At 46.9% G+C, this 142983-nt stretch overlaps 4 protein-coding genes and 1 pseudogene across 13 annotated transcripts; 1 reads left to right on the top strand and 4 right to left on the bottom strand.

The window, feature by feature from the left end:
• The first annotated feature begins 48936 nt into the window (after positions 1-48936).
• On the top strand, positions 48937-81103 carry LOC146337756 (phospholipase A2 inhibitor gamma subunit B-like). Of its 6 annotated transcripts, XM_084815248.1 has the most exons (12): positions 48937-49129; positions 50754-51148; positions 52430-55098; positions 58869-59007; positions 59708-59796; positions 60938-63642; positions 63776-63866; positions 65905-66021; positions 67208-67240; positions 70413-70556; positions 76073-76249; positions 79047-81103. In XM_084815248.1, the coding sequence occupies exons 7-12, from the start codon at positions 63797-63799 to the stop codon at positions 79256-79258; spliced, it is 753 nt and encodes a 250-aa protein (XP_084671374.1). In that variant the 5' UTR covers positions 48937-49129; positions 50754-51148; positions 52430-55098; positions 58869-59007; positions 59708-59796; positions 60938-63642; positions 63776-63796; the 3' UTR covers positions 79259-81103. The 6 variants fall into 6 exon arrangements, 1 of the variants encoding a protein (XP_084671374.1); XR_014785092.1 differs by lacking the exons at positions 63776-63866; positions 65905-66021; positions 67208-67240; ... (1 more) ...; positions 76073-76249; positions 79047-81103 and having other exon boundaries at positions 60938-61179; positions 63499-63758; XR_014785093.1 differs by lacking the exons at positions 58869-59007; positions 63776-63866; positions 65905-66021; ... (2 more) ...; positions 76073-76249; positions 79047-81103 and having other exon boundaries at positions 60938-62919.
• Positions 56057-77777, bottom strand: LOC146337757 (uncharacterized). The gene is made up of 4 exons (XM_084815254.1): positions 77657-77777; positions 69023-69217; positions 56245-56460; positions 56057-56142 (listed from the first exon to the last, which is right to left on the bottom strand). The coding sequence occupies exons 1-4, from the start codon at positions 77697-77699 to the stop codon at positions 56078-56080; spliced, it is 519 nt and encodes a 172-aa protein (XP_084671380.1). The 5' UTR covers positions 77700-77777; the 3' UTR covers positions 56057-56077.
• On the bottom strand, positions 78877-86740 carry LOC146337755 (phospholipase A2 inhibitor gamma subunit B-like). The gene is made up of 3 exons (XM_084815256.1): positions 86599-86740; positions 85845-85985; positions 78877-82204 (listed from the first exon to the last, which is right to left on the bottom strand). Exons 1-3 carry the CDS (start codon positions 86738-86740, stop codon positions 82200-82202), a joined length of 288 nt encoding a protein of 95 aa, XP_084671382.1. The 3' UTR covers positions 78877-82199.
• A 14088-nt stretch (positions 86741-100828) lies between these two features.
• On the bottom strand, positions 100829-116794 carry LOC146337754 (phospholipase A2 inhibitor gamma subunit B-like). 4 transcript variants are annotated; one of them, XM_084815251.1, is made up of 8 exons: positions 116713-116794; positions 115970-116077; positions 112539-112638; positions 112021-112171; positions 106484-106600; positions 105177-105329; positions 104214-104354; positions 100829-103418 (listed from the first exon to the last, which is right to left on the bottom strand). In XM_084815251.1, exons 4-8 carry the CDS (start codon positions 112106-112108, stop codon positions 103273-103275), a joined length of 645 nt encoding a protein of 214 aa, XP_084671377.1. In that variant the 5' UTR covers positions 112109-112171; positions 112539-112638; positions 115970-116077; positions 116713-116794; the 3' UTR covers positions 100829-103272. The 4 variants fall into 4 exon arrangements, with proteins under 4 accessions (XP_084671377.1, XP_084671379.1, XP_084671375.1 ...); XM_084815253.1 differs by lacking the exons at positions 112021-112171; positions 112539-112638; XM_084815249.1 differs by lacking the exons at positions 115970-116077; positions 116713-116794 and having other exon boundaries at positions 112539-112743.
• A 16051-nt stretch (positions 116795-132845) lies between these two features.
• On the bottom strand, positions 132846-141846 carry LOC146337753 (uncharacterized; annotated as a pseudogene). The gene is made up of 2 exons (XR_014784945.1): positions 141139-141846; positions 132846-137764 (listed from the first exon to the last, which is right to left on the bottom strand). The product of XR_014784945.1 is annotated as an uncharacterized LOC146337753 (transcript).
• Positions 141847-142983: the final 1137 nt, after the last annotated feature.

The raw sequence follows: 142983 nt of genomic DNA, 5'->3' as shown, positions 1-142983 counted from the left end.
GAAGCAGTTGCACTCCCCCCCCTCGCCCCGCACCAGGGAGACCAAGGGATTCCCACTTCAATCTCATTTAATCCTTTTGACCATCATGTCCAATTTCTCTTCTTCCTCCCCCCACCCCCTGCCAACCCCACCAACATGTTTATATGCTTGTGTAGGGGGGATGTTTATTATGAAGCCCTCACCTGGAGTAAGAAGCATGGAGAAGAAGAAAAGGTCCAGGAGAGCCTGCATAGTGAAAGAAGTGCACAATATGGGAGGCAGCGTGAAAAGCCTCTTGCGGATCATTTCAATTTTCAGGTTGGAAATACCTGCAAAAACATTCAAAGAATAAGCATGCTTGGACATGCAAGGGGGAGAAGGAGGAGGAATCCCTTTGCTGGCTTCTTTCTGAGATATGCCAGTTTTGACTTATAAAGAACTACATGATCTGTGAGATTTTTTTAGGGATGTACGAAAGGCACTTACCTTTCGCGGATTATGTTTATGGTTGGGGGGGAGGCGTTCCGTCCCTCCCCCCGGAATCTTCACCGGGGGTGGAGGCACTCCGTTCCTCCCCCCGCAGAATCCTGGCCAGCTGGCTGTGCTCCGCAGGGATTCTGCGAAGCCGCAGGCTGGCTCCGCCAGCAGCCGGACATCCGGCTGGTGGCTAGCAGGGATGCAAATAGCGCCGCCCGGGACATTCGAACAAGGTAAGTCCTGTCCCGGGGGGGGGATGTCAGAGAATTTCTCCACCAATTTCGGGGGGCCGAATGCGCTGGCACCCGAGATTCGTGGAGAAATTCTCTGACATCCCTAAGAAAAACAGTATTCACTAGCAAGGGAAGCACTGAACTGGAGGATGAAATTGACTAGGACATCAACAAGAGGAGGATATCAGTATTCTTGGCTCAATAGAGAACACCCTGTCTTGCGGTCTTGCTCATTTGATAAAGAATATTAGCTGAAAAATTGTGAACGTGTTCGCATGTTCATAAAGGCTCAGAAAATCATTTCCTTTTTGCGATCTGATGCAGGAGATGGGGCGAGTTTCAATCCAGAAACACCAAAGTGAAGGAAGAAACTGACAAGGGCATTGACAAGAAGGGGAAATGGCTATGTTAGGCTCAATAGCGGATAGATAGACTTGCACACTTGTGCAAGACCCTGAAAAAGAGAATTTCAACTATTGGGAAGTAAAGAAATGTAATAAATAAATAATTTTAAACAAATGCTGTTCAATTCCCACGTTCACGAGGGCTCAGAAACTGCAATCCTGTTGGCGATCTGATGCAGGGGGAGAGGGATCTCTCGGTAGCCAGCAATCCCAAGGGACCAACTGCAAAAAGGTGCTGATATATGGAATGGGGAAATGAGGATTTCTGCCACAAAGGCCCCTGGGATTAGGGAAGTACAGTTGGCATAAAATCCACTCTGTGTTTTGTGGATCGTCAGGTACCTTTCATTCCGTCATCTGCCCATCAATGGAATTTTTTTCTTTTTTTTACATTCCAAATTTGTGCAAATGCACATGTACACATATTGACACATGCAAAAATGTATGAATGCTGATTTTCATGCTTTATCCTATGGGGGAAATGCACATTTTTGGCCATTTAAAAAATGCATATTTTTCTACAACAGAATTTGTGCAAAATTCAGGACAGTTAGAAAACCAGTCTGCAAGTCCATGGAATCTGTCCTACAGGGGAAAAGCCACTCCACTGCTGCATTCATGGGTCAGATTCATGAAATTCTGAAGTCATTTGGTTCCATTGCAGATTTATCTGACATCCCTACTTGGGATATATGCTGGCAGCAGCCAGGAGGACTTAGAGGGACTAAGTGAGAAACAAGCCACAGCAAGCCACTGAGAGCAAGTGATCATCTGTCTGGAGAAAGGAATATGCCACCCACACACTGTGCCTTACTCTCAGTGTGGCTTAACATGATGTACAAACTCTCCCGGTGTGGCCTTTGTTAAAAAAACTTCTATAAAAATCAGTATCTACAGATCAAATTGCTGTTTAAAAGTACAGGACAGAAGAGAAGATTTAAAAGGGGAGGGGGATTTTAATGGAAGCAACAATCCCTCTAAGAACCACCTGCAACTCTCTGAAAGAACCATTCTCCATATCAAGCCTAAATATCTGTAGAATTGCAGCCAAAGAGACTTGGCATCTAGAAATGACAAAGATGATATGGTGTAGAGAGATGTGTGAGGAGTCAGATCTACACTATTTCCAGTATGAACTGTCCTCACCTGCACCCCCGGGCTAATGTGTAGACTGGACCTTAGACTAAAATCCTGACCACACTTTCTTGGGAGTAAATCCCACTGAAAATAATGGAATGTATTTCTGAGCTGACATTACACCGAGAGTTATCCACCAGCGTTCATGCCATTCAGATGTTCCAATGCAGTTTTTGGTTAAAAAAACTGCATCACAATAGGTTTTAAAATCCATATTTTGAGAGAAAACACGTATTTAAATATTATTTAAAAATGCAGTTCGATGTGGAAACAGGATGATACATACATATGAGTGAACATGTGCAAAAGTGATAGACTGAAAAGCGATTACTTCACTCATGGCTAATGGAATGGTAGACTTACCAAGTAGGGTGCTTCTCAGTGCCTGGAAGATGGGGCATCTTTCCCTAACTGAAGCTCATCAGGTGTGGTTTATGTACTCTTCGAAACCAATCCCTATACAGAACGGAAAGGCCCTGTATCAGAGACTTTTTTTCAAGCAGTTGTTTATCTTTAGGTTTCTAATTCTCCCCTATGCCGCTTCCGTCATTATACAAACTCATATCATTCTGTGATTGACAAAGCTTTTATGCTACTTGCACTCTCAACAGAACTGAACAGGTATAAGGCAATGGAGGCTGGGAGACAATATCTTAGGAACACAGGAAGCTGCCTTATACTAGGGATGGTGGAGAATTCCACCACGGATTTCAGTGAGGCCGAATGCACTGGCATTCGGCCCCCTGAAATCCATGGCGGAACGGTCTGCCACCCCCTCCCCCCCGCGGATTCCCCCCTGGACGAGGCTTACCTGGGGCGGATGTTCCGGATGGCAGCAGCTTCGGTGGCGGTGGCAGCTGGTTTTTCGACCAGCTGCTGTGGCCGCCATTTCATCCTGGTCTTTGCCGTGATAGGCTATGTAAGTATTTATGTAGCCTATCACGGCAAGCCAAGCAAAAAACCCACAAAAAACGGCATACACAAATGGCAGCAGCTACGGCAGCCGCCATTTGCGTTCCCTATTTTTCGCCATTTTAGTCTATGTAAATATTTACGTAAGCTATTACGGCGGGAAAAAAAAGGAACACAAATAGCACCCACTACGCTATTTGCGTTCCCCTTTTTTTCGCCATAATAGCCTACATAAATATTTACGTAAGATAAAAACAGCGAAAAATAGGGAACGCAAATGGCGGCCATTGTAGCCGCCGCCATTTGTGTACTCTACTTTTTTCCCCCCAGCTGTGATAGGCTACATAAATACTTACGTAGCCTATCATGGCAGCCTGGCTGGATGCAAATGGCAGCCGCTATGGCAGCCGCCATTTACGTCCGCAGCAGCCCGTCCATAGCCGGAACTCCGGCTGCAGACGGCCCTGGCTGGCTGCTCCGCAGAGGTGCTGCCATGCGGAGCCGGCCGGGTAGGATTCCAGGGGGGAGGACTGCATCACCTCCCCCCCATCAAGGATTCCAGGGGGAGGGACGGAGTGCCTCCCCCCCCCGCGAATCAATTCCGCGAAAAGGTAAGTGACTTTCGTACATCCCTACCTTATACTGACTCAGACCGTTGGTCCATCTGGCACAGTGGTGTCAACACTGACTGGCAGTGGTTCTCAAGGGTTTCAGGCAGGATTCTTTCCTTGCCCTCCCTGGAGAAGGCAGGGATCGAACCTGGGAACCTCTGCATGCAAAGCATGGGCTCTGTCACACTGAGCTATGGCATCTCCCTGACTTGGCTGAGCACAGAAGAAAGAAGAATAGTGCATGTGAGACAGGGTTGTGCCACTACTACAGGAATATAGAGGGAAAAACAAAGTAAATAAATGTGCATGCAAAAATGGAACAATAGTGACATGTGGATTAACACATGCAAAGTTGAGGCACAACAGAAATATAATGATTTGCCTGTCCCTAATGCAATAGAGGAACTTCCCACAAGTTCATAAGGAGTACAAGCTGGATGCTTCTCAATGAATGAAGGGAGAAGGCAGGTACAGGAATAGCCACAGCCACTTTTACCATGCTTCAGCTGAATGTGTTGAGGAAGAGCACCTGGAATAGCACTAAGAGGCTGGAAAGCAAGACCACCCTAACATAGGGACGTACGAATCCCACTTACCAGTCCACCACATGGGTCCGCTGGGTGGGGGAGGTGATCCCTCCCTCCCCCCTGAATCCTCCCCAGCCGGCTCCACTCCACAGCAAGGCTGCGGAGCCCCTGGCTGGGGCCGGCTGCAGCCAGACTTCTGGCCACTGCCGGGCTGCTGCGGCTGCAAATGGCGGCCATTGTAGCAGCTGCCATTTACGTCCTTGCATTAGGCCATGATAGGCTATGTAAGCATCTGCCGCTGCATCCGCTGCATCCTCTGCCTGGTAGGTCCATTCCGGGGGGGATTTGGGGGGTGGCGGGGGGGTAGTCTGTTCTGCCATGGACTCCAGGGGGGCAGATTCTAAAGAATCCGGCCTCACTGGAGTCCGTGGAGGAATTCTCCAACATCCCTACCCTCAAAGGAACCCCCTGCTCAGCCTCCTGTACCATCCCTACCTACCACTGCTCTAGTTACAAGCAGTCCAGCAGGAGGAAGTCATAGCACGCTATAGGAAGAAGAGTCAGAAGGATCTCTTAGCCTCATTAAGGATGTTGTGAGGGTCTAGTTTGGAGCTTGAGTGCAGTGGGTAGTGAAGGACCCCTCTAGGCACATGGCTCCTTCACTAAAAGATAAGATTAAGGTTCCCCTTCCAAACCCTCCATTGGAAATGGCAACCTGTATAGCCCTATTGGGTTGGACATATGGAGGGAACATCTGATCGGATTCAAGCCTTAGCCTTATCTTGTGAACCTAGACATGAGTAAAGATGTCAGAGAAATGTGCAGTGGAGCTAAAGGAGTTTGGATTTTCATGAATCTGACAATTGGATTCCGCAGTGGACTGGCTTTTCCCCTGTTGGATGGATTCTGCAGACTTGCAGACCATTTTTCTAACTTTCCCAAATGTTGTGCAAATTTTATGGTAGAAAAATACACACAATTAACAAAAAAACAACACCTGGCCAAAACCTGGCCAACATTTCCCCCATAGGCAAAAGTATGAAAGTAAGCGTTGTTTGTGGGGCTTTGCAAAGTTTTGCATGTGTGAATTTGCACAGATTCAGAAACCAAACAAAAATCCAATTCCGCCGATGGGTGGACAACAGAATGAAAAGTGCCTGAGAACCCACGAAACACAGACAGAACAGATTTTACACGATCTGTACATCCCTAGACATGAGGCTTAGGGATGGGTGAACTCACCCCATCCCACGCTACACACCACTTCCCACTTGCTGGAGTAGGGGAAGCATGGGGGTCTGCAGACTGGTGTCCAGGGGGTGGAGCTGGTGGCAACCCACTGCGCTCAAGCTCCAAACTGGACACTCACAACATCCCTAATGAGGCTAAGAGATCCTTCTGACTCTTCTTCCTATAGCATGCTATGACTTCCTCCTGCTGGACTGCTTGTAACTAGAGCAGTGGTAGGTAGGAGTGGTTCACGAGTCTGAGCAGGGGGGTGGAGTCCAACAGACTCCTGCCCACCCATCCAGACCCCATTTGCCAAGAAGCAGGGGCCTTGCTTACCTGCTCGACAACCACTGGCAAATGCTGCAAGGCCATCCACCCCCTTACCGTCTGCAATGATGTGTATGATCACAGCTCGGTTACTTCCGCATATGTAAAGTGGTGTCTATGGCTGCCCTTTACATCTGTAATTGTCACAAAACCCCTTGGGCCCCTCTTTTCTTAAGCACTCACACACACAATGAGAGGCTTCAGTCTCATGTCTTTAATTCATTGTTCTCAGGTTCATTACAGTCAGATGGAAATCCTCGAAGACTCTCTGGCTGCAAAGGAGTGCCTCCAGGGTAGGGATGTACGAAAGTCACTTACCTTTTCGCAGCTTGCCTTCGTGGTGGTGGGGAAGCGCTTTGCTTTTCCCCCCAAAGTTCAGGCGAAGGGGGGGAGGCTTCCTGCCTCGCCCGGCTGAAATTCAGGCCGGGGGGGAGGCTTCCCGCCTCACCCGGCCGAAATTCAGGCCGGGGAGAAGCGCCCCATCTCCCTGGCTGTGAAACAAAAAGCAAAAAAAACAAAAAGACCCCGTGATAGGCTACGTGACGATTTACGTAGCCTATCACGGCTAGATTTCCAAAGTCAGCCGTGATAGGCTACGTAAATCGTCATGTAGCCTATCACGGGTGACTTTGAAAAAAAAAAGCCCATACGCAAATGGCGGCGGCCCATGGGCACCGCCATTTGCGTTCCTTATTTTGGCACATCTAGTCTACGTAAAGATTTACGTAGAGTACGGCGAAAATAAGGGCAACGCAAATAGCGTGGCCTTATTTTCGCCGTAGTCTACGTAAATCTTTACGTAGACTAGACGTGCCAAAATAAGGAACGCAAATGGCAGTGCCCATGGGCCGCCGCCATTTGCGTAAGCTTGTTTTTTTTTCCAAAGTCACCCATGATAGGCTACGTGACGATTTACATAGCCTATCACGGCTGACTTTGGAAATCTAGCCGTGATAGGCTACGTAAATCGTTATGTAGCCTATGCACGGGTGTTTGTTGTTTTTTTTACTTTAGTTTTTTTTTTTTGCAATGGCGGCAGTGGCAGCCGGTCAGGAGACCGGCCTCTGCCCCCGCCCGCGACGAAACGCCGCCAAAACGCTGCCAGGACCTGCCGCCAGGAGGGACATTCGCCAAAGGTAAGTCCCGTCCCCGGGGGGTGGCGGGGGGGGTGGCGGAGAATTTCACCGCCGATTTTGGGGGGCCGAATGCGTTGGCGCTCGGCCCCCCGATGATTCGGGGAGAAATTCTCCGCCATCCCTACTCCAGCGGATTCAGCTGGGATCATCGGAAGTTGCCCGCAGTTTGAAAGGGAGGGTATCTGGCTAGGCTAACTTAAGGAGGGAGGTCCTGCCCCTCGCACGATGCTTCCCTGCATAGCCTCTCATGCATCACTAACCGGGTCGACCAACTGAGCTCTGCCTCTGAAGTTCCCCTCTTAGCTCTGCATCTCTGCATCGTGTCTCTTAGCTCACAGTCCTCAAGCCCCTCCTCCTCCTGCTTGCTGCTTCTCGCAGAGGGGGGTAAGGAGGAAGCTTCATGCCCAGCCATCTGGGAGTTGATAACCTGAGAAGTGTGCCTACCCATATCTGAACTAGGGATGTACAAACGACTTACCTGTTTCCTTTCTTACATCCGCAGTGGGGGGGGGAAGCGCTCTGTCCCTCCCCCCAAAATCCTCGCCAGCTGGCTCCACTCCACGGTGACTCTGCAGAGCTGCAGGTAAGGCAGTTGGTCCCCATTGGAAGGGGAACCATAGACTCTGAACTTATGGGCTATGGAGAGATCCTCCCTCTTTCCCTTGGGTCCTTGGGATGCGGCTGTTGTTTGAGCGCCAAATGAGCGGTACACCTCCTTTCGGCTCTCTCCATCTGGCGCCACTCCCTGCGTCTGCGCCAAGTGTCCAGCAAGACCCCCTCTTTCACTGCCAGGGTCACTATCTATCCCAGAAATGCTGGCAGAAGGAATCTCTGCCAGCTGCTGTGCTTGTGAGAGATGAGTGAACTCCTCTCCCATGGATTGATGTCCCCCCTCAGAATCAGAACTGCTCTGGGGCTCTATGGGCTCAGTTTCCACCGTGACACACGGCTAAAATGGTGAAGCGAATGGCAGCTGCAGCCGCGGCCGCCATTTGCAGAGCAGCGCGAACGGCAGCAGGTGAATGCTCTGCTTTGCGTGCCTTTCGCGGGGCGGAGGGGCGAGGGGCTTCGTTCCACCACAGGTTTCAGGGGGCTGAATGTGCTGGCATTCGGCCTCACCGAGATCTGTGGCAGAATTCTCCGCCATCCCTAATCTGAACTGGCTTGTGAAAATGAATGCCTCCCCCACTACTGGCTGCTCCTCTTCTGAATCTGAGCTGCTAACTATCTCCCTGTGCTCAGAATCAATCCTGACAGTAATCTTGAGTCATTGCCCTTTAAAGCAGTCATACACACAACTTTATATCTGTGGAAGTAACTGAGAGCTACAATTTTGCACACAATTGCAGCTCAGTGAGGGGACAGATGGCCTTGCAGTGCTTCTCAGGCACTCGCTGAGTGGTTCTTTAGCTCCTGCAGTTCACTGTGGCTCATGTGGATGGGCAGCAACAGTGGCTCAATGATCACCCAAGGGAACTGGATGGAGGTGAGTCCATCCATCCCTAGTGGTAGGCAACCTGGAGCCCTCCAGGAATTTTGGACTCCAACCCCCATAGGACCCATCCAGCATGGCCAATGGCCAGGGACTGTGGGAATTATAGTCCAAACCATCTGGAAGGCACTAGGTTGCCTACCCCTGAACTACAGTTGGAGCCAAGTCCAAACTGAAGTGTGACAGGGTGGTAGTGCTGTACAAAATCTAGGTAAATGTTCCCCTTCCAGATCTACTTTGGATTGAACCCCAGACCTTCCATGATCTGGCCCAACCTGAAATGGATTTGTCTAACAAGCATTCATTTCGGGAAGATATTGTCCAAAATAATTTGCAACACTTATATAGCATGGAGGGGTTCTATATCTATATGGCCACTTTCTAGGGTCTACAGATCAAGCTTCTCTTGGGGGAACACCAAACACACAGTGGATTCTATCCATGGCAATCTGAGTTGTACCTCAGTTATATTCAGCGGGCAGGATGTGCGCTCTGCTCCCTACCCTGGTCTTTTCTCCAGCTCTTCTCTGAGCAAATAAAGCTTTGTTGGTTGACCTTGAATACTTGTCCTGCCTTCTCTGTGTGCTTTTCAAGATTGTTTTGGTGAATAGCATTGGCAGGAGATCCATCAAATAAATGCAAGATCTTTCATTTTAGCCTCAACAGAAGTAAACCAATATTGATTCACATCAGCCATTTAAAAACAAATGAACCAAAACAAAAATCACAAAAATAAATAATACCCAACGTATGTGCATGCTTGCACATGTACACACACGCACACCTGTTGTCAAAAAAGCATTAGGGTAACTTCTATGTTGTCCCCAAAAGTGTGTGTAGGGTGTGTGTGCATGGGAATTATTCCTAGGAGTTGCCAGTGTTTTTACTGGTCCCCGAACCTGTGCTTTTAACAGCAACTCGATCCAGTCCTCCATGGGTATTTAGCCATAGTCTTTTTCAATGTGCAAAGCCCCAGTTCCTTGTTCATAAGTGTCAGCCCTGGGGGCATCACACACAATGTCTGTTGCACACAAACATGTTCTTTGTATTATTTATTCAAAACATTTTTATCCCCCTCTTCAGTCAAAAGACTCCCAGAGCAGCTTATAAGAATCAACATTCAGACAGTCCCTGCCCTCAGCCTTTCAGTCTCAGGAGACTGAGAGGGAGGAATGGGGAGCATGATGGTGATGCTTGATTCAGTATCCCATCTGGATGGGAATATATCCATTGAACTTAGGTTGGCACTGCATGTATTGTCCTTCTGTGGTGGCCTCTTCCTTACTGGCCTGTTCCTCTTTTCTTTCTTCTCTTCTGCCGTTTCTCTTCTTCTGAGTTCAAGCCTAGTCTGCTTCTTCTCCTATTGCCTCAGGCCTAGATGTTCCTCAGAAGCCCTTCTGGGAGCTAGATGGGGACAGCTCACCAGATTCCTTCTCCTTCTTCTCCCATCTCCCATCTCCTCAGGAGAAGATGTTCCTCCACCAAAAACTTGGTGATGTGGTTGCTGAGGCACCAGTGGAACAGAATCTTGTGTAAGTGGGGATGCATGATTTAGCAGAGCCCTAAGATTTTGTCACAGTTCCTTTCTCATAGGTATGTTCCTTATTCACAGGTATATAAGCAATCAGTGCCTTCTCCAAGGTTTTGAGAGGCCTTGGTCAAGACACCCTCAATGGGCCCCTCCCTCAGTGAGTCTACCTTCTCATCACCATTGTCACTAGCTCATTGTTCCTCTTCCTCATTCTCATCACTGCTACTACCTGCTTGCTTGACCAGCAGAGACTCAGTAAGCAAGTAGGCAGTGGCATCTACTGCTCCTCTTTCTCACCACTACTGCTGTCTGGGCTATAGCAAAGGCAGGAGAACAACAGGTTGCAATGGTGAAGGTGATGTGGAAGGGGAACTCCAGGGGCTCCTGGCACTGGATTCTTGCTCGGTGTGGTCCCTCAGGTTTGTCCTGCAGACCATGTCAGAGGATCTTGCATTGTGTGGTGCTGCTAAAATCAATCCACCTGCAAAATGGGGAAGAAGAAAAAGAGCATCTTGGATAGGACATCAGGCAGGCCCAGCATGTGTACTCAAGGCCATCTCGAAGCTCTGATCTAGAATAATTCACTGCCTTGATGCCACATGTGTTTCACAAAGAGTAGCAGTCAGGGCTCTGTCTTTTATTGGCTTTATTACCTCCTGGTGGTATCAAAAACAGAAAGGGGAAAAAAGGATCCAGGCTGCAATCCTATGCACACCTGGGATTGACATCAACAGGACTTTCTTCTATGTAGATAATATGTCTAGGAATTATTTATTTAAAAATATTTATAACATAGTCATCTCAAGTCATTTCTTTCCTGAATTGAACATTGTAAATTTAGGTAAATTCTCATAAAAAATGACCTGAAGCAAAATTCTCACCTACCTGCACCAGCCAAATTCAATAGGTACAGCTAATTCCAGCAGGGAAAGGACTACGTTGTGCCTAGGGGCACTGGATAAATGTGAGATGGACTAAAATGATCTCGGATTTCTAAGAATCTGATCTGCAGTATCTAATCCAGACCAGCCCCCTCAGGCTACGTTGCGTCTTTCGGATTTTTTAAAAAAAAAACTTTCCTGAAATTTGCACATATTTATTCATAGGAAAATATGCAAGTTTCTGCTGAGGAAAAGCTGAATGGAATGGGGGACAATACACTAAATGTTAGGTACTAAGGTAAATTATGTAAATTGTTACAAAACCTCTTAGGTAATTATCTGCATATTTCTCCTCATGACAAGAAAAAGAATTTACATCCAACTGTGAGCGGATAACGGAATAAAAGTCACCTTACGGTCCACAAAACACAGATGGAGTGGATTTTACACTGTCCATACATCCCTAGTTGTACCCACTTGCCATGTTGTGTTAAAGAGAAGGGGCCTGTCAGAAAAAAAGAAGTGGCAACCCCACTTAATCACTAACATGGCTGAATAAAGCAGGGATTCACGCCCACTTTATCTATTTATTATTATTATTTAATCTAAGCAGTCCAAGTCCCGAGCTTGGATGAATCTGTCAGTTTTGGTTCCTCCCATATTTGGAATTTTAAATCTCAAGGCTGCTGCTGCTGCTGCTGCTTCTCCTCCTCCTCCTTCTTCTTCTTCTTCTTCCTCTTCCTCTTCCTCTTCCTCTTCCTCTTCCTCTTCTCCTCCTCCTCCTCTTCCTCTTCCTCTTCCTCTTCCTCTTCTCCTCCTCCTCCTCCTCCTCTCTCCTGAATTTGGGGAACTTTATGCATTTTGGTCAATTCTTATTAGCCCCCAACGGAAATGAAATTCTCACCCATCCCTAAATCCAGCTGGGGCATTCTTACTATAAATATAACAAATGAAATACACTCAGAAGAGAGAAATTCATAGCCTGCTTAACATCCAACAGTAGTTTTTTTTTTAAACATATTTTAATCACTACTATGTGATTTACTACACACACACACACACACACACACATTTCAGCAAGGATATAAGGTTCATTGAATTTATCAACATTATGGTCACCTTCTTTATCTCCAGTCCTGTCTTGAGTTCTCAGGGTGAATTACAGTGTACCCCTAACTTAATTCTAGTGATTAGGGGTGCACGAAAGCCACTTACCTGGTCTCGCAGCTTGCTTCGCGGTGGGGGGGAGGCGCTTCGCTGCTCCCCCCGAAGTTCAGGCCGGGGGGGGAGGCTTCCCTCCTCGCCCGGCCGAAATTCAGGCCGGGGGGGAGGCTTCCTGCCTCGCCCGGCCGAAATTCAGGCCGGGGAGGGGGTGCCTCACCTTGCCCGGCCGCAAAATAAAAAGTTTAAAAAAAACCCACGCCCCCGTGATAGGCTACGTGACGATTAATGTAGCCTATCACGGCTAGATCTGCAAAGTCAGCCATGATAGGCTACGTTAATCGTCACGTAGCCTATCACGGGGGACTTTAAAAAAAAAAAGTGTGTATGCAAATGGCGGCCCCCATAGGGAGCCACCATTCGTGTTCCTTATTTGGTTGCTGTAGTCTACGTAAATCTTTACGTAGACTACAGCGACCAAATAAGGAATGTGAATGGCGGCTCTCTATGGGGGCCGCCATTAGCCGTACGCGCTTTTTTTTTTTAAGTCACCCGTGATAGGCTACGTGACGATTTACGTAGCCTATCACGGCTGACTTTGCAAATCTAGCCATGATAGGCTACGTTAATCGTCACGTAGCCTATCACGGGGGCCTTTTTTTTTTTTTTACTTTTATTGGAATGGCGGCGGCGGCAGCCGGTCGAAAGACCGGCTGCCACCTCTGCCCCTGTCGAAGACCTGCCAAACCGCCGCTGGGACCTGCCGCCGGGAGGGACATTCGGGAAAGGTAAGTCCCATCCCGGGGGGGCGGGGGGGTGCAGAGAATTTCTCCCCGAAACTACTTCAGGGGGCCGAATACGTTGGCACTTGGCCCCCTGAAGTTTCGGGGAGAAATTCTCCCCCATCCCTACTCGTGATCAAAAATCCACTGCAGGGCAATGCCTTGGCTACAGGGATCAACAGAAGGTGGAGGGCAAGCTTTCCAGTTCTCCAAATTCAGACTGGATGGAAAGCAAAACAACAAGGTTTAGGGGGAGAGAAAAGGCTGGACATGGTGCTGAAGTCTCGAAGTGTGCAGTTCATGGAAGTGTTCATGTGGGAGGGATTTTAAGCACACTTAATTAGATTCAACTCTGCTAAACTCAAGACGGAGTTCAGGTCAAGACTCAAATCGTGATGGGAACGATATGGTCATCTGGACTTAAATCCGTAATCTCCATGCTCTGACTCCTCCCTCAGTTGAGTGAAATCATGGCACTCCTAGTAGCTTTTGAAAACAGTAGCTAAGGGGCCATCATAACACATAAGGGGACTGCCTCCCCTTTGTACAATCCCCCCCCCCGGGTGCCCAAACTAGGGATGTACGGATTGTGTAAAATCTGCTCCATCTGTGTTTTGCAGATTGCCAGGTGCCTTTAGTTCCATCATCCACCCACAGATGGACACAGATGATTTTTTTTTGTAATGCAGAAAAATCTGCAAATAATTACATAAGTATTTACATAAGTGTTTACATAATTTACCTCAGGATGTAACATTTAGCATATTGTCTCTTTCAATTCAACATTTCCTCAGCAGAAACTTACGTATTTTCCTACAAATACATATGCATTAATTTCAGGAAAGTTAAAAAAAAAAAAATCATCTGAAAATCCATGGACTCCGCGTGGCCTGAGGGGGTCACTCTGCAATGGATTCCACAGGTTGGAGTCCTAGAAATCTGAGCTCAGTTTAGTCCATCTCAAATTTCTACAGCATCCCTAGCTCAAACGACTACAAATCTAGTAATGTGAGCACTACATCAGGTTTTATGAAAAGTTGCTGGGACAAAACAACAGAAAATGCTATTATATGGGTGGGGATATAACATTTACTCTTTAACCAGATCCGTTATTTCTGATGTTTCCACAATGGCTGGGGGGGAAAAAGAGAACTCTTTTACGATGTCTCACAATGACATCACTGTCCCAGTCCTGCCTAGGGATGGAGGAGAATTCTGCCAGGGACCCCAATCAGGCTGGATTCCAAAGAATCCACCTCCGGAGTCCATTGTGGAATGGGGAACTCACCTTCGCCTCCCTCTGGAATCCGTCCAGGCCAGGTCCTCTATGCAGCAATCCTGGCAGAGCCAGCCACAGGGTCTGCATCGCTGGCGATACTGCCGGCCGCCATTGCCATGCCTTATCACTGGGCTAACTCCGGAGTCTGGACACAAATGGCATAGTGGATGCCATTTGGGGTGGTAAAGCTGTTAGGTTAAGCTAAATGCAGCCATTTATGGCTGCATTTAGGTTAATCTAACAGCTTTATGGCCGCAAATGGCGTCCACTATGCCATTTGCGTCCCTGTTTTTTCACACAATAGGCTACGCAAATTTCTATGTAGATATAATTTGCTTAGCCTATCGCATGAAAAAACAGGGACGCAAATGGCGTAGTGGACGCCATTTACATCTGGAGTTAGCCCAGTGATACAGCACAGCAATGGCAGCTGGCTGTATCGTCTGCGATGCAGACCCAGTGGCTGGCTTGGCAGGATTGCCGTGGACCCGGCCTGGACAGATTCCCGGGGGAGGGACAGATTACCTCCCCGCAAGGGTGGATTCCCACCCAGACCAGCAGGTAGAGAATCCACCCATCCCTAGTCCTGCCACAGAGAAGGTTCCACCACCAAGGAATGAAACTTGGCAAGCCTGGGCTCTCCTGAGCCAAGAAAGCAAGCACTGGCAAACCTGGAGATGCAGAATGCAAAGGCAGCAGAGGAGCTGTCCAAAGCAGCAACAGCAAGGAAGTGACATGAGACTAGGGGTGCACGAAAGTCACTTACCTGGTCTCGCAGCTTGCTTCGCGGTGGGGGGGAGGCGCTTCGCTGCTCCCCCCAAAGTTCAAGCCGGGGGGGAGGCTTCCCTCCTTGCCCGGCTGAAATTCAGGCCAGGGAGAAACGCCCCGTCTCCCCGGCCGCGAACTTGAAAAGAAAAACAAAAACAAAAAAACGCCCCTGTGATAGGCTACGTAACAATTAACGTAGCCTATCACGGCTAGATCTGCAAAGTCAGCCATGATAGGCTACGTTAATCGTCACGTAGCCTATCACGGGTGACTTTGAAAAAAAAAAAAGCGTGTACGCAAATGGCGGCCCCCATAGGGAGCCGCCATTCACGTTCCTTATTTGGTCCCTGTAGACTATGTAAAGATTTACGTAGACTACGGCAAAAATAAGGGCAACGCTATTTGTGGGGGGCGGGGGGGTGGCAGAGACTTTCTCCCCGAACAACCTTTGGAGGACCGATTGCGTTGGCGCTCGGCCCCCCGAAGTTTCGGGGAGAAATTCTCCCCCATCCCTACATGAGACCAAGGCCTCCAGCGTGCTGAACCTGCAGGGAGCTGTCCACCACCAGAATCAGGATACAGGGAAGCGCTGCAGGGAAACCAGAGCTTGCTTTGTCTTGCCTTGCCTTGAGCTTCACTAGAGCTCAGCATGGGTGTGAAAGGTTTGGGGCACTTAAGAAAGAAAATGAGTCATATGGATAATAACTTTTATTATTTGTATGATTCAGTGCACTGATCTGTTGAATGTACTGCTTGAAGGTTACAGTGTCTGAAGAGGGATTGTTGGCGTACAAGTGATGTACCAGAGGAAATGGTAACTCTATTTGAGTAACTCTATTTGAATTTCTCCCCAAAACTTCGGGGGAGCGAGCATGTTCGGGGAGAAATTCTCCGCCCCCCATGCCCCCGCCCCCCCCCCGGGACGGGACTTACCTTTGGCGAATGTCCCTCCCGGCGGTGGGTCCGGCCGGCGGTTCGTCGGGTCTTCGTCCGGGGCAGGAGCGGCAGCCGGTCTTTCGACCGGCTGCCGCCACCGCCATTCCAATCAAAGAAAAAAAAAACAACGCCCTCATGATAGGCTACGTGACGATTAACGTAGCCTATCACGGCTAGATTTGCAAAGTAAGCCATGAAAGGCTACGTAAATCGTCACGTAGCCTATCACGGGTGACTTAAAAAAAAAAAAAAGTGCGTATGGATAATGGCAGCCCCCATAGGGAGCCGCCATTCCCGTTCCTTATTTGGTCGCTGTAGTCTACGTAAATCTTTACGTAGACTACTGCGAAAATAAGGGCAACGCTATTTGCGTTGCCCTTATTTTCGCCGTAGTCTACGTAAAGATTTACGTAGACTACAGCGACCAAATAAGGAACGCGAATGGCGGCTCCCTATGGGGGCCGCCATTTGCGTACGTGCTTTTTTTTTTTTTAAGTCACCCATGATAGGCTACGTGACGATTCATGTAGCCTATCACGGCTGACTTTGCAGATCTAGCCATGATAGGCTACGTTAATCGTCATGTAGCCTATCACGGGGGCGTTTTTTTTTTAACTTTTTAGTTCGCGGCCGGGCGAGGCGGGAAGCCTCCCCCCCGGCCTGAATTTCGGCTGGGCGAGGCGGGAAGCCTCCCCCCCCGGCCTGAACTTTGCGGGGGGAGCAGCGAAGCGCCTCCCCCCCACCGCACAAAGCTTCAAGGACAGGTAAGTGACTTTCGTCCATCCCTAATTTGAGTGTCCTCCCTCATGTGTTTACAACCCCAGGAAGCAGGAGAGCACAAGGACCATGGTTTCTGGCCTTGCACCTTCTCTCACATCCCTGTTGCCCTACCCCATTGCTGTTCACACATGGGGCGAGGAAAATGCAGTGAAGACAGCCTGCTCTATTTTTGCCAGCTTTCCTTATGACAAAGAATCCTGCAAGCTCAGGGTTCTAAATCACACAGGGAGACTCCATGCACAGGGCAGGATCCCCACTTCAGACCCTCCTCCCCTTCATGCAGGAAAAGTGGCGGGGACAGCCAACAGGAATGTGAGAGAGGGAGAGGGGGGCATTCAGTGTGGCCCCGTTCTCACCCCTCATGAGATGAGGGTGAATGCCTGAATGGGGCTTTTGAGGGAAGTCACAGAGTGGGAACCACCTAGAAAATATATACACCGGCAGTGAGAAGAGTTTTTCTAGACATTCTCAGAATTCCAAACAACTGAAAGCTGTTGGGAAAAGGACATGAACAGTGTTCTGCTCTATAGAAAATGTGGAATACCTAGTGCACCAGTTCCAACATGGAAAGCCAGGGGCTGGGGGATGAATGGCAAGATCTTTCAAAGCCTTTTATGCTCATCAAGAGTACACCCCCAAGAATTGCAGAGGGATACCTCATCAGAGGGAGAATTTCAGAGGTAGGGATGGATGCCCCCCCTCCAAGTTCTCCAGGTGCCTGCTGAGCCCCTGCCCGCACTCTCACATCCCTGGACCCACACTCAAGCCCCACATCCACTTGCCAAGCCACTCACACTTAGCCAGGCACCATCAACCTCCTTGAAAAAAAAATGGCAATCACAATACTGTTCCCATAGACTTATATGCAAAATGGCACCATGAATTAGGGATGCTGGAGAAATTTGATATGGACTAAAATGATCACGTTTCTAAGAATCCAACCTGTGGAATCCACTGCAGAGTGACCCCTTCAGGCCATGCATAGTCCATGGACTTTCAAATGATTTTTTTTTTTTTACTTTCCTGAAATTCATGCATATAAATCCATAGGAAAAACTTAAGTTTCTGCTACAGAAACATTGAATGGAATCGGAGACAACATGCATTATGTACTAAGGTAAATTATGTAAATACTTACATAAATACTTATGTAATTATTTGTGCATTTTCCTGCATGACAAAAAGAAAAAATCACATCCGTCTGTGGGCAGGCGACGGAACAAAAGGTACCCGACTATCATGTGATAGCATTTATAATAGCATTTTCTGTTGTTTTGTCCCAGCAACTTTTCATAAAATCTGATCTAGTGCTCAAACTACTAGATTTGTAGTAGTCTGAGCTAGGGATGCTGTAGAAATTTGAGACATACTAAACTGAGCTCAGATTTCTAAGAATCTGACCTGCAGAGAGGCCCCTCATGCCGCGTGGAGTCCATGGATTTTCAGTTGAATGTTGTTGTTTTTTTTACTTTCCTGAAATTTATGCATCTATATTTGTAGGAAAATATGCAAGTTTCTGCTGAGGAAATGTTGAATTGAATGGGACAATACTCTAAATGTTATGTCCTGTGGTAAATTATGTAAATACTTAAGTAATTATTTGTGGCTTTTTTCTGCATGACAAAAAAACACCAAAAAAATCAGCACCTATCTGTGGGTAGGGATGTACAAAAGTCACTTACCTTGGCACAGGGGTGCTTCGCGGTGGGGGGGAGGTGCTTTGCTTCTCCCCCCGAAGTTCAGGCGAGGGGGGGGAGGCATCCCGCCTCGCCCGGCCGAAATTCAGGCGGGGGGGAAGGCGCTCTGCCTTGCCCAGCTGAAATTCAGGCTGGGGAGAAGAACCCCATCTCCCCGGCCGCAAAACAAAAAGTAAAACAAAAAACAAAACCCCGTGATAGGCTACGTAATGATTAACGTAGCCTATCATGGCTAGATTTCCAAAGTCAGCCGTGATAGGCTACGTAAATCGTTACGTAGCCTATCACGGGTGACTTTGAAGAAAAAAAAAAGCACGTACGCAAATGGCGGCGTAGTCTATGTCGTAGTCTACGTAAATCTTTACGTAGACTACCGGGACCAAATAAGGAATGCAAATGGCGGCTCCCATAGGGCGCCGCCATTTGCGTACGCTTTTTTTTTTCCAAAGTCACCCGTGATAGGCTACATAGCGATTTACGTAGCCTATCACGGCTGACTTTGGAACTCTAGCCGTGATAGGCTACGTTAATCATTACATAGCCTATCACGGGGTTGTTGTTTTTTTACACTTTACTTTGTAATGGCAGCGGCGGCAGCCGGTCGGAAGACCGGCTGCCGCCCCCGCCCCCGACGAAAGGCCGACGAACCGCCACTGGGACCCGCCGCCGGGAGGGACATTCGCCAAAGGTAAGTCCCATCCCGGGGGGGTGGCGGGGGGGTGGCGGAGAATTTCACCGCCGATTTCGGGGGGCCGAATGCATTGGCGGTCGGTCCCCCGAAGATTCAGGGAGAAATTCTCCACCATCCCGATCTGTGGGTGAACAATGGAACAATGGGTACCTGTCCTGACTATCCATGACACACAGACAGAGCAGATTTTACACAGCCCTGTTCATCCTTACCATCAATCTTGCATATATGGCAATTCACGGTGCCATTTTGCATCTATGTTCATGTGCAAAAAATGTGCACATAGACATACATGTAGAATGGTGTTGTGAATCACCCACATACACAAGATTAATGGTGCCATTTTCTGTATAAGTCTATGGGTGCAGTATTGCGATCGCCATGATTTTTCAAAACATGGTGATTGTGACAGAGGCAGACAGGGTCCAGGTATGACGTGTGCAGCTCGGCAAGTATGGGAGAGATCAAGCGGGGGCACAGGCTTGGCAGGAGCAGCTCGGATGGCATGGGCGGTCTGCCAGAATCCCGGATCAAGACAGGCACCCGTGTCATCCCTATTCAGAGGCAACCCTATCTTGTACCAAGGAGTAGATTAACTATATTTATTGATTTACCCCATCCCTCCTCCAAGGAATGGGATGGATAGGAGTCTTGAGGAGGTTATTGGGAGGAGGACAGGACTCTTGAGATGCCACTGTGTATAAGGGTTGGACTCACTCCAAGGGGGAATATGTATGCTACCAGCCTGGGGAACTTTGACTGGCCCTGGGGGAGCATCTCATATATCCAGGATGGGGAGATATACTTATCAGCTGTGGCAAAAATGCCTGCTTTATCAACTGAAGGGACATGAGCTTTCTTTGTACTGTATATTCCTTCTGCCTCCATATATCATTTTGTGTAATCAATAAACTGTTGAACCGATCCATTTGTGATTTGTTTCACTTTGGTGGATAGATGAATCTGGATTAATTGGGACCTAATAAATCAAGATCCCATAAATCAACACAGGTGGGTTTTAGGGACCATTGTCAATTCATTGGTCTTGACATGGCAGCACAATAGGCCTAGCCTGCACCTGTGTGAACTGACTGGACACTCTAGAACATGTCTCATAATCATCTGTTCCACACAGGAATTCCATAACAGACAGTTGGGAAATCCCCCAGCAGACAAATCACCATGGGAAGGGAAGACCAAAGTTTGAAACCCACTGATCTGGGGACTTCTTCATATCATGGTAGGTTATCAGAGAGCACTCCCAAAACTGATGTCAACAGTGACCTCCTTGGGAGAAGTAAAAGTGTTTTGGAGGGAGTGGGGACTGAACCAAATTATATCTGCCCTGGATTACTAAATATAATACTACTGTCTCTTTTGGTATTGTTAGTATCAAACTACATGGGTCCCTGGGGACCCTAGAAATCCAGGGTTCCATCACTGTTGTGTGTGGGGGTTTTCTGTGTGGTTTCTTGGTAATAGCTTAAAAGCAATTAGGGGGTGGGTGGGGATTGGCTGAGGGAAACAGCAACTCTTTTCCAGGTCAGAATTACCCATTGGCCCAAGCCCAATTAGCCAATGTTAAGGGATTATGGGAGCTGAAGTCCAAAACATCTGAGGGTACTAGGTAGCCTATCTCTGTAGTAGAAATAGTAGTGGTACAAATGGATTTTTATTGCAGAACATGCCATTTAAAATGCACTCATCCCATTAAGCAAAGCTGATATACACATTGTGAATTTTGACCACAGTTAGGGACTGAACACAGCACATTCAGGGTTTCTGATCAAGTGGAGAGCCCATGCACATACATTTGGGTGCTGTAGGTTCCCTTTTCCAATGGCCGGCTGAACATGGAAATGTTGGGGAAGGGATAGAAAGCACACATATGTTGTTGGGCTGTGCACAAGGCAGAGTTCTTTTTCCCTCACCTTCTTGTGTTCAGCATATATGTAGAGATGTAATGATTAAGCAGTTTTACTATTGTTGGAAAATCCTATCAAGAACTAATCCACATTTGAGGCTGTAGATAATCTCTTTGGAAGTCCTTAGTCAAGATGTATTGTCCAGAGTTTTCTCTAGTTCTCCACTATGCCAAAAAGAGATGGAATCTTCTGTGCTAGTCTGGACCTAGAAAAATTCAACATGTCAAGGAGAAATAATTACTTCAAGAGCTGACAGAGGTCATCTTCCAAGTCTTGCAATTATGAGCTTCAGTAGTATCACTAACTGCTAATTGCATAATCCCCGGATACAGATAAGACTTTGGATAACTTTGCACACCATTGTAGAAAAAAAACATTATCAAATATGGTGCAACAAATAGAACTTGTCACATACGTTGCAGGTGATGTGCTCCATGCTTTGGAGATAAATGTAATCACCTGCTAATGTCTGAAGATGATGTTAAAGGCTCAGCATGGAGGTGAGGTTAAAATGCTGCAAATATAACTTTTGCTGATATTCTCATAGGGATGTACAAGAATTTTGTTTCATTTCTCCAATAATTCAAACTTGCCTGGCACACAATCCCAAACACAAACAGAAGCAATTTTTTTTTGAGAAAAAGTAGGGATGTCAGAGAATTCCACCACGGATCTCGGTGAGGCTGAATTCAAGTGCATTTGGCCCCCCAAAATCTGTGACGGAACAGCCTGCCACCCCCCGCCCCCTCGCGGATCCCCCCTGGGATGAGACTTACCTGGGGCGGATGTTCCGGGTGGCGGCGGCTCCGGCGGTGGCTTTGGCGGCGGTGGCTGCGGTGGCTGGTCTTCCGACTGGCTGCTGCCACCGCCATTTGCAGTCTTGTCTGGTAAAAAAAACCAAAAATGACATGATAGGCTACATAAAGATTTACGTAGCCTATCATGGCTGGGTTTAAAAAACAAACAAACAAACCGCATACACAAATGGCGGTGGCTACGGCCGCCGCCATTTGCGTTCCTTATTTTTGGCTGTCTTAGTCTACGTAAATATTTACGTAGACTATGATGGCGAAAATAAAGGGGAACGCAAATAACGTAGCAGGTGCTATTTGCGTCCCTTTTTGATTCACCGTTTTAGCCTATGTAAAGATTTACGTAGGCTAAAATGGTGAATCAAAAAGGGACGCAAATAGTGCCCGCTACGCTATTTGCTTTCCCCTTTATTTTCGCTGTCATAGTCTACGTAAATATTTACATAGACTAAGACAGCCAAAAATAAGGAACACAAATGGTGGCGGCCGTAGCCACCGCCATTTGCGTACACGGTTGTTGTTGTTTTACCCAGAGCCCTCCGTGGCTGGAAATCCGGCTGCAGACGGCTATGGCCTGGGCCTGGCCAGCTGCTCCACGGAGCTGCCACGGAGCACAGCCGGCCATGGAGGATTCCGGGGGGGAGGAATGGATCGCCTCCCCCCCATCGAGGATTCCAGGGGGAGGGACAGAATGCCTCCCCCCACCATCAACATAATCCACGGAAAGGTAAGTGACTTTCCTACATCCCTAAGAAAAAGTTTGCAAATGGCCAAAGATGTGATCACATCTGAAAATTTTGTAAACTGCCCAGAGAGCTTCAGCTATGGGGTGGTATAGAAATGTTAATAACAACAACAACAACAACAACAACAACAACAACAATAATAATAATAATTTAAAAATGCACACTTTGAAATACACATTAAAGAACACACATTTAATGCTTAGTCTGGGGGGGTGCACACTTTAGAAAAGTGCACATGAAAATGCATATTCTTCCCATTTGAATGAAAAGAAAGCAAGTCACAAATGAGAATGGGAGCAGAGATTATTGGAGGACTTTAACATTTCTGGTTCTCCATGCTTGTCATTCCTCTTGAAGTCAAACAAACAGACTGCTCTTCATCCCTCTCTGCGTCAGAAGAACAGACTGCACAAATGCACATGGAACTTCCCAGACAGGAAAAACCCTTACTCCTAGATAATCGGTAATTAGATCCCTTCCACCCCCACCATATATGGTGGAATGACTGTTTAATGATATGGTGGATCAATATGGTGGATCATTGCTGAAATCAGCAATATTCCACATATGCAAGTATTCTTTTGTCTCTTCTCTGAATTATTTTGGGAAAGGATACATTAAATAAAAGCCAAGTTGATAGAGTTAGAAACACTTGACTTTGTTAGCCATAAAGTTCCACTCTAAAAGCTATATGATAGATCCATGATAGCATAGCTGTTAGTGAAGCCCCAGCTTGGATCAAGACATTGATGTTGAGATGGTTAACCCTTCCCAGTACTGTTTTCATGACTAAAATTTAGGTGAAAGTGATTTCATATAGCAATTTGGGCAAGCCCCCAATGTATCAATGAAATGGGGTGGGTAGGTGAATGGGTGGGTACAGTTTTGCAGCAAAGGTTTAACTTTAAACTTTACATTGGGTGCAGAAATGGATCACAGTATGTATCATTTATTTTATTCTATTTCATTTCATTTCTATACCGCCCAATAGCTGAAGCTCTCTGGGCAGTTCACAACAATTAAAACCAAAAAGCACAGAGTAAAACAATATAAAGCATAAAAGCATTAAAACCACGATATAATAATAGAACCAGAATAAAACCAGAATAAAACCTAGCAGCAATGCAGAGAAGCTAAAAGGTCTTCCCCTGGAGCAGGAAGGAATACAATGTAGCTGCCAGGTGAACCTCACTAGGGAGCTCATTCCACACCTGGGGTGCCACAGCAGAAAAGGCCCTCCTCCTAGTAGCCACCCACCTCACTTCCTTTGGCAGGGGCTTATGGACAAGGACTGCTGAGGATGATCTCAAGGTCTGGGCAGGCAAATATGGGAGGAGGCGATCCTTCAGGTAACCTGGCCCCAACCCATTAAGGGCTTTGAATGTTAATACCATCACTTTGAATTGGGCCTGGAAATGGACTGGCAGTCAGTGCAGCTGGAAAAGTACTGGCATAATATGAGCTCGTTGGCCAGTCCCTGTTAATAATCTTGCTACCCTATTTTGGACTAGCTGAAGTTTCCGGACCATTTTCAAAGCCAGCCCCATGTATAACAAACACATTGCAGTAATTCAGACGAGAAGGTATCAAAGCATGGATAACTGTAGCTAGGCTACCTTTGTCTAGATGAGGGCCTAGTTGGTATACCAGCCTAAGCTGATAAAAAGTGCTCCATACCACTGAGTTCACCTGTGCCTCAAGTGATATTTCTGAGTCATAGAGCACCCACAAACTACTAATGTGATCCTTTAGGGGGAGTGCAACCCCCTCCAGAACAGGTTGAATATCACCTAACTGGGCAGATGAACCACCAACTAACAGTACCTCTGTCTTGTCTGGATTGAGTTCCCGTTTCTTGGCCCTCATCCAGTACATTACTATGCCCAGGCACTGATTCAGGACAGCCACTGCCTCACCTGGGTTTGATGAGAGAGGTAGAGCTGGGTATCATTAAACTCCAACTCTGCAACTTCCTCTCCCTTTCCCCAGTCTATTTCCAGTCCATACCAGTTTTGCATGTATTCAGTCACAAGTCCATTCCATTCAATTTCTGTATCAGTCTGTGGATTAAACACACACACACACACACACACACACACACACACATATTTTATTTTATACATAATGTCCCTCAGAATATGCATTTCAGTATGCAACATTCCATAATATACACATTTTTAACACATTTAAAACAGAGAATTGCACTGGGAAATTTGGGGAGGTTTGCTAATCTGCATATTAGTTCAGGAAGTGTGAATTCAGTTGGTTTGCTCAAAAATGTGGACCATATATTGTGTGTGTATATGTGTATATATATATATATATATGTATGTGTATGTGTATGTGTGTGTGTGTGTGTGTATGTGTATGTATGTATGTGTATGTGTATATATATATATATATATATATATATATATATATATATGAAGTACCACTTCAGATTTAAGCGAGGATTGGAATGGATATCTATCTATCTATCTATCTATCTATCTATCTATCTATCTATCATCTCCATTCCAATCCTCGCTTAAATCTGGAGTGGTACTTCAGCCAAAGTTGTTTCTCATTTACATGTTCCTCCTCTATGTTCCTTTCTTTCTTTCCTTCTTTCTTCTGAGAGTGTGAGGAAATATTCCTGCCCTTTCATGCAGCACTTTGATGCAGCAAGCTGCATCAGTCCAAATTTTCTCTTCCATGCAGTTACCAATGGCCCGGGAAATCACACCTCTGATGCAACTCCTTGCCTTCTGCTGGTTTAATATAGGACCGTTGTTATTTATGGCAAGTAAAGGTAAGCACAGCGGGACCCTTACTTATTAAATTGTGGAACAGGAATTTAACTTGACAATAGATGTGTTCACACCTATTTATTTCTAAGAAGCTTTCGTGATAAGTAGAATTTGTTTACAAATATAAGCAAGTGGAAATGAGCATGTGTGGGTAACAAGGTGAAAATGTAGCCAGGGTTCTATATATCATTACCATCACCATTCCTCTAATAGCGGATTCAGTTATTCCATGCTGTTATCCTATGCCAACAGAAATTCAATTCAGTGGGGCTACCATGAAACAAGAGGGGGCAACCACACCCCACCTGGAAAAAAAACAACCCCAGTAAAATGATACCTGAGCAAACTTAGTGACCATCAGGAGCCACAGAATGTTGAGTGCATAATAGGGATGTACGAAAGTCACTTACCTGGTCTCGCAGCTTGCTTCGCGGTGGGGGGGAGGCGCTTCGCTTCTCCCCCCGAAGTTCAGGCCGGGGGGGGAGGCTTCCTGCCTTGCCTGGCCGAAATTCAGGCCAGGGGGGAGGCTTCCCGCCTCGCCCGGCCGAAATTCAGGCCCGGGAGAAGCGCCCCATCTCCCCGGCTGCGAACTTCAACAGAAAAGTAAAAAAACCCCAAAAAACGCCCCGTGATAGGCTACGTGACGATTTACGTAGCCTATCATGGCTAGATCTGCAAAGTCAGCCGTGATAGGCTACGTTAATCATCACGTAGCCTATCACGGGTGACTTAAAAAAAAAAAACGCACACGCAAATGGCGGCCCCCATAGGGAGCCGCCATTCGTGTTCCTTATTTGGTCGCTGTAGTCTACGTATCTTTACGTAGACTACGGCGAAAATAAGGGCAACGCAAATAGCGTTGCCCTTATTTTCGCCATAGTCTACGTAATCTTTACGTAGACTACAGCGACCAAATAAGGAACGCGAATGGCGGCTCCCTATGGGGGCCGCCATTAGCCGTATGCACTTTTTTTTTTAAGTCACCCGTGATAGGCTACGTGACAATTTATGTAGCCTATCACGGCTGACTTTGCAAATCTAGCCGTGATAGGCTACGTTAATCGTCACGTAGCCTATCACGGGGGCGTTTTTTTTTTTTTACTTTTCTTGGAATGGTGGCGGCGGAAAGACGGGCTGCCGCCCCCGCCCCTGTCGAAGCCCTGCCGAACCGCCGCTGCGACCTGCCACCGGGAGCGACATTCGGGAAAGGTAAGTCCCATCCCGGGAGGGTGCGGGGGGCAGGGGGGTGCAGAGAATTTCTCCCCAAAACTACTTTGGGGGGCCGAATACGTTGGCATTTGACCCCCCGAAGTTTCAGTGAGAAATTCTCTGACACCCCTAGTGCATAACTTTTGAAAAATACCCACTTTTCCCACTCAAATGAACCAAAAAACACACCTCAGATAATAATAGAAGTGAACCAAGCTGAGCTTTGAACTAGGATTAGGGATGTACGAAAGTCAATTACCTTTTCGCAGGGGTGCTTCGCGGTGAGGGGAGGCGCTTCACTTCTCCCCCCAAAGTTCAGGCGAGGGGGGGGAGGTGCCCCGCCTCACCCAGCCGAAATTCAGGCCGGGGAGAAGCACCCTGTCTCCCCGGCCGCGAAAGAAAAAGTAAAACAAAAAACAAAAAACAAAACCCCATGATAGGCTATGTAACGATTAACGTAGCCTATCATGGCTAGATTTCCAAAGTCAGCAGTGATAAGCTATGTAAATCGTTACGTAGCCTATCACGGGTGACTTAGAAAAAAAAAAGCACGTACGCAAATGGCGGCGCCCTATGGGCGCTGCCATTTGCGTTCCTTATTTGGTCCCGGTATGGCGTCGCCATTTGCGTACGTGCTTTTTTTTTTTTTCAAAGTCACCCGTGATAGGCTACCTAACGATTTACGTAGCCTATCATGGCTGACTTTGGAAATCTAGCCATGATAGGCTACGTTAATCGTTACGTAGCCTATCACAGGTTTTTTTTTTTTACACTTTACTTTGTAATGGCGGCGGCCCCCCACCCCCAACGAAAGGCCGACGAACCGCCGCTGGGACCCGTCGCCGGGAGGGACATTCGCCAAAGGTAAGTCCCATCCCGGGGGGGGGGGTCGGGGGGTGGCGGAGAATTTCACCACCGATTTCGGGGGGCCGAATGCGTTGGCGCTCAGCCCCCCGAAGATTCGGAGAGAAATTCTCCGCCATCCCTAAGTAGGATACAGAGAATTTTAGTGAGCTGCAACATCCCTGGTTCCCCCACCAGTGTTGTAGTTAGATTCAAGTGCCGGTCTGTTCAATTTCTGTGGATTCAGGGATGGGGGAAAAATTTGTTCAGTTTGCATTTTATTGCAAACCTTTGTAATTCCACACTTTCAAATCAGTATGCAAACTGAAACTCAGTAACCTTTCAGAATTCGCACTTCTCTGAAATTTGCAATGGAGTTCTCCAATTAAAAAATGCATACCAAAATGCACGTATTAGGTAAAATGACATTTCTTATTCTTATTTACTTTTCTATACTGTCCAATAGCCAAAGCTCACTGGGCAGTTTACACAGTTTTTTTTTTTAAAATTAAAAATACAGTATACGAAGATTAAAAAGACATTTACATTAAAAACACACACCAACAGACAATATACATAAGAGAATGCTTGTATATTTGGAATGTAGTATATTAAGAAAATCGCTTGTAAATATGTATATATTAGGCAAAATGCATACAAAATTGCATATCTTAGGAAGCACAAAAATGTCTATGATTTTTTTTTTAGCAAAACGAACATTCTAATAGTTCACTCAGCCTTCTTCTGCAGAGACGTTAAAAGTAAAGTGGGTTATATCTAATGTTAATCTAATTTAAATCCCATTCATCTTAATGGGTCTACTCTAAGTAGGACTAACATTGGACACAGCCCAAAGAGTCCCTCAAGGTACAATTGATGACAACTGCTCTAGGCAGTGAGACCAATTATGAAAACTGAATGGCTCCTTCTTCCCACTTCTTGCTAAGTTGCCACTCAACAGTATCCTCCCAGCATTAGAATCTCATAGGAAGCTGCCTTCTACTGAGTCAGACCATTGTCTGAGTCAGCCCATTTCAGTCGGGCTTCAGGCCTGGGCATGGGACAGAAACGGCCTTGGTCGCCTTGGTAGATGATATGAGGAGGGCTCTGGATAGGGGTGAATGCTCCTTCCTTGTTCTCCTCGACCTCTCAGCAGCTTTCGATACCGTTGACCACGGTATCCTCCTGGACCGCCTGGAGGGGTTGGGCATTGGGGACACCGTATTGTGGTGGTTCCGGTACTTCCTCTCCGGCAGGTACCAGAGGGTAGCACTGGGAGAGGAGGTTTCGGATCCGTGGCCACTTACTTGTGGGGTGCCACAGGGTTCCATCCTCTCCCCGATGCTATTTAACATCTATGTGAAGCTGCTGGGGGCTATCATCAGGAGGTTTGGGGAGCAGTGTCATCAATATGCGGATGACACGTAGCTCTACCTCTCGTTTAAATCTTCACCAAGGTTGGCCGTAGAATCCCTGTCCAAATGTCTGGAGACGGTGAGTGGCTGGATGGGGAGGAATAGGCTGAAGCTGAACCCTGACAAGACCGAGGTACTTTTGGTGGGAGACAAGAGGGGGCTGGGGGATGATGACCTGGTGTTGAATGGGGTATGGCTACCCTTGAAAGACCAGGTCCGCAGCCTGGGGGTCATTTTGGACTCCCAGCTGTCCATGGAGGCTCAGGTGTCAGCTGTGAGCCGGACAGCGCTGTATCAACTCCATCTGATACGGCGGCTGCGCCCCTTCCTTCCTGACCATCTGCTCCCATCGGTAGTACATGCCCTGGTCTCCTCTCGTTTAGACTACTGTAATGCGCTCTACGTGGGGTTACCCTTGAAGACGGTTCGGAAACTGCAGCTGGTACAGAACGCGGCGGCTCGCCTGATTAAAGGCAGCCTCCGGCGAGATCACATCACTCCAGTGCTGAAGGCGTTGCACTGGTTACCAGTTGTTTTCCGGGCCAAATTCAAGGTGTTGGTTTTGACCTTTAAAACCTTATATGGTTCCGGCCCAGCCTATCTTAAGGAGCGCCTCCAGCAGCACCAGACAGGCCGCTTAACAAGATCAGCCTCGGATGGCTTTCTCTCTTTCCCATCAGCCAGGACAGCTAGACTGGTGGGGATGAGGGAGAGGGCCTTTTCTGTGGTGGCCCCCACTCTGTGGAACTCTCTCCCTAGGGAACTCTGTCATGCCCCCTCTTTAATGAGCTTCCATCATGCATTAAAAATGTGGCTGTTCAGGCAGGCATTTGGGGTGGGTTAGGGTATTTTAGAAAATGTTTTTATTGTAGAATTTTATTGTTTTAAACTGTTTTTATTGTATGTTGTACATCGCCCAGAGTCGCTGGGTGACCAGCCAGATGGGCAATTAATAAATTTAATAATAATAAATAAATAAATAAATAAATTGTGTCCATCTGGCCCAGTATTGTCAACACTGGCTGGGTTCGCACAACACAACAAGCCACAGTGGGTTGTGACCCATCTGGGCTTCAGGGTGGCATGCCATGTCATCTGAACCCAGCCAGAATATCTTGTGCATGATTAACAAACCATACTGCTGGTTTCAGACAACATGAGAAGCCATTCTGAAACACACATGGATCACAACTAGGGATGTGCAGATTGTGTAAAATCTGTTCTGTCTGTTTTTCATGGCTATCAGGCACCTTTTGTTCCATCATTCACTTGTCGATGGAATTGGATTTTTTTTAGTTTCCAAACTTGCACAAATTTGCATGTGTAAAACTGTGCAATTTCCCCCAAAATATGCATTTTCATGCTTTAGCCTATGGAGGATATGCACATTTTTGGCTGGTTTTTAAATTTATTTTTGCATATTTTTCTACAATGAAATTTGCATAAAATTCCAGAAAGATTTTTTTTAAAAAAAAGTCTGCACCTTTTCCTACTCACAACTTGCCATGGCTTATCATGTTGTGCGAACCCAGTCACTCACTGATTGGCAGCAGCCATCCAGGTTTTCAGGAGGATTTGTTCCTAGCCCCATCTGGAGTTAATGAAAATTGAACCTGGGATATTTTTCATGGTAAGCATGTGCTCTACCACAGAGATAGGTCCTCTGCAAAAACTCCCTCACGCCCTTGCGGGTGCTTTACAACTTCCTCCGGGAAGTGGTGACTTGCCACACAATTTGAGTGTATCTAACAATTTGGTGAAATTTTGTGGCAGATTAATGGGAATTAATCTGGTTGATGTTTCTGATTCCCCACTCCTTGCTTTTAGGGTTGTCTCTAAAATGTGAGATTTGTAGAAGTTCTAAAACCATGTGTGATGGAACTAAGCAAATGTGCACCTCTGGTTTAGATGCATGTGCCACTATTCAAACAGAGACCATTTTAGGTAAGTGAAAAAAGGTCAATTAGCTGCTTGCTAAGGATGTATGTTTCTGCTTCCAAAATGTGCGAGCATGCCCTTTTCACAATCCCAAATGCAAGTGTTAGCAGTAGAACACAAGTGCTAAAAATGTTCACAAATTCTCCAACATGTGCTTGCATTTGTTTGGTATAAACTTCCCAATTCAATTTTGCACAAATTTCAAAAAGTTTTAAATTGCTGGGGTAGCATTTTCTGAGCTGTTTTTTTCCAAGTCATGTGGGTGTTTGCACATTCTGGACCAATTTTTCACTGGGGTGGTGGTAGTAGGATTTGTGCGAATGAAGATAAGAGCATTAGAGCAAATGTGCATTACTGCTAATTTGGCTTAACTAACATACATGAGCACATTTGTGCAAGTGTGCTAATATGTTAATATGCACTTGCACTATTCCACATTAGCACTATGTAAATTAGTGAAATTACATCAAAACTCTGATAAAAAAAGAAAAGAAAAAAGTAATAGTAATTTCAACCATGTGCAGATGATGGAACAGAAGACAGCTGGCAATCCATAAAACAGAGACAGAATGTATTAAACAAAATCCATACATGCCTTTAGTGTATGCAGCGAATTTTTGCAACTTTGAAATTTTGTGCAAATGTGGGATTCTTTGGAGCAAATTTCACATTAGATAGCTGTTTGTTTTGCACATTTTTCCAGTTCAAGCAAAATGAACAGTGATTGCAAACATGAGTGCAAATCAAGGAGAGAGGAGCAGAGAGCTGATGTTTGGAGAATCTTGGCAAACTCAAACATCACTCATTCACCCATCCCTACTGCCAGCAAAGTCCATTGAATATGGAACAAATTCAGAAACCACCCCATTTGACCTTTCATGGACAGGGCTGGTTTCATAATTGCTGCTGCTGATTACTCTGCATCTCAACTGAGCGCCCACCCAGGGTATAGTTATTTAGAGCTTCCAGCTGAGAAATGTGTGACTATCTTGACCCTGACACTGTGTTTCCCTAAAGGTCCTTGCAACACAGACTATACAGGATTTATTTTCTCATAACTCAAGGAAGCAGCAGCCATTTCCCCATGGTGAGATAAATTAATGCCTAATCAGCATGAGGACTGGAATATTTAAAGTGGGAATGGCATTGTTGCTTCTGCTATGAAACAATGTATTATTTATTTCTCTATATTATTTAAAATTATTTCTATGTCATATTTAAGGGCAGAACCAGCTCGATGGTGGGAAAAGTTTTATGCTAGCAACAAACACAGAAGAGTCCTCCATTGTAGTTAATTTTACAGGTCCCCCCCTCTCTGCAGCTGGACATATCCTTTAACTCTTAATCTGTTTTTCTCTCTCTGATTATTTATTCCAGAATATGACCCGAGCAATCCCTACATTCAAATACGTAAGTAAAAAAAGAAATATTTTATTTTACACAAACTGCTGAACTTTGCCTGTAATACCAGCTTTCCTCCATTGATAACACTCATTGAGCCCCCACCCCTTTCCCTCAGGCTCTCTGTCTTCTTTAAAGAAACAATTATACATTGCATATTAAAGGGGCATGGAGGGACTGTTTACTTAAGATGAGTTGCACACACACGGTTCCACTTTACTACTGCTTATAAAAATGACACCTGATGAGCTAATATGATTAGGCTTGTCATCCATGATCTATCTGATGACGTTTACATATCTGAAAGAATTCAAACCAATCTGATTCAAATTGCCACAGCTACAGCAAATTAAAAAGTGTTGAAAATTGACACATTTGTCCTTTTTTAACTTCACACAGCTGTTTGGCATATAATATATTTCTTTCAACTTTCAGTGAAAACTACTGATATATTTTATCCTGGCTCCTTGAGGATGTGTGCCTTTCATTGCTTTGGTGACAAAAGTTACTACGGTTTTTTGTACTCATGAAAGCCTATGGCAGCAACTGCTAACAAAGTTAGGTGGGAATTAGGGATGGCGGAGAATTTCTCCCTGAATCTTCGGGAGATTCAATGCATTGGCATTCGGCCCCCTGAAATTGGTGGGGAAATTCTCCGCCGGCCCCCCGCCCCCCCCGGGATGGGACTTACCGTGGCTGAAGGTCCCTCTCGGCGGCGGGTCCTGGCGGCGGTTTGGCAGCCGGTCTCCCGACTGGCTGCCGCCGCCATTACAAAAAAAAAAAGTAAAGTAAAAAAACACACACACCCGTGATAGGCTACGTAACGATTTACGTAGCCTATCACGGCTAGATTTCCAAAGTCAGCCGTGATAGGCTACGTAAATCGTCACGTAGCCTATCATGGGTGACTTTGGAAAAAAAAAAAGCGCGTACGCAAATGGCGGCGGCCCATGGACGCCGCCATTTGCATTCCTTATTTTGGCACATCTAGTTTATGTAAGCATTTACGTAGACTACAGTGAAAATAAGGGAACGCTATTTGCGTTGCCCTTATTTTCGTCATAGTCTACGTAAATCTTTATGTAGACTAGACGTGCCAAAACAAGGAACGCAAATGGCGGCGCCCATGGGCCGCCGCCATTTGCGTACATGCTTTTTTTAAAAAAAAAAAGTCACCCGTGATAGGCTGTGTGTGTGCTTTTAGCGTTGCCCTTATTTTCGCCGTAGTCTATGTAAATCTTTACGTAGACTACAGGGACCAAATAAGGAACGCAAATGGTGGCTCCCTATGGGGGCTGCCATTTGAGTACGCGCTTTTTTTTCTTTTGAAGTTCGCGGCTGGGGAGACGGGGCGCTTCTGCCCGGCCTGAATTTTGGCCGGGTGAGGAGGGAAGCCTCCCCCCCGGCCTGAACTTCGGGGGGAGAAGCAAAGCACCTCCCCCCCACCGCGAAGTAAGCTGCGAGACCAGGTAAGTGACTTTCGTACATCCCTACTCACAGTAGGAATATATTCATACATCACACAGAGCATACGTTCACACCGTATGTACACTCATTCATATGATTGTGAGAATCTAGCCCCATTCTTAGGCATGGCATGAGTGCCCAATTGGGTCCAGGAGTCCAGTGGACTCCCATGCCAGAGCTGTGCCCACCATGCCCCTGGCCCCACTCACCCCCCCTTGCACTTTCTGAGCCACCTGAACTCACCCAGCACCAATCCTCCTGGACAGCAATTGCCATTTTACAGAGAATCATGGCAATCACAAAAAGGTGCACATAGACCTATATTCAAAATGGAGCCGTTAATCTCCCATATGTGCAAGATTACAGGCATAAATAGTCCATTTCTGCTTGTAGTCTTGTGTATATGTGCGATTCATGGCACCATTTTGCATATAACCTTATGTGTGCATTTTCACGCTCAACATGTTTTTTTTTAACAAAATGGCAGTCTTGGTGCTGAAAGATAGGGCCCTGATGAGTGCAGGTGGTTCTGCGAGCAGTGTGGTGTGTGAGTGTAGGTTCCGGGGGTATGCAAGTGGGGGCAGGGGCTGGGTGGGTGCCCAGAGAACCTGGATGGGGGGGTGCCCGACTGCCCGTCAATCCCTAGTTGTACCTGCCTGTCATACAGATGTTACTGAAATACAGATGTCAATAAAAAGAGGTTTCAGAGAAAAGAGGTGGCAACCCTAATTAAGCACTAAATAGGGATGTACGAATCCCTTACCTGGTTCCAGTCTGGGGCTCCGGCGGTGGGGGGAGGCGATCCCTCCCTCACCCCAGAATCCTCTCCAGCAATGCCATGGAGCTGCCGGCCAAGGCCAGCCGCTGCCAGGCTGCTGCAGCCACAAATGGTGGCCATTGTAGCAGCTGCCATTTGTGTCCTTGCATTAAGTTGAGATAGGCTACGTAAGTATTTAGGTAGCCTATCATGGCAAAAGGCAGGGATGCAAATGGCGGCCGCTATGCCATTTGCGTGCCTGCCTTTTGCCATGATAAGCTACGTAAATCCTTATGTAGCCTATTATGGCAAAGAGCAGGGGCGCAAATAGTGTAGCGGTCGCCATTTGTGCCCCTGCTCTTTTCTGTGATAGGCTACGTAAGTATTTACATAGCCTATCATGGCCTAATGCAGGCATGCAAATGGCGGCCGCTACAATGGCCGCCATTTGCAGCCACAGCAGCCTGGCAGCAGCTGGAAGAGAAGCCGGAGTCGCCGCCTCCACATCCGCCGCTGCCGCATCCACTGCCACATCCACCACCAGGTAGGTCCATGGCGGGGGGGAGTCCATTCCGCCACAGAGTCGGTGGCAGAATTCTCCAACATCCCTAGCACTAACATTGTTGAGTACACAGGGATTCAAAGCCAGACTTTTAAGAGCAAATCACCCGAAGTCTGAATGGATGGATCTGTGAGCTTCTGCTTCTTCCACATTGGATTTCTTCTCCTCCTTCATCCTCTTCGTCTTCCTCCTCCTCCTCTGCTGCTGCTTCTCCTTCTCCTTCTCCCCCTCCCCTTCCCCTCCTCTTTCCCTTCAAGTTCTTTTTGTACAGAATATGTACTGAATTTATGATTTTTGGTAATTCCTTCCTTTTAAACTATTCTGTCATTTTAAAAAAATCTTTATAGGGAAACCATGGACTGCTAAGATGTGCATGCCAGCCACTGAATGTTATGAAAACCACACCATTGTTAATGTGGGCAAAGGAGCAACACTTTTGAGCAAGCTTTCCTGCTGCACAGGGAGGAATTGCAAGAATCCTGTTTCCCACTGTATGTAATTGATTGATATATCCATCTGTCTTTTCCCCACTTCTTGCCTGCTAGATTGGCAGGCAAGCATCTCTATTCTCTTTATGCTAAGCTTAATGTTGATGGCAAAAGCTGTAATTGCTCATTTTCATCACATATATCCTCACTGAGGCATGTAAAGAAACCAGTATGAACTGCATTCCTCTAAATGAAATGGGTTCATTTTTCTTCTTTCAGTCCAGCACATTCAGGGCTAAATGCAAATAAGATGCTAGTTCTTGGCTAGTTCTCTTTGCTTCTCCCTACCTGCTAGTGAAAAGCCAGTCAGATCTCCAATAGATTTTTGAAGGAGTAGGGGATAGAGGCCAGAAGAACCAAGGAAGGGAAGTGTGTGGCTAAACCATTTCCCACTCACTCAATTTATTGGTACATTACATCAGTAAAAAAATAACATAAACATGTTTCAGTCTGTCCATCAGTAGTAAATAAGAAAAACAGGAAAAAAACTGCCTTAATTGTGTGAGTTAGGCTACTAGATCAGGTAGCTGAAGCTAGGGATGTACAAATCCCTTACCTGAGTCCACGCAGGGGCATCCGCGGTGGGGGGGAGGCGCACCGTCCCTCCCCCCGGAATCCTGCCTGGCCGGCTCCGCTCCGTGGCCAAGCCACCAAGCTGCCGGCCGGCTCCGGCCGCCCTCAGCCAGACATCCAGCTGCTGGGCAGCCCTGCAGGGATGCAAATGGCGGCTGTCGTAGCTGCCACCATTTGCATCCCTGTACTGAGCTGTGATAGGCTATGCAAGTATTTATGTAGCCTATCACGTCTAGGAAGAGGAGGAAGCGAATGGTGGCCAGGACGGCCGCCATTCGTAAAGCAGCGTGGACGGGAGCAGGTAAGTGCTCTGTTTCGTGCACCTTTCATGGGGTCGGGGTGGTGGGGACTTCTTCTTGCATGCCTTTCGTGGGTTGGGGGGGCGGGGGCTTCATTCCACGATGGATTTCAGGGGGCCAAATGCACTGGCATTTGGCCTCACTGAGATCCGTCACGGAATTCTCTGACATCCCTAGCTGAAAAAGAAAACAGAAAGCTGTTGTTTTGTGAAAGGAAAGAAAGGATTGTGGGTGCATCCCTGAAATGGGCACAGAAGCAGCCCATTCCTGCATTGTAAATATGTGAGGAGGCAATGGTTGCAGTTGTTGCAATAATCAAGAAAATACACTCTGTACATACTCAGAGTTGCTCTGATTCAAATACCCTTGGATTCAGCCCTGATATGGAAAGAGACAAACTGCTGGACTGAGTTCTGGTAAATCTTAGCAAGGGATAGAAAAAAATGTGATGAGGGGGTGCCTTTAAGTGGTGGGGAAGAGTTGTGGAGTAAAAATAAAAGTAATTCTTGTGAGGAGCATGAATTAAATGAGGGTGGGGGAATTAAGTAGGGATGTGTGAAGGTTTTATTTTTGTTCACAAAACATGCAAGCATGTCCTTGTACGAAGCCCCAAATGTGAGCAGAGGACATGTCCACCAAAAACATTTTCAAATTGCCAGAAATGTGTTCACGTTTAATTTGCACAACTTCCTCAATTTGATTTTGTGTGGATTTCCCCTGCAGACTGAAAGCCCCACTTTAGTAGGGATGGCGGAGAATTCTGCCACAGATTTCAGTGAGGCCGAATGCACTGGCATTCGGCCCCCAGAAATCCGTGGCGGAACGGCCTGCCACCTCCCCGCCCCCCCACGGATCCCCCCCGGGACGAGACTTACCTAGGGCGGATGTTCCGGATGGCGGCGGCTCCAGTGGCAGCTTCAGCAGTGGCGGCAGTGGCGGCTGGTCTTTCGACCGGCTACCGCAGCCACCATTTGCAGTCTGGTCTTTTTTTTTTTACCCAGATGTGATAGGCTACGTAAAGACTTACATAGCCTATCATGTCTAGGTTTTTTTAAAAAAAACATGGCGTACGCAAATGGTGGCGGCTACGGTGGCCGTCATTTGCGTTCCTTATTTTTCGCTGTTTTAGTCTACATAAATATTTACGTAGACTATTACAGTGAAAGAAAAGGGGAATGCAAATAGTGTAGTTGCAACTATTTGCATTCCTTTTTTATTCACTGTTTTAGCCGAATAAAACGGCGAAAAATAAGGAACGCAAATGGCGGCCTCCGTAGCCACCGCCATTTGCGTATACCGTTTTTTTTTTTACCCAGACATGATAGGCTACGTAAAGACTTATGTAGCCTATCACGGCTCCCTGGCTGGATGCAAATGGAGGCCGCTACGGAGGCCGCAATTTGCATCCGCACCAGCCAGTCCACGGCTGGAAATCCGGCTGCGGGCGGCCCTGGCCTGGCCGGCTGCTCCGCGAAGCTGCCGCGGAGCAGAGCCAGCCATCAGGGATTCTGGGGGAGAGGACCGGATCGCCTCCCCCCCGTCGAGGATTCCGGGGGGAGGGACGGAGCGCCTCCCCCCCCACGAACAGAGTCCACAAAAAGGTAAGTGACTTTTGTACATCCCTACACTTTAGTCTATGTATGAGAGTTGCACAAATGTGGGAAAATGTGCACAAATTTCATGTTCAATTGCTGCTTGATTTGTGCATTTTCCTATTCGCACAGAGTGGGCAGAGACTGCAAATGCATATAGGAATCAGGCACGTGATAAGTAGCAAGACAACGTTCAGAGACTCCTTGTGATCTTGAACATTGGTAGGGATGGCAGAGAATTCTGCCATGGATCTTGGTGAGGCCAAATGCCAGTGCATTCAGCCCCCCGAACTCCGTGGCGGAATGGCCTGCCACCCCCCCCACGGATCCCCCCCGGGACGAGACTTACCTGGGGCAGATCTTCTGACTGGCTGCCACTGCCGCCATTTCCAGTCTTGTTAAAAAAAAAAAAAGACGTGATAGGCTACGTAAAGATTTACGTAGCCTATCATGGCTGGGTGGGTTTAAAAAAAAACAAAAACCGTGCATTCAAATGGCGGCTATGGCCGCCGCCATTTGCATTCCTTATTTTGGGCCGTGTTAGTCTACATAAATATTTATGTCGACTAAGACAGCGAAAATAAGGGGAACGCAAATAGCGTCCGCTACGCTATTTGCGTTCCCCTTATTTTTGCCGTCTTACTCTACAGAAATATTTACGTAGATTAAGATGGCAAAAATAAGGAACGCAAATTGCGGCGGCCATAGCTGCCGCCATTTGCATATGCGTTTTTTTTTTCCCCAGAGCCCTCCACGGCCAGAAATCCGGTTGCGGATGGCTCTGGCCTGGCTGGGCCTGGCCAGCTGCTCCGTGGAGCTGCCGCAGAGCACAGCCGGCTGTGGAGGATTCCGGGTGGGAGGAACGGACCACCTCCCCCCATCGAGGATTCCAGAGGGAGGGATGGAACACCTCCCCCCCCACCATCAACATAATCCGTGAAAGGTAGGTGACTTTCGTACATCCCTAACATTGGTAATTTCCCCATCCCTAAAATTAAGAGTGGACTGTTGTCTGGAGAGAAATGGAATTAAATAGGGATGGCGGAGAAATCCGTCACGGACTCCAATGAGGCCTGATTCTTTAGAATCCTGCCCCACGGAGTCCGTGGTGGAATGGACTGCTTCCCCCCGCAACCTCGCAAACTAAGGTCGGGATGGACCCTACCTGGCACCAGCTGGTCCAGGTCCGTCCTTTTTGTTCTGCAGCCGTCTGCAGCTGGGCTGCGGACGCAAATGGCATCCAGCATAGCAGCCGGCATTTACATCCCTGCCCTTTGCCATGATTGGCTACATAAATATTTACATAGCCTATCATGGCAAAGAGCAGGAATGCAAATGGCGTAGCAGACGTAGTAGCCAATGACAAAAAGGGCAGGGACACAAATGTTGTCCCCTATGCTGGATGCCATTTGCGGCCACAGCCCGGCAGAGGACAGAAGTCTGGCTGCGGACGGCCCCAGCCGGCGGCTCCATGGACTCGTCTCCAAGCAGAACCGGGGGGAGGATTCCGGGAGGAGGGATGGATTGCCTCCCCCCCCAGCGGACCCCAGAGTGGACCAGTAAGTGGTTTTTGTGCACCCCTAGAATTAAAAGGGCACAAGGTTGCCTCTTTAGTAGGGATGGAAGAAAGTCCCTTACCTGTCCTCGAAGCTTGCTTTGTGGTGGGGGGGAGGCTTCTCCCCCTGAAGTTCATGCGAGGGGGGGGAGGCGCCCCACCTTGCCCGGCCAAAATTCAGGCCGGGCGGGAGGCGCCCCATCCCTCGCTGGCGAAATTCAGGCCGGGTAGAAGCGCCCCATCTACCCGGCTGCGAAAAAAAAAAAACACCCCCGTGATAGGCTACGTAACGATTTACGTAGCCTATCATGGCTAGATTTCCAAAGTCAGCCGTGATAGGCTACGTAAATCGTCACGTAGCCTATCACGGGTGACTTTGAAAAAAAAAAAAAAGCACGTACGCAAATGGCGGCCCCCATAGGGAGCCACCATTTGCGTTCCTTATTTGGTCCCTGTAGTCTACGTAAAGATTTACGTAGACTACGGTGAAAATAAGGGCAACGCAATAACCCCCAATTTAAATTACGCAAAAGGCATCCAGTTGTAATGTACATTGAAGGAATAGGGCAAAACATTAATGCCCACTGCCCTGTAAGGTCCTGATCCATATGAGGCCCCATCAGCTTACTTTTGAGTAAAAACAAAGAGGGAACTCATCACATCTTTAAAGTAACATCCATTTTGACCCTCAGATAACTTGGGAAGGGTGGGGATGGAATGCACGGTTTGGGGAGCAGAAGGAGATTGGAAGAGGTAGTTCCACTGTAATTGGAAGTGGTAGTTGTAAGCTCACACTACCATTCGGAAAGCAGAATTGCAACAGAAGAGGCCCAGTCCTTGCTCCTACTTTCTGCGTGGTTTGGGAAAGGGCATGCAAAGACCATGTCTCACGCTTGGGTTATATTCACAAGTTACACTGAACATGCATTCACACTAAATAGTCTCATTAATATAGTGGTGAGAATATTGCCCTATTTAGTCATTCTCATCACGTGTAAGCCCTACACATGAGGAAGGAAATCAGGGATGAGCACACTAGGTCCACCTCCTCCCTCACCATTCTCATTGCTTTTTACATGGGGGGGTGGGGGGGTGACAGTCTGCCAAGGACAGCCTCTTCTATGTGTGGAGGTAGTTCCTAGGGATGCTGGAGAAGTCTGAAATGGAATAAAATGAGCTCGGCTTTCTCAGAATCCAACCTGCAGAATCCTCTGTGGAGCGACCCCCCCCCCCAGGCTGTGTGGAGTCCTTGGACTTTCAGATTTTTTAAAAAAATTATTTTCCCAAAATATACTCAAATTTATTTGTAGGAAAATATACAAGTTTCTGCTGAGACTGGTAAACATATGTGGGGGAAAGTGGAATGGAATGGGGGACAATACGCTACATGTTACTTACTAAGGTAAATGATGTAAATTGTTGCAAACCCTCTTATGGAATTATTTGCATATTTTTCTGCATAATGGGAAAAAAAAACCCCGAATCCATCTGTGAACGGACAGTGGAGCAAAAGGCACTTGACAATCCATGAAACACAGATGGAGCAGATTTCACACCATCTGTACATCCCTAGTTCTTCCTGAGATTTGAGAATCCTCTGATGCTTGAAATTAGTGCTGCTGTGCTGAAAATTTCTCCCACATTTTTTTCGACCATTCTCATTCAAGTTGATACGGGAAAAATTGCTTTCAAAAATAAATTCAAAGGAGGAGAAACTTTGGAGAAATTCTCATGGGTTGGGTTTGGGGTTCTTGTGCTTACCTTACATGTGAGGTGGCTGAGGAGTGTGCATGAGTGTTCTGTGCATGAGCGTCCTGACACAATAATCTCTGTGGCAGCCTGTACCCTTCTTGGTTTCCTGCACTTCAGTCAAAGCCATCGTGAGGAAGACATCATGAGGCAATTCCTCCCATGGGACTTTTCTAGTTCAGAAAGTGCAGGGGGCCTGGGAGGCTGCAGAGCAATGGAAAGATGTGTAATTGAGAGACAAAACACACACAGCACCCTCGGCCACCTCTCAGTGATTAGGTAAGTAGGAATGGCAGAGAATTCCGCCACGGATCTCGGTGAGGCCGAATGCCAGTGCATTTGGCCCCCTGGACTCCGTGGCGGAATGGCCTGCCACCCTCGCCCCCTCGCGGATCCCCCCGGGACGAGACTTACCTGGGGCGGATCTTCCGGGCGGTGGCGGCTGCGGCAGCTGCGGCGGCTGGTCTTCTGACCGGCTGCCACCGCTGCCATTTTCAGTCTTGTGTAAAAAACCCCACACATGACATGATAGGCTATGTAAATCTTTACATAGCCTATCATGGCTGGCAGGGTTTAAAAAACCAAACCCACGTACGCAAATGGCGGCGGCTACGGCTGCCACCATTTGCGTTCCTTCTTTTTGGCCGTCTTAGTTTACGTAAATATTTATGTAGACTATGACGGTGAAAATAAAGGGGAACGCAAATAGCGTAGCTATTGATTTGGCGATGAATCAAAAAGGGACGCAAATAGCGCCTGCTACGCTATTTGCGTTCCCCTTTATTTTTGCCGTCATAGTCTACGTAAATATTTACATAGATTAAGATGGCCAAAAAGAAGGAACGCATATGGCGGCGGCTGTAGCCGCCACCATTTGCGAACGCGGGTGGGTTTTTTTCCCCCCCAGAGCCCTCCGCGGCCGGAAATCCAGCTGCGGACGGCTCTGGCCTGGGGGCCTGGCTGGCTGCTCCGTGGAGCTGCTACGGAGCACAGCCGGCCATTTGAAGATTCCGGGGGGGGGAGGAACGGATCGCCTCCCCCCCATCGAGGATTCCGGGGGGAGGGACGGAATGCCTCCCCCCCACCATCAACATAATCTGCAAAGGGTAAGTCACTTTTGTACATCCCTATAGGTAAGCTGAAAGGTACCATCAAAAGAAATTGAAAATTCTGCATCAAAAAAGTGGAAGCCTCAACATAGTTGATGCTGTTGCCACTTATGGAAGCAGTGCAATAAACCAAAAACCTGGAGGAAAAAGAACCTGTGCTAAAGTCCCAGCCAGGAGTAAGCCCTATTTGTGAGAAACTGTTGGAGAATTTCTCCTCCCCTAGGAGAAATTTGGTGAAATTGTCCCCCCAGTTTCTCTACCCACAAATAGGCTGGAGAATGTTGAGAGGCCATTTGTGCACAGCTGTACTTGAAATGGAATCACGATTCCCATTAGTTAAGATTTATAATCCTATTTAAATACATTGGGGAGAAGGTAGGATGTTGTTGTTGTTGTTCAGTCGTTAAGTCATGTGCGACTCTTCATGTAATTAGAAATTTCCTTTAAAAAACAACAGAGAAATTCAATGATAAAAAGCTGCCACTTGAATACCAGAGCTAAGGCTACCTCATGTTGGCTTGGCTCAAGCTTCACAATGCCAGGAAACTGTGAAGCAAAGGCTGGTGCCTTAACTGATATGCCCTATGTGCTTGCTTACAACTCCCCCCCCCCATGCACCCACACTTTTCCTTGGTTAGCAAAGATGCCCCATGTTGTCATGGTCTTGTATTAGGGCCCATGTTGCCATGGTCCTGTACAACAACATGGGGCATCTTTGCTGGTCGAAGGAACTCCAAACTCCCTATCCAGATTTGTGACCGAAAGACCAAGGAAATGTGTGGGGTCATGTAGGGTAAATTGTGAGCAAGTGCACTTTGTGGCATTGCACAACATCATCACCAATCACGAGGCATGTCAGTTAAGGGATCAGCCTTAGCTTCCAATTTCCTGGCTTTGTGAATGCTGTGGTTCCCCAAAGGTAGCAAAGCAAAGTAGGCAATAGAATAACTATTATATGAAACCTTCTGTAGTCTTCCTAGTCACTCAGTGACATGAAAGTGTGAGAGAAAACAGCCTGCTGAAGCATGTGATTCAAAGTGGCTTTCCTGCTTATCACCTTGGCAGCACTATTTGTCTTACCACATCTGCAACGCTGTTTGTCTTCCAGTCCAAGTCTGATTGTCTCATCTTTCTCACAGTGCCACCTGTGAACAAGACATTGAATGGGAAGAGATGCAAAGCCTGCTTTTCTTTACAGAGTATTGTATGCAGAGAGAAAGGGATTGTTCACTGTGCGGGAGACCAGAACCACTGCCTTGAGTTGGTTGGGCTTGGAATCTTTGAATACCCTGGCACCATTGCCGCCTCTGGTAACCATTTTCATTTTCATTCTCACTCTCGCTCTCTCCCTCCCTCTCCCTCCCTCTCCCTCTCTCTCTCTCTTTCACCTACACAACACACACACACACATTTTAGAAACCCAAGTTGGTACAAAACCCAACCACCAAGACGTTTGTGGGACTTTTTCATATCATGCCAGTACTGTATAGGGATGTATGAAACATTTATTTCAGTTTGGTTTTGATCAGGATTTAACCAGATCGCCCCTTCCGGACCAAAAATGGACTCGGATGCAATGAGCAGTCAAATGCCATACATTTCCAATCTTGCAATGTGATTTGCTGACCCCAAAAAGGTGTCCAATGACATGGGTTCATTTGAAAAATGTGCATGAAAAAGTGTGCTTTAATCACTGTGGTGGTATGCTTTAACCAATGGGAGAAGAATGTCCAAGATGTGCATAATACCTACATTTCAAAGATGTGCATTTAATCCCATTAGCTAAAGCAAGAATGCTTTAATCAATGGGAAAAGAAAACATACATTTCAAAGATGTGCATTATTGATGCATACATTTGGGAAAAATGTGCACAAAAATACACATGGATTTCATGAGGAGAAAAAGAGAAGAAAAAGCTTGCATTCTGATATGGATTCACGTAGGGATGAGCTTCGAGATGGAATTTGAAGAACTTCAGCAAGCTCGAGTTTTGCTGATTCACACATCCCTATGACAATACTATAACAATTGCACGGGCTGCTTGTTCATTACCAGGTTCAGCTTAAAGTGCAGTGTTTTGTGTGTGTATGTGTGTGTATGTGTGTGTGTGTGTGTTTACTTTTAAACCCCTTAATAGTGTTGGGCCAAATTACTGGAAAGACTACTTGGACCCACATTAACCTGCCTGGAGTCTCTGAGACTGCCTTTGAAGGCTCTGCTTTTTGGAACCTACCCTCAAAAGCCATAAGATTAGTGGTTATCTGAGTCAGGGCCCATTCACTGGTAACTCCACATCTTTGGAACTCCTCCCCCTGTGAAGGAGTTCCAAAGATGGGCCCCCTTATTGGCAATGTTTACATATTTCATTCAGCTTGTTGTTCTACTTTGTTTATTGCATGCTGGATTTAAGATTCTGCTACAGCTACTTGTGGTAGTTGTGGGGTTTGTTTTAACAACATTGTATGCATATTGTATTATATCATATATTTTTATACCTCCTTTGGCATGATAAACCTTCACAAGGTGGCTTACACAGACAGTCATATAGGGATGTACGAAAGGTACTTACCTTTCGGGGATTATGCTGATGGTGCGGGGGGAGGCGTTCCATCCCTCCCCCCGGAATCCTCGCCGGGGGGGGAGGTGCTCCGTTCCTCCCCCTCCGGAATCCTGGTCAGCCAGCTGTGCTCCGCAGCGATTTTGCGGAGCCGCCGGCCAGCTCCGCCAGCAGCCGGACATCCGGCCGCTGGCTAGCAGGGACGCAAATGGCGGCAGCCGTAGCCGTTTGCATCCCTGCAGTCAGCCGTGATAGGCTATGTAAATGTTTATGTAGCCTATCATGGCTGATTAAAAAACAAAACAAAACATGCCCGTACACAAATGGCGGCGCCCATGGGCGCCGCCATTTGTGTTCCTTATTTTGGCACGTCTTAGTCTACGTGAACATTTACATAGACTAAGATGGTGAAAATAAGGGGAACGCAAATAGCGTAGCGTCTATGCTATTTGCGTTCCCCTTATTTTCGCCATCTTAGTCTACGTAAATGTTTACATAGACTAAGATGTGCCAAAATAAGGAACACAAATGGCAGCACCCATGGGCGCCGCCATTTGCGTACGCGCATGTTTTTTTTTTTAATCAGCCATGATAGGCTACGTAAAGATTTACGTAGCCTATCACGGTGTTTTTTTAAAATCTAGCCATGATAGGCTACGTAAATCTTTATGTAGCCTATCACGTTTTTTTTTTTTTAAACCTGGAAATGGCGGCGGTGGCAGCCGGTTGGAAGACTGGCCGCCGCAGCCGCTGCCGCCGCCCTGCTGCCACAGCTGCCACTGCAGCCACCACCACCAGGAAGATCCTCCCCAGGTAAGTCCCATCCTGGGGGGGTGGCAGGGGGGTGGCGGGCCGTTCTGCCACTGATTTCGGGGGGCTGAATGTGCTGGCATTCTCCAAAACCCCTTACATGCTTTGCTCATATTCTCCAGCATTCTTCCAGATTCCCCCTTCCCTACATCATGACTTGACAGATTCTCTCCTGACTCTGCTCCTGATCTTTTTTGCTTCCATCCCCTTTCACAGCCTTCAAAAATCAAAAACTGTCAACCCCAAGTAAAAATGGAATCAGAGATGAACAGAACCTCCGAGAGTTACTGGGACCTCCTTGAACTTCAAGGGTCTCCCCGGCAAAGGGGAATGGTCTCAAGGAGGTGGAGCACGCGTCCTTTCACCCTGGCACTCTAAGAGCAGTTTCCTCTTCCTGCCTGCAGAGCTTCTGACTGAGATGCATTCTTGATGTGACCCTTTGGCCACCTCAGTCAGTGGTGTTTATTTATCCTGCCATAGACTCACCCCTTCCCCTTACATCAGGGGTGAGGAACCTCTTTCAAACCAAGGACTGAATTCAGTTTCAGAGAAGCTCTCTGAGCCTCCACAAGGCAAAAGGGGTGGGGCAAAGAAACACAGAGAAGACCAGCATCTTTCAGTGTAAAGCTCTTACTGAGTAACTCAGCCTTAGGAGAAGCCCTTCAGCCTTTTAAAATGGGGAAGGAATTGCACAAAAGCTGGGAAACCACCAAACCATTGGCAGTTGGGGGAAAGTGGGTGGGGCCTGGGGAAGGGTAAGTGGCCATCTGGAGAACCTCAATAGGCTGGATAGGGACCAGGTAAGGCTGTCTTTGGACCCCAGGCCTAAGGTCCCACACCCTGCCTTATATGGAAGGGTAAAATGATAGGGAGGTGTGCATCAGCAAAACCTGAGGTTGCTGAAGTTCTCCAAGTTCCATCTCAAATGTCATTCCGACTCAAGTCCGTCTCAGTTTGTGAGCTTTAGGGCTCAGTCCTATAGCCACTAGACAGCAGCTAGATGAGCATAGGATTTTTTGTTTTCTGGGAACCGCCTCCCCCCCTGCCCCCACTACCTTGCAGGTGGTGTGGTTTATCCCCGGCTCTACACTCTTAAGAGCAGCGTGGAGTGGTGAGAATGGGGGTGTTCCTGGGGGAGGGAAGGGGATGGTGGAAGCACCCATATGACACTTCCTATGTGCTGTCCAACCCCCCCTCCCAAGCCACCCCAGCTAGATGGCTGAAATTGGCCATCTAGCTGCAAATGCAGGTTGGCTGGAGTGCAGAGGAGAAGATCCCCTCCACGCTCCACTCTCCCTGCACTGGATACTAAGTTGGCTCCGAGTTCAGAGGCAGCTGACTATCTCCATAGGACTGCACCCTTAGCTTTTTTTCTTCTTCTTTTCTTTCCACATGAAAGTTCATGCATTCCCCCCCCAAATGCCCTTAACAGTTCTGTGCATCTTTGAAATCGATACATTCTTTCCCACTGATTAATGCGTATTTGTGTGCATTTTTCAAAGGTACCCATTTTTTCATGCACAATTTTCAAATGTATGCATACTGTTGAATGTATTTTAAGGGGTCCATGAATTGGAAATGTATAGACTTTGACCACAGATTACATCCAATCCATGTTTGATCTGGACGGTGCAAACTGGGTAAATCATGATAAAAAAAAGAACTGAAAAAAATTTCTCATACATCCCTAAGAATGCAAGGTAACTTCCTCTGCTCCTTAGTTACCTAGTCTTTGAATCTGGTCCTTTGTCAGGTATCCAGTAACTGGCTCTCTGAGAAAAAAAAGAAGGGTGAGAACATTGGTCATCACAGGACACTGCAGGTTTGCTGATTTTGACTGATATCTCCTTCAATTCTCTCCACAGAATATCCAAAAGCAATCAGATGGGTTGCCGTTATGGGCTGTGTAAACCAAGCTTACTGTGATGCTTTTCATGAGGGTTCCATCTATGTTGCCATGCTCACTGTAATTGGAACAGGTAGTTGCAAGCTTGCCTCTGAGATGGCTAGCACCGCTCCTGGATTGTTTGGACCTGTTCTGCTCACTGGGTTCCTGCTTGTGAAGATCCTTGCTTGATTTCCCTCCAGCACAAAGTTCCAGAGATCCTGCTTGAGTAATTCCTCCTTGCATAGGTGCTTCTTAGGCCATATAAGACCATAAAATACAGAGAATGAAGAGCAATGGCAATATAATGCTTTTGTTTTGTATATCTCATACAAATTTGTTTTACAAATTTCTTTTTTTCTTTTGTTTTTCAAAATTCATTTCATTTTGGTTTTGGTAAGAATTACCCATAATTTACAAAGTTCTCCATAGTCAGGACAAAAAACACTTGAGATTAAAAAAACAAACAAAAGGAAAAAGGGAAAAAACCCACCACCATCTGATGTTGGAGAAACTGAAACTATCAGATTTTTGTCCATCCATGCTCATCTCTTTGTGGCCTCTGCTCTTAAAAGTCTGGGTCACCTAGAATACATTCAGTGTGTTGTTCTTTGTGGTAATGTAAAGACCTTTTGATTAGCTTGGTCTAGATGGGGGGGCAGTAAAGACCCATGAGCTTTAGAAAAGATCTGCTCCTCACAGATGAAAATTCCTAGAACTGGTTTGTTCATATGGATCAGAACAGCTGCCTGCAATTTTGGACTCTCCTTGAGGGCATGCCGATGGGTACTGTAGCACCTGCACTAAACAATCTAAACTACACTACCAGCTGCTACCCGTGAGCCCACGGAGCTCCCTGCCCACCCTGTTTTTATGGACAGTTGGTTAGATCATATAGGTAGCTGAATGGGTTTCCTTTTTATCTCTCCCTAGCAACACAAGCAGAACACATCTGGCAAAGTCTGGTCAGTGCTTGGAGGGGATGTAGGGATGTCAGAGAAATTCTCTCGAAAGTGAAATGGGCTCGAAATCAGCCACATTCGGTTTGCCAAACCCTATCCTGGGACGGGGCGCCCCAGTTTACCCGAACGTGAGCTCACGCGGCACTTTATTTTTTTTTATCTGCCGAAAGTTTTACGAAGGTATTTACAAAAGCAACTTCGCAAATTAGGATGAAAGATTGCAAAAGGGATTTCACAAAACTATTTAATAAACATGCAGTTTCCTTTCCTGCTACGACGCGGCTTTCTTTCACTGGGACGGACGGGGTCACGAAGTGCACGTAGCCTGCCTGCCCTGAGGCTGAGCTGCATAGCCTCATGTTTTGTTCTATACTTTTATTGTCTGTATGAGGTCAGGTTCAGGTCAGGTGAGGTCACATGAGCGAGATCCCTCCAGGCCAGCCCCCCACCCCACCAGGAAGATAACGTCATTGAGGGGAGGGAAATCATCGACCATTTATCCCCTGGATTCCCGCCTTTAGTTCACATAGGACAGTGGTTGGGCAGCCTCACTTCACTTGCTCCAAGCTAGACTCCAGAGTCCAGAGACAGACTAGAACAGGCACCGCTGCTGCTCCGTCCCAGCGGCTGCAAGGAGGGTGTTTCTTTCTCTGCATCCCCGCGTTCTACGGCACTGCAGTTCAACCTTTTTCTTTTTTCTTTATTACAGTGAAGGTATGTTTACTTTACCTGAATGTGCCCCTATGCTTAGTGATTTTGGGGTGAGATGGAGGAGCAGGGGGAACTGGGTGGGAAGGCATCCTGCAAGGACTCCATCCCCCATCCTCCTGGGCTTTCCAAGATTCACCCATGTGCCTGCCTATGTATTTCTGAGTGGGTTGGGGCTGGGGGGAACTGGAAGGACTCCATCCCCCATCCTCCTGGGCTTTCCAGGATTCACCCATGTTCCTGCCTATGTATTTCTTTCTGGGGCGGGGGGAGGGGGGAGCTGGAAGGACTCCATCCCCCATCCTCCTGGGCTTTCCAGGATTAATCCATGTGCCTGCCTATGTATTTCTGAGTGGGTTGGGGTGGGGGGGGGAACTGGAAGGACTCCATCCCCCATCCTCCTGGGCTTTCCAGGATTCACCCATGTGCCTGCCTATGTATTTCTTTCTGGGGCGGGGGGAGGGGGGAGCTGGAAGGACTCCATCCCCCATCCTCCTGGGCTTTCCAGGATTAATCCATGTGCCTGCCTATGTATTTCTGAGTGGGTTGGGGTGGGGGGGGGAACTGGAAGGATTCCATCCCCCATCCTCCTGGGCTTTCCAGGATTCACCCATGTGCCTGCCTATGTATTTCTTTCTGGGGCGGGGGGAGGGGGGGAGCTGGAAGGACTCCATCCCCCATCCTCCTGGGCTTTCCAGGATTCACCCATGTGCCTGCCTATGTATTTCTTTCTGGGGCGGGAGAGGGGGGGAGCTGGAAGGACTCCATCCCCCATCCTCCTGGGCTTTCCAGGATTCACCCATGTGCCTGCCTATGTATTTCTGAGTGGGTTGGGGCTGGGGGGGAACTGGAAGGACTCCATCCCCCATCCTCCTGGGCTTTCCAGGATTCATCCATGTGCCTGCCTATGTATTTCTTTCTGGGGTGGAGGGAGGGGGGGAGCTGGAAGGACTCCATCCCCCATCCTCCTGGGCTTTCCAGGATTCATCCATGTGCCTGCCTATGTATTTCTTTCTGGGGTGGGGGGAGGGGGGAGCTGGAAGGACTCCATCCCCCATCCTCCTGGGCTTTCCAGGATTCACCCATGTGCCTGCCTATGTATTTCTTTCTGGGGCGGGGGAGGGGGGAGCTGGAAGGACTCCATCCCCCATCCTCCTGGGCTTTCCAGGATTCACCCATGTGCCTGCCTATGTATTTCTGAGTGGGTTGGGGCTGGGGGGGGGACTGGAAGGACTCCATCCCCCATCCTCCTGGGCTTTCCAGGATTCACCCATTGCCTGCCTATGTATTTCTTTCTGGGGCGGGGGGAGGGGGGGAGCTGGAAGGACTCCATCCCCCATCCTCCTGGGCTTTCCAGGATTCACCCATGTGCCTGCCTATGTATTTCTTTCTGGGGCGGGGGAGGGGGGGAGCTGGAAGGATTTGAACCCCCATCCTCCTGGGCATGGATGAACCACATCCTCCATCCTGGGCTTTTCAGCCTAGTCTGCTGTACAATATGCCCCTATTTAGTTAGCACCGAAAGGCTGGATTGGAGGGTAACTACTTCTACACTGTACTATATCTGCGATTGTAGGCTGTTCACATGATTTCAGCTTTGCCACATGCATTTATGTCTCCTTCTGCCCAGAGACATGAACATGGAGAAAAGAGGAATCCGTGGTCAATCCGGCACTCAAAAGAGGCGTGGACGCCCGGCGAGAACATACATCGCTGAGGTTGCATTTCAGCGGTATTTTAAGAATGAGATGGAAGTGGAGGAAGCCCAAGGTGTGACCAGCAGTGACAGCGGCCCCAGCCCCAGTCCACCCCGCACCCGTAAGCGGCGCACACCACCAATTTCTGCTACAGAAAGTGACACAGGCACAACCGGCCACAACTCCAGAGGAAGAGGAAGAAAGTTCTTGGATGGTGAGCGGAAGGGCAGTGTCTCCAAACCCAAAGCAGATGAAAATGTTCCCAAGGAGACTCTGCAGCGGTGGGATGAAAGTCAAGATATCTACCTCATTCCAAAGGATGAATCTGGTAAGACTCTGTCACCACAGGTGCTTGTGAATATCTGGATACAAATAAATATCTTTGAATATTTGAATAGTCCCTACATTAGCCTTCTGCAACCTGCAGCCTTCCAGATGTTTTGGGCTACAACTCCCAGCATTATTGACCATTGGTCATGCCGGCTGGGCCTGATGGGAGTTGAAGTCCAAAACCTTTAGAGGGGAGCATTTGGGGAAGGGATCTTCTTCTTCAACACAACAAAACATACACGACTGTTTTACATTCATTCATATTCATTGCTGTGAACATATTTCATATTATTTAAATGTTACATGGTGCTCCAGTACTAAAGAAAACCCCAAGTCTTTAAAAGAACTGCAATACTTTCTCAAACGATACACCTTTTTGGTGGGAAAACACTTCAGTCTTTTGTGCTTGCTTTGTTTCCAAAGCCATTCATCATAGTTTGCTGTCTTGTTTGGCCTTGATCTCCTTTAACTAGAGCTGCAATGTGAATTGATTAAGCAATTACATTTCTGAGGATGGTTTTTAAAATGTTGCAGAAATCTGAGTCAGAGACTTATTTAGTCTCTTTAGTCTGACCCCTGATATGGCTACTACAAAAAGAGGGCCTGACTAATCAGGCACTGCTCCTGGGGGACCACAAATGCACCCTGGAAAAAGGCAGTGGGATTCGCCAAATATGTGCTCAGGTCAGGACCAGCCCTATCGTTAGGGAGCAGCGAGGTGTTGGGGCACAGAACTGGGGGTGCTCCTCAGACTGCCTTGCAGCTCCTCAGCCAGCTTGTTGTCCTCTGGTGTGGTGGAAGAGGCTCTCCCATTGTCACTGTTCAAGTAAGATTCAGCTATCGCCCTATGTAGGATGGAGGGGTGCCATTTTACTCTTTGCCTCAGGAAGCAAAACGCGTTGGGCCAGCCCTGTGGGTAATGAGTCCCACACAATGGTATAATAGAGCTGATGAAAGGAGTGGACCTTGCAAGGGAGCCAGATATCTCCTCCCCCATGCTTTTCAGACTTTCACCAGTGAGGACACATTTAGATAACTCTCGTTGAGTTTCCAAGTCTGTACAGCACATTTTTTTTGCACCTAATGTGTTTTCTCAGTGCTCGGTAGTGCAGGAGTAGCTTACAACTGCACCTTGTGTCATGTGGATTGATTGCAAGTCCTCCAAGCTATGTTTCATAGATTGCTACAACAACACAGTTTTATTCTCTTGGCTATTACTCATGTGTAAAAGTCGCATTTCTCATGAAACTCTGCTTCTATCTATTTTGAATCTTTACAGAGATGCCCACAACCATCCTCCCTGCACCAGACAGCGGAAGTGGGACAGGTGAACCAGGTCCACATCTGCCTGCTGATGATCACCTCGTGGGCGGCGGCTCAGGTGATTTTGAAAAAAAGGCCGGAGGACTTAGCGTCATCAGTGATCCGGACAGCGAAGATGATGAGGAGCTCTTCTATATCAATGATGTCCCTGCTGAGACTGGGTCTGACTCTGTTCTCCACTTCCAGCCTTCTGGGTTCTGTGGGAGCAATCCCAAACCTCAGGAACAAACGTCCCCTGCTAAGCACTGGTCAGCACCATCAACAACACCATCAACAACACCATCCACAGATGAGTGGAAACATGCAGCTCCAGATGCCACCTCATCTGGAACCGATACCCCCATTCCCCAAAGAAGAAATGGTGGTGGCAGGGTGAGCTCCTATGTGTGGTGCTTCTTCAAATATGCAGAGAATGACCGCTATGTCGTGATGTGCGATATTTGTCGAAGCCGTGTGTGGCTAGGAAAAGAAGGGGGCTGTCCACGAGTGGGCAAGTCTGCCATGAGGTGACACATGGAGGTGCATCATCCCCTTCTTGTGCCCAAAGATAGCAATGGGAAGCCACAACCATCCAAAAAGAACAGTACCGCCTTTGCCTCATCTTCCAAAGACCTCACGCAAAGTGGTCTGGGTGGGAAGGGCACAGAAGGCAGCTTCGCTAAGAGGCAGGTCTCACTGGAGAAATGCCTTGCGCTGACACAGAAATTACAGCGCCCAGGCACGACTGTGGACCCACCCCCTGACAGTGGCCATTGCAGCACATATGCTTCCCTTCTCCCTGGTGGAAGATGAAGACTTTTTGACCTTTATTAAGAGCATCTGCCCTCGGTGGGATGTCCCCTCTCGTCACTACATTAGTGGCGTAGCCATTCCAGCCCTGGCTTCTGCAATCAGACGGGTGCTCCAACAGGATTTGAAATGTGCAGTTGGAGGAAGTGTACATTTAACGAGTGATGCATGGACAAGTAACCAAACAAAGTCTTATCTGTGTGTCACCGCGCAATGGGTATCCATCAGTGCGAGCAGCCGACTGAGTCGCAGAACAGCGACATTGTCCCTCACAATGCTCTCAGGGACACACACAGCGGAAAACATCAGCAGCAGCATCAGTGGTGTTGTTCAGTCCTGGTTGGCCCCCTTAAATCTTACAGTGGGCTGTGTAGCAACAGACAATGCCTCAAACTACCTAAAAGCAGCCCGCATTGCACGGCTAAACCACATTCCGTGCGTTGCGCACTGCTTGAACCTTGTGGTGCGTTCTGGATTGAGCAACGCCTCCCCTAAAATTGGCAAGCTACTTAAGGTGGCCCAATCCATTTGCACCCACTTCAGGCAGTCGTGATCAGCAATGGAGGCAATTGGCGCCATCCAACGTAGCCGTGGCCTTCCAGAACACAAATTCATTTTGGATGTGTCCACACTCTGGAACAGCACATTGCATATGCTTCAGAGACTCTGTGAGCAGAGACCAGCTATAAATGACTACATCACTGAGAAGCAACACCATTCCAAATTTTTTGTCACACCACATCAGTGGCTCTGGATGCAAGACCTGGTGGACATTTTAAAAATTTTCGATGAATGCACAGCAGTACTCAGTGCAGACTATGCCACACTGGGCCAAGTGCTACATGTGCTGAGGATCATAGAGGGGGTGCTGAGAAAACGCCATTCTGAGATTTGTGAGTGCACCAGTGCTGAAGGCAGTCAATTATTCCCCAATCCTGCAGTTAGGCTTGCAGAATTCCTTCTGCAGGAGCTGGGCACCAACAAACACATAACTTCAATCAGGGGGGACATGAAATACGTTGCTGCTGCATTCCTTGAACCATGGTTCAGGGATAGCTCAACAAGTGCGGAGCCTCCAAACGACAACCCTGACTTCCAAAGTTTAAAAAAAAAATTGACTGAGAAAGTCATGGAGTGCTTCCAGAGAGATGGGCTGGATGAGAAGGAGCTGGGTGAGGCTAGTAGGACTACTACCTCCCCTGAAGACAATATCTGCAGCAGTAGCACCATCACCAGCAGGAGGGGCAATGATGACGCCACAGCAGCTGCACCACCAACACAACAAACAGAGTCAGACACAGGGGCATCTTGTCTCAAGTTCAGCTTTTACTCCTCAATGGCAGTGGAGCTTGGTGTAAGTGGGCGCAGGCAGGGGGAATGTGCCAAAGCAGCCAGGAAAGCATCAGCCTATGATGTGGCTGTCTGGGAACTTGAAGGTTATTCAAGAGAGAGTTTCTCGGGAACACAGAGCAGCCCAGAGAGTGATCCTCTCCTATACTGGGATACAAAACGTGGCGTTTGGCCACATCTGACCAAAGTCGCCATTTGGCATCTATCTTGCCCTCCCTCAAGTGTGGCCTCTGAAAGGCTTTTCTCCACCACTGGCAACATTGTCACCGCCCACCAAAGCAGACTCACGCCACAACATGTCTCCACCCTCGCCTTCATATGCTCCAACAGGGGATGGATTCCCAAGGAGCACCTCCCCCACCACCACCAGCTGTCAGCAGCAGAGTAGAGCAGTCATCAAGTGACGAGGAGGACCCCTGGGATGATGACACTGCTGCTAATGTGAGCCAGAGTTCTGAGGGACAATGAGGCAGAATGATACAATTGGTGAGTGGTCACACTGAGGTATCCCTCAATACTTTGTCCAAACCTGCAGTCCCTGTCTGGCCTGGGCAGAGCCCAAAGCACTGGCGATATGTGGCGGAGCTTTATAATACTTCACATGCAGAATCCAGTTGCACTACCCGACTGTGTGTGGTGGACTATGCAACAGCATACATCCCTACTACACACACACACACACACACACACAGAGTTCTCTATGCATCCCAGTGTACTCCGCTATCGACTGTATATGTGTGTCTTTACCCCTCTGAATGTTAGTATGATTCTGATTCCCCAAATGTATGTATAGTTCTATTTCTCTTGATGTTGATGTGTGCTTTTAATTCATTTAAAATTCTTTCATAAATCACGGAATTGCTTTCAAAGACCTTGTTGTGGTCTCTCCCTGGACTCCCTCAGCTTTTGGGTTTTTCTAAGCACCGAGAGCTCTATGTGAAAAGATCCCTCTGGTATGCATCCAGTTTACATCTATGTGATATGCACCTACACGTAAAACAAAGCATACTTCATAGAATCGTAGAGCCACAGAATCATAGAGTTGGAAGGGGCCTACAAAGCCATCGAGTCCAACCCCCTGCTCAATGCAGGTATCCAAGTCAGAGCATCCCTGGCAGATGGCTGTCCAGCCTCGTCTTGAATGCATTCATTCATAACATCAGGGATGCGGACTGTCCATCTCCCTATGAGGGAAGCTTACAGCAGCTGTTCTTGTTTGGCTGGGATTCTGGGGAGGCATTCTTGTTGCAGTTAACAGTAAGCAAACACAGAGATCATTGTGTACAATGATCTAGATTTAAGAAATTATATCTGTGGACTTGAACCAAGGAATTGTAACCTATTTTTTAGAAAGAACTTTATATACAAACAGAACAGATCAAAACAAAACACAGAAACAATTCAACAATTCAACAATTCAACAATTCAAAAACAACATTGGGCTGGCTGGTTGTGGCTGCAGGCCTCAGCTCGTAGGAGGAGGATGGCTTTCCTGCTCCAGGGCCTCCACCCTTCTTCGAAGGTCGTCACCTGTGTGTAGAAAGAAAGAGAAGAATAAAGCACAATGGTAATATGCATCTTGCAGGCAAAGTTGTTAGCTCAGGTCAGGTGCCATTCTGTAGTACTACTTACAGGTCCTCCTGAGCATCCGGACATCTCTTATCAGACGCCTCAGGATCACAAGAGGAGGGGCTTCATCTGTGGAAGAAGGATGGCCTTCCTCTACAGATGCTGCTCCTCTTGCTGCTGGCTCTTCCTCCTCCTCTTCCTCTTCCTCCTCCTCCTCCTCTGTCCTCTCCCTCTCCGTGGCCCTCAGTGCCTCCTCCACCAGCAAGGCATGATGCTCAGCTGTGGGATGTCACAGTAACAGAATGAATGCCTTTATATATGTGGTGAGTGAACAAAACCACAGTCACTGATTGATCTGTCTATCACCATCCCCACTACCATAAGGACCACTGATTCTGTCCTTCCACCACAAGGTCTAATGATGAGGGGATAATTAGGGAGGCAGATTATACAGTACTGACAGTTTTGGTGTGATGGGGACTGCTGGACTTCTGTAAACATGCACAGGATTGCACTTCTAGTCACCCCACTTCTACATTTGCAATGCCATGGTATCTGTTCATTCTAGTGATGCATTGCATAAATGCCACCTTTTTTCCTAGCGCAAGGAACCCAAGGCGGCTCACATTAGCCTCTTCCTCTCCATTAATGCTGACAACAACAACACTGAGGTAGTAGGCTGGGGCTTTCTGACTGGGCCAAAGTCACCCAGCGAGCTTCCATGGCTGAGTGGACTATACCCAGATCTCCAAGGTCTCAGATGAACACTTGCTCATGAGTTGACTTGAGTGCCAATGTCGTGGTAGAAAGGTGGGGTGGGTGGGGTGCAAAAATTCAGCAATCACTACATGAAGAAGGAAGATGACACCGAGAGGCTGGCCCTGTTGCTGCTGGGCTGGTGCCAGTCCCCCTGTGTGCACTGCAGAGACCGGCAGAAGCAGCATTTCCCTGGAAATGGACAGTGTGTCAGTGTGTAATATGAGTTGTAGTAGCCAGGCCCGCATAATCCTATGCATGTGGTTGTACAGGGAAAAACAATGCAGTTCCCAGCATCCCTTCAACCAGCCAAAGTGGCCGGAAGATGATGGGACCTTTTTCTGTCCAAGTTCAGCAAGCATAGGATTGCAGGCTAAATGTCAGGATTTGTTTGTTTCTGCATGAGACCACAAAGAGATAGCTTCATTTTCAGTACACATCCTTGTCTTCATATTTAGTTGAGCTTGATGATGGGATAAGTATAACTTACGAGGCATATACCTCTGCAAAAATGGGGTCCGGCCTGCTTGGACCCACACTCTGCGGATGCGCCAGTAGTAGGCGGGGGAGTTGGACAGCGGTGCCCTCCACTCAGCAGCAGCAATCCCCTCTCTGACGAAGGACTGCTTGAGTGCCTTCCATTTGGACCTCAATTGTCCAACTGTGCGATGGTGGCCTGCTCGCTCCATCCTCCTCTTTATCTGGGCCCAATAAAGTTCATTGCGGCAGGAGGAGCTGCCAAACAGCACTGACACCACCTCACTGTGCTTAATGTTGATGAGGAGGGCCTTGGTCTCCTCATGGTCCCACCTCCTGCCACGCACTGGTGCAGCCATTTTGCAATTTGCACACAAACACACACACCAAGACAGCCACGCGCACAACCACCACTTAACTACACACACACACAGACCAAACCGGACAAAAACACCACAATGCACAACTACACACACACACACACACACACAGACCAGACAAAACCACAACAATGAACAAACAACAGGAAATCCAATAATAAGCAAGCACCATCACTAACACACCACCACCACCACACCACAGAACTCCACCCACAAATCCCCACGCAGACGCAAGCGCAAATGCAGACGACATTCAGGAAGTTAGCAGGAAGTTGACGACAGATTTTGCGGAAGCGGAGCTGCAGCCCCATTTTTTTTTATTGTGACTGTGAGGCGGTTAGGTTAACAAAACCAGTAAACGCGAGGATCATTAAGCACAAATACACAGAAATTAATAAAATCACAGTCCCTGTCCCTGTCCGAGAAAACAAGACAGCGGGGGAGTGCACAGAAGGCGGGAAAGTGGGAAACATATTTCGGGCAGCAACGACAAAAAATACGTAAATCATTACGAAAATAGTGGAAAAGTTCTGGCCAAGGCAATCCACAATGGCGAGAGTACGGCGGAAGCAACGGGGGGATTCCCCCCTATGGAGGAAATCCGTAAGCAATCACAACGTAATATTTACAATTACGTTGTAATTGTTAATCTTTACGTAGACTACGGCGAAAATAAGGGCAACGCAAATAGCGTTGTCCTTATTTTCACCGTGGTCTACGTAAATCTTTACGTAGACTACAGGGGTCAAATAAGGAACACAAATGGCGTTGTCCTTATTTTCGCCGTAGTCTACGTAAAGATTTATGTAGACTACAGGGGTCAAATAAGGAACGCAAATGGCGGCGCCCCATGGGCGCCGCCATTTGCGTACGCGCTTTTTTTTTCCCAAAGTCACCCGTGATAGGCTACGTAACGATTTACGTAGCCTATCACGGCCACGTGGTCTTTTCTTTTTTTTCCAAAGTCACCCATGATAGGCTACGTAACGATTTATGTAGCCTATCATGGCCACGTGGTCTTTTTTCTTTCTTTCTTTCTTTCTTTCTTTCTTTCTTTCTTTCTTTCTTTCGTAGTTTGCAGCAGGGGACACGGGGCGCTTCTCCCCAGCCTGAATTTCGGCCGGGCGAGATGGGAAGCCTCCCCCCCTTCGCCTGAACTTCGGGGGGAGAAGCAAAGCACCTCCCCCCACCGCAAAAAAAGCTGCGAGACCAGGTAAGTGACTTTCGTACATCCCTAGAGGGGAGACCACCTGGGAACCACATGTAGCCACCTTGAGTTCCACAATGGAAGAAAGGTGGGAAATAAATAAATAAATAAAGATGTCAAAGAAATCTGTTTGGGGGCAGAGTTCAATGAGTTTTCCTAGGTTCAGTCCCCCCTCCCCCCAGACTTTCTTTTGGTTCCAGCTGCAGTGCCCAACTCAATCAGCAGCAAGTTGGGACAATTTGTGGATGTGCTAGGCATTTTGTACATTTGGTAGGGACGTACGGATTCCCCACCATCTGTTCGGGTGAGGAATCTGTGGGGGGGGGGAGATCCATTCCTCCTCCCCGGAATCCTCATGGAGCGGCTCCGCTGAGCGAGGATTCCACAGAGCTGAGGGCTGCCCCGTTCCGCCATCCGCATGCCCCGGATTCCCCCGTTTTTTTCCGGTTCCCTGAACTTAGGTAAATAATTCTGTAAGTACCGCTGAAAAATCCTTTTCGTGCACCCGCCGTCGGTCTCTGTAAGAGTAAAGCCCTTTGCGGGGATTCCCCATGTAACTTCCGGTCACCTTACCTCACCTGACCTCACCTGACCTGACCCCACCTCACCTGTCCTGACCTCACTGGACCTGACCTGACCTGACCTGACCTCACCGGACCTGACCCAACCTCACCAGACCTCACCTCACCTGACCTCACCTCCACAGACAATAAACAGAAAAGATGGAGGATTTCCGTGCACGTCGCGACTCAGCCCCAGCGAAAGAAAGCCTCGGGAAAATGCCTCGTAAAAAGGGTAAAGCCATTCGCGTTCTTCTTCCTCCATTTCCAATTTACGGATTTATTTTCCTAATTATTTTTGTAAAATCTGCCATTCAGTGGACAAGAAAAAAACAGGTCCGCGTGAGCTCTGGTCATGGTCGACCAGGCCACCCCATTCCGAGGAGGATTCCGCGGACCAGATTTGTCAGAATTCGATCCCATTTACAATTCGGGCAGAATTCTCTGACATCCCTAACATTTGGGTTTTTTTCCTTACAGGTTCTTCAATTTGTGCACATTTCTGAGCAATATGTGCAGATTTGCACCAATTTGGCTATAATTTTTGCCAGCCTGGCCATAATTTGTGCCAATTCAGCTGTCATTTGCTAAAATTTGGCCATATTTTGTGTAAATTGCTCAGAAACTTGTGCAGATTGCTCAGAAATTTGTGCAAATTGTGGAACCTCTGAAAAAATGCTCAAAAGAAGTGCCTGGAGTTTGGGGAAAAGCCCATAGCTCAGCTTGCAAACAGAAATTGAGCCATAAACGCCACAGAACTCCATCAACTCAAAAAACAACTGGATTTCCAAGCGACCAGCATCCCTAGTCTTTATTGATCAGCATCCAGGATGGAGTGGATCATAAAGAAAATACACCTGTTTAACTGTGTGTTTTGGGCTGGGGGCTTGACAAGCAATCACCCCAATATGGTTCCTCTACCTTGGAGGTGGCTCTGTAAACAGCAAGGTAGCAGGTGCAATGTCCCTTACATAATCAGTTCCATCATAAGAATACCTCACCTATTGCTAGGGTTGTAAGGATTTTGTTGAATCTGTTCCATCTGTGTTTTGCAGAGTGCCAGGCATGTATTGTTCCATTGTTCACTCATTAACAGAATCAGATCTTTCCCCCCTTCCAGTCCACCACAATTTATTTAACTTTCGCTGACACATTTTGTATATTTTTCTTCACTCAAGAGTACAATCATTCAGCGGAGTGCACACAGAAAAGGGTGCTACACAGCAGAGGCTGGAGAGAGATCAGGGATTATAACATGGTGTGTGTGTTTTAAGGTGTATATATTAGCATATTGTTCAGTAACGTTTGTACAACTAGATTTGCATACAATTCTGGAAAGGTTTTGTTTGTTTGTTTCTTTGTTGAATGGTCTGCAGGTCTGCTGAGTCTGAGCAACTTGGAAGGTGCCAGTCTGCTGCAGAATCTGTGGGTCAGATTCATAGAAATCCAAAGTCATCAGAATCCATTGTGGATTTCTCTGATATCCCAACTTATTGCATAACTGCCTGTCATGAGAGTGTGCAAGGAAGGATACAGGAGCCTGCCTGGAGCAAGGTGGTCAACTACTCCATGGACAAACAGCCTGGAACCACTTGGTCACTGCTGATGTATCGATGGGGTGAGCTTCACTCCTGGCTTGTGCAAAACAGGATGTGGGATGGATCCTGTACACTGTGCATAAGAGTTTGTCCTCTTACATCACCAACCATCCAACCACCTGGCTCATCTCATGGGCTCCTCCAGAGAGGGCATCACAATAGAAACAGCTACACAGGGGCTACATCAGAGTAGCAGCTCATGCTGAGCAATCTTTTGAAAACTGAGGCTTAGAGGTGACAGCCACTACAAGCACACAAGCGCTGAAGCAACCTCTGCTGAGGGTCTCTACAACCTCCATCCCCATTTTCTCTCTTCCATAGCTCAATCAGCTCTGCGGTTGCAAAGTTCTGGAGCTGGGGCAGGTGGAGGGGAGATCACTTCGTCCGCCTTGTGGGAGGGCTCCTTCAGTCTGTTTCCTCGGTGCTCACCTAAATGCTGCCAGCGTACCTGGCCCTGGACCTCTCTGTTCCCAGCAGTGGAGAAAGGAGGCACTAGGAATTCTGACTACTTAGACATGGTAACACCAGAACCAGCTCCTGACTGAAAATTACTCCCCTCCCACCCCCGAAGCTGAAGCCACTGTGGTATAGTGGTTACAATGCGCACAGGAACAATGTGAAAGTTCCTGTGCATGCACTTCAGCCTGTTCACTTTGGGGTTTGGCCTACTCAGTAATGATACATGCTTCCCTCAAGCAATCTCCCTACACCTCAATTAGAGTGTTATGCTTACTGGGGTTGTGAAGAGTTTTGGATGGCTCCTTTAGATTCACTGCCCCACTGACATCAGAGCCACCAGCTTCCACTGCCAGGGAGACAATTCAGTGCTAATTCCTGCACTGGCCATTATATTTCACCTTAACCTCCCTCACAGCGTCGTTGGAGTATTCTGCTCTCTGAACTCCTTTGAAGTTGATCAGGATAACAGTGTAATGGAACCAGAGGCTGAATCCAGCAGGCGCTTTAAAGGGAAGGGTGGGGTTACAAAGAGGCTGGCTGTCATTTAAAACAAAACAAAACCCTGCGCTGAAAACTAGGGGTAATATCAAAGGTTTTATGTCCTCTCTCCCCTGCACTACCCTCGTCTGAAAGCTCTCAATCTGGCATGTACCATTTGGATTTCCCCTCCCTGTCAAACTCAAACACACACACACACACACACACATACTTTCTCTCACAAATGCAGATCGGGCCTGGCAGGGTTGCATAATGGTTAGGAAAGATTATGTAGTTACAGTGAAGGTGAAAGAGAGTACAATTTACCCTCCAAACTAATATTTGCCTCATGGTCAGGTCAGGAGCACATGCTGAATATTGCTCATAGTACGAGTTACCCACCACTAGCATCTTGAAAACAACCCACTTCTCCCCAGTATTATAATAACAATCAAGTGGTTTAGGAATGGCGAGAACAAATGTTGTTAACTTTTTATTGAAAGTTTTATTTATTTTATTTTACAAGCAAGACTCTGAACTAGCTCGGTTGAATATATATAATCCTTATCGACCAAGAGGAAAATCATTATAAAACATAACTGGTAATTAGCTCCATGTGCATTAAATAAGATTTAGAAGGCTACAAAAAGTAAATGTTGGAACTGTTGTTGAATTATGTGGTGGATCTATATGGTGAATCATTGCTGTAATCAGCAGTATTCCACATATACAAGTATTCTTTTGTCTATTATTTGTATTCGGTGGGGGGGACAACTGATACATTAAATAAAAGCCAAGTGGTTAGAGTTGAAAACACTTAACTGTGATACCCCAAAAGGGCTACTCTAAATGCTCTATGAGAAATCCATTACAGAATATCAGTCAGTGGAGCCCCCAAGTTGGATCACAACATCTATGTTGAGGGGGTTAACCCTTCCGTATGTCTTTCCAGGACAAAAATCATGCATTCAGGTGGAGGTGATTTCATATAATACCATGGGCAAACCTGATGCCTCCCCTAATGAATCAACAAAATGGGGTGCAGGTAATTATGCAGCAAAAATACCTGCTCATTTAAACTTTACTTTGGTTTCAGAACTAGGTCATAGCACAACTTTCTGAACTCCACATCTGCAGCTTCTTTTTGATTATTTCAGTCATGGATCAATCAGTCTATTTCCAGTTCATTTCAGTATTGCATGTATTCAGTAATAAGTCAATTAACGTCCAATTTCTGCATCAGTCTGTGCATTAAAAAGAAACACACACACACACAGGAAAATTTGCATTTATTGTCATGAGGAATTTCTCCTGGCATATGCATTTTTGTATGTAACTTTCCCGAATATGCACATTTTGTATGCAACTTTCGCTAATGTGCACCTTTTTAACGCAATTTCAAGATGAAAACTGCATTGGACTCTTTGGAGAAGTGGCCGGTCTGCATATTAGTCCAGGAAGAGTGAATTAGTTGGAGAGCTTAAAAAATGTGGACCAAATGAAATTATCTACCATCTTTACTCCAGTCCCCATTTGAATTTGAAGTGGTACGTGAGCCAAAGTTGTTTCTCATTTACATGTTTTTCCTCTCCTTTGTGGGTGGGAGGAGCCATTCCTTTCCTTGCTTTCATCACTGTGGTGTAACAAGCTGTGTCAGTCCAAATTCTCTCTTCTGTGCAGTTACCAATAGCCGAGGAAATCATGCTTTTGATGCACCGTCTCGCCCTGTGCTGGTTTAATACAGGACTATTGTTATTCTTGGCAAGTAAAGGTAAGCATAGAAGGACCCTGACATTATAAAATTATGGGATGGGAATTTAACATGATAATAGAGGTGTTCACATATATTTATTTCTAAAAAACATTCATTTTAAATAGAATTTGTTTAAAAATGTAAGCAAGTGGAAATGAGTGTGTGTGGGTAAGAAGGTGAAAATATAGGCATGGTCCTGCATATCATTATCATCACTATCCCTTGAATAGTGGATTCAGTTATCTCATGCCAAGAGAAATTGATTTAAATGGGGCTACTGGGAAACAAGAGAGAAATATCAGCATGTTTGGAGAAACGCTGAAGTTTGCAGAACATGTACATGCGCGCACATGTGCGCACGCACACCAAAAGGGAGCAATGGGCTGGGCCCTCACAAAAAAGCCCAGCCCAATGTTGACTGAGCACACAAAAGTACTAGGGATGGACAGACCCATCTCTGTCCAGCCACAGGGAAGCTCAACGAGTGGCCCAGACCTGCTCAGTGAGCACATCAGTGCTAATGCACATTGGCACAAATCCCCCCACAAATGAAAAACCAGTCCTGAAGTCCATGTAATCTACCTGACTCAGAAAAAAGCCCATCCACAGCAGAATCCACAGGTCAGATTCTTGGAAATCCAAACTCAGTTGAATCTAGTGCAGGTTTCTCCAACATCCCTAGTCAGAGGTGCAGAACCTCTTTCATCCTGAGGGCCAAATTTCATCTTGGAGAAGCTGTTGGGGGCCACATTCCACACTCACATGTCACATTCCACATTCACACTCCTCATTCCACATTCTGCCACATTCCACATTCTGCCGCATTCCACATTCTACCACATTCCAGTGGTCATCGGTGGGGCCAAAGGCCAAAGGGGTAGGACTAAAAGACCAAAAATGCCAGCATATTTTAGCTTAGAGCTCATATAGCCAGTAGTTAAGCCTTAGGAAAGACATTTCAACCTTTTAGAATGTGGGGGAGGGGGACTGCAGAAAAACTGGGAAACCATCAAATGATTGGCAGTTGGGGGAAAGGGGTTGGGGTTATCTGGGGAACCCCAAAGGGCTAGATTGGGACCCCAAGCAAGCCAGATTTGGCCCCTGGGCTTGACGTTCTGCATCCCTGATGGAGAGGTTCCAAGGCATACATTCAGGCTTTTTCTGCAGAGAATAATAAAGAGGGATGCATCCAATGTTAGTCTAACTCAATGGAGGATGGTGGCTCCCTCCATCTTGGGGATAGGACTAGCACTTTGGATAGCTCCTTTAGAGTTCTGACTGGTTCTCACTGAAACCCAGAGTGGATGCACTGCCCCTCTGAAAAAGGAGCCACCAGCCTTCACTGGTCTAAAGTATATCCCACTCATTTCAATGTGTCTGCTCCAAGTAGAACTAACAATGGCTACAGCACAAGGAGTTCCTCAAGGTAAAATTGATGACAACTGCTCTAGTCAGTGAGTCCAGTTATGAGAACTGAATGGCTCGTTCTTTCCACTTCTTGCTAAGTTGCCCTTCAACAGTATCCTTTCAGCAGTTAAAATCTCATAGGAAGCTGCCTTATACTCAGTCAGACCCTTGAGTCCATCTCGCCCAGCATTGTTGAAACTGGCTGGTTTCGCACAACATGATAAGTGATGGTGGGTTGTGATCCATGCTTGTTTCAGAGTGGCTGTTCATGCTGGCAGGTTTGGATGACCTGAGAAGCCACTCTGAAATAAACATGGTTCACAACCACGATGGCTTACCGTGTTGTACGAATCCAGTCATTGAATGGCAATGGTTCTCCAGGGTTCCAGACAGGATTCATTCCTAGCCCTATCTCCATAAATTGGGAATTGAACCTTTCACCTTCTGTATAAAACACATGTTCTGCCACTGAGATGGGCCCTCCACAATATCTCCCACCTTGCAGATGCCTGATGATGAGCTTCCCTGGGGCCACACAATTTATATCTAGGATATCTAGGAGTATATCTAGGATTATGATGAACATTTGTGGTAGATGAATGAGAATTAATCTGATTGATGCTTCTGTCTCCCCACCCCTTGCTTTTAGGATTGTCTCTAAATTGTGAGATTTGTAGCAGTTCTCAACTCAGTTGTGTTGGAACTATGGACACCTGTATCAATGAATTAGACAGGTGTGCCACCATTCAATCAGAGACCATATCACGTAAGTGGGAGAAAAAATCAATAGCTGCCTGAAAATCAATAGCTGCCTGCAGGGTCTGGTGAATGTGGAACAAATTCAGAAACCACACCATTTTGCTCTTCCATGAGTAGAGCTGGCTTAATCTTTACTGCTGCTAATTACTCTGCACCTTAGCTGAGCACCCAGGCAGGGTAAAATTATCTGGATCTTCCTGCTGAGAAGTATGTGCCTATCTTGACCTTGGCACTGCATTTCCTTAAAGGTCCTAGCAACACAGAATATTCAGGGAAATCAAAGAAAGAAGCCCTAGCCATTTCTCCATGCTGAGATAAATTATGAGTATTGGTAGCCTGAATATTTAAAGTAGGGATGGTGGTATTGTTTCTACTATGAATTAATTTATTATTTATTTCTATATAGATTTTTTTTAAAATGTCTATGCTGCTTTTAAGAGTAGAACCCTCTCAAAATGGCAATGGCAGGAACAGGTGGGGTTTTTTTGGTTGTTGTTGTTTTTGCTCACAATAAATACTTGTCCTTTGATACATAAGAACATAATAATTTGAGCCTTGCTGGATCAGACAAACGGTCTATCTCCTCCAGCATTCTGTTCATGGTGGCCTGGCCAGGCCAACCAGCTGTTCATGGGAAATCCACCAGCAGGACATGAGTGCAACAGCACCCCCTTGCCCATGTTCCCCAGCAACTGTGGAACATAGGCATACTGCCTCTGATAGTGGAGGTAGCATATAGCCATCAGGACTAATAGCCACTGATAGGTTTAATGTCCATTAATTTGTCCATTTCCCTTTTAAAGCCATCCAAATTGATAGCTATCACTATTTCTGGGGGAAGTGGATGCTATTGTTTACCTATGCACTGTGAAGATATATTTCATTTTATCTGTCCTGAATGTCCCACCAATCAGCTTCATGAGATCATGTTCCTGGGTTCAAGTATTATAAGAAAGGGAGAAAGGTGTCTTCCAATCCCCTTTCTCCATATCATACATAATTTTGTACACCTCTATCATGTCTCCCCTTATCCCCCTTTTTCCTAAGCTAAACTGTCCCAGGTGATGTAATCCAGATGTTGTATGAGAGTCCTCCATCTTAGTTAACCTCCCAGTTTTTCTCCCATTATCTCTCTGAAGCTGGACATACTCTTTCACTCCTAATCAGTTTCTCTTTCTGATTGTTTCTTCCAGCCCATTACTTATACAATCCTTTCCGTCAAAGGCGTAAGTAGAAAAAGAAATCACCAACAGGTACTGTTGGTCTTTGCCTTGAAACATCACCCCTCTTCCTTTGATCACACCCATTCAGCCCATGCCGTCACCTTTGGCCTTTAATTGTTACTTCTTTAAAGAAACAATTATAAAGTAATACTGTGGCAAAATTCCCCCCCTTTTTTTTTTTTACTATTCTCATTCAATTTGATAGAAAATAAGTTGCTTTGAAAAGAAATTCAAAGAAGAAAAGTTCAGAGAAAATTTCATGGGTTGGGTTCAGGTATCCCCTTTAGGGATGTCAGAGGAATCCATGGGAACGGGGTGGTGGAGCTCAATGAACTTTCATTGTCTCAGCCCCCTAGACTTTGCTGTTTTCCACTAACTGGCCCAACTTGGTCTGCACTGAGTTGGGCCAGTTAGCAGATTTTCTATGCTTTATTTAATTTGCACAAATTACAGCCTCAACTTGCACAAACAACTAAATTGTGCACGCAACTTGCACAGATCTCTGCACACATTGTGCCCCACTCCCCAAAGGAAAAAATGTCCCCACAGTTTGGGGAAAACTCACAGCTTGGCTCTGAAATGCAAGCCAAGTCTGGCAGTCAGCGGACATCCGTCGAGCCCCAAACATGCCAGATTTCCAAGCAATGGACATCTCTACTTACCTTATTTAGGAAGTAGCTGTTCAGTGTGTGTGAGTGTCCCATTTTTCATTATAAATCACACATCATCATCTATCCAGCAGCCTCTAGCCTCCTAGGCTTCCCACACGTAAATTAAAGCCCAGCAGAAAACATTATGAGCTATTCCCCTCATATAGCTTTTCCAGATCAGGAAATGCAGGCAGACTGGGAGTTTGGAGAGTAATGGAGAGATATGTAATAGAAAGAAAGCACACACACACACACACACACACACACACACAACACCCTCAGCTACTCACAAAAATTGGAGGACAGATTTTGACACAGCATTAGTTCCATCTCTTCCTTGAAGACCACATACATACAACACTGCCTCACACACGCATGCACGCATGCACGCCTCCCCTGCATTGTGGAGGATGGAAAATGGGGGCCAGCCTGCCAACATACTGGATGCTGTTGCCACTTGCAGTGGACGTACAGCCCCCCACACCCAAAGAAAAAGCCTTTAGGAAGCTGCCCATTGTGGTCCCTACCTGCGAGCACCTGTTGAGAATTTCTGTTGCTCCTGTAGAAATTCAGTTAAATTGTCCTCCAAATTTCTCTGCCCACAAATAGGATGGAGGATTTCAAAAGGCCATTTGCTCACAGCCCTGTTTTAAACTCATGCCATATCATATCACATATAACACAGTGTCTCTGAACACAGGCAGAGTGCCATTGTCTTCCCATGTCATGCCTGCAGTCTGCTCTCTGCTGCTACCATTTAGAATATGGTAGACTGGAATAATGGTTGTGCTTTACCTTCATGCTTTCTTCTGTGCCTCCCATTATACATGAATCCCAGCTGATTAAAACGATGTAGTCCCTGTGTCTCATGACCCAAAATAACATGATTAGGGGCACAATCCCTCTGCCCTTCAGTGTGGCTCTTCTGAACCTGGGCCAAGTCACTTATTCCAGTTGTGCAGCCGTGATGAAAACTGAGGCCATAGCTTCATGGGAGAGGACATGCATCACATGCAGAAGCCCCCAGATGCAAACCCTGGTGTCTTCATCTAAGGTGATATCAGGTAGCAAGAGTGGGAAGGACTGGTGCCTGAGACCTGGGAGAGCTAGTTAGGGATGTATGAAAGTGACTTACCTTTTCGCGGATTCTGTTCATGGTGGGAGGGAGGCGTTCTGTCCTTCCCCCCGGAATCCTCGATGGGGGGGAGGTGATCCGGTCCTCCCCCCCAGAATCCTCGATGGCTGGCTGTGCTCCGTGGCGGCTCAGCGGAGCAGCCAGCCAGGCCCAGGCCAGGGCCGTCCACAGCTGGATTTCCGGCCACGGAGGGCTCTGGGTAACAAAACACACACAAAAAAAAATGCGTATGCAAATGGCGGCGGCTATGGCTGCTGCCATTTGCGTTCCTTATTTTTCGTCGTCTTAGTCTACGTCAATATTTACTAAGACAAAGAAAAGAAAGGGGAATGCAAATACTGTAGTGGGCGCTATTTGCATTCCCCTTTCTTTTCTTCATCTTAGTCTACGTAAATATTGACATAGACTAAGACGGTGAAAAATAAGGAACATGAATGGCGGCGGCCGTAGCCGCCACCATTTGCGTACGCTTTTTTTTTTTTAAACCCAGACATGATAGGTTACGTAAGTCTTTACGCAGCTTATCACGTCTATGGGGAAAAAAAAGAAAAAGATACAGATTGCAAATGGCAGCGGCAGCAGCCGTTCGGAAGACCAGCCGCCGCCGCCACCACCGCTGGAGCCGCCGCTGGAGCTGCCACCATCCGGAACATCCGCTCCAGGTAAGTCTAGTCCCGGAGGGGATCTGCGGGGGGAGGGGGGGCGGCAGGCCGTTCCGCCATGGATTTCGGGGGCCCGAATGCACTGGCATTCAGCCTCACCGAGATCCGTCGCGGAATTCTCTGACATCCCTAGAGCTAGTATCATCACCTGGAGAAGAGAAAATGGGGCTAGCCGAAATTCGACATAAGGTAGTTCTATACAGGCATATGGTGTTTGCCCAAATTACAGAGCGGTGTGTAATCCAGGGCTGTCCACCCCGAGGAAGGGGGGAGGGAGAATCTGTCAGTTTTGCTTTCTCCTTCATTTGGATTTGTAAAACCTCAAGTTCTTTCTCAACCAAATATGAAAAAAAATTGTGAATGCTTATCATGAACTGAAATGAATGTCTCACTAATCTGCACCAGCCAAACTCAATTCCCATCCGAGCATGGAGAGGACCCATGTTGTTGCACCTGCCCATCATACAGGTGTTAATGAAAAAGAGGTGTCAGAGAAAAGAGGTGGTAACCCTAATTAGCATGGGGATTCAAATCCAGACTCAAAGTCCTGGGCCCAGGTGAATTAATTTGTCAGTTTCTGTTTCATCACATTCAGTTTTGTAAAACCCTGAGGCCTTTCATCCCAAATATGGAGATCTGTGAAATTTTTTTGGTAAATTCTTCTGAAAACCAAAGTAAGACAGTATCCAGAATATTTAAAAGATTCTTCTACTTTTTTATCCTTACAGGGCAGGAGAGGACAGCTAAAATATGCCTGCAGTCCAGTAACTGCCATGAAAACTACATCGTTGTTAATGTGGGCAGAGGACTAACCCTTTCAAGCAAGCTTTCCTGCTGCACAGGGGATGATTGCAAGAAGTCTGTTCCCCGCTGTATGTAATTCACTGATATATCCGTCTGTCTTTTCCCCAACTTCTTGCCTGCTAGATTGGCAGATAAGCATCTCTATTCTCTTTATGCTAAGCTTGATGTTGATGGCAAAAGCTGTAATTGCTCTTTTTCATCACATATATTCTCACTGAAGCATGTAAAGAAACCAGTATGAATTGTATTCTAAATGAAATGGGTATTTCGTTTTTCTTCTTTCAAAAATCCTTCCAGCACCTTCAGGACGAAATGTAAATTAGATGGTTTTACTCTTGGCTAGTTCTCTCTGCTTCTCCCTGCCTGCTGAGATTAGTGAAAAGCCAGTCAGATCTCCAGTGGGCCTTTGACAGAGTAGGGGATAGAGGCTGGGAGAAGACCAAGGAAGGGACATCCTTGGCTAAACCAATAAATTCAATATATTGGTAAATTACATCAGTCAAAAATTAACATAAACACGAATAAGATATTTCAGTGTGTCCATCAGTAAAAATAGAAAAAAAAACCACCTTAATTGTGTGAGTTAGGCTACTAAATCTAGGGATGTCAGAGAATTTCTCCACGAATCTCGGGGAGGCCGAATGCCAACACATTCGGCCCCCCGAAATTGGTGGGGAAATTCTCCACCTCCCCACCCCCCCTGGGATGGGACTTACCTCTGTCAAATGTCCCTCTCGGCGGCGGGTCCCAGCGGCGTTTCGGTGGCGGCGGCCAGTCTTCCGACCGGCTGCCGCCGTCGCCATTTCCCAGTATAGTAAAAAACAAAACAAAACAAAAACGTGATAGGCTACGTAACGATTTACATAGCCTATCACAGCTAGATTTTCAAAGTCAGCCGTGATAGGCTATGTAAATCATCATGTAGCCTATCATGGCTGACTTTGAGGGGGAATAAAAAAAAGCGCATACTCAAATGGCGGTGCCCATGGGTGCCGCCATTTGCGTCCCTAATTTGGGCATGGGTAGTCTACATAAAGATTTACGTAGACTACAGCGAAAATAAGGGCAATGAAAATATCATTACGTAGCCTATCACTTTTTTTTTTTTACAATTTACTTTTTTATTTCGCGGCCAGGGAGACAGGGCGCTTACCCCCGGCCAGAATTTCGGCAGGGAGGGATGGGGTGCCTCCCCCCCGGCCTGAATTTTGGCTGGGAGGGGTGGGGCACCTCCCCCTGCCAAGAATTTCAGGGGGAGAAACGGAGCGCCTCCCCCCCACACCGAAAACAGCTGCGGGACCAGGTAAGGGACTTTCATCCATCCTTAACTAAATCAGGTAGCTGAAACAGAAAACAGAAAGCTGATGTTTTGTGGTAGGTAGGTAGGTAGGTAGGTAGGAAGGAAGGAAGGAAGGAAGGAAGGAAGGAAGGAAGGGATTGTGGGTGCATCCCTGAAATGGGCACAGAAGCAGCCCATTCCTGCATTGTAAATATGTGAGGAGGCAATGGTTGCAGTTGTTGCAATAATTGAGGAAATACACTCTGTACATATTCAGAGTTGCTCTGATTCACATACCCTTGGATTCATCCCTGATATGGAAAGAAATGAACTCCAAGACTGAGTTCTAATGAATCTTGGCATGACATAAGCTTTGAGGGACAGGAAAATTGGGTGGTAGCCTGTGAGGGGTGGGGAAGAGTTGTGGAGTAAAGATAAAACTAATTCTTGTGAGCAACAACTAAAAAGAAGTGTGTGTGTGGGGGGGGGAATAAGAGTGAATAGTTGTCTGGAGGGAAATGGAATTGAAGGGGCACAGCAAAGTTTCTTTAGAAAAGGTGAGTCATGAAACAACAGGCTCAACCACTATACCCTTCACAATTCTGCTGCTTATAAAAAATTACACCTGTTGAACTATTACCTTGAAACTTGCCATACATGATCAACGTGATGAGTGCATCTTTGTCTGGAGAGGAATAGAACATATATTGTCTCTTGCTACCATTTTCCTGCAACCGAAGGGAGGTCAGGACTTTGTTTCTATGTGAGGAAGTTCTGGGGCAGTAATCTGCATGTGACACACCTAATTCTAATTGTGTGGGAAAGGGAGAAGCTGCAGTTGCTCAGGGTTAAGTGAAAGGCATTCTCCATATTGTCCAATGAACGCTGTTCTTTTATTCTAAGTGTGTGCATATGTAGTGTTTACATCAGCCCTGGCCAATAAAATCATAGAATCATAGAACAGTAGGGTTGGAAGTAGGGGTGCACGAAAGTCCCTTACCTGTCCTCGAAGCTTTTCGCGGTGGGGGGGAGGCGCTTCGCTGCTCCCCCCGCGAAGTTCAGGCTGGGGGGGGAGGCTTCCCGCCTCGCCCGGCTGAAATTCAGGCCGGGGAGGAGGCGCCTCGCCTTGCCGGCCGCGAACTAAACAGTTAAAAAAAAACAAAAACGCCCCCGTGATAGGCTACGTGACGATTAACGTAGCCTATCATGGCTAGATCTGCAAAGTCAGCCGTGATAGGCTACGTAAATCGTCACGTAGCCTATCACGGGTGACTTTAAAAAAAAAAGAAAAAAAAGCGCATATGCAAATGGCAGCCCCCATAGGGAGCCGCCATTTGCGTTCCTTATTTGGTCGCTGTAGTCTACGTAAAGGTTTACGTAGACTACGGCGAAAATAAGGGCAACGCTATTTGCGTTGCCCTTATTTTCGCCATAGTCTACGTAAACCTTTACGTAGACTACAGCGACCAAATAAGGAACGCGAATGGCGGCTCCCTATGGGGGCCGCCATTATCCGTACGTGCTTTTTTTTTTTTTTAAAGTCACCCGTGATAGGCTACGTGACGATTTATGTAGCCTATCACGGCTGACTTTGCAAATCTAGCTGTGATAGGCTACGTTAATCGTCACGTAGCCTATCACGGGGGCATTTTTTTTTTCTTTTATTGGAATGGCGGCTGCGGCAGCCGGTCGAAAGATTGGCTGCTGCCCCTGCCCCTGACGAAGACCCGACGAACCACCGGCCGGACCCGCCGCCGGGAGGGACATTCGCCAAAGGTAAGTCCCGTCCCGGGGGGTGGTGCGGGGGGCAGGGGGGTGTGGAGAATTTCTCCCCAAAACTTGTTTGGAGGGCCGAACACATTGGCGCTCGGCCCCCCGAAGTTTCGGGGAGAAATTCTCCGCCATCCCTAGTTGGAAGGGGCCTACAAATAGGGATGTCAGATAATTCCACCACGGACTCCAGTGAGGCTGGATTCTTTAGAATCCAGCCCCCCGCAGTCTGTGGTGGAAAGGTTTCCCCACCACCATGCTGTGGAATCCCCCAGGGATGGACCTACCTGGTGGTAGATGTGGCAGCAGCGGCGGATGAAGTGGCGGATGAAGCGGCGGCAGTGGCTCCGGCCACTACTGGGCTGCTGTGGCTGCAAATGGTGGCCGTTGTAGTGGCCGCCATTTGTGTCCCTATGCTAGCCCTTGACAGGCTATGTATATATTTACATAGCCTATCACGGCTAGAGCAAGGACACAAATGGTGTCCCCTATGCCATTTGCGTTCCTGCTTTAGCTGTGATAGGCTACGTAAATATTTACATAGCTGATCACGGGCTAGCATAGGGATGCAAATGGCGGCCCCTACGCAGGACGCCATTTGCATCCGCAGCAGCACAGCAGTGGATGGAGGCCCTGCTGCGGATCGGCCTGGCCAGCAGCTCCGCGGACGGGCTGCAGAGCAGAGCCGGCTGGACAGGATTCTGGGCGGGAGGAACAGATCACCTCCCCCCCATCGAGGATTCCAGGGGGAGGAACGGATTGTCTCCCCCCACCTGCAGACCCCAGCAGAGCCAGGTAAGTTGGGTTTCGTACACCCCTACCAAGACCATCGAGTCCAACCCCCTGCTCAATGCAGGAATCCAAGTCAGAGCATCCCTGACAAATGGCTGTCCAGCCTCACCTTGAATGCCTCCAGTGTGGGAGAGCCCACCACCTCCTTAGGTAATTGGTCCATTGTCGTATTGCTCTAACAGCAATCAGGAAGTTTTTCCTGATGTTCAGCTGGAATCTGGCTTCCTGTAACTTGAGCCCATTAATCCATGTCCTGCATTCTGGGATGATCAAGAAGGGATCCTAGCCTTCTTCTCTGTGACAACCTTTCAAGGACTTGAAGAGTGCTATCCTATCTCCCCTCAGTCTTCTCTTCTCAAGGCTAAGCATGCCCAGTTCTTTCAGTCTCTCTTCGTAGGGCTTTGTTTCCGGTCCCCTGATCATCTTTGTTGCCCTCCTCTGAACCCTCTCCAGCTTGTCTGCATCCTTCTTAAAGTGTGGTGCCCAGAACTGAACATAGTACTCCAGATGAGGCCTAACCAGTGCTGAGTAGAGGGAAACTAGTACTTCCTGGGATTTGGAAGCGATGCTTCTATTAATGCAGCCAAAAATAGCATTTGCCTTTTTTGTAGCCACATCACTTTGTTGGCTCATATTCAGCTTGTGATAGACAACAATTCCAAGATCCTTCTCGCTTGTAGTGTTGTTGAGCCACATATCCCCCATCTTGTAACTGTGCATTTGGGTTCTTTTTCCTAGGTGCAGAACTTGGCATTTATCCCTATTAAATGTTATTCTGTTGTTTTCTGCCCAGTGCTCCAGTCTATCAAGATCACTTTGAATTGTGTTTCTGTCTTAAAAAGTATTAGCTATCCCCCCCAATTCTATGTCATCTGCAAATGTGATCAGCATTCCCTGCGCCTCCTCCTCCAAGTCATTAATAAAAATGTTGAAGAGCACTGGGCCCAGGGCTGAGCCCTGCGGTACCCCGCTCATTACCTCTCCCCAGTTTGAGAAGATCCCGTTGATAAGCACTCTTTGAGTCCGATTCTGTGGCCAACTGTGGATCCACCTGATGGTTGTTTAATCTAGCCCATTTTGAGCTAGTTTGAGGTACAATCTCAATAGTGAGATTTCCTCCTCTCTGCCAATCAGGGATGCTGATGTTGCACGGCACTATTTGCTTCTGCTTGTAAAGCATGAGGACATGGAATTTGCAGGAGCTTCTGCAAGGCCCCATCCTCAGAGTCTGAGGTTCCTGTTTGAAGCCATGGAGTCTCCAGAAATAGCATTGCAAAAGACACTGAAATAGCATTGCAAAAGTCCACCAGGAGAAGAGCCTTCAGTGTGGCGTCCCCCTTCCTTTGGAATTCCCTGTCCCTGGAGGTCAGGCAGTTACCAACACTGGGTTGTTTTCAGTGCCTGCTGAAAACAGTTCTTTTCTAGGAAGCCTTCCTTGGTTAACCAGCCTCAGTTATGTCAGTCCAATTAGGTGGGTCATTGCTCTAAGCCCTTCTCCTTGCCGTCATGAATGCTTCGCTATGAATGCTGTGGTGCCAAAAAGTAACAAAGCAAAATGAGCAATGGCATAACTATCAATGGGCTTATACAAAACCTTCCCTAGCCTTCCTAGTCACTCTGCACCATGAGAGTCTAATAGAAAATGGCCCACTGAAACATTTACTCAATGTGATTTTCCTGCTCATCACATCTGCAGAGCTGTTGGGCTTCCAGCCCAGTCTGACCATCTCATCTTTCCCACAGTGCCACCTGTGAATATGACGTTGAACGGAAAGAGATGTGAAGGCTGCTTTTCTTATTGGCATCCTGTCCTTGCATGTTGGCAGAAACGGAAGGCTTACTGTGTGGGAGACCAGAACCATTGCCTTGAGATACACGGACGTGGAGTCTATCCCTATGCTGGCACAGTTAGAACCCTAGGTAATTCATTTCATTCTCTGTTTCACACACGCACGCTTCAGAAACTTCAGTAAGTACAGAATGGAACCACCACAATGTTTGCGGGAATCTTCATATCATACCCGTATTGTGCCAATGACATTGACTACCTATTCATTTCCAGTCTCAGTTTAAAGTACTATGCTGTGTGTTCGTTTTTACTTTTAAAGCCCTTAATAGTGTTGCACCAACAAGTTACTGGAAAGACTGCCTGCACCTAGGGCTGGATGGACTCAACAGCACCCAGCTTCCTCAGGTGCTCGCCAAGCCGCTGCCACTGCCTGCCCCTGCTCGCGGAGCTGTGCAAGCTTCTAAACTACCCCAGGGAGCGCCTGAGGTAGCTGCAGGCTGCCCGCCCTTATGGCAAGCCACCATGGTGTGCAACTGTGGCAGGTCTGGAATGTCCATATTTTTAATGATGTATTATTGGTGGCCGTAAAGGCACCATTTACCCAACATTAAAAATACATTCTGGAGCCACCATTGTTGTGCACAATGGTGGCTGCCAGAGTCCCCGTAGAGGAGAAGAAGGGCTTGTGGGTGATTCATGTCTCTGCTGCCTCTCGAGTCTTGCCAGGTGGGAGGGGTGGGAATCACACCTTCTGCTTGTTCTCTGCTCTCCCCTCTTTGCAAGGAGGGGAGAAGAAGGTGTTAAGGGTGATTTCTGTCTCCTCTGCCTCTCAAAACATCTGCTCTCTGGGCACAGCACAGGGCTGCTCAGCAAGTGGATCCAGGTTCACACAGAGTCTCAGCAACCCAGTCTGGGGTGCATGAGTGAGGGACAGTTTGCTGGACTACATCCCCTTCCTGCACTCTCGCAACATCCCTACCCGTACCCACATGAACCTGCCTGAAGCCTGGCCTTGGAGGTCCTGCTTTTCTGAACCTGCCCTCAAAAAACATAAGATTAGTGAGTGTCATAGTCTGGGCCCATTCAGTGGTGGTTCCAAATCTTTGGAACTCCTCTCCCTGTGAAATATGCATGTCCCTTTTGCTGGCAATGTTATAGTGCTTCATTCAGTTTGTTATTGTTCTTTGTTGACTGTGTGCTGGATTGGTATTTTAGATGCTGCTGCAGCTACTTGTGTTAATTTTGGGGTTTGTTTTAACAATGTTGTAACTGCATATTGTATTATAGTTTATCTTTGGAAGCCTCCTTGTGAGGCTTTACCATGTCATGGAAGGAATAAAAATGTTAGCGAAAGCAAGTAAGTAATAATATTACTTTCCCAGCCAGTAGAGTCACACTCTGACAGGTATACCATAATAGCCACTGAAATAGTATTGAATGTCTCTCAGAACAACCTGCCTACAGTATTACAATCTAAAAAGAAATGACATGGCAGGAAAAAGGGATGGGAAGGAACAAGGAATATAAATAACAGATACCTCCTCCAAAGCCCTTACATCCTTTGCTCATATTCTGCAGCATTATCCCAGGTTCCACCTTCACTCCATCATGGCTTGACAGATTCTCTCCTGACTCTGCTCCTGATTCTTCTTGCCTCCAACCCCTTTTACAGGCTTCAAAAATCCAAATCTGTCAACGCCAAGAAAAAAATGGAATCAGAGATTATCAGAACCTGTTAAGAGCTCCGAGAGTTACTGGGACCTCCTTGAACTTCAAGGGTCTCCCGGGCAAAGGGGAATGGTCTCAAGGAGGTGGAGCAGGGGTCCTTTCACCCTGGCACTCTAAGAGCAGTTTCCTCTTCCTGCCTGCAGAGCTTCTGACTGAGATGCATTCTCGATGTGACCCTTTGGCCATCTCAGTCAGTGGTGTTTATTTATCCTGCCATAGACTCACCCCTTCCCCTTACATCAGGGGTGAGGAACCTCTTTCAGACCAAGGACTGAATTCAATTTCAGAGAAGCTCTCAGAGCCTCCACAAGGCAAAAGGGGTGGGGCAAAGAAACACAGACAATACCAGCATCTTTTAGTGTAAAGCTCTTACTGAGTAACTCAGCGTTAGGAGAAGCCCTTCAGCCTTTTAGAATGGGGAAGGGATTTCGCAAAAGCCAGGAAACCACCAAACCATTGGCAGCTGGAGGAATGAGGGTGGGGCCTAAGGAAGGGGGTGTGGCCTTCTGGAGAACATCCATAGGCTGGACCGGGACCCAGGGAAGGTTGTCTTTGGACCCCAGGCCTGAAGTTCCACACCCTGCCTGACATGGAATGATACAATGGAAGACAACCTTCTCTGGTTCTTAGCTTCCCTCCCTCCTACTCTTTGAATCTGTTTCTTGGTCAGGTATCTAATCACTGGTTCTCTGAGAGAGAAATCAAAATGCAGGGTTGGGGCAGATACCCGACTGGGTCCAGGAGTCTGATGGGCTTCCACCCGCCCACACTCCTGGACCATCCCCTCCGAGCCTCTGACCTCGCTCGCCCCTGCTCGCACCCTCTGGGGCATTCTCTGCACTCACCTGGACCCAGTCACACCTCTAATATTGTGCACGCCATTGCATTTCCCAGCCTGAATTTGTGCATACTTAAATATGCACAAGTTTAATGTCCTCCTTTTCCCCGTAAAAATAAGCTTGGAAAAATGGTGGACGCTTGTGGACAGGATCTAAGACGAGTGCGGGTGGCTCGGTGAGCTTGTGGGGGCTTGAGCACAGGTCTGGGGAGAGGGTCGAGCAGGGGCAGCTCTTCAGCGGGCATCTGCTGATACCAGACAGGGGTGGGTTCATCCATCCCTATCAAAATAAGAACATTGGTCATCACCGGACATTGCAGTTGCCCCAATGTTGATTGCCATTTCTTCATTTGTCTCTGCAGGACGTAGGATCAAAAAAACAAGGCTTACCGTCAAGGGCTGCGTCAACCAGGCTTACTGTGATGCTTTTCACATGGGTTCTGTCTATGTCGGAATGCTCACTGTAATTGGAACAGGTAGCTGCAAGCCAGCCTCTGACACAACTAGCACTGCTCCTGGATTGTGGGTCCTCTTCCTGCTGACTGGGTTCCTGCTTGTGAAGATCCTTTCTTGATTCCCCTCCAGTGCAAAGATCCAGGGATCCTGCTTCACCAGTTCCTCCTTGACACTTGTCTGTGGCTCCCAAGCCAAATACAACCATATATTTACAGAGAATGAAGAGCTCAAATTACCTAAAGTACAAATGCTTTTATTTTTTCTATGTCCCACCTAGGAATGGGGTGGGTGGGATGATTTCATTTCAGTTCAGTTTCGATAAGAATTTCTCACAATTTGCAAAGTTTTCCATATTTGAGACAAAAACCTCCTTGGGATTAACAAAAGCATCCAACCAATGTTGGAGAAGCTGAAAATGTCAGATTCATCCATCTACACTCAAGTCTTTGGGTTCTTTGCTCAATTTCTGGGTCAGCTAAACTGCATACCACAGGTCAAGAAAGGTAGTGCCAAGCCTGAGCAGTTAACAAGGAAACTACTAAAGAAAAAAAACAGTTCCTTCAGAAAATGGTAATCTTGCCCAAATCGGGAGAATGAAAAAGGAACACAGCCTTGTACACAGGAAATCCAAGCAAACAATAAGAGATGCAAAAAAGCATTTTGAGGAGCATATCACTAAAAACATTGAGGCAAACAAAACGTAACTCTTTAAGGGCACAACCCTATGCAGGTTTAGACAAGAAAGTCCTACAACTCGCAGCATTCTCCAGCCAGCATGGTTGGCTGGGGAATGCTGGGAGTTGTAGGGCTTTTTTTCTGTTTAAACCTGCCTAGGATTGCATCCTAAATATATCAAAAGAAGGAAAACCTGTAGGGAGGCAGTTGGACCACTGGATGACAGTGGAGTTAAGGAAGGATAAGGAGATTGCAGAGAAGCTGAACAAATTCTTTTCATCTGCCTTCACTGCCATACATGTAGGATACCTTTGCCTGAACTGATGTTCAGAGGGGTTCCCCTTTGCACTGCTCACCCCATCAGAGGGCAAACGGCACAATGGGGAATCCCTTTGTTATCGCCAATCAGAGATGGTACAGGGATCCTCCCTCACCATGCCTCGCTCACTGATAGTTTTGTCGCACAAAATAGGCGTGAGAAACCTGATGCAGCCCGAGGGCTGAATTCGTTCTGGGCAAACATATCGAGGCCCACCTGCCATGGTGGGTGAGGCCACATCCCAAAGCAGGACAGGCCACCTACTGCTTGAATGTGGCCCTGCAGTGTGATTGCCCACACATACATGCACACGCACATGCACACACATGCAGATACTATGCCACTCCCACCACGGTCCAGCTTTTTAAAAGCCTATGTTGTACAAATGGAGGACTTCTGGCCCTCCAGATGTTGTTGAACTGCGACTCCCATCAACCCTAGCTAACATAGCCAGTGGTAAGGGCTGATGGGAGTTGCAATCTGACATCATCTAGAGGGCTAAATGATCCCTATACCGGCTCCATTGGTACAAAGGGAGACATTTCAAAAGCCTGATTGCGGCGGGGGGGGGGCACACACCATTTTTTGAGAGAGGCTTGTAGTGTTTGGTCGAGAAGGGTTAGCCCTCTCCTCCCCAGCAGCCACCCCCTGAAAATGCCCCCTTGCTGCATTTGGGGTTTTTAGAAGACACCTTTCATTCCGAAGGAGGTTTTCAAATAGTCTTAATGCAGCACGGGCAGGGGAGCCATAGAACTGCTTTATTTCTGAACAATGATCAGAGCGATAAGGCAGGGAAGTTGGCGGGCAGATGGGGACACCCCCACCCCCACGTTCAGGACTTTCCCCATCCCTGGTATAGTACTAAGTGTTGTCTCAAAAGGTAGCAATATGTATTGCACCCCAAAGCTTTTCTCCACAATAAAAGAATTTGATTAAAATAAAACTCTGTGCAAAGCAGGATTTCTAAAAGAGGCATTTTTAATGGATTTGACTCTTGTTGTTCAGTCATTCAGTCGTGTCCGACTCTTTGTGACCCCATGGACCATAGCACGCCAGGCCTTCCTGTCCTCCGCTCTCTCCCGGAGTGTGCTCAAGTTCATATTCATTGCATCGGTGATGCTATCTAGCCATCTCATCCTCTGCCGTCCCCTTCTCCTTTTGCCTTCAGTCTTTCCCGGCATCAGGGTCTTTTCCAGAGAGTTTTCTCTTCGCATTAGGTGGCCAAAATATTTGAGCTTTAGCTTCAGTACCTGTCCTTCCAATGAGCACTCAGGGTTGATTTGACTCTAGGATTTGACTCTAGGAGAAACTTATAAATCAGTTGATCACTGTGGGAGCCAAAAAGTCCAGAATTATAACTCTTCAACTGAGAGATCAGTTGAATCAATTAATCACCCAATCAGTGTGGGAGAATGACAAACCTTCAATTGGTAGGTTATCAGATAAGACAGGCTGTTTAGATGAGAAGGTTGAGGTGTGATGATGACGTTCTGGGTTAGAGAAGCCAACTGGTTATGCAGCTTAGGTGGAAATGCTGGAGGCAGCACCACACTCAGCATTAGTCAGGTCTACACCCAACCCTCCAAACTGCCTGACACCTGCTGCAGTGATGGTGTAGAAAGCCTCAGCAGCACAGCCCTTGATGGCAAATTCCATCGATATACAGTCAGGGGAGAAATATTGGAACAAGGATAGCTGTTTTAGCAGTTGGCCTCTATACACCACCACATTGAAGTTGAAAGGAAACACACCCAGATGGGAGCGAAGTCAGGAATTTCAGCTGTAATTCAAGGGGTTTGACAAAAGTGGGGCACTAACCATTCAGGAAGGACAGCCAGTGGCATACACACACACACATCGTTGGTGGCTCATAAGTAATGGAACGAATGGCTGACAAGCAGCTGCATGGCCAGGTGTGGCCTGTTTCCTGGGTACCTCATGACCAATCAAGCAGATAAAAGGCCTGGAGGTGTTTCTGAGTGTTACATTTGCATTTGGTAGCCATTCACTGGAACTCCCAACATGAGGTCCAAAGAGGTGTCCATGAGAGTGAAGGAGGCCATCGTTAGGCTGAGGAAACAACATAAACCCATCAGAGAAATGGTAAAAACACTGGGAGTGGCCAATACAACAGTTTGGAACATCCTCAAAAAGAAGGAATTAACTGGCAAGCTCAGCAACAGCAAAAGGCCTGGAAGACCATGGAAGACAACTAAAGTGGATGACCGCAGAATTCTGCTCATGGTGAAGAAGAACCCTTTCACAATACCTAGCCAGGTCAAGAATGCTCTTGAGGAGGTAGGCATGTCATTGTCAACATCTACAGGCAAGAGACAGCTTTATGAATGTAAATACAAAGGCTTCACAACAAGGTGCAAACCACTGGTAACGCTCAAGAAGAGACAGGCCAGATTAGCCTTTGCCAGCAAACACCTAAAAAAGCCTGCCCAGTTCTGGAATAAGATTCTTTGGACTGATGAAACCAAGATTAACTTGTACCAGAACGATGGGAAGAGAAAAGTATGGAGAAGGAAAGGAACTGGTCATGATCCAAAGAATACCACGTCATCTGTCAAACATGGTGGAGGCAGTGTTAGGGCATGGGCATGTATGGCTGCCAATGGAACTGGGTCACTGGTGTTTATTGATGACCTGACTGCTGATAAAAGCAGCAGGATGAATTCTGAAGCATATAGGGCTATACTTTCTGCTCAGATTCAGCTGAATGCTCCCAAACTGATAGGACGCTGCTTCATATTGCAGATGGATAATGACCCAAAACATACAGCAAAAGCTACCCAAGAGTTTCTCCAGGCAAAGAAGTGGGATGTTCTTCCATGGCCAAGTCAGTCACCTGATCTCAACCCAACAGAGCATGCTTTTCACTTACTGAAGACAAGACTGAAGGCAGAAAGTAGGGATGTACGAAAGTCACTTACCTTTTCAAAGGGTGACATTCGCAGTGGGGGGGAGGCGCTCCGTCCCTCCCCCCGAAATTCTCTCCGTCCAGCTCCGCTCCGTGGAGATTCCGCAGAGCCGCCAGCCGGGGCCACCCACAGCTGGACATCCAGCCTCTGGGCAGGCTGCAGGGACGCAAATGGCGGCTGCCATAGCCGCTGCCATTTGCGTCCCTGTACTTTGCCATGATAGAATATATATTCTATTTAATAAATATTTACGTAGATATATTTACGTAGCCTATCACAGCAAAAAACCAAACAAACAGCGGATGCAAATGGCAGCAGCGTTCCCTTTTTTTTGCCGTTTTAGCCTACGTAAATATTTACGTAAGCTAAAATGGCAAAAAAAAGGGAATGCAAATGGCGGCTGCTGTAGCCGCTGCCATTTGCATTCCCTTAGTTAAGCCATGATAGGCTACATAAATACTTATGTAGCCTATCACAGCTTCCGCAGGGATGCAAATGGCGTCCCTGCATTAGCCGTGATAGGCTACGTAAGTAGTTACGTAGCCTATCATGGCTATATGGAAGAAGCGAATGGTGGCCGCACATGCGGCCACCATTTGCAAGTCAGCGTGGACAGCAGCAGGTAGGTGCTCCATTCCAGGCCCATTTCACCGGGGGGCGGCAGGGGTCCTTCATTCCGCCACAGATTTCGGTGGGGCAAATGAACTGGCATTCGGCCTCACCTAGGTCTGTGACGGAATTCTCTGACATCCCTAGCAGAAAGACCCACAAACAAGCAGCAGCTGAAGGCAGCTGCAGTAAAGGCCTGGCAAAGCATCTTGAGGGAGGAAACTCAGCATTTGGTCATGTCCATGGGTTCCAGACTTCAGGCATTGATTCCCAAGGATTTCATCCAGGTATTAAAGATGATCCTTAAGTTTGAAATGATGTTGGTTTGTTCCATTACTTATGAGCGACCAATGATGGGTGTGTGTGTGCGCCACTAGCTGTCCTTCCTGAATGGTTAGTGCCCCACTTTTGTCACACCCCTTGAATTACAGCTGAAAGTCTTGACTTTGCTCCCATCTGGGTGTGTTTCCTTTCAACTTCAATGTGGTCGTGTACAGAGGCCAACTGCCAAAACAGTTATCCTTGTTCCAATATTTCTGGCCCTGACTATACATCCTGCAGAAAGATGGTGGTCAGCATTGAGCTTGCAATGGTTACCGCTCAGCCCAATAAAGTTGCCACCACAGTCCTCCTGGAGAGAAATGGGAGACTCTGGATGGGGCAAAGGAATTTCGGGGGAGGCCCAAAGAGTCAACAACTCTAGCAAAATCCCCCAGGGGCTGTTCTATGTATAACTCTGGAACTGGGTGAAAGCAGGGGAGGGCAACATGCAGCCCCTGTGTGAAAGCATTGAACATCTGTATTATATTCCCACACTCACCAGAGATCCAAATTTAGTTATGCATTATGCACACCTGGTTCTGCTACTAACTGTATGGCCAAGAGAAAGCTACTGCTGCTGCAGTCGACTTCTCAGGGAAACTCTTTGGCATATATGGTTGCTACATTCACAATTTACATTATTATGTGTATACAACATCTTAGGTGCACACCTACATGGTGCAATGTGTGAGGAAGCCTTCCAGCTCCCCAATGAGGTAAACATGATGGTACCCTTAGGTTCCTTGCCATGTAATGTGTGTAATGCTTCTAAATCTCTTCCCTCAATCTCCGGCGTATTTTGAGAACATAAGTATGTAAAGAGAAGTGCCAGGGTGATGTATAGTGTTGGATGTTACCCTAGACTAGATAAATCCCCATGGAGTCATGAAAACTGAAGGGCCATATCATATATTACACTCTCAACCTACCTCACAAGGATGCCAGGAAGATGAATGAGGGTTGCTCTATGTCAGGGGCGTCACATTTCTTTCAGCCCTTTTGGGAGTGTATTTAACTGGTGGACAGGGCAGAAAGCAAGAGCGGGCTGGGCCAGGGGGTCTACAGAACGTCTACAGAAGTTATGCATGGTGTGGAGAATGTGGATAGGGAGACATTTTTCTCTCTCTCTGAAAATACTAGACCCCAAAGGGGTCATCCTATAAAGCTGATTGGTGGGAGATTCAGGACAGATAAAAGGAAGGACTTCTTCACACAGCGCAGAGTTAAACTCTGGAATTCACTACCACAGGATGTAGCGATGGCCACCAATTTGAATGGCTTGAAAAGGGGGTTAGACACATTCCTGGAGGAAAAGGCTTTCACTGGCTACTAGTCCTGGTGGCTATATGGTACCTCCAGTACCAGAGGCAGTGAGCCTATGTACACCAGTTGCTGGGGAACATGGGTGGCAGGGTGCTGTTGCGCTCATGCCCTGCTTGTGGGTTCCTGGTCGACAGCTCGTTGGCCCCTGTGTGAACAGAATGCTGGACTAGATGGACCCTTGGTCTGATCCAGCATGGCACTTCTTATCTGCTTATGTTTTGGGGGCAAAAGGGGAAAAGGCCACAATAGCATAAATCGCAAAATATTTTACCTTAAAAATTTTACTGCCAGTAACTAAGGCTTAGCAGAGGCACTTAAAACTTTTAGAATGGGGCAAAATGCACAGAAGATAGGAAACCCACCAAATGATTGGCAGAAGGGAAGAGGCATGAGGCCAGGGGAAAAGGGTCCCTACTGGGCCGGATTGGGAATTCTGGAGGGCTAAATTTCTGCACCTCTGCTTTCTGTGCACACTATGCCTTCTATGGAAGAAGGGCAGGGTAGAAATATGGTGTTAAAAACATTACTACCTGTTAGATTCCCAATGAGTTCAGTGCACTTGTTCTGAGATCTGTGACAGGGAACAGACTCTCCATTACATTTAGATGAAAGTACTCCAGCACATCCAGGACAATGGAGCCCATTGGGTTTGGTGCCTGGTGGTGGCAGCACTGAAAATTAAAGCAGAAGGTCAGTGGGTCTTCACTGGTGCCAGGGCCCATCAGTTCTCCACCTTGGTGTCTCTGATCAATGTTACGTTTCAACCCAGGAACAAATGGGGTGAGGAGGGGGGGGAAGAACCTTTTGAGGAAGGGCATGGGATCCATAGATGGATGGATGGATGCACATACTCATACTAAATATGAAGTGACAATAGATGAAGGTGCCCTTGAGGAAGCATAGACTAAATTTTTGAGAAGCTACAGAGAATTCGTACACCTCAGGATTTAGAGGGGAGAACATCCAAACCAGAGGGTGCTGTTGGGTTGAGCACCAACATCTCTCAAAGGACTGAAGCCCCAGTGGGATGCCCCACTGGGCAGTATTCTTCCTGTCCCCTACTTAATTCTCAGGTTCAGAAAAATCTGGCTTACCTACGGATGGCTGAGAAACTCATTTGGTTGTCCTTTAACTACCAATTGACCTTATTTGTATACATTTTTAAAGCACATTTCCCACTGTTTTTCATTAGCACTTCTGCCCTTGGAAGCTGAGAGAATGCTGGAAGATCACAAGGTTTGGGGTGTTGTCAGACACGTTTCTAGGCCTTCTGGGCATACATACCAAGATGGGAGATGATATGACACTCCTCTCCAGTGCAGCAGATCCTGGATGATCTCAGTTGGACCCCTCTTCCTAAATTTGTCTCAGCTACACCAAGTTTGCAAGTGCTGGATTTCCCACAGTCCTTGTGGATTGATGTCATTGTCACAGGAACTGCATGGATGAGAAAGCAGGGAAATGTATTGTATTAGAACTGGGGGTCAAGCGGAGTGTCTGGGATCAAGGTTTCCTAGGCTTCTTATCAATTATTAGTTAACAACAGGACACATTCCTTTATGGATCAATACCAGCTTTAGTAAATAAGGCAGTATATAAATGTTAATAATTATTTTTAAAAAAATCGAATCAGAAACACATGCATTATCCATTGCTGGAAAACCCCAAGCTCAGGGTCATGTGTACGCTGCATTAAATAAATAAATAAATAAATAAATATCCTAAGCCAAGAAAAGTAGGACTCTATGGCCTATATGCATCATGCAAGTGCAGAGAATTAATGCAGGCTTGCTTATTTACGCAGTGTATTGTGCAATTCTCAATGGTTTTGCTATCATGATGAGGGGCAAGGAACTATACAAGTCACTGAAGCACTGTCCCTGACCTCCGCAACATAGATTCAGGCTTCAGCGATTTCATTGCCCACACATTCAAGGTCATGCTTTCAATCTTAAGGACTAGAATCCTTCTGGGGGCTGGGGGGGGGGGTTGTTGTTGTAAATAAATGCTGAGATTCCCAAGAAGCCAAATAACAGGAATAGACCTAACCAAGACATCTAGTCTAGTTGAGAATTCCCTTGGTAACTGCCACCAGATGGAGGGTGTTTGAAACCCAACAGTTGGCACAAGGAGGATGACTCCAACATCTGGACACCCAAATACATGGAAGATGCATTCAGCTTTTCAAGGCTAAATATGGGACTTGAACTCAACCCTTCCCCATCCAAATTAACACTCCAGCTTCTAATCTAGGGTGGCTAAATCACACTATTCTTGTGTGCTATGTACTACCCAAAACTCTCAAGGCCACACGCGTAGTGAATACTCCCTGAGATGGATGAAGCATGTGTCTTCGTCGGCATGACAAGTCTTCATTTTGCCTGTGCTGCAGGTGCTTCCATAACTATTGCACAATTCACACTCAAGACAGGTGCCTGGAGAAGGAAGACACACAACTATTTTAGCAGGTTCTTCCTGGAATGGCATCCTTGGGTTCAAATAGTTATTAGTTTTGTCATTGTTATGCAATCTGTGGGTCTTCATCACAGATAGGAATGGGTGGACATCTCCCCCCACATTCTATGGGTGCCTGCCCCCGCTCACATGCACCCAGACCCGCACTCAAGCTCCCTGCTGCTAGCCAAGCTCAGGGATTGCCAGTTTTCAAAAAATAAAATGGAGATCACAAAATTGCACAGGTTTGCACATACGTAGGGATGGACGAAAGTCCCTTACCAGATCCCGCAGCTTCCTTCGCGGTGGGGGGGAGGTGCTCCATCCCTCCCCCCAAAATTCTGGGTGGGGGGGAGGCGCCCCATCCCTCCGGCTGAAATTCTGGCTGGGGGGGGAGGCGCCCCATCCCTCTGGCCGAAATTCTGGCCGGGGGGGAGGCTCCCCGTCCCTCTGGCCACGAAACCTGTTCTCCTGCCAGAAAGGGAATTCTCAGCTAGACTAGATGTCTTGGTTAGGTCTATTCCTGTTATTTGGCTTCTTGGGAATCTCAGCATTTATTTACAACAACAACCCCCCCCCCCCAGCCCCCATAAGGATTCTAGACCTTAAGATTGAAAGCATGACCTGCAGTCAGCCGTGATAGGCTATGTAAATGTTTACATAGCCTATCATGGCTGACTTTGAAAAAAAAAAAGCGTACGCAAATGGCAGCACCCATGGGCGCCGCCATTTGCGTTCCTTATTTGGACACGTGTAGTCTACTTAAACATTTACATAGACTACGGTGAAAATAAAGGGAATGCAAATAGCGTTCCCCTTATTTTCGCCGTAGTCTACGTAAATGTTTACGTAGACTACATGTGCCCAAATGAGGAACGCAAATGGCGGCGCCCATGGGCGCCGCCATTTGCGTACATCATTTTTTTTTTTCAAAGTCAGCCGTGATAGGCTACATAAACATTTACGTAGCCTATCAGGGTGTTTTTTGAAAATTTAGCCGTGATAGGCTACGTAAATCTTTACGTAGCCTATCACGTTTGTTGTTGTTGTTTTTTTACTTGGAAATGGCGGCTGCGGCAGCCGGTCGGAAGACTGGCCACCGCAGCCGCCGCCGCTGCCAAACCGCCGCCGAACCGCCGCTGGGAGCTGCCGCTGCCAGGGACATTCGCACAAGGTAAGTCCCATCCCGGGGGGGGGGCAGGGGGCAGACTGTTTCTCCACCAATTTCGGCGGGCTGAATGCGTTAGCATTTGGCCTCCTGGAGTTCATGGAGAAATTCTCTGACATCCCTACACATACGCAAAATGAGACCATGGATCATCCACATACGCAAGATTACAGGCATTTGCTTGCTTGTAATCTTGCGTATATGGGCCGTTCACGGCCCCATTTTTCACATACACAGTGATGTGCCTTTTTGAAAATGTGCATATTTGTCTATGCAATGAATGGCCCATATAAGCAAGATTATAGGCAAGTAAACATCTGTAATCTTGCCTATATGGGCTATTCATCGCCCCATTTTGCATATATGTGATTGCCATGTTTTTTCTGAAAAGTGGAGATTGCGGAGCTTGATGATGGTGATTCCCAGGTGAGTGTGGGTAGCTCAGCAAGTGGGGGCAGGGGGTGAGTGGAGGCAGGGGCTCCCTGAGTGTGGCTTGGGGGTGTAGGCACAGGCAGTTCTGCTGGATTCCCAGATGGAATCGGGCGCCGACACCATCCCTAGTCACACAGTCTTGGGGGGGGGGTCTTTTATCTGTGATAAAAGGCAGCTCCTCGTCCCCAAGGAGCATACAGTCTAAAGGTAGATTGTGGGTGGAATGGTAGGGATTCCATTGCCGGGAAATCTGGCCCTTTGGGGGCTCACTGGATTTCTGCAGTGCCCCCGGTGCTGCTTGCATTTGTGAGCTGAGCCATGTTTTTTCCCCCAAATCTGGGAACTTTTTCAGGGTTTTCGTTTATTTTTGAAAATAGATATTTGGGCAAATTAGAGCTGAAATTTGCACAAATTTGAATTTATGAAAATACTTTTAAAAACGGAAAATCCACAAGCACCCCCAACTCAATGGAGACTGAGGAGGGACAGCTGACAGGGAAATGAGCTGAAGCCTGGGGGCAGGGGGGTGCAAGCTGATGAAACCTTGGTAAGCTCCATCCCCCGGATGGATTCCACCAACAACCTTAGGTAGAAGTGGTAAACACAGAACCAAGGAGGGCAGAAGGCACAAACTAGCAGAGAGAGGGAGATGAAATTGGGAGAAACAAAGGAGAAAAGGGAGGAATGTCAGCAAACGTCATGAACCTGGAGTCCAACAGTCGGGATGCCAGATAAATTCACGAGAGAATCCAATGAGTTTAGATTTTTAAGAATCTGACTGGCAGATTCCACAGCAAGCTGGCTTTTCCCCAGGTGGACGGATTCTGTGGACTTCTGGACTGATGGTCCCCAAAAGTTTGCACACATTTAGAAATAGAAAAATATGCAAACAAACCACAGCAACAACAAAAACCCTCAGGTGAAAAAAATGCATTTCCCCCATAGCCTAAGGCATGAAAATGTGCACTGGGGGGTGGGGGATTGGGCCTTGGGGGGGGGGATTTCTATATTTTCACCAGTGTGAATTTGTGCAAGTGTGAATTTGCACACATTCAGCCCCCTCCCCTGCAATCCAATTCCATCAATGAGTGTATGATGGAACAAAAAGCGCCTGACAATCCACGAAATGCAGACAAAACAGATTTTACACAATCTGTACATCCCTATCCAGCAGTTACCAGGACCAAATATCAGCAGCAGGTCCAAACACCATCAGTGAACCAGAATCGCCCAAGGCCAAGATACCAGAAACCCGTGACCAAAATGTTGCAGTCGGTTGAACCTGAGAGCCCTGAACCTAGATCAGAGACTGAGATCCCCAAGCAAGTCCACTAACAATTTTTTTAAAAAAAAATAAATAATTTTTAGACCACCCTTCATCCAAAGATATCAGTGCCGTTGCAGCATGGGGGCAGCATAATCACCTCCAAGGGCCTCACATGCCACAGAGCCAGTGCACCAGTGCAGGCAGAGTCCTAGGCAGAAGCTTGTAGAGATTTGATGGCATGCTAGGCCCTAGGTTAGAGACCTGCCCCATTAAGGCCCTCCGGTTTTCAAGAAGTGGGTGGGGCCTGAGAGGTGATCTGGACATCAAGGCATTAATCTGGCCCCAGGTATTGTTACAGCAAGTTGTTCCCTAAGAGATTTCCTTGGTACTATGTCTCCTTCCCCTATGCCTATGGGGTTCTTTTTTTAGGAGCATGGCTGGACAGCAAAACCACGCAGACCTAGATTTTGTATTCAGTTGGGATTTTGGATATTATAGGCTTGAATCTTGTTTGCATGTGTGTTGGTCAGTTTCACTCAAAGGGTTTCTTAACAGTAAAAGCAGTTTGACAATTGGAAGCAAATACCTAGGATGCTGTTGGGCTTTCTGTCACTGCAGGTCTGTAAGAGAAGCTAGACAGCTATCTTCTGCAGACAGGGATGCATGAGAATTTTGTTTCAGTTCACAAGTTACTCAAAAATGCCCCATTCACAGTCCCAAATGCGAACGCGAATGGGAGCGCATTTTCTCTGAAAATGTTTGCAAATTCCCAAACTTGCCTTCATGTTCACAAAAATATGAACTTGAAAAATGCACAACTTCCCCCCAAACTTCCCCTGAATGGATGTGCACAACTTTCTCCAAAAAGCAACTTTCTCAAAATGTATTGTTGTTGTTGATGTTCAGTCGTGTCTGACTCTTCGTGACCCCATGGACCATAGCACGCCAGGCCTTCCTGTCCTCCGCTCTCTCCCGGAGTGTGCTCAAGTTCATAGTCATTGCATCAGTGATGCTATCTAGCCATCTCATCCTCTGCCGTCCCCTTCTCCTTTTGCCTTCAGTCTTTCCCAGCATCAGGGTCTTTTCCAGAGAGTTTTCTCTTCGCATTAGGTGACCATAATATTTGAGCTTCAGCTTCAGTATCTGTCCTTCCAATGAGCACTCAGGGTTGATTTCCTTTAGGATGGACTAATTTGACCTCCTTGCAGTCCAGGGGACTCGTAAGAGTCTTCTCCAGCACCACAATTCGAAAGCATCAATTCTTCGGCACTCAGCCTTCCTTATAGTCCAACTCTCACAGCCATACATTACTACCGGGAAAACCATAGCTTTGATTAGACGGACCTTTGTCGGCAAGGTGATGTCTCTGCTTCTCTTACTATGCTGTCTCGGTTTGCCATAGCTTTCCTCCCAAGGAGCAAGCATCTTTTAATTTCATGGCTACAGTCACCGTCTGCAGTGATCTTGGAGCCCAAGAAAGTAAAATCTGTCACTGCTTCCATTTCTTCCCCTTCTATATGCCAGGAAGTGATGGGGCCAGATGCCATGATCTTCGTTTTTTTAATGTTGAGTTTCAAACCAGCTTTTGCACTCTCCTCTTTCACCCTCAACAAGAGGCTCTTGAGATCCTCTTCGCTTTCTGCCATTAGGGTGGTATCATCTGCATATCGGAGGTTGTTGAAAATTCTCCCGGCAATCTTAATTCCGACCTGTGATTCATCCAACCCGGTGTTTCTCATGATGTACTCTGCATATAAGTTAAATAAGCAGGGTGACAATATGCAGCCTTGTCATACTCCTTTCTCAATTTTGAACCACTCGGTTGTTCCATGTCTGGTTCTTACTGTTGCTTCTTGACCCTCGTACAGGTTTCTCAGGAGACAGGTAAAGTGGTCTGGTACTCCCATCACTTTAAGAATTTGCCACAGTTTGTTGTGATCCACACAATCAAAGGCTTTAGCGTAGTCAATGAAGCAGAAATAGACATTTTTCTGGAATTCTCTTGCTTTCTCCATGATCCAGCGAACGTTGGCGATTTGATCTCTAGTTCCTCTGCCTCTTTGAAACCCAGCTTGTACTTCTGGTAGTTCTCGGTTCGCATACTGCTGAAGCCTAGCTTGTAGGATTTTGAGCATCACCTTGCTGGCATGTGAAATGAGCGCAATTGTGCGGTAGTTTGAACACTCTTTGGCGTTGCCCTTCTTTGGAATTGGAATGTAAACTGACCTTTTCCAGTCATGTGGCCACTGTCGAGTGTTCCAGATTTGTTGGCATATTGAATGCAGCACTTTAACAGCACCATCTTTTAGGATTTTAAATAGTTCAGCTGGAATACTGTCATCTCCGCTAGCTTTGTTGTTACTAATGCTTCGTAAGGCCCACTTGACTTCACTCTCTAGGATGTCCGGCTAAAGTTCAGTGAGTGCACTATCATGGCTATCAGAGACATTCAGATATTTCCTGTATAGTTCTTCTGTGTATTCTTGCCACCTCTTCTTAATCTCATCTGCTTCTGTTAGGTCCCTGTCTTCTTTGTCCTTTATCATGCCCATCTTTGCACAAAATGTTCCCTTGAGATCTCCAATTTTCTTGAAGAGATCTCTAGTCTTTCCCATTCTGTTGTTTTCCTCGATTTCTTTGCATTGTTCATTTAGCCTTCTTGTCTCTCCTTGCTATTCTCTGGAACTCTGCATTCAGTTGGATATATCTTCCCCTTTCTCCCTTGCTTTTCACTTCCCTTCTTTCCTCAGCTACTTGTAAAGCCTCATCAGACAGCCACTTGGCTTTCTTGCATTTCTTTTTCTTTGGGATGGATTGAGTTGCTGCCTCCTGAACAATGTTACGCACCTCCGTCCATAGTTCCTTAGGCACTCTATCAGGTCTAATCCCTTCAATCTATTCCTCACCTCCACTGTATATTCATCAGGGATATGATTTAGGTCATACCTGAATGGTTTAGTGGTTTTCCCTACGTTCTTCAGTTTAAGCCAAAATTTTGCAACAAGAAGCTCATGATCTGAGCCACAGTCAGCTCCAGGTCTTGTTTTGACTGACTGTATAGAGCTTCTCCATCTTTGGCTACAAAGGACATAATCAATCTGATTTCGATATTGACCATCTGGTGATGTCCATGTGTAGAGTCGTCTCTTGTGCTGTTGGAAAAGAGTGTTTGCTATGATCAGCATGTTCTCTCTTGGCAAAACTCTATTAGCTTTTGTCCTGCTTCATTTTGTACACCAAGGCCATGCCTGCCTGTTATCCCAGTGATTTCTTGACTTCCTACTTTAGCATTCCAATCCCCTATGATGAAGAGCACATCTTTTTTTGGTGTTAGTTCTAGAAGGTGTTGTAGGTCTTCATAGAACTGATCAACCTCACCTTCTTCGGCATCAGTGGTTGGGGCATAGACCTGAATTACTGTGATGTTGAATGGTTTGCTTTGGATTCGTACTGAGATCATTCTATCGTTTTTAAGATTGTACCCCAGTACTGCTTTTCCCACCCTTTTGTTGACTATGAGTGCTACTCCATTTCTTCTAAGGGATTCTTGCCCACAGTAGTAGATATGATGGTGACCTGAATTAAATTCGCCCATGCCTGTCCATTTTAGTTCACTGATTCCCAAGATGTCAATGTTCAATCTTGCCATCTCATGTTTGACCACCTCCAGCTTACCTTGATTCATTGATCTGACATTCCAGGGTCAATGTTCTTAAAATGGGGGGGGGGGGATCAGAATGTACACATTTTAAATCATCCATACTTTAATCTATGGGGGGGAGGGATGTGCAATTTTGGAAAGGTATGCAAATCTAGGAATGTTTGCTCAGCATTCATATTTGATAGCTATTGGTTTTGCATCACTTCCCCATTTGCATGAAAGGAACAGCAATCACAAATGTGAGGGTAAATCTATAAGAGGTGAGCAGACAGCTGATGTTTGGAGAATCTTGGTGGGCTTGAACATCACTTATTATCCCTATGCAGTTGCGAATAATCTCACCCTGGGTTTCCTCCTGCACTGAGTGTCTCCCCACTCCCTGAACTAATCCTATAAGGCCCCTTCCAAATCTTAGATTGCATTATCACAGGAACTATTTCACTTGATCCTTTGTAACCCAGAATCTGGGGCAGCTAATGTCTCCTCACCTCACCTGAGAGCAGCAAGGAGACTGCAGGCCAGGAGAGACCACATGGCATGGCGAACAAGAAAAGATGCACAAGGCTGGGGTTGCAGGCTGGACTCTGGCTGGAGGCGCCTAAAAGAAACATCAGAAATCCATTGGTGTTATTCCTTCAGCATGAGCATGTGCTTGCTAGGGGTGTACAAAACCCTGCTTACCTGGCTCCGCCGGGTTCCGCCGGGGGGAAGGCGCTCCGTCCCTCCCCCTGGAATCCTGGCCAGCCAGCTCCACTCCATGGGGATTCCGCAGAGCCGCCAGCCGGCTCCGCCAGCAGCCGGACATCTGGCTGCTGGCTAGCAGGGACGCAAATGGCGGCAGCGGTAGCTGCTGCCGTTTGCGTCCCTGAATTCAGCTGTGATAGGCTACGTAAAGATTTACGTAGCCTATCACATCTGGGTTTAAAAAAAAAAAAGCGTAGGCAAATGGCGGTGGCTATGGCTGCCGCCATTTGCGTTCCTTATTTTTGGCCATCTTAGTCTACATAAATATTTATGTAGACTAAGATGAAGACAAGAAAGGGGAACGCAAATAGCGTTGCAGATGCTATTTGCGTTCCCCTTTATTTTCACCGTCTTACTCTACGTAAATATTTATGTAGACTAAGACGGTGAAATTAAGGGGGAACGCAAATAGCGTCCGCTACACTATTTGCATTCCCCCTTATTTTCGCTGTCTTAGTCAACGTAAATATTTACATAGACTAAGATGACCAAAAATAAGGAACACAAATGGCGGCGGCCATAGCCACCGCCATTTGCGTATGCGTTTTTTTTTTAACCCAGACGTGATAGGCTACGTAAGTCTTTACGTAGCCTATCATGAATGGGGGTGGAAACATACTGCAAATGGCAGTGGCAGCTGGTCAGAAGACCAGCTGCCGCCGCCGCCAAAGCCGCTGCTGGAGCCGCTGCTGTCCAGAACATCTGCCCCAGGTAAGTTTCATCCTGGGCGGGGATCTGCGGGGGGTGGGGGGGCAGGCTGTTCCGCCATGGAGTTTGGGGGGCCGAATGCACTGGCATTCGGCCTCACCGAGATCCGTGGCGGAATTCTCTGACATCCCTAGTGCTTGCCTGCAATACAGGCTGCACATATTTCCATGCATGCAGTAATTACACAGAGTTGCACTTCATCATGGTTTCAAGAGTCTCTTGGCACAAATTGTGGATTCTGCAAGATTGTGCAGGAGAATAAAGGAATAATGTATGTATCCTTCAGAATATGAACTGAATAAGCAGAATCAGCAGTCTTGGTGGAAAAAATAAAAGTGGGATTTGATAAACTCACAGGAAGTCATTTAATTAATTCACTGTGCCTAGAGTTTTGAACAGTTTGCAGGAGATCTGGTTTAAAATCTCCTTTACGCATACAGAGCTTCCTGGTGTCCTTCAGGCAGTGATCAGTTGGCCTAATAAAGGTTGTGAGTTTTGCAAGGATAAAATGAAAGGGGAAACTCTGTTGCCACTTTGAGTTTCACAGAGGAAAAACAAAACACAAGTGTAGCAAGTCATGTCATCCAGTAGCAGGCACTGGGTTGCCTTTTTGGAAGAGTTCCATGCTCCTAAGAAGAAAGGGTGTGCTTACCAAGAGCTTCAAGCAGCTGTAGCAATTGATCCTTGCCTAAGGTTCCTGGCCACACCAAATGGATGTGCACAGTTTTCTTCCTCGTCCAACACTTTGGGGGCTGTCATATACTACTTTTTATAGTAGGGCTGTGAATGTGATGTCATATTTTGGCTCCATCTCCCAACTATTCATTAGCCAACTGGAAAACATCCTGTGTTCTCTGGACTAAAGAGCAAACAGACAAACCTGTTCTGGGTTGACATTTTTAAGGACAGCATGAGGCAACTGGACATAAGAGGGACAATGGGAGGGAAAATTCCATGGCATGCTATTGGTTGTGGGCAATTTGTGAAATAGCCAGCTTTGTCTTGCCTCATTTACAAAACTGCAGCAGGATCACAAGCCTTAGCAATGTGCAAAAAACACCTAAGACATTCACAGTACAGTTTTTGCTTCCCTCAAAATCCTTTTTTCTGAGGGGGAATATCCTAATTTACTTCAACTTTCATTCCAGGCAAAATCTGGGTGACACTTCTAGAAGTCCTAGACTTATTTCAAGGCTAACTGATACACAGAGGAGGGGGGAATCTTTGTGTATATGTGAGAATCCATATATGTATTTATTTATCAATCAGGGTGTGTATATGAATGTGTGTGTGTGTGTGTTCTGTGGGAGAAACTGAGAAGGCATCTATGTGTGAATGGGTGTGTGTGGGGGGGTATAAGAGCACATGTGAGGTGGCCCCACCCACTTTTTGCTTTGGCCCCACCCACTGCTGGTATACAGTGCCTGGAAGGTGAGCTTTGAGGAATTGTGGGCCTCAGGGTGAAGGTGGTTCTCCCACCCCTGCCCTAGAGAAATGGCAGTTGATCTCCCTCAGTATTTTGGTTGTTTCCCATCTTCCATCACCATTTGCTATGCTGGCTAGGGCTGATGGGAACTGAAATCCCCAACAACCTTTGGAAGGCTGCAAGATGCCCACCTTTGCCTTAGTGAAACTCCCTTGGCTTCCATCAAGATCCTCAGATGTTTCACTTGAAGAGGCACCAAGACATTTGGCTGCCTGAAGAGTAGGGATGTACAAAAGTCACTTACCTGTTCACGGATTATGCTGATGCTTGGGGGAGGCGCTCCGTCCCTTCCCCTGAAATTCTGGCCGGGGGGGGAGGTGCTCCGTCCCTCCCCCCTCCTAATCCTGGCCGGCTGGCTCTGCTCCACAGTAATGCTGGAATTTTATGAATCCACCCTCAGGATTCTGTAGCAGACTGGCTTTTCCCCTGTCAGGTGGATTCCACACAATTGCTGACTGTTTTTCTAACCTTTGGGAATTTTACACAAATTTCATTCGTAGAAATACACACATGCACCTGAAAAGGACAAAAAAGCACATTTCTCCCATAGGCTAAAGCTTGAAAATGTGCATTTTGTGGGGATTTGCACATCTTTGCATGCGCAAATTTGCACAAATTCAGAAACTATAAAAAAATCCAATTCCATCGATGGAATTGATGAATGCCTACTATCCACCACTAGGGATGTACGAAAGTCACTTACCTTTCCGCGGATTATGTTGATGGTGTGGGGGGAGGCATTCCGTCCCTCCCCCAGAATCCTCAACGGGGGGGGGAGGCGATCCGTTCTTCCCCCCCCGGAATCCTCCATGGCCGGCTGTGCTCCACGGCAGCTCCGCAGAGCAGCCGGCCAGGCCCAGCCCAGTCCAGAGCCGCCTGCAGCCGGATTTCCAGCCGCGGAGGGCTCTGGGTAAAAAAACAAACCACGTACGCAAATGGCCATTTGCCATTTGAGTTCCTTATTTTTGCTGTCTTAATCTACATAAATATTTATGTAGACTATGACAGCGAAAATAAAGGGGAACACAAATGGCGTAGCGGATGCTATTTGCGTCCCTTTTTGATTCACCATTTTCGCCTATGTAAATCTTTGCGTTCCCCTTTATTTTCACCGTCATAATCTACTTAAATATTTACATAGATTCAGACAGCCAAAAATAAGGAATGCAAATGGCGGCGACCATAGCCGCCGCCATTTGCGTACACAGTTGTTGTTTTTTTAACCCAGCCATGATAGGCTACGTAAATCTTTACGCAGTCTATCACGTCGTTGGTTTTTGTTTTTTTTTTAACCCAGCCAAGATAGGTTACGTAAATCTTTACGTAGTCTATCATGTCGTTTTTTGTTTTTTTGTTTTTTACAAGACAAATGGTGGCAGCGGCAGCTGGTCGGAAGACCAGCCGCCGCAGCCGCCGCCGCAGCCGCCACCGCCCGGAAGATCGGCCCCAGGTGAGTCTCATCCCAGGGGGGATCCGCGGGGGGGCAGGGGGGCAGGCTGTTCCGCCACAGATTTTGGGGGGCCGAATGCACTGGCATTCGGCCTCACTGAGATCTGTGGTGGAATTCTCTGACATCCCTATCCACCACCTGCTATCCACTGTGGTGTCCACCTCACTCTGCCTAAGGGTCCGGCCAGCCCTGTCATCAACTTAACATCTGAATTCAGAAGCACCCAAGAAAGGCCCCTGAAAATTCCCTAGAAGGTCCCTGGAAAAGGCTTGAAAAGCCAGGCAGATATATGAATTAAGTCACTCAATACTTATGTTGATATCTAGGGATGGCGGAGAATTTCTTCACGAATCTCTGGGAGACCGAATGCCAACACATTCGGCCCCCCGAAATTGGTGATGAAATTCTCCGCCCCCCGCCCCCTCCCGGGATGGGACTTACCTCCTTCGAATGTTTCTCTCGGCGGCGGGTCCCAGCGGCGTTTCGGCGGGGGCGGGGGCCTCCCTCCCACAGCGAAGCAAGCTGCGGGACCAGGTAAGGGACTTTCATCCATCCTTATTGATATCAGAGACCAAAAATTAAATGGTTCAACAAGAGAACCCTAAACGTTTTTTAAAAATGACTTGTGTAACCGAAAAGTATTGTCATCTGTGTTTGCACAACTCAAAGCTTGTGCAAGGGGAATTTACCAGCAATTAATACTAACATATTAGCTTCTGTCTACTGTTTATACACACATGCACACACACACACACACACAAAGGCTGTGTTACTTAATTTATTATTCTATCTATTCTTAAGGTGCCATCTCCTATCGGCAGTTGGCTATCGTTACAGCTATTTTTGTTTTTGACATCGCTGCTCTGAGTATAGAAGTACAGCTGATCCATTCCCTCAGATTCTTTAACCATGATGTTCCCATTCTTCCTACTGATCTTTTTCCTCCCTTTATTTCTCTAGTAAAAGGATGACCTTATATGTTATTCCTAGCAATAAGGCAGGTTTTATTTTTATTTTTAAAATAATGTCACATATGCATAAGCCCTTGTGGCAATTTGTATTTCACTACTGTTTTAATTGTGTGTGTTGTCCTATTTGTAATTTTTATTACTGTTAATGTTACAGCCCGCTGAAGAAGGCCAAAACATAAGAAAAAGACCAAAATGCATTTGGCTTTCTACACTGGGCAGATTAAGATGGATTTGGGAAATGTCCAAATTGAGATGGGGCCCCTCCAAAGTGGACTGAATCTAATCTAGCTTCCGGTCACAGTGAATGGGTTTACCAGAGCTCTCCAAACCCAGTGTTTTTGAGGAAGGATGTTGCCTTGAGGCAGACCAGTTAGTGGATTTTCCATATTGTTTTCCAATTTGCACAAATAGAGATTGGCACACATTGCAGGTGTAATTTGCATAATTTGTGCAAATTGCTGCAAAATTGTGCAAATTATGCAAATTGCACCAAAATTTCTGCTAACTATGCAAATTGCAGGGGCAGTTTGTGCAAATCTGTATTTGCACAATTTTTTAAAATTTGCAAAAAGTTCCCAGATTTCAAGAAACCCTGAAGCTCAGCCCGCAAATGTGAGCCTAGCAGGGCTTTCTGCAGAACTCTGTAAAGCCAAAAAAGAAACGGATTTCCCAGGGACAGTTTGCTGACCTAGGCTCTCGCTGACTCACCACATGCTAAGTTGGGCAAGAGTGGGGGCACCCGGTCCCTCAGTGAGCCACCTATCACCAAGAGGGAAAGAAGGGACAACCCCCTTGCTACAGCAGCAGTGGTGTGGGACAGGGTGGTCATTTTGCATAAGTCTCTTACACTTACATAAAATGACCAGCCTGTCCCTCACTGCTGCTGCTGCAGCAAGGATTGGGGAAGGAGGAGAGCAGCTGCCTTCTTTCCCCCTCGCCCCCATTTCAGGGAGGCAAGGGACAGGCTGGTCATTTTATGAAAGTTTGAGAGAATTACAGAAAATGACCAGCTTGTCCCCTGCCAATGCTGCTGTAGCAGGTGGGGGCAGAGGGAAGAAGGAAGCACCTATCCTGTTCCCCCACCCCACCCCGCCCTGCTACAGTGATGGCAGTGGCAAAGGACAGGGTTGTTGTTTTACATAAGCCTCTTACACTTATGTAAAACAACCAGCCTGTCCCTTGCCACTGTTGCTGCTGTAGCAGGAGTGGGGGGAGAAGAAGGGTGTACCTATCCTAACCTCTCCTTTCCACCCCCCACCTCACTATAGCGGCGACAGCAGTGGGGACACCCCTGCAGCCACCCACACGTTGATGCAAGCCCCCATCTTCATAGAAACATAGAATCATAGAATAGTAGGGTTGGAAGGGGCCTACAAGACCATCAAGTCCAACCCCCTGCTTAGTGCAGGAATCCAAGTCAAAGCATCCCTGACAGGTGGCTGTCCAGCCTCATCTTGAGTGCCCCCAGCGTGGGAGAGCCCACCACCTCCCTACGTCATTGGTTCCATTTAGGGATGTCAGAGAATTCTGCCACGGATCTCGGTGAGGCTAAATGCCAGTGTGTTTGCCCCCCCGAACTCCATGGTGGAACGGCCTGCCCCCCCCCATGGATCCCCCCCGGGACGAGAGTTACCTGGGGCGGATGTTCCGGATGGCGGCAGCTCCAGCGGCGGCTTCAGCGGCGGCTGGTCTTCTGACTGGCTGCCACCGCCGCAGCCATTTGCAGTCTGTTCCCCCCCCCCCGGCATGATAGGCTAGACTTACGTAGCCTATCACGTCTGGGTTAAAAAAAAATGCATATGCAAATGGCAGCAGCTATGGTCACCGCCATTTGTGTTCCTTATTTTTGGCAGTCTTAGTCTACGTAAATATTTACGTAGAGTAAGACGGTGAAAATAAAGGGGAACACAAATAGCGTCTGCTACGCTATTTGCATTGCCCTTTCTTGTCTTTGTCTTAGTCTACGTAAATATTTATGTAGACTAAGACGGCCAAAAATAAGGAGCGTAAATGGCGGCGGCTGTAGCCACCGCCATTTGCGTACTTAAAAAAAAAAAAAACAGATGTGATAGGCTACTTAAGTCTTTACGTAGCCTATCATGGCTGAATTCAGGGACACAAATGGTGGCGGCTACGGCCGCCACCATTTGCGTCCCTGCTAGCCAGTGGCCAGATGTTCGGCTGCTGGGGGAGCCGGCCGGCAGCTCCGCAGAATCCCTGCGGAGTAGAGCCAGCCGGCCAGGATTCCGGCTATTTGCGTTGCCCGTATTTTCGCTGTAGTTTACATAAATATTTACGTAGACTACCCGTGCCAAAATAAGGAATGCAAATGGCGGCTCCCATGGGCGCCGCCATTTGCGTATGCGCTTTTTTTTTTTCAAAGTCAGCCGTGATAGGCTACGTAAACATTTACGTAGCCTATCACGGCTGACTGCAGGCCAGGGACGCAAACGGCGGTGGCTACGTCCACCGCCATTTGCGTCCTGGCAGGAGCAGAACTTTCGTGGCTGGAGAGGCGGGGCGCTCCCCCCCGGCCAGAATTTTGGTGGGGAGGGATGGGGCACCTCCCCCCCACCCAGAATTTTGGCGGGGTGGGATGGGGCGCCTCCCCCCAGCCCAGAATTTTGCGGGGAGGGACGGAGCGCCCTCCCCCACCGCGAAGCAAGCTTTGGGATCAGGTAAGTGACTTTCGTCCATCCCTAGCCCAGAACATAGTACTCCAGATGAGGCCTAACCAGTGCTGAGTAGAGGGGAACTAGTACTTCCAGGGATTGGAAGCGATGCTTCTATTAATGCAGCCCAAAAGAGCATTTGCCTTTTTTGCAGCCACGTCACATTGTTGGCTCATCTTCAGCTCAAGATCTGCAACATTTCCAAGATCCTTCTCACTTGTAGTACTGTTGAGCCAAATATCCCCCATCATGTAGCTGTGCACTTGGTTTCTATTGCCTACATGCAGCACTTGGCATTTACCCCTATTAAGTTTCATTCAGTTGTTTTCTGCCCAGTGCTCCAGCCTATCAACATCACTTTGAATTGTGTTTCTGTATTCCAGGGTATTAACTATTGCGCCCAGTTTTGTGTCATCTGCAAATTTGGTCAGCATTCCCTGCATCTCCTCATCCAAGTTTTTAATAAATATCTTGCATAAAAATGGCAATTCACATCGAGGAGCAGGGGCTGCGGGAAGTTCCCGGACTACTCACCAAGTCCTCCAGTGATTGTGCAGCCCAGCTCATGGGGGTGGGCTGCAGCAGAGATCCTATGAGTTGCAGGAAGTGGTGGGCACAAGTGACATCCCACATCCCTAGTGGGGGGTTCAGCATCCCTGGTATAGGAGTAAGTGCTGCCTCAAGAGGTAGCGGTATGTATTGCACCCCAATGCTTTTCTTCACAATAAAAGCCTTTGACTTAAATAAAACTCTGTACAAAGCAGAATTTTTCAAAGAGGGTTTTTTTTTAATGGATTTAACTCTAGGAGAAGCTTATAAATCAATTGATCACTGTGGGAGCCAAAAAGTCCAGAATGATAACCCTTCAACTGAGTCATTATTAGATGAGGCAGGGTATTTAGATGAGGAAGATAAGGTATGGTGATGACATGAGGAGCCAACTGGTTATGGAGCTTGGGTGGAAACGCTGCAGGCTGCACCACACTCAGCCTTAGTCAGGACTACAGGAATTCCTGCAAAGTTATTGATACCCGCTGCAATCATGACGCAGACAGCCTCAGTAGCACAGGCCTTGACAGCAAATTCTAGACCTGCAGGAATAACCGAGATGGCGGTCAGCATCGAGCTTGCAATGGATACCTCTCTGCCCAATAGGGTTCCCAGTACAATTCTCCTCAAGTGAAACTGGAGACTCTGGATGGTGCAAAACATCCAAGGAATTTTGGGGGAGGCCCAAAGAGTCAACAACTCTAACAATATTCCCCAGTGGTTGTTCTCTGCACAACTCTGATTGGAATGGGGTGAAAGCAGGGGAGGGCAACATGCAGCCCTGTGTGAAGGATTAAGCACCTACATTGTATTGCTACAGTCACCAGGGGTCCAATTAAGTTATGCAATATGCACACCTAGGGATGGCAGATAATTCCCCCCTGGACTCAAATGAGGCTGGAATGGATTCCAAAGAATCTGACCTCCGGATTCCACAGCAGAATGGCACCACTCACCTCCGTGTCTGGAAGTTTTCATGTGGAGCGGCTTTCCTGCTCCCTGTACAAGGCAATATGCTAATGGCAGCTGCCATTAGCATATTGCTGATCAAAATACAGATGCAAATGGCATATTGTGCTCCACTTGCGGCTGTAAATCACTGATTTTGACCTAAATTGCAGCCACAAAAGCTGGGAAACCCACCAAAGGATTGGCAGTCAGGGGAGAGGCATGAGGCCGGGGGAAGAGGGTCCCTGCTGGGCCAGATTAGGACTTCCAGGGATGTACATTTAGACCCTGGACCTGAGGTTCTGCACCCCTGCTTTATGTATACCACTTTGCCTTCATGGAAGGAAGGTCAGGGTAGAAACACGGTGCTGGAAACATCAAATTAGTACCTGTTGTATTCATTGAGATATCAATGCACTTGTTCTGAGATCCCACACAGGCAACAGTCTCTCCATTACATGTAGGTGAAAACAATCCAGCACATCCAGGACAATGGAACCCATTGGGTTTGGTGTCTGGTGGTGGCAGCACTGCAAATTTAAGTAGAAGGTCAGCAGGTCTTCACTGGTGCCAGGGCCCATCATTAGTCAGCCTCAGTGTCTCTGATCAATGTTAAGTTTCAATCTGGGAACAAATGGGGAGAGGATAAGGGGGAAAGAGCCTTCCAAGGAAGGACAGGATACACACACACAGAGGGGGGTGGGATGGATAGATAGATAATAGATGATAGATGATAGATGATAGATGATAGATAGATAGATAGATAGATAGATAGATAGATAGATAGATAGATGCACACACACTAAAAATGAAGTGGCAATAGATGAAGATGCCCTTGAGGAAGTATAGATTACATTTACCTAACCACCAAGGAGCTACAGAGAATCTGCACACTTCAGGGTTTAGAGGGAAGAATACCCAAACCAGAGGGTTCTGTTGGATTGAGCGCCAACATCTCTTAAAGGACTGAAGACCCAGTGGGGTGCCCCACTGGGCAGTATAATTCCTCTCCCTTGCTTAATTCTCAGGTTAGTAAAATGTGGCTTGACTAGGGATGGGTGAGAAATTCACTTTGTTTGCATTTTAATACGAACTGACCTTATTTGCACTTCCCAAATGGAGACACAAACTGGTTCCCAACCATCCCTCAGTATTTGCAGTTCTTTCCACTGTGCAAAGCAGTGGTCCAGTCAAAAAAGGTGTACAAAAAAGCATACATCTGAGTAGATAGACACATTTCTCCTATTCCATTCCAATATGCATTTCTGCCCTTAGAAGCCAAGAAGATGTTGGAAGGTCATCAGATTCAGGGTGTTAGCAGGCAGGTTTCTAGGCCATCTCAACACACATACCAGGAACTGCGGCTGTTGAACATTCATCCCCGGTGCAGCACAGTGTGTTTGATCTGAGCAGGACTCCTTTCCCAACATTTGCCTCAGCTATGCCAGCTTTGCAGGTGCTGGATTTGCCACACTCCTTGCCGATGAACGTCATTGTTACAGAAACTTCATGGATGAGAAAGGGGGGGGAGTATTTTTTATTAAAACTGGAGGTCAACAGAAGTCTCTGGGATTGAAGTTTCTTAGGCTTCTAAACTAACAATTATTAGTTAACAAAAGGACACATTCCCATGTGGATCCGTACCACTGTTTACTAAATAAGGCAGTATATATAAACATTAATAATAATTTTTTTAAAAAAATCAAATAAGAAGCCACGGTGGCTTAGTGGTTAAGACGCTGAACTACAGACTGGAAGGTCGGCAGGACAGCAGTTCGAGACCCGAGTGCCGCGTGACCGAGTGAGCTCCCGTCTTCAGTCCCAGCTCCTGCCAACCTAGCAGTTAGAAAGCAAGAACTTGTAAGTAGATAAATAGGTACTGCTTCGGCGGGAAAGGTAACAGCGATCTGTGCACCTGGGTGTTCAGTCATGCCGGCCACATGGCCATGGAAGCGTCTTCGGACAGCGCCGGCTCTTCGGCTTAGAAATGGAGATGAGCACCACACCCTAGAGTCGGGGATGACTGGTTGGGGACACCTTTACCTTTTTTACACTATCAATTGCAGGAACACACTGAGCTCAGAGCCACGTGTACTCTGTCTTAAATAAATAAATAAATATCCTATCCAAGAAAAGTAGGACTCTGTGGCCTGTATGCATCATGCAAATCCAGAGAATTAATGCAGATTTGCTTATTTGCAAAATTTATTGTGTACTGCCCCTGACCTCCACAAAGTAGATCCAGGTTTCTGCAATTTAATTGCCAAAACATTTAAGGCCATGATTTCAACCATAAAGACTGGGGGAGGGGGAGGGAGTTGTAAACTGTAAATGAATGTTGAGATTCCTAAGCGGCTGAATGCTGAACAGTACAAATAGACCTAACCAAGACATCAAATTGAGAATTCCCTTGGTAACTGCTCCCAGACTGAGGGTATTTGAAAGTCACAAGCTTGGCACAAAGATGGTGATCCCAACATCTGGCCACCCAAACTTATACTTCATCTAAACATCCAAGATGCATTCAGCTTTTCAGGGTTAAATGTGGGACTTGAACTCAGGCCTACTCCATCCAAATGGCAACACTCTCACATCTAATCTAGGGTGGCTGGGCCACACTCTTCTTGTGTGTAATACAGTAGCACTCAAGGCCACATACGTTGTGAAAACTCCCTCAGATGGATCATGCATGTGTCTTCATCAGCATCACAAGTCTCCATATAGCCTGTACAGGTGCTGCCAAGACTATTGCAATTCTCACATTCAAGACAGGTCCCTGGAGAAGGAAGACACAGAACAGTTGTTAGAAGTTTCCTAATGGAATTACATCCTTGGGTTCAAATAGTGATTAGTTTTGTCGATATTATGCAATCTGTGTGTTTTCATCACAGACCTGTGGGTAGGGATGTATGGATTGTGTAAAATCCATTTCACCTGTGTTTCATGGATTGTCAGGCACCATTCATTCTGCTGGAATTGTATTTTTTTGTTTCCTTTTTTTTTGTTTCTAAATTTGCACAAATGCACATTTGCACAATTTTGCACTTACAAAAATGTGCAAAATTCTCCAAACTGCACATGTCCACACTTTAGCCTTTGGGGGAAATGCACATTCGTGGCTGGTTTTTTTAAAAATTATTATTTTGAGTATTTTTCTATGACAAAATGTGAGCAAAATTTGGGAAAATTGGAAAAATGATCCACAAGTCCATGGAATCCTCCCAACAGAGGAAAAGCCAGTCTACTGTGAAATCTGTGGGTCAGATTCATGAAAATCCTAGGGATATACGAAAATTCCTCCATGGATCTCAGGGAGGCCAAATGCCATCGCATTCGGCCCCCCGAAATCGGTGGCAGAATGGCCTGCCCCCCCCGCCCGCCCCGGGACAAGACTTACCTGGGGCGGATCTTTCTGGTGGCGGCGGCAGTGGCTGGTCTTCCGACCAGCTGCCACCGCCACCATTTCCAGTTTTTTTTTTTTAAAGAAGATGTGATAGGCTATGTAAAGATTTACGTAGCCTATCACGGCTAGGTTTAAAAAAAAAACACGTGATAGGCTATGTAAATCTTTACATAGCCTATCATGTCTGACTTCTTTTTTAAAAAAACAAAAACGCGCATACGCAAATGGCAGCGGCCATGGCCGCCGCCATTTGCGTTCCTTATTTTAGCACGTCTTAGTCTACGTAAACATTTACGTAGACTAAGATGGCAAAAATAAGGGGAACACAAATAGCGTAGCGTCCGCTACGTTATTTGTGTTCCCCTTATTTTTGCCATCTTAGTCTACGTAAATGTTTACGTAGACTAAGACGTGCCAAAATAAGGAACGCAAATGGCGGCGGCCATGGCCGCCGCCATTTGCGTACGCGCAGGTTTGTTTGTTTTTTAAGTCAGCCGTGATAGGCTACGTAAACATTTACGTAGTCTATCACAGCTGACTGCAGGGACGCAAACGGCAGCGGCTACGGCCGCCGCCATTTGCGTCCCTGCTAGCCAGTGGCCAGATGTCTGGCTGCTGGCGGAGCCGGCTGGCGGCTCCGCAGAATTCCTGCGGAGCACAGCCGGCCGGCCAGGATTCTGGGGGGGGGGGGGAGGAACAGAGTGCTTCCCCCCCAGTGAGGATTCTGGGGGGAGGGACGGAATGCCTCCCCCCCAACCATAAACAGAATCCGCAAAAGGTAAGTGACTTTCGTACATCCCTAGAAAATCCTAACTCATTTGGTTCTGTTATGGATTTCTCTCTCCAACATCCTTACCTGTGGGGGTGGGTCTTTTATCTTTTATCTGTGATAAAAGGCACATCCTCACCACCAAAGAACATACACCCTAAATGTAGATTTGTGGGTGTTAGTGGTGGTGAAGAGAACCAAGGAAAGCAGAGGTCGCAAACCAGCAGAGAGAGACAGAAGGCATTGGTAGAAACAAGGGAGATAAGGATGGATTGTGTGAGCAAATGTCATGAGCCTGGAGTCCAGCAGTGACCCAGATGCAGATTCAGAGGATGAGCAACCTGTGGTGTTGATGGAGGAAGCACCAGGCCCAAACACCACCACTGAGTCAGAGCCTCTTGAGCCCAAGATACCAGAGACCCTTGGGACCAAGATTCTGCAGTATGTTCAGCCTGAGACCCCTGAACCTAGATAGGAGGCTCTGGTCCCTGAGCCAGTCCATTAATTAATTTTATTTATTCATTCATTTAAACTATTTTTAGACCCGTCTTCATCCAAAGATCACAGTGCAGTTTCAGCACGGGGGCAGCCAACTCACCTCCACAGGCCTCACACTCCATACAGCCAGTGCATCAGTGTAGGCAGAGTCCTAGGCAGGAGCTTGTAGAGGTTTGATGGAGTGCTCAGCCCTAGGTTAGAGACCTGCTCCTTTAAGGGCTTCCTCTATCAAGAAGGGATTGCAGTCTGAGAGGGGGATCTGGACTTCAAGGCATCAGTCTGGTCCCAGGTTGCTCACTAAGAGCTTTCTTTGGTACTGTGCTTATTGCCTCCTTCCCCCAGTTCTGCGGGTGCTACAGCCTCCCACACTGTTTCCAAGTCAGAAAGGGATGCTGTAAAATCAGGCAATTCAGGCCCAGCATGAGAAGCCATGAACCTGAGAACTCCGTTCCACCAGGTCTCCCAATGCCTTGCCAGGGGGTGAGACTCAGGATGCTGGTACAGCCCAGCTTCCACAGCTGGGAGACCTGACCTTGATGGAGGCCCCTGCTTTTTGACCAGGGGAGCCTTCTATGGGAATAGGGCAGCAGAAGGAGATCTTTAATTTCTGTTAACTGCCCAGAGAGCTTCGGCTATTGGGTAGTCTAAAAATGAAATCAATCAATCAATCAATCAATCAATCAATCTCTGCAGAAGAGTGTGTTCCAGGGGTGTCTCCTTTACAGTTAAAGTGGGCAGAGCAGAGGCATCCTGTGAGATGTAGCAATCACCTAAGAGGCAGGTTTCCCTGCCAGGACTGAATGTTCGATATTGATCTTTAGTGTCATCCCTCTGTTTAAACCAGAGTTACCTCCCCCATGGTGCCAAACTACTATTCTGGTAGTGGCAGATCTGTTTACCAAATAGCTTAAGTTGTGCCTTGTTCTGGTCTGCCCGCTGCCAAGGAAACAGCCCGGCTTTTGATCACCACCTCTTCAGGTTGCATGGTTGCATCGTCTCTGATAGACGGCCCCAGTTCACAGCTCAGTTTTGGTGAGAACTGCTCCAACCTCTGCAGGTAGAGCTCAGAATTTCATTAGCTCACGATCCTCAGACCGAAGGTCAAACAGAAAGAACCAACACCACACCTGAGCAGTATCTCCATTGCTATATGAATTATCAGCCGGATAATTGGCTGTTGCTGCTTCCTCTGGCTGAATTCATATACAACATTGAATTCATATACAACATTGCTTGCCACCTAATGGACTCCATATTTCACCAATGACGCTTGCGATCCCCGCTCCTTCCCTTCCACCCTAGCTCCTTCCACCATGCCAGCTAGGGATGTCAGAGAAATCCACTGCGGATTCAAATGAGGCTGGATTCTTTGGAATCCGTCCTCAGGAATCCACAGCAGATCGGGACCACTTACCTCTGCTCCAGGAGGACTGGAGGCGGAACGGCACTTGGCTGCTTCTTGCCAGCCAGAGCTGTTCGCCTCCTCCGTGTCCCTGCCGATTGCCAAAAAAATGGCGATCGGCAGGATGTGCCCATAGACTTATATGCAAAATAGAGCCGTGAATCTTGTGTATAAGCCTATGGACACATAGACTTAGACGCAAGATTCATGACTCTATTTGTGTCTAGGTCTATGGGCACATCCTCCCGATTGCCTTTAAAAAAAAATGGCAATTGGCAGGGACAGGGAGGAGGCAAACGGCTCTGGCTGGCAAGAGGGAAGGTAAGTGGCCCTGAAGCCAGTTTCCACCACCACCTGGAATCCGAGGGAAGCTGCTCTGGAGGATTCCAGGGGGGAGGAATGGATTGCCTCCCCTCCCATGGATTCCCCACCAGAACAGACAGTGGGGAAACTGTACAGCCCTAGTGCCAGCCATGGGAGACTTCATCAAGAAACTAGGGATGGTTCAGGCACCCGCTTCCATCCAGGAAATCTGGTGGAACTCCCCTGCCCCTGCCCCTGCCCCTGCCCCCATCCCCAAACCCCGCTCACCAAGCCCCTGCCCATGCTCATCCCCTGCCCACACTCAGCTAGTGGCCTGCACTCACCCCAGCATCCTCAGCGAGCTCTGCAGTTGTCATTTTTTGAACAATAAAATGGCGATCACAAAAATGTGCATGTTTGCTAGGGATGGGGGAGAATTTCTCCCCGAAACTTTGGGGGGCCAAGTGCCAACGCATTCGGCCCCCCGAAATTGGTGGGGAAATTCTCCGCCGGCCCCCCCCCCCAGGATGGGACATACCGTAGCCTAATGTCCCTCTTGGCAGCGGGTCCGGCAGCGGTTCGTGGGGGGCGGGGGCGGCTGCCGGTCTCCTGACTGGCTGCTGCCTCCGCCATTGCAAAAAAAAAAAAGTAAAGTAAAAAAAAAAAACACCCCCGTGATAGGCTACGTAATGATTAACGTAGCCTATCACAGCTAGATTTCCAAAGTCAGCCATGATAGTCTACGTAAATCTTTATGTAGACTAGACGTGTCAAAATGAGGAACGCAAATGGCGGCACCCATGGGCCACCGCCATTTGCGTACGCGCTTTTTTTTTTTTCAAAGTCACCCGTGATAGGCTACATGACGATTTACATAGCCTATCACAGCTGACTTTGGAAATCTAGCCGTGATAGGCTACGTTAATCGTTACGTAGCCTATCACAGGTGTGTGTGTGTGTTTTACTTTTTTTTTCGCGGCCGGGTAGACGGGGCACTTCTACCCGGCCTGAATTTCGCCAGCGAGGGATGGGGCGCCTCCCCCCGGCCTGAATTTCGGCCGGGCGAGGTGGGGCACCTCCCCGCCCTCGCCTGAACTTCGGGGGGAGAACTGAAGCGCCTCCCCCCCACCGCGAAGCAAGCTTCGAAAACAGGTAAGGGACTTTCGTCCATCCCTAATATTTGCCCATGTGCGAAAATGTGCATTCTTGCAAATGCACATATTACATGTGCGAGAATGAGCATTTTGTGAATGCGCATTTTTGCATATATGCAAAAAAGTACATTTTCCAAAGGTGAGCATTTTGTGCAAATGCTCATCTAAAAATGTGCATTTTCACTGCTGAGCTCAACGAGGCTGCCAGGGTAAATGCAGGTTGCTCGCCGAGTGTGGGAGGGGCTTGAGCATTTTCTGGGGACCAGCAAGCGTGGGCAAGGGCTGTGTGGGAGCCCGGAAAACCTGGACGGGTGTGGGTTCGCACCCTATCAGGATTTGCAGGTTATGCAGCAGCTCTTGCAGGGACCACTAGATTGGCTTATAAGGATAGTGCTCACCTGCATCGTCAGGAAGGGGCAGAATTAAAAGAGGAGAGTTGGATTTGGCTGTCTACACAATATCTCCCCTCCAGAGCACCTAGCCACAAGCAAGATGCCGCAAGGGGCCCTTCCAAATCGAAGCCCAGACCAACCCAGTTTCTTTTCATTTGTGCTTGCCCCCCACTGTTCAGGTTCACACACTGAACAGCACCCATCCCCTCTGTCACTAGTGGTTTCTGGAGACCCCAGTAGGGTTACAGATCTAGGTATGTATGGAAGTCACTTACCTTTTCGATGAGGTGATTCGCGGTGGGGGGGACGCGCTCCGCACCTCCCCCCGAAATCCTTCTCCGGCCGGCTCCGCTCCACAGACATTCCGCAGAGCTGCCAGCCGGGGCCGCCCGCAGCCAGAAATCTGGCTGCTGGGTAGCCTTCCTTCTGGAAGAAAAAACAACAACCCACATACGCAAATGGTGGCGGCTATGGCGGCCGCCATTTGCGTTCCCTTTTTTTCGCAGTTTTAGCCTACATAAATATTTACATAGGCTAAAACTGAGAAAAACAGGGAATGCAAATGGCGGCGACCGTAGCCGCCGCCATTTGCATACGCGGGTTTGGTTTTTTTTCTTGGCTTGCCATGATAGGCTATGTAAATACTTACATGTAAATACTAGGGATGGCGGAGAATTTCTCCCTGAAACTTTGGGGGGCCGAGCGCCAACGTGTTCGGCCCCCCAAACAAGTTTCGGGGAGAAATTCTCCACACACCCCCTGCCCCCCGCACCCCTCCTGGGACGGGACTTACCTTTGCCGAATGTCCCTCCCAGCGGCGGGTCCGGCCGGCGGTTCGTCGGGTTTTCGTCAGGGGCGGGGGCGGCAGCCGATCTTTCGACTGGCTGCCGCTGCTGCCATTCCAATAAAAGAAAAAAAAAGCGCCCCCGTGATAGGCTACATGATGATTAACGTAGCCTATCATGGCTAGATTTGCAAAGTCAGCCGTGATAGGCTACGTAAATCATCACGTAGCCTATCACGGATGACTTAAAAAAAAAAAAAGCGCGTACGCAAATGGTGGCCCCCATAGGGAGCCGCCATTCCCGTTCCTTATTTGGTCGCTGTAGTCTACGTAAAGATTTACGTAGACTACAGTGACCAAATAAGGAACGCAAATGGCGGCTCCCTATGGGGGCCACCATTTGCGTACGCGCTTTTTTTTTTTTTAAGTCACCCGTGATAGGCTACGTGGCGATTTACGTAGCCTATCACGGCTGACTTTGCAGATCTAGCCGTGATAGGCTACGTTAATCGTCATGTAGCCTATCACGGGGGCGTTTTTGTTTTTTTTTAACTGTTTAGTTCGCAGCCGGGCGAGGCGAGGCGCCTCCTCCCCGGCCTGAATTTCGGCCGGGCGAGGCGGGAAGCCTCCCCCCTGGCCTGAATTTCGGCCGGGCGAGGCGGGAAGCCTCCCCCCCCGGCCTGAACTTCGCGGGGGGAGCAACGAAGCACCTCCCCCCCACCGCGAAAAGCTTCGAGGACAGGTAAGTGACTTTCGTCCACCCCTAGTAAATACTTACATAGCCTATCACGGCAATGACCAGGACAACAATGGAGGCCGTGGCAGCCGGTCGAAAGACCAGCCGCCGCCGCCGCCGCCGCCGCTGGACCCACCGCCGGACCTGCTGCCATCCGGAACATCTGCCCCAGGTAAGCCTCGTCCTGGGGGGAATCCGTGGGGGGGCGGGGGGCAGGCCGTTCCGCCACGGATTTTGGGGGGCTGAATGCCAGTGCATTTGGCCTTACTGAAATCTGGTGGAATTCTCCGCCATCCCTATACAGATCACTCTCTAGCAGCAGTCATGAATGATGGGGAGGAGGAGTTTTAAGTAGACCAGATTTTGGGTACTTGCCTCCACCCTGGACTCTTGCAATAGTTGGTGAACTGGAAAGGCTATGGGCCGGAAGAGCATTCCTGGGAACAAGCAGCAAATCTGCATGCACCCCAGCTGGTCCATCGCTTCTACAGGCTGTATCCTACTAAACCCAGCTTGAAGGACTTCCAGGGAGGCAGAGGCTGTTGTGGGGAGGGGAATGATGTGAGGGCTTGCCCAATTTTGGGGGGAGCTATAGCCTTACATTGTGAATTGTTATCTGTGGATCTTTACTGGGGCTGTAACAGCATAAACCTATTTTCTAGAATTGCTGCAATATAAGGTTTTATGGTGAATTGGGGCTCGCCTCTGGGAAGTCAGGTTGGGCTAGGGATGTATGGATTGTATAAAACCCATTCCATCTGTGTTTCGCAGATTGTGAGGTACCTTTCGTTCCAGTCTGCCCATCAATGGAATTGGAATTTGTTTAGTTTCTGAATTTGCACAAAGGTGAACCTGTGACAATTTGCCCTTGCAAAAATGCGCAAAATCCCCCCAAATGTGTATTTTCACATTTTAGCCTAGGGGAAAATGCACATTTTGGCTGGGTTTTTTTAAAATGTGTATTCTTCGATGATGAAATTTTCGCAAAATCGGAAAAGTTAGAAAACTGGTCTGCAAGTCGATAGAATCCACCAAATGGGGTAAAGCTGGTCCGCTGCAGAATCTACCAGCCAGATACATCAAAATCCAAACTCATTTGGTTCCATTGCAGATTTCTCTGACATGCCTAATTGCAAAACAAGGCAGGGCAGCAAAATGTGGTCTTAGACTTTGTGAAAGAACAGAACTGTCTGCCATTTTTCTACTTAGTTGGGTTTGGGGATATTAAGAGGTTAAAATATTTTGTATATGTGCTGGTCAGGTTCAGCCAAGGGGTCAGAAGAAGAGGAGATGATGAGGTTTGCAGGAGGTATAGGGATGGATGAAAGTCCCTTACCTGGTCCCGCAGCTTGCTTTGTGGTGGGGGAGAGGTGCTCTGTTCCTCCCCCCAAAATTCTTGGTGGGAGGGAGGCATCCTGTCCCTCTGGCCGAAATTCTGGCTGGGGGGGAGGTGCCCCATCCCTCCGGCCGCGAATCCTCTGCTCCTGCTGGGTCGCAAATGGCGGTGGCCGTAGCCGCCACCATTTGCGTCCCTGTAGTCAGCCGTGATAGGCTAGGTAAATGTTTATATAGCCTACCACGGCTATCTTTGGGAAGAAAAAAAAAAGCGTGTACGCAAATGGCGGTGGCTACATAGCCTATCATGGCAAAATACAGGGATGCAAATGGCGGTGGCTACAGTGGCCACCATTTGCGTCCCTGTGCAGGCTGCCCAGCAGCCGGATGTCCGGCTTCAGGTGGCCCCGGCCGGCAGATCTGCAGACTCGCCAAGGAGTGGAACCAGCTGGGGAGAATTTCGGGGGGAGGGACGGAGCGCCTCCCCCCCACCACAAGTGTCACGCTTCGAAAAGGTGAGTGACTTTCATACATCCCTAGAAATCAGGCAGAAAAGGGCAAAGGAAGATGGTGAGGGGAAATAAAAGAGAATTTTAAGGTTGGTTTGGTGGAAGCAGTGGGAGGGGGGCAGTTTGACAATGGAAGCAATTTCCTAGGATAGTGGTGGGAGTTCCCTCATTGCAGGTCTATCAGAAATGCTAGATAGCCATCTGCTGCAGATTGGGATGTATGAGAATTTTGTTCCAGTTCTCAAATCGCTCCAAAATGCCCCTTTCATAATCCCAAATGGGAACGTGAGCAAATTCTTGAACCCAGCTTCACGTTCATAAAATGTGAACTTGAACATTGCGTAACTTTGCCAAATTGACAACTTTCCCCAAAGATGCTAGTTTCTCAAAACACAGACATTTTTCAGAATGGCCAACTTCTTTAAAATGCACAACCTTTTCAGGATGTGCACCTTTTAAATCACCCATGCTTTAGTCTATGGGGGGAAATTGTGCAATTTTGGAGAGCTGTGCACATTTAGGAATTTTTGTGCAAGATTCACGTTCCATGCCTGTTGGTTTTGCATTTTCTCATTCATGCAAAATGAACAGCGATCACAACATGAGAGCAAATTGAGGAGAGACAAGCAGATGGCTGATGGTTAGAGAATCTTGGCAAGCTGGCACATTGCTTATTTGCCCACCCCAACTTGCAAATGATCTAGGTCTGGGATTCCTGGATTGAGTGTGGAGGCCTCAAACTAGTCCTATAAGGGGCCCCTCCAACTCCCTGATTGCATTATCACAGGAGCTACTTCACTTGATCCTGAAGAACCCAGAATCTGGGGCTGCTCCCCCAATTGCTGATGGCATCCCCTCACCTGTAGCTAGGAGAGCAGCAAGGAGACTGCAGGCCAGGAGAGACCACATGGCGAACAAGAAAAGATGCACAAGGCTGGGGTTGCAGGTTGGACTCTGGCCAGAGGTGCCTAAAAGAGACATCAGAAATCCATTGGTGTTATTCCTTCAACATGAGCATGTGCTTGCTTACAGTACAGTCTCCACATGTTTCCATGCAGGCAGGCATCACGTAGAGTTGCACTACATCATGGTTCCTAGAGTCTCTTGGCACAAAGTGTGAATTCTACAAGATTGGGCAAGAGACTAAAGAAATAATGTACATATCCTGCAAAATATGAACTGAATATGAACAGAATATAAACTGAATAAGCAGAAGCAGCAGTCTTCATTGGGAAAAAAGAAAGTGGGATTTGATAAGCTTACAGGAAGTTATTTAATGCCAACATTTTCAAATGTTAGAGCAACTGTAGCATTGGGCCTAGAGTTTCAACCTGTTTGCAGGAGACCTGGTTTAAAATCTCCTGTCAGCATACAGAGCTTCCTGGTGTCCTTCAGGCACCTGGTGTCCTTCAGGCCTAACCTGCATAATAAAAGGTTGTGAGTTTTGCAAGCATAAAATGAAGGGGGAAACACTGTTTGCCATTCTGAGTTTCACAGAGCAAGAACAAAACACAAATGTAGCAAGTCATGTCATCCAGTAGCAGAAGCTGGGTTTCCTTTTTTGGAAGAGTTCCAGGCTCCTGAGAAGAAAAGGTGTGCTTACCAAGAACTTCAAGCAGCCTGCAGCAATCGAACTTTGCCAAAGGTTACCAGGCACAGTGAATGGATCTGCACAGCTTTCTCCTGTTTGGGGGCCTCCGTGTCCTACTTTATATAGCAGGGCTGTGAATGTGATGTCATATTTTTGCTTCTTCTTCCAGCTAACCATAAGCCAACTGGGAGACGTCCTGTTATCTGGACTAAGGAACAAACAGACAAATGCTTTCTAGGTGGAAATTTTCAAGGAGAGCATGTGGCAGTGGGTCAGGACAAGGACAATGGGATCCTTCAGAACCCTGAAGTATTGTTTTGGAAAAAATGACTTGTGTAACTGATGTGTTGCGTCATTTATATTTGCATAAAACAAAGCAAACAACAAGGGGAATTCGCCAGCAATTAATACTGATGTATTGGCTGCTAACCTTAACCTAGTAGGTGTTGACTGTGCCGAATCGTGCAAAGAGGCAATCACTGATTTGGAACAATGCAGCAAATGCACGACTTCCCCAATGGCGGTCCACAAAGGTGGGAAATGTTGAAACTACATCTTCCCATTTCACTGCATGGGATGTCCAAAACTAGGTGGTCTGCATGGACTGATAGTGTACCACCAGCTGCACATCATTTGGATCAAGTAAGGAAGGCCTTAAGTGAACTCAAATCTGACTGCACAGGCTTGGACGGAACTTAATTCTATCCAGAAATACATGTCCACACTTGAATTTGTTCTAATGTCATCTTTGTGGCTTAAGTTACTTCCAATGATTCACCAGGCTAATCTGTTCATTGAAGCATGTGGCACTACAGTTGATGTTGAGAGGGGGTAACACAGAAAGTCTCATTGTTGACATTCAGCAGGTTCATGAATAATGGGATGTGATCTTGAGTGAGGCCAAATTAGTAGCTCAGAGTCAGAATATTCGCGCTTCATCTGAGTTTGAAATCACAAGATCTGTGATGTTGAACAAGGTTAGAGAATAAATGTCTTCTTTGTTATCGTTGACTCCATTATATTGGTTATTAGAAGGGGGTTTGAATCAATGTAACTTCTTTGGGTTTCTCTGGCAATTTAATAACATGAGTAGTGAAGATCTACATTCATTAGGGATGTTAGAGAATTCCACCATGGACTCCAGTGAGTCCCCTGGAGTCCGTGGAGGAACAGACCAATCCCATCCTGCCACCCTGCAAAACTTCCCTGGGATGGATCTTACCTGGTGTCGGCCATCCGGTCTATCCGCTGCCCTGGTCTGCGGCCGCAAATGGCTACCCTGGTCTGTGGCCACCACTTCCCTTGTTACGTTAGCCGTGATAGGCTACATAAGTATTTACGTAGCCTATCATGGAAAAGAGCAGGGACGCAATACAAATAGCATCTGCTATGCCATTTGCGTCCCTGCTCTTTTCATGATAGGCTACGTAAATATATATGTAGCCTATCACAGCTAACACATGGATGCAAATGGCTGCCGCTACGGCAGCTTCCGTTTGCGGCCGCAGCCTGGCAGCAGACAGAGGTCCGGCTGTGGGTGGCCCCAGCCGGCGGCTCCGTGGACTTGCCGCAGAGCGGAGTCAGCCAGGGAGGATTCCGGGGGGAGGGACGGATCGCCTCCCCCCCACCATGGACATCTCCACCAGGAACAAGGTAAGGGATTCGTACATCCCTAACGTACATCAGTATATCCTTTAAAAATCATTCTGAAAAAGCAGTAAGAAGACTCAGGCTAGACCTTACTGTGGACACACTGGAAACTGTCCCCCTGCATACGGTCAGACCTGCAACTGGAAAATTGAAGAAGGGGACTAGACCCTACTGCAGCTTGCCAGGTGAATAGCTGCCCGGCGTACGGTCAGATCCCAAAGAAGATCAAACATGCGTGTTGTAGTGTTAGTAGTGTTGCATTGTGTTTCCTTAATAAGGTGCAAAAAGGGGGGTCTGCCCCTAGAAAGAGAAGTTTGTCCCAGCGATTTGCTGATAATTACTGGCTTCACCTGGCTAACATCATGAGAGTAAAACATTTTTGTTTGCCAAGAGGTATACCTGCAAACAGGCTTATTAGCTCTTGCCTAATACCTGTCTGTAGACATCCTAGGAAAATTCAAAAAGATACCATGTTAAGAGTTTATGGTGTAAGTTTAACTTATTCCCAAAATGCTAATTAGGGCAGGGTTGCAAAGATCCTACCCCCTACAGAGTTCACTCTACGCACCCCCATCGTTGCTGAAACAAATGCTACGTGTGCACGAATGCTTAATTGTCAAAAATTTTCCAGAAAATATAAAGCTATCCCTGGCCCCCTTCCACTGTAATAAAATTCAAAACATATCTTTTAATGATGCCCACATACTTTTGCCTCATAGATGGTTTTAGACATGTAGTTCCCACACTTGGTCATTCATTCCTGCTAGGGATGGCGGAGAATTTCTCCCCAAAACTTCGGGGGGCCGAGCGCCAACGTGTTCGGCCCCCCAAACAAGTTTCGGGGAGAAATCCTCCGCCCCCCCGCCCCCCGCCCCCCCCGGGACGGGACTTACCTTCCCTGAATGTCCCTCCCGGCGGCGGGTCCGGCTGGCGGTTCGTCCGGTGTTCGAGCGGGGCGGGAGCGGCAGCCGGTCTTTCGACCGGCTGCCGCCCCCGCCATTGCAATGAAAGAAAAAAAAAAAACGTCCCCTGATAGGCTACGTGACGATTCACGTAGCCTATCACGGCAAGATTTGCAAAGTCAGCCGTGATAGGCTACATGAATCGTCACGTAGCCTATCACGGGTGACTTAAAAAAAAAAAAAAGTGTGTACGGATAATGGCGGCCCCCATAGGGAGCCGCCATTCCCGTTCCTTATTTGGTCGCTGTAGTCTACGTCAATGTTTACATAGACTACGGCGAAAATAAGGGCAACGCTATTTGCGTTGCCCTTATTTTCGCCGTAGTCTACGTAAACATTGACGTAGACTACAGCAACTAAATAAGGAACGCGAATGGCGGCTCCCTATGGGGGCCGCCATTATCCGTACGCGCTTTTTTTTTTTTTTTTAAAGTCACCCGTGATAGGCTACGTGACGATTCACGTAGCCTATCACGGCTGACTTTCCAGATCTAGCCGTGATAGGCTATGTGAATCGTCACGTAGCCTATCAGGGGACGTTTTTGTTTTTGTTTTTTTTTACTTTCGTGTTCGCGGCCGGGCGAGGCGGGAAGCCTCCTCCCCGGCCTGAATTTCGGCCGGGCGAGGCGGGAAGCCTCCCCCCCCGGCCTGAATTTCGGCCGGGCGAGGCGGGAAGCCTCCCCCCCCGGCCTGAACTTCGCGGGGGGAGCAGCGAAGCGCTCCCCCCCACCGCAAAAAAGCTGCGAGAAAAGGTAAGTGACTTTCGTTCACCCCTAATTCCTGCCAACTTGTCTAATAACCACCCATGTGGCCTCAGCCGCCTGGTGCCAATTCTTCCCCTGTAGCCCGAGAAAATCTGTCGACGGCAGCCTCGAGCACTCCAACTAACTAAAAATATTAATAGTCATGTGCAGTTATATTCTGACTCAGAAAAATTGGCCTTAGGAATGTCACTAGTTGGGGTTCCACGTTTAGCCTTGGCTGATGGTCTAGAGATCAACTGGTTACCTTGCAGCTTAGCCAAAAGCATGAATGCCACCTCACGAGCATTGTCATTGTTAAATAAAGATTTGCGTGATCTAAGAGGTGCAGTTCTAGAAAATAGAGCTGGTATAGATTACCTCTTCCTTCTTCATCATTTAAGTTGTGAGACACACCAAAAGCTCTGTTGTTTTAACTTAACTAATAATGGCAATGCTGTAGATGAACAGATCAACAAGCTGCACAATATAGTAGCTAACAAAACAATAAGACAAAACAATTAGCTCAATTAGTTAACCCCTTAGCTTCCAGATCTTAGCTGGCTTAAAGCATTGTTCATCCTAATTCTACCAGTGTTGTTCATAAAAGTTCTGTTATGTCTCTGCGTTCCTTGTCTTATGCGCTGTTTAACCAATCTGTTTTATGTCTCAGCTAGTAAAACTGCTGCCCTCTACGCTCTAATAACCCAACAAGAGGCTAAGTAATATGTATGTCACAAAGAGCTTTGTATGGTTATCAGAAATGCTATAATTGTAATAAAATTATGCATTTAAAGGGGGAATGTAGCAGCCATATCGGGGGTCAGATTAAGTAGCCTCATGCAGTCTCATGCTTCATGTTCTTGCTGAGCTCTTTCTCCCTTGAATATATTGTTGTAAGCTGACAAGACACAGGAATTCCTTATCTTGTCAAAGGTCATACAATTGTATATCTTGTTCTCTGCTGTTCTCTTCTGTTCTCTCCTTATCATGGCTACCCTATAACCCAGTTCTTGTATTATAAACAATGGTGCTGGGAGAAGAAATGTTGAGGACTGCAACCCCACATGGGAGGGGGAGGAGGAGCCGTTTCATATGTGTCACAATGTCTATAAAACCAATGTGCTGATGTATTTCGGGGCTTCTGGCTCTTTGGAAATGATTCCAGCCTTAAGCCCGCGCGTTAAATAAAGAATCTCTTTTTCCTTCACTCCGTGGTCTCTCTGACTCTGGGTTCTGCAACACCGCCTCGCCTGGCCGAAATTCAGGCCAGGGGGGAGGCGCCCCATCCCTTGCCGCCGAAATTCAGGCTGGGGAGGAGCGCCCCGTCTCCCCGGCCGCGAAAAAAAAAGGTAAAGTAAAAAAAAAGACACACACACCCGTAATAGGCTAAGTAACGATTTACGTAGCCTATCACGGCTAGATTTCCAAAGTCAGCCGTGATAGGCTATGTAAATCGTCACGTAGCCTATCACAGGTGACTTTGAAAAAAAAAAGCGCATACACAAATGGCGGCGCCCATGGGGCGCCGCCATTTGCGTTCCTTAGTTTGTCACATCTAGCCTACGTAAAGATTTACGTAGACTACGGCGAAAATAAGGAAACACTATTTGCCACTATTTGCGTACGCACTTTTTTTTTTTTTCCAAAGTCACCCGTGATAGGCTACGTAACGATTAACGTAGCCTATCACGGTTGACTTTGCAAATCTAGCCATGATAGGCTGCGTAAATGGTTACGTAGCCTATCACGGGGTCTTTTTTTTTTTTTACTTTCGTAGTTCGCGGCTGGGGAGACAGGGTGCTTCTCCCTGGCCTGAATTTCGGCCGGGCGAGGCAGGAAGCCTCCCCCCCAGCCTGAATTTCGGTCGGGCGAGGCGGGACAGCTCCCGCCCCTCACCTGAACTTCGGGGGGAGAAGCGAAGCGCCTCCCCCCCACCGCGAAGCAAGCTGCGAGACCAGGTAAGTGTCTTTCGTACATCCCTAGGTTCAGGTGAGTGTCCGGAAGCAGGTCAAGAATTACTACCATTCACCTATGAGAGAAGGTTTGAACGGTTTGAACGGCCTTGCTATGTTTAACATAAACTGTGACATTGCAAGAAAACTATCTTTTTCCAGAATAATCGCTGAACTTGCACAGAAAAAAGTTAGGCAAGCACTTGTTAAATAAAAAAGGAACATTTGTGACAAATTATTGCATTGTATTTTTGTATGTGTGTTAATAGCATTAATTTGTTAAATAGCATTACAAAAATACCACAATGTTTGTAACCCCGTTTTGGCATTTCTTGACTTATTTATTTCTTTTTAAATATAGCAAGTGGCCCAGGCCTCTCTCAGTGTCTGAGAGGGCCTGATCCAGCAGTGAGCCAGCATGAGTGAATGAGCAAATGTTGAGTTCATTGAGACTCACATTTTCCTGCCCTGATGCTCATTTCACCACATTCATGCTCATCCCCAAGCAGGAAAAGGCCATTTTTTCCAAGCATGGAATGAAATGTGTGCTTCCTCCCCATTGATTAAACCATAAAAATGCATTCCTTTCAGAAACTACGCATTTTACAGTATGCTTTTTTTTTTTTTAAGGACACATTAAGCGAACATGATCACAATCTAGAGAATTTTTCCAAAAATTGTGATGATGCTCCCATTTGGGATTGCAAGTGGAACTTTTTTGTCCATTTTTTGAGTGTCAGTGAAATTCTCACGCATCCCTAGCCAGCCTTCCACATTCCATAGCCACTGAGCATTCTCAGCCCTCATTGGTCTGGGTATCCCCCCCACACACACCCCTTAGGGTTTTTTTCCTCTAAAAACTCTTCATACTTCCACAACCTTGGGATTCCCCAAAGCCTGCTGATACCTCCTTCTTGTGTGTGGATGGTGCCGTTTTGACTGCATAAGGATGTATACATGGAAAACTGAATTTGGTTTTAGAATATGTGATGTTTAGCAAATTACTCTTAACTTGATTTACACATAGAACCCTGATTGTGCAGGGCTCCTATTTGCATGGAGGACCGTAGCTGCATTCAGATGAGTTTGATTACAGCCTCTCTTCAGACCTTCCCAATCAACACAGGGGGGTCTGGGATGGAGATGGGGGCAGTTCTTGAGTCCCTGTGGGCATTCCACACTTCCAGTTTTGTAACACCTGCACTGGGCTTTTGTGTCCTTCACAAGCAGTACCAGTTTCCAGTTCCTACAATAGGACTGTAGACACATGGACTTAACATCACACAGCTTGCTGCTTTCAATGGCATGATAAAAGCGCAACGATTCACACAACACCTCATTACTAGTACTGATTAGCTCGCTTCTTCTGGAGTTGTCTCGCAATTTCCTGTCCCTTGCTGAACCAGGAATAAGGAAGTTGGTTCCAGGTATGAGAGGATCCTGGGCAAAGTGTCCCTCCAACATCTGTATCCCACACACACACAATTTGATGTCAGTAGGTTTCCCTGGCAACAGTGATGGGTGGCAAATGGGAGTGGCTGCAGGTACAGGAATGCTCTGATGAGTGCTAGGCATCTGCAAGCCTCTATTTCAATTTCCCACAATGCCCCAGATGTAGCATTGCACTGAGGCATCATGGGAAATTAAAATGGCAGCTCACAGTAGCTCAGCCACCTAACTCTAATTTGTTTATTTGACTACAGAGTCTGTAAGTGGAAGCTGGAGGCTGCAGTTTCTGTATTTGTATTCAGTATCATGCCTTTGTACTGTCTTATTTATTTGCTGCTGGAGGGTGAGAAAAAAACAAACAAATAAAATAAACTAGAACTACTGTTTCTTTTAAAAACATTTATGGTGAATACTACTGATGTCCTATACGGCCCCCTTGAGTGCCATTTTTCTTGGTATAAAGGCAGGGTACGAATCAAATATATACTATTTATTTTATTTTATTTTTAAAAAAATATTGGCCACCTTTCAGGGCAGAAGCCCTCCCAAGGCATCTCACAGCAATAAAATATATAAAATATTTATATAAATATTAAAATATATAAAGTTAAAATATTTAAAGTGATAAACACATAAACTAAATAAAATAGCAATAAAAGCAATAATAAATGCTGACAATCAAACCAGCAACAACAACAGCAATAACAGCAATCATATCAAGAGAACGCCATGGTAAAATAATATGTTTTCAAGGCCTTCTTAAAAGCCTGCAATGTATATGCCTGTGTGTGTGTGTGTGTGTATGTATGTATATGTATATATATATACACACACATATATATATATATACACTCAGAAGTAACCCTTATTGAGTTCAATGGGACTTATTCCTGGGTAAATGAGTATAGGATTGCACCCTTATTCTACCAAAATGCTTGTGACTCTGATTTAGGGATGCCCGAGAAATCTGCAAGGGAGTCAAATGAGTCTGAATTTCCTGCAGTCCTGTCTGCGAATTCCATGCCGGACTGGCATCCGTGGGGCAAGCGGATTCCGCAGACATGTGACTCCCCCCCCCCCATTTCCCATTTCCAAAATTTAGTTTGGGGGGCAGTATTCTGTTTACCAGCAGTAACGCAGAGATTGGTCATAGAATCATAGAATAGTAAGGTTGGAAGGGGCCTACAAGGCCATCGGGTCCAACCCCCTGCTCAATGCAGGAATCCAAGTCAGAGCATCCCTGACAGATGGCTGTCCAGCCTCATCTTGAAGGCCTCCAGTGTGGGAGAGCCCACCACCTCCCCAGGTAATTGGTTCCATTGTCGTATTGCTCTTACAGTCAGGAAGTTTTTCCTGATGTTCAGCCGGAATCTGGCTTCCTGTAACTTGAGCCCATTATTCCGTGTCCTGCACTCTGGGATGATCAAGAAGAGATCCTGGCCTTCTTCTCTGTGACAACCTTTCAAGTACTTGAAGAGTGCTATCATATCTCCCCTCAGTCTTCTCTTCTCAAGGCTAAACATGCCCAGTTCTTTCAGTCTCTCTTCATAGGGCTTTGTTTCCAGTCCCCTCATCATCTTTGTTGCCCTCCTCTGAACCCTCTCCAGTTTGTCTGCATCCTTCTTAAAGTGTGGTGCCCAGAACTTGACATAGTACTCCAGATGAGGCCTAACCAGTGCACTTCCCGGGATTTGGAAGCAATGCTTCTATGAATGCAGCCCAAAAGAGCATTTGCGTTTTTTGCAGCCACATCACATTGTTGGCTCATATTCAGCTTGTGATCGACAACAATTCCAAGATCCTTCTCGCTTGTAGTGTGGTTGAGTCACGTATCCCCCATCTTGTAACGGTGCATTTGGTTTCTTTTTCCTAGGTGCAGAACTTGGCATTTATCCCTATTAAATGTCATTCTGTTGTTTTCTGCCCAGCACTCCAGTCTATCCAGATCACTTTGAATTTTGTTTCTGTCTTACAAAGTATTCGCTATCCCACCCAATTTTGTGTCATCTGCAAATTTGATCAGCATTCCCTGCACCTCCTCCTCCAAGTCATTCATAAAAATGTGGAAGAGCACTGGGCCCAGGACTGAGCCCTGTGGTACCCCACTCATTACCTCTCCCCAGTTTGAGAAGGTCCCATTGATAAGCACTCTTTGAGTCCGATTCTGTAGCCAACTGTGGATCCACCAGATCGTTGTTTCATCTAGCCCACTTTGAGCTAGTTTGCTCATCAGGAGATCATGGGGCACTTTGTTGAAAGCTTTGCTGAAGTCGAGGTATATGAAGTCTACAGCATTCCCACGGTCTACAAGGGAGGTTACTTGATCAAAAAATGAGATCAGATTTGTCTGGCAGGACTTGTTTTTGACAAATCCATGTTGGCTTCGAGACATCACTGCATTGTTTTCAAGGTGCTTCCAGATGGATTCCCTTACCATCTGCTCCAGAATTTTCCCAGGGACTGATGTCAGACTGACTGGTCTGTAGTTCCCAGGTTCCTCCTTTTTACTTTTTTTGAAGATAGGGACAACGTTAGCCCTCCTCCAGTCATCTGGCACTTCCCCCGTCCTCCATGATTTCTCAAAGAGTGTGTGTGTGTGAGTGTGTGTGTGTGTGCGTGTGCATGTGTGTGTGTTTTAGAATGAAGTCTCCTGTTCTGGTGCACTTCCTATATCCATAAAAGGGCTTGGGGTCCTTTCATGGATGTTCTCCTACATTTATTTGCTCAAGGAAAGAGGCCCTTGAAAGACACTCAGGCAATCTCCCAGCCAGCACAACTCGGGGAATGCCCATGAAAGGACCACAAGCCCTTTTATGAATATTCCAGGAAGTGCATTGACACAGGATACTTCATTCTAAAAAAGCCAACAACAAATACACACACTTCTCATTTTGTTACCCAGTAAGTGCAATACTGCCCCCCCACACACACACTAAATCTATAAAAAAAAAAGTTGCTTCTTCTTCAAATTTACTTGCGTATTTTTTTCTGGGCAGGAAAAAAACACTCCGAGTCCATGGTTTTGTGAACAGTTGACCAGAAAATTTAACCCACCCTCCAGACTTCACACAGAGTCACAGACCGGATTTAATGCAAACCTAACATCTCTACTCTGACTCAACTGTCCACTTCCACCATTGGGATTATAATATTTTAAAACTACACAAAGAACTCTAAACTTCACATCTACTCACATTTTGATTATGTCCTTGTGGGGAAGTACATGTTGATACAAGATATGCAACTGCAGATGATAGGCTGAGAGGCAACTGGTGAAACAATGTGATGGGTCAAAAATATATCTGGCTCTGCCTCCTCTTGTTGGGAATAATCAATGATTCACACTATTTTGAAAGGACTAAATGTCTGTGATGATAGGCCCTTTCAAAGGACGTGGGAGAAGTAGATAAGAGAAGGGACCAACCTTGTGTATCCTGATCACTCAGTCCAGATATTGGGAAATTGACTAGGGAGAGGCAAGTCTGTCAGTTTGCTTTCTCCGACATTCCTTTGGGCGGAAGGGAGGTATTCTCATGTTCTTTCTGTATCGCTTTTTAAGAAATTTGTGGATTTTTTTTAAAGTGTTTTACTGTTTTGATTGTTTACAAAACAACTATCTCATCAGGCAGGTACTTGGAAAAGAGATAAAAAGACATCAGCGTATCTTTCTAGCAAACTGTCGGCAAATATATTTTATTTGTAAACAACATAGAACTAGTGCTGTTCTATGTTGTTTTCCTCTAACGTTCCTCCTGAAGGAAGCATAGATTACTAGTGGACATAGATTTGAAGACTCCCTGTTCACATAAGAAATAAAAGGAAATGAAGTGTATATAAAGGAATCATTTGGTATTACCCCTCTGTTCAGTCTACTTTGGTTTCCCAGCGTTTCTGACAATGCTGTTTTCCATACTCGTAGTCTATGGTGTATCTAGCTGTTGTTTTCCAGTGGTTGGCAATCTCTTTTCTAGCCACTTCTAGTCCAAACTGTAAACTGGACCAAACAAAATTCTCACCCCTTTGCATCTGCCAAATGAAATAGGCACAGCTCCTCCAGCATGGAGAGCACCATGTTGTATCTGCCTCCCATACAGCTATTGAGGATGAACAGCCTATCAGAAAAAAGAGGTGGAAACCTGAATTCAGCACCACAGCCATGGCTGAATGTTGTTGTTCAGTCGTTCAGTCATGTCCGACTCTTCGTGACCCCATGGACCATAGCACGCCAGGCCTTCCTGTCCTGCACTCTCTCCTGGAGCATGCTCAAGTTCACCTTCATTGCATTGGTGATGCTATCTAGCCATCTCATCCTCTGCCATCCCCTTCTCCTTTTGCCTTCAGTCTTTCCCAGCATCAGGGTCTTTTCCAGGGAGTTTTCTCTTCACTTTAGGTGGCCAAAATATTTGAGCTTCAGCTTCAGTATCTGTCCTTCCAATGAGCAGTCAGGGTTGATTTCCTTTAGGATTGACTGATTGGACCTCCTTGCAGTCCAGGGGACTCGTAAGAGTCTTCTCCAGCACCACAGTTCGAAAGCATCAATTCTTCGGCACTCAGCCTTCCTTATAGTCCAGCTCTCACAGCCATACATTACTACCGGGAAAACCATAGCTTTGATTAGATGGACCTTTGTCGGCAAGGTGATGTCTCTGCTTCTTACTATGCTGTCTAGGTTTGCCATAGCTTTCCTCCCCAGGAGCAAGCGTCTTTTAATTTCATGGCTACAGTCACCGTCTGCGGTGATCTTGGAGCCCAAGAAAATAAAATCTGTCACAGCTTCCATTTCTTCCCCTTCTATATGCCAGGAAGTGATGGGGCCAGATGCCATGATCTTCGTTTTTTTAATGTTGAGTTTCAAACCAGCTTTTGCACTCTCCTCTTTCACCCTCAACAAGAGGCTCTTGAGATCCTCTTTGCTTTCTGCCATTAGGGTGGTATCATCTGCATATCGGAGGTTGTTGATAATTCTCCTGGCAATCTTAATTCCGACCTCTGATTCATCCAACCCGGCGTTTCTCATGATGTACTCTGCATATAAGTTAAATAAGCAGGGTGACAATATGCAGCCTTGTTGTACTCCTTTCCCAATTTTGAACCACTTGGTTGTTCCATGTCTGGTTCTTACTGTTGCTTCTTGACCCTCGTACAGGTTTCTTAGGAGACAGGTAAGGTGGTCTGGTACTCCCATCACTTTAAGAATTTGCCACAGTTTGTTGTGATCCACACAATCAAAGGCTTTAGCGTAGTCAATGAAGCAGAAATAGACATTTTTCTGGAATTCTCTTGCTTTCTCCATGATCCAGCGAACGTTGGCGATTTGATCTCTAGTTCCTCTGCCTCTTCGAAACCCAGCTTGTACTTCTGGTAGTTCTCGGTTCGCATACTGCTGAAGTCTAGCTTGTAAGATTTTGAGCATCACCTTGCTGGCATGTGAAATGAGTGCAATTGTGCGGTAGTTTGAATGCTCTTTGGCATTGCCCTTCTTTGGAATTGGAATGTAAACTGACCTTTTCCAGTATGCAGACTCTCCAGCCTTCTGCCTGTCAGTTTTGCTTTCTCTCACATTCAGGTTTTGTTAAAATCTCAAGTTCTTTCCATTCTACCTCTGGAGAAATGGTATGAAACCTAAGTGTTGCTGAAGCACCCTCACCACACGAAACCATTTGAGGGGGGGGGGTCATTTCAGGAATCACGTTGTGACCACAGTTGCCACTAGGGATGTATGAGGAATTCGTTTCAGCTTGGTTTTGATCAGGATTTAACCACTTTGCACCTTCCGGACCAAACACAGGTGCAGGCACAATCTGTGGTCCAAGTTCAGACATTTACAAGCTGGCAGTCTGATTTGAGGACAAAAAAAAAAATGTGTTTGACAGTTGAAAAATGCACATGAAAAAAGGTGTGCTTTTGAAAAATGTGCAAAAATATATATACTTTAATCAGTGGGAGAAGAAAGTGTCTATTTCAGCGATGTGCACAACTGATTGTAATTTCCACCAAATTACTAGGGAGGGAAAACCACAAGCTCGCACTGGGAGCCCGCAGACTGGCTGGTGTCTCCCCCTACACGCCCGCCATGGTTGGACAAGTGGCAAGCAGCTTGCTAGGAGGACATGGGGCAGTTTGCATATCACCAGTAATATCAAAACGGAGAACCATCAGTCAAGGGGGGAGGATTATGACACCAAAATTAATTTACAAGCTTACTCCTAAGTTCTCAAAGGACACAAAATGTCTAGGTACTTTATGAGTAGAAATTTCCCAGGAAGGAATTGAAGTAGCATGGGTTGAGCTCATAATTTTGGTTTTGTGTGCTTAGTTTGTGCATTCCCTAGCAGGCGGTTCCGGGCTGCAGCACAAAAGTCCTGGGAAGGAGCCACCGGTCAATGGCAGAGCAGCACATACTTTGCGTGCAAAAATATTCCAACTTTGGTACCCAGTTTCTGGCAACTACTGGCAATTCTCTCAATCACAGCTTAAAAGCGGTGCTCAAACACTGACTCTCTTCACACTATCTGGAGGTAATCAGTCATAAAATGAATATATGTGCTGAGGGCAAAGCCTGGGACCTGTATGTGATCTAAGACCTACAGGCAAGGGGGTGAGAAGGACTGACTGAAGCAGGATACCTGAATCTCAGGCATGGGGGACATCTCAGACATGGGGGCAAAACTACAGAAAGACTATCATAACCAGGAGCCCAGCAAGGGCTGGAAGGAAGAGTCCAAACAAGCCTGGAATGATCCTGGGGGCCCTAGAGGCTTTGCTGGAGGCTGGCATGCAACTGATTGATGTAAGGATCTTAATCCCGGAAAAAGAACTAGAGTGTTCCTTCACTTCGTTGCAGGCAACATCATTGGAACAGCCCTTCATGACCGTCTTCACAGCTATTTGTCCTGCAGAGAGAAATGTAGGATATGGTAGTCAGCTTTAGGAGAACTATGATGCCCTGGGCCTACCAATTCTCTGTCTTCTGGTTCTCTGTGGGAGAACCAGTGACTGAACAGCTGCCCAAGAAACAGACTCAACCAGGAGGACAATTTGAATTGAGGACACACAAGAGACTTCATGGCTTCCAGATCTTGCAAATGAGGGAAGGGGTCACAGTACGTATAGAGCAGGGATGTCAAAACTCAGGCCTGTGGCCCCAATCTGGACAATCTGGGATCCCAGTCTGGCCCTACAGGGTTCCCCAGATGGCTACGTCCCATTGCCCTGGCCCACCCCTTTCCCCTGACCTCTGTTCAGTTGGTGGTTTCCCAGCTCTTTTTTTGCAGATCCCACAACATCACCACCAATCCCAAAGGCTAAAATGCCTCTCCTAAGGCTGAGTTCTCAGTCAACGGTCAGAGGTTCCCTGGTATTTTTGCTCTGTCCCCCTTTGCCTTTGGTGTGACCACACTTGGAATACCATGTGCAGTTCTGGTCACCACACCTAAAAAAAAGAGCTGGAAAAAAAAGGCAGAAAGGAGCAACTGAATTGTGGGATTGTTTAGCATGGAAAAAAGGTGAGCGAGGGGAGACATGATAGAGGTGTACAAAATCATGCATGATGTGAAGAATGTGGATAGGGAGACATTTTTTTTTTCCCTCTCTCAAAATACTAGACCACAATGGGGTCATCCCATGAGGATAATGGCTGGAAGATTCACGCCAGAGAAAAGGAAGGACTTTGTCACATAGCACGTAGTTAAACTATGGAACTTGCTTCCACAAGGTGCAGTGATGGCCACCAATTTGGATGGCTTTAAAAGGGGGTTAGATAAATACCCGGAGGAAACGGCTATCAATGGCTACTAGTCCTGATGGCCATGTGCTACCTCCAGTACCAGAGGCAGTGAGCTGGGGAACATGGGTAGGGGAGGGTGCTGTTGCACACATGTCCTACTTGTGGGTTCCTGGTCAACAGCTGCTTGGCCACTGTGAGAACAAATTGCTGGGCTAGATGGACCCTTGGTCTGATCCAGCAGGGCTCTTCTTATGTTCTTAGGCCCAGACCACCACTGGCACTCAAGTGCTGATCTAAAATGGAATTTGGCCTTCAGGCTAAAAGAAATTCAACACCCCTGAGATTGAGCATGTTGACAGAAAGGGCTGGTGTAGGGGATAGCTCTGAGGTGGTTAGGGCACTAATAATTTCCACTTCCATTTTTTGCATTGTATAGTCAGGCTCTGAGTTCAAACTTACTAGCCTGATCCAGTGGGGTGGAGGGAAGGAGGGAGGAGATGAGGCAGCACCTCTCAAGTCATGGGCAGAGCCTGGATATCACACAGTTCATGAACAAAGCCAGAAAGGCCTTCAGGGAAGGTGCCAGTTGAAAGAGAAAAAATGTTCCCCAGATTTCAGACATCCCATGGTGTTTCAAACCCTATTACACTATACATATCATACAGTATATCTCCCCGAGAGCAGCTATACTGGCTGGAATGGTAAAACAATGGCCAGTATAGAAGTGTATATAGATTTGCTTTGGCATATGCTTATGTGTTACTTACCTGTGTGTGCAGTCCCAGATATATGAAGGCAATTATTTTGGTCCCCAATACATTGGACTTCCTCCTCCTGCTCACACTTAAGTTGATTGATCGAATAACAGCCTGGACATACCTTCCCATTTGGTTTTGTGTTTATGGCTGAAACTGCATGAATTTGGGATGGAAGAAGAAAGAGATGACTAGGAAGAGAGAGAGAAAACCACATATACCCGTTGCTTGCTCCATCAGCCCGCCTTCGAAGTCCATAGTTGTGGCTATTGTGCCCAGAGAAGGAAATAAAAAGATGGACACAAGAGCTTGGGTGAACTAGGGCCTCTTTAGTTAATAATCATGAAACCCACCCAGGATCTGCATGTCTAAGTAAAAGAATGAACCTTTAAATAGGCTCTGAAGGCTACTAGCCAGCTTTCAGGTGAGCCAACCCTGCCTTGTGTGTATGAGAGAGATCCAGACACCCTTCCCATTCCCCTCAGTTACACCTTAAAGGTGTATTAGGGGGATCTCCCTCATTCACCCAACCCAGTGATCATCTAGAATAATCAGGATGGTTGCTTGTGTACTGGGTTTGTTACTCTTATGTAATGGATGGTTAAGTGCACCAATATGCACTCAACAAAATAAAGTGGAAAGTGGTGTGGGTGGGTTGCGGGAACAGAGTTGTAAGCTAGGGCCTTTTTAAAAAAAAATGATGTTGGTATGATAGAATGGGGAAAAAAAAAGGGAGCACAGCAGTGACGTACTGGCGGGAGTCATCCTCCTGCATTCCTCTCCCATGCAGCAAAACATCTGAGACAATATTGTTCCTGTCTGGCCCGTAGTGATAACACTGGGGCCTTCCCTGCAGGAATGAGATGGGGTGCACATCTTCACAATGGCCTTCATTCGTATTCCTGTAAACATAAAAAAGATAGACAAGTCATACTGGGAGAGGAGATAGTTCTGGTCATACTTCTCAACTTCTTGTGCAAGTATCATATTACCATATCAGATAATTGGTCCATCAAACCCATTAAGTCCATTTAGTGGCAGTAGCTATCTAGGGTCTCAGATAGGGGTCTGTCCCAGATTACCTGAGTGCTATCCTTTCCAATGGAGTATTTTGCCTACCCTTGAGCTATTACCCCATTCATATGAAGGTGCTGTCTTTTACCAAGTCACTGCATTGGTCTACCTAGCCACATATTGTCCAATCTGACTGCCTGTGCCTCCTTAGAGTTTCAGGCAGAGATTGTTTTCCAGCCTTGTACCTGAGACTATTTACCTGGATTTTGAACCTGGGACTTTGAGCATGGCAAGCCTCACGAGACAAGTTATCTTATGCCATCTCCACCTGGGCTTTAATTGAACCACAAGCACATAAGACCATAAGAAGTTCCATGCTGGATCAAACAAAGGCCTATCTAGTCCATCATTCTGTTCACACAGTGGTCAACAAGATGCCTGTGGGAAGCCCAGAATCAGGACATCAATGCAATAGCACCCTCCCACTCATGTCCCCCAGCAACTGGTATGCAGAGGCCATTGCCATTGATCACCTCATCCTCCATGACTTTAATCCCCTTTTAAAGCCATTCACATTGCTGGTCATCACTAACTACATCTTGGGGTAGCAAATTCCACAGTTTAACTATGTGCCGTGTGAAGGAGTATATCCTTTTGTCTGTCCTGCATCTTTCATCATTCCAGTTCATGGGATGACGCAAGGTGCTAGTATTTTGAGGGAGGGAGAAAAACTTCTCCTTATCCACTTTCTCCACACCATGCTCCATGCATAACGCCTGGTCTGCACCTGGGAAGGCTACAGACAGAGAGATGACTGAACGCTGGAAGACAGAACACTCACACACACCATGCAGCAACTCCAGGTAATACACAGACTTTATTACACCCATCTAGTCAATTCTAAGTGTGTGCAGAATGACTGTAGTTTCTCAGTGCTGAGAGCAAAGTGCTGCCTCCTGCCTGTGGGTTGGATTCAGATTGAGTCATACTTAGAGTAGATCTATTGAAATCAATGGGATGGCAGTTACTCATGACCTTATTAAGTCCCACTGATATTAAAGGGACTACTCTAAGTAGAATAAATCTAGATCCAACTTAGTGTATGCATTTAAAGGGATTTTCTTTAATACATAACATTCCTTTATAGCTGTTTCTTTAAAGGCTAAGTCCCAAACTATCTATGTGTACAAAACTGCATATATCAGGGGAAAGTGCACACAAAATGTGTACATTAGGGGAAATGAGATTTTAAAATACAGTATTTTAGGAAAATTGCTTGGGGAAAGAATATGTTTCTAGGGCAAAATTGCTAGAAGGTGCATGTATTAAGAGAAATGCACAACAAAATGTGTACAAATTCTCATGCATTTTTTTTTTAATTCAAAATTCAAGATGAACTGAAGTTAACACTGGAAAACTGAGAAACCAAAACTGACAGATTCATCCATCCCTTGTGTGATAACTGGGTTTACAAGGCAGAGAACGATGTCGGCTGGAGTGTCAGTGAGACAGGTAATGGTTGGGAGTTGGTTGATTACTGATAACAGAGGGGAAATTAGCATTTCCTGTAAAAGTATGTAGGAGGAAAAAGCTGATCAAATCAAATCTCAGCTTTAAAGGGCACTTGAGTTCTTGTTTGCATAGTCCAGAATATTTGCTGAGGTAGTTGTTTGTGAAGGGAGGAGGCGTTCTTAACCTTTGTCCATCTGGTGCCAGAAGAGTAGCCCTCGGAAAGAAAGCCATCTCTCGAGATGTGGGGGGAGATGGGGGAAGGTAGAGGGGAGTGGTAGCACAGAGGAAGAAAGAAACAGAGAGAGCAGATGGTGGGGAGAAGAGAGAAAGTTCCACTTTCCCTTGGCTCCCTCCTTCCTCATGCACACACACAAGAAGAGAGGCTTTAGTCTCATGCCTTTAATTCGTTATCAAGCAGGTTCATTACAGATGCAAATCCTCAAAGACTCTCAGGCTACAAAGGAATACAGCTGCTTCATACACTAGGAATGGTTACAGCAGGGGATGCAAATGGGAGCTCCCACATTGCCAGGACTTTGAAACAGGAACTTGCTGACTAGAATAACTTAGGGAAGGATGCCCCTCCCTTCCAGTGACACTCTCCTACGTCGATCCTCATGCATCACCAACCAGCTCGACCATCTAAGCTCTACTTCTATTTTTTCCCACTTTGCTCTGTGCCACAGTCTCAGGTCACACACGGCACTCTCCTCCTCCCCCCTCCGTCCTCCTCCTCCTCCTCCTCCTGGGTTCTCACAGAGGAGTGGGGAGGGGGTGGCTTCAGGCCCAGCCATCTGTGTGTTAGCCTCCTGAGATGCATGCCTATCCATATCTGAACTCGCTTGGGAAGATGTCTCCCCCAGTTCTGGCTGTTCCCATTCTGAGTCTGAACTGCTAACTATTTCCATATGCTCAGAATCAATCCTGACAGAAAGAGAGCTAACTATATGTAGTGAGGTGACAACCAACAAAAAGTGTGGAGGGATATGGGAGCCTCAAGAAAGAAAAGGAAAAAAAAGAATACATGACTGGCTGGGGGTTTCTCATTTGCCTTGTCTGAATCAATTGGCCCAGGGGCATGCTACACTGAGAGAGCTCCTGCAGTCCATACTGCCCAACTTTGCTTTTTTTTTCTTTAATTCCTTCATTTTCTTGTGTGAGTGTGCGTGTTTCCCTTTCATTCCCATATTTTCTTTCCTTCCTATCTTTTCTCTCATCCCTTCAATCTTCCTCCCCTCCCCCTCTGTGAATGGTAGCATAACACAGGCCAGGACTCTGCCACTCACTATTCCTCCTTTCTCCCATGTGCAGGCACAGTGAGACAAGAGAAGAGCAATGGAGATGGAAGAGAATAGCTGCTGCTGCGAGATGAGGGAAGAGGAAGAGAAATGGAAGAGAATAGCCACTGCTGCAGCGAGACAAGAGAAAAGCAAAGGAAATGGAAGAGAATAGCTGCTGCTGTAGAGAGACAAGAGAAGAGCAAGGGAAATGGAAGAGAATAGCTGCTGCTGCAGCCAACTTAGCTGGGGTGAGCCTTGAACTTTAATCCAGCATCGAAGTAACTCTCAATTTTATTGAAGTCCAATCATCATCCATTTCTGTTCTCTCCTCTCACCACAGCTGCAACTTTCAACTGAAGCCAGCCACACCGGCTGCTCCACACAAGGTCTGAAGGCAGCCAGCTTCCTCTAATGTGGATGTTGGCCTGATATCAGAGATGATTAACAACCAAGTAGACTCTGTGGCTAGGTAGCATGTGGAAGCATCAGTGGGTAGGTGGGTGAATGGTGGTGGCACTGGCTTTGTCTCCTCTCTTGGGCAGGCAGCAACAAGAGCACATCTCAGTTTGGCTGGGAGGAAAGTGCTGCCTGGCCATGTACCATCGCTGTTGTAAAGCCAAGCAGGTAGTGGTGGGAGGGGGTGCTGCCACGATGGTGGGAGGTGTAAGCCAATCTGACCAGAAAGGGGACATTAAACATGGCAGCACCACTGTTGAGGCAACCTGAGTGGATGTGGTGGGCAGAGAGCAAAGGGCAGCTCCGGGGAGAGGGGTGACAAAACAGTGAAATATAAATTTAAAAGTAGTGGAACCAAAAGACACCCTTGTTTTATTCCTCTGTTAGTGTGGATGGTTCACTTAATGAACCAGAGTTCCTGACTCTCAATCTGGCAATGGTGTTGGAATAGAGTTCCTTAATCAAAAGCCAGAGATGTTCATCAAAATTACTGTTGGCCATTTTATGCCACAACTGCTCTCTGTCAGTTGAGTCAAAGGCTGCAGCTAACTCAACAAAGGCAATGTGAAGATGTTTAGTAGGTCCTGCAAAGCCTTGTTGGGCTAAAAAAAAAAAAAGAGTCTAGCAATGATCAGTAGTACTTTGGCCTTTCCTGAAACCAGCCTGTTCAGAATAGATAATATGGTTATAAGACTCCCAGTCCTCCAGTATATTTAATAAAATTTTACAATATAGCTTAGAGTCGATGTTCAAAAGACTTATTGCTTGATAACTGTTAGGATCCCGCTTATCACCCTTCTTGTATATTGGGACAACAATATTCTCTTTTCAACTGACTGGGAATATGCCTGTACTGTTAGTTTGAGTGAACACATTGACTAAGATTGGAGCCCACCAGTTGGGAAAATGTGTGTATATTTCTGGGGGCATCATGTTTTCTCCTGGAGCCTTGCCCAGAGTTCGGGATACTATAAGGTTCTTTATCTCAGTTACAGTAACAGGGGGCCAATGAGGAAAATGAATGGCTTCAAGAGCAGTGGGAGAGTTAGTTCCCACAAGAGTGGGTCCATAAAGCATACTGAAGTGAGTATGCCATTCACTTGCTGATATTCGCCCAGCTGTTAAAGACCTAACTGCCCCCATACCAAAGGAAACAATATCCCAAAACTGGGACTCCTTCGTTTCCATTACAGCCAGCCAGGCCTAGCTGTTGCTATTGCAATTTAACATATTATTTTATTGTTTTAAAAGTGCCTTATAAGATGACCTCAGAGATGTTAAGTAGTCTGGGGAGATAATGGCTTTGTTCCAAAATGCCTGGCAAGAGAGATTCATCCAAATTTTCCTGGCAGCTCTGCAATCTTTGTAGAGCCATCTATGAATGACTAGGCATTAGGATTGAACTGTTCATTGCAGACCAACTTAGGTCTAAGATTTTGAATAATGGTTTGATAAGCATGTAAAGTATGTGAATTAGAGTCCAGGATTCCTCGGCAAGGCGATTTAAAAGTAATGCTTTCCAGTGTCTGAAAGACAGTGGTCACCAGGTTGTTGTTGTTGTTCAGTCTTTAAGTCATGTCCGACTCTTTGTGACCTCATGGGCCATAGCACGCCAGGCCTTCCTGTCCTCCGCTCTCTCCTGGAGTGTGCTCAAGTTCATATTCAACGCATCGGTGATGCTATCTAGCCATCTGATCCTCTGCTGTCCCCTTCTCCTTTGCCTTCAGTCTTTCCCATCATCAGAGTCTTTTCCAGTGACTTTTCTCTTCGCATTAGGTGGCCAAAATATTTGAGCTTCAGCTTCAGTATCTGTCCTTCCAATGAGCAGTCAGGGTTGATTTCCTTTAGGATTGACTGATTGGACCTCCTTGCAGTCCAGGGCACTCGTAAGAGTCTTCTCCAGCACCACAGTTCGAAAGCATCCATTCTTCAGCGCTCAGCCTTCCTTATAGTCCAGATCTCACAGCCATACAATATTACTGGGAAAACCATAGCTTTGACTATACGAACCTTTGTCGGCAAGGCGATGTCTCTGCTTCTTACTGTGCTGTCTAGGTTTGCCATAGCTTTCCTCCCAAGGAGCAAACATCTTTTAATTTCATGGCTACAGTCACTGTCTGCGGTGATCTTGGAGCCTAAGAAAGTAAAATCTGTCTCTGCTTCCATTTCTTCCCCTTCTATACGCCAGGAAGTGATGGGGCCAGATGCCATGATCTTCGTTTTTTTAATGTTGAGTTTCAAACCAGCTTTTGCACTCTCCTCTTTCACCCTCAACAAGAGGCTCTTTAGATCCTTTTCGCTTTCTGCCATTAGGGTGGTATCGTCTGCATATCTGAGGTTGTTGATAATTCTCCCAGCAATCTTAATTCCAACCTGTGATTCATCCAACCTGGCATTTCTCATGATGTACTCTGCATATAAATTAAATAAGCAAGGCGACAATATACAGCCTTGTCGTACTCCTTTCCCAATTTTGAACCAATCTGTTGTTCCCTGTCCAGTCCTTACTGTTGCTTCTTGACCCTCATACAGGTTTCTCAGGAGACAGGTAAGGTGGTCTTGTACTCCCATCTCTTTCAGAATTTGCCACAGTTTGTTGTGATCCACACAATCAAAGGCTTTAGCGTAGTCAATGAAGCAGAAATAAACGTTGTTCTGGAATTCTCTTGCTTTCTCCATGATCCAGCGAATGTTGGCGATTTGATCTCTAGTTCCTCTGCCTCTTCGAAACCCCACTTGTACTTCCGGTAGTTCTTGGTTCACATGCTGCTGAAGCCTAGCTTGTTCCAAATGTGTTGGCATATTGAGTGCAGCACTTTAACAGCATCATCTTTTAGGATTTTAAATAGCTCAGCTGGAATACTGTCATCTCCGCTAGCTTTTTTGTTAGTAATGCTTCCTAAGGCCCACTTGACTTCACTCTCTAGGATGTCCAGCTCAAGTTCAGTGACCATATTATCAAGACTATCAGGGACATTCAGATCTTTCCTGTATAGTTCTTCTGTGTATTCTTGCCACCTCTTCTTAATCTCATCTGCTTCTGTTAGGTCCCTGCCTTCTTTGTCCTTTATCATGCCCATCTTTGCACAAAACGTTCCCTTGAGATCTCCAATTTTCTTGAAAAGATCTCTAGTCTTTCCCATTCTATTGTTTTCCTCAATTTCTTTGCATTGTTCATTTAAGAAGGCCTTCTTGTCTCTCCTTGCTATTCTCTGGAACTCTGCATTCAGTTGGATATATCTTCCCCTTTCTCCCTTGCTTTTCGCTTCCCTTCTTTACTTGTAAAGCCTCATCAGACAGCCACTTTGCTTTCTTGCATTTCTTTTTCTTTGGCATGGATTGAGTTGCTGCTAGGGGTGTCAGAGAATTTCTCGCCGAAACTTCGGGGGGCCGAGTGCCAACGTATTCGGCCCCCGGAAGTAGTTTCAGGGAGAAATTCTCCCCCCGCCCCCTGCTCCCCCCCCCGGGATGGGACCTACCTTTCCCGAATGTCGCTCCCGGTGGCGGGTCTCAGCGGCAGTTCGGCAGGGCTTTGACAGGGGCGGGGGCGGCAGCCGGTCTTTCGACCGGCTGCCGCCGCCGCCATTCCAAGAAAAGTAAAAAACAAACAAACGCCCCCGTGATAGGCTACGTGACGATTAACGTAGCCTATCACAGCTGACTTTGCAGATCTAGCCGTGATAGGCTATGTAAATCGTTACGTAGCCTATCACGGGGCGTGTTTTTTTTTTTTTTTACTTTTCTGTTGAAGTTCGCAGCTGGGGAGATGGGGCGCTTCTCCCCGGCCTGAATTTCGGCCAGGGGCGAGGCGGGAAGTCTCCCCCCCGGCCTGAATTTCAGCCGGGTGAGGCAGGAAGACACCCCCTGCTCGCATGAACTTCAGGGGGAGAAGCGAAGTGCCTCCCCCCCACCGCGAAAAATGCTGCGGGACAAGGTAAGTCCCTTTCAGACATCCCTAGTTGCTGCCTCCTGAACAATGTTACGGACCTCCGTCCATAGTTCCTCAGGCATTCTGTCTGTCAGGTTTAATCCCTTAAATCTATTCCTCACCTCCACTGTATATTCATAAGGGATATAATTTAGGTCATCCCTGAATGGTTTAGTGGTTTTTCCTATGTTCTTCAATTTAAGCCAAAATTTTGCAACAAGAAGCTCATGATCTGTGCTTCTGTATGGAGCTATTACTGACTGTATAGAGCATCTCCATCTTTGGCTGCAAAGGCCATAATCAATCTGATTTCGATATTGACCATCTGGTGATGTCCATGTGTAGAGCCGCCTCTTATGCTGTTGGAAAAGAGTGTTTGCTATGATCAGCGTGTTCTCTTGGCAAAGCTCTATTAGCCTTTGTCCTGCTTCCTTTTGTACACCAAGGCCATGCTTGCCTGTTATCCCAGTGATTTCTTGACTTCCTACTTTAGCATTCCAATCCCCTATGATTAAGAGGACATCTTTTTTTGGTGTTAGTTCTAGAAGGTGTTGTAAATCTTCATAGAACTGATCAATCTCAACTTCTTCAGCCTCAGTGGTTGGGGCATAGACCTGAATTACTGTGATGTCGAGTGGTTTGCCTTGGATTCATACTGAGATCATTCTATCAGTTTTGAGATTGTACCCCAGTACTGCTTTTCCCACCCTTTTGTTGACTATGAGTGCTACTCCATTTCTTCTAAGGGTTTCTTGCCCACAGTAGTAGATATAATGGTCACCCGAATTAAATTCGCCCATGCCTGTCCATTTTAGTTCACTGATTCCCAAGATGTCGATATCCAGTCTTGCCATCTCATGTTTGACCACCTCCAGCTTACCTTGATTCATTGATCTGACATTCCAAGTTCCTAAACAATATTGTTCTTTACAGCATCAGGTTGATTGAACAGCATATTCTCCATTCCCCAAAATGAACTCCATCCAAATTTTAGAAGGAACAAGGGGGTCAGGGATTTAGGAGATCAGTTGTTAGTGACAAGGGGAAGTGATCACTTTCGACCCTATTGTCAACCTCAAAACTGTATATGTCAGGCAATAGGTTGACAGAAACAGCTATATAATCTATTGCGCTGGCACCCCTGTTAGTAATATAGGTATAGGTTCCTATAGTCTTGTCATAACAGGTTCCATGCAGACGTTGTAGGTTATGCAGAAATAAAACATCTAGGAACCTCAAGCCTGGCTTATTTACAGTTTTATCCTGGGAAACTCTATAAGTAAATGTTGGGAACATCCTCCATGGTTGATGCCATCCACTTGTTTAGACAGGCCAACACCTGTTCTAGCATTAAAATCCCCATGTAACAGCAATCTTATATTGGAATACTGAAACTCCAGATGAGTCAAGGTTCCAGATAAGCTGTTCCAAATGCTAGATTTTGATTTCATGCTGTATTTGCCCTAATTTGTTCTAGTTGCTTTGTATATCTGAATGGCCTATGGCCCACTATTAAAATTTACCAATGAATGAATGAAACAGCAATCAGCATCTCAGCATCACCGCTGCCCAGAGGTAAGTCAAGCCAAGCACCTGGGGAGGGCAGGAGGGCAGCAGCTGGGAGGGAGCCCTGACAACTATCTGCCACCCCTCCCAATCTACCACCTGAGGCCTTTGTCTCAGTCTGCTGCCTGAGAGGGCCTGGCAGATGGCATTGTGCACTTACCTCCTATGGTCTCCGACAGAACAATGCCACACCTGTCTGAACCAGGGGGGCAAGTCTCCATAGGTCCATCACAGCTGTGCCCTAGGCCCTCACAAATCTGACACTTTAAAGAGGCCCCTAAAATCATGAAAGAAAAGAGGGATGAACCAGATTAATTTACTTCTGTTTCATTTTGCCTTGGTTTCATTTAACTGAAACATTTATACCCCATGCTTCACCAAGTTCAATTTCAGGGTGGTTACTGAAGATAGATTTTAAGCTACAATAAAGCACGTAATGAAAATAAACAGCAGATAACAATGGGAAGCCATCAGCAAGATTTGAAATATGTAACAGTCTTGGGAGAATAGAAACATCTTCAGTTCACACCTAAAGGAAGCAATGCTAATGCCAGATGAGCTTCCTTGGGGACGGCATCCCACAAACATGCTGCTGCCGCTGCTGGAGCTCTCTTGACGATGGCAAGAGAGGATCTGAGCAGGCTTTGCCAGGCAAAATGCTGGCAGCTCTGTTCTGTACCAACCAGGCTTCCAAACCACCTTCAAAGGCAAGCACACATGTGGCACTATACAGTAAAAGAATTGGGAGGTTACTAGGGTATGAATAACCGTGGCCAGACTATTTCTGTGCAGGAGAGGCTGTTCCAGCTGGCAAACCAGACATAACTGAGAAAAAGCACTCCCTGACCAAAAAGAGGGGTCAAGAAGGATGCCATGATCAAAAGCCACTGGTAGGCCAAGGAGAATTAATAAGGCTGCACTCCCTTGCTTTCTCCTGACAGAGGTCCATCCATCAGGAGCTGTTTCTCTGACATAACTAAGCTGACACTGGATAGAAATGAGACCACATAATCCTCCTCATTTAAGAGAGCCTGCATCTCAACAGTTCAGGTGTAGCCACATGAATCTGTTGCAGCAAAAAGGACAAAGAGTTTTCTAGAGCCTTAAGACCAACACAAATTTATTCTGTTGTAAGGTTTCATGGACGCTGTCCACTTGATGAGGTGCATGAAGTGGTAACTTCAAATTAAGTTAACACTCCATACATCCATCAGAGATAGGGTAGTCCATGAAAGCTTATTTCACAATAAATCCATTAGCCTTTAAGGTGCCACAAGACTCTTCATTGAC

This window comes from Heloderma suspectum, chromosome 10 (genome assembly GCF_057233095.1).
Source record: "Heloderma suspectum isolate Gila_16-S chromosome 10, 16-S_ref, whole genome shotgun sequence".
NCBI classification, from domain to species: domain Eukaryota; kingdom Metazoa; phylum Chordata; class Lepidosauria; order Squamata; family Helodermatidae; genus Heloderma; species Heloderma suspectum.
The sequence above is the reverse complement of the archived record's forward strand: the minus strand, read 5'-3'. Positions and strand labels throughout refer to the sequence as shown.

Bases quoted from the DNA above. Each gene is read 5' to 3' on its own strand.
- LOC146337755 (XM_084815256.1), bottom strand. From the start codon at position 86,740: ATGACATCAATCCACAAGGACTGTGGGAAATCCAGCACTTGCAAACTT. The intron at 85,986-86,598 runs GTATGTATGCCC...TTTAATTTTCAG, and splicing joins TCATATCATCTCCCATCTTG to TGCTGCCACCACCAGGCACC.
- LOC146337756 (XM_084815248.1), top strand. From the start codon at position 63,797: ATGCTTTTGATGCACCGTCTCGCCCTGTGCTGGTTTAATACAGGACTA. The intron at 66,022-67,207 runs GTAAGTGGGAGA...TGTTTCTTCCAG, and splicing joins TCAATCAGAGACCATATCAC to CCCATTACTTATACAATCCT. The intron at 76,250-79,046 runs GTAATTCATTTC...TTGTCTCTGCAG, and splicing joins TGGCACAGTTAGAACCCTAG to GACGTAGGATCAAAAAAACA.
- LOC146337757 (XM_084815254.1), bottom strand. From the start codon at position 77,699: ATGCTGCAGAATATGAGCAAAGGATGTAAGGGCTTTGGAGGAG. The intron at 69,218-77,656 runs GTATCTGTTATT...TTTGTTACCCAG, and splicing joins ATGTAAGGGCTTTGGAGGAG to AGCCCTCCGTGGCCGGAAAT. The intron at 56,461-69,022 runs GTAAGTCACTTT...GACATCCCACAG, and splicing joins TGAACAGAATCCGCGAAAAG to CTGAGCATCATGCCTTGCTG.
- LOC146337754 (XM_084815249.1), bottom strand. From the start codon at position 112,709: ATGATAGGCTACGTTAATCATCATGTAGCCTATCACGGGGGCGCTTTT. The intron at 106,601-112,020 runs GTAAGTGACTTC...TTCCTTCTCCAG, and splicing joins CGAATCACCTCATCGAAAAG to GGACCTGTCTTGAATGTGAG. The intron at 105,330-106,483 runs GTATGTGGCCTT...TCATCCATGAAG, and splicing joins TCTGAGGGAGTTTTCACAAC to TTTCTGTAACAATGACGTTC.